This window comes from Molossus molossus, unplaced genomic scaffold (genome assembly GCF_014108415.1).
Source record: "Molossus molossus isolate mMolMol1 unplaced genomic scaffold, mMolMol1.p scaffold_m16_p_10, whole genome shotgun sequence".
In the NCBI taxonomy this organism is placed as follows: domain Eukaryota; kingdom Metazoa; phylum Chordata; class Mammalia; order Chiroptera; family Molossidae; genus Molossus; species Molossus molossus.
In genome coordinates this window covers 75,109,090-75,248,602 of record NW_023425345.1, presented here as the reverse complement: position 1 = coordinate 75,248,602, position 139,513 = coordinate 75,109,090, and the positions used below count along the sequence as shown (strand labels likewise).

The window sequence follows — 139,513 nt, the reverse complement described above, 5'->3', positions numbered from 1 at the left end:
CAAAGGGTGTCTGTTCTAAGGGTCATGGGGATGTGCAAAGGTTGGCTGAGAAGGCAGACTTTGGAGGCTGCCTACGAGTTGGATGGGTTAAAGGGTACTGAGGGACAGGGGTAGTGCAGGTCTTGAGTAGAGCTGAGAAAAGCCAGCTGTGCTCAGTAAGTGCTGAGGGTCTGTACTACTTCATTCACCACTGTGTCCCTAGTGCCTACCCCAGGCTAGCTTAATGCTTCAGGTGATTCTTAATAAATCTTTATCAAATAAATTACCAAGGTGGGGACCAGAGTTTAGAGGGTCCTGAATGCTATGTAAGGAAGAGAAAAAAAAGTTAAAATTTGGAAACCTACTTTGTGTTAGTTGATTTCTATTATCTCATTTAATTCTCACAACCCTCCTATGAGGGAAGAATCATTCTGGCCATTTTTTATAAGAGGAAATGGAATCCAAAGAGGGAAATTTGATAAAGGACATGGAGCTCCTAATTGGTCTGGCCTACATTTGAACCCCACTGCTGACTACATAACTCATGCTCTTTCCATGCACTTTGACTCTTAGAGCTTTGTTCTTTTTTTAAATTGATTTTAGACAGTGAGGAAGGAAGAGAGAGAGAAAGAAAAATTAATATCTATGTCGATCAGTTGCCTCCTACTGAGGATTGAACCTGACACTTAGGTATGTGACCTGATCTGGAATTGAACCCACAACCTTCCTGTACACAAGATGATGCTCCAACCTACTGAGCCACATTGACCAGGGCTAGAACTTTGTTCTTTAAATGGTTAGGAGTCAGGGAAGGTTCCACTATCATTTATGCATCACACAACATTTGCAAACCGTTCAAATGCACAGGGAAGTAGTGATAGGAATGGGGGAAAAGGTTACTAAACTCATGTTTCAATAGGACTCCAGTTTTGAGTCCTTCCCCACACCCCAGCCCAAAAGGTTGATAGACTACAGGGGAACCCTTCACACCCCAGGATCGAGGTGGGGGATATTCCTGACTCATATTGTTACCCTCAATGATGCTGGTCACCTTGACCCACCCAGCACTCAACTGGGTGACAATCAAGTGACTAAGTCCCAAATGGCCAGTGACAGTCAACAGAGGACAGAGAGCCTCTGACTGATGAGTCACAGAGGCCATAACTGAAGCCACTACTAAGGTTGATGCCCTCAGGAAATGATGGAGTTGGGGAAACAGCTCATGATCAACCCCCTGCAGGGTTCCTTCTCCACCCTGCCCATCTGTGCCTCTTTCCACACCCCATCCCTCAGTCCCTCTTCATTTGAGAATAAGACATGGACCAATGGAAAATTATAATTTTTTATAAATCAAAGAACTTATATGCATGTGTGCATAACCAATGGACATAGACAACAATGTTGTGGGGGGGCAGGGTTGGGAGGACGGTGTCTAGAGGGGGAAATGGAGAAACATCTGTAACAAAAATAAATTAATAAAAATTTCAAAAAAATAAAAATTATAACAGGTTTTATATGGAAAAAAAGAAAATTATTAATTTTTTTCTGATTAAAGAATTTTTTTCCTGAATAAAAGTTATTCATTGCTCATTGTAGTAAATTTGGAAAATATCAAAATAAACAAGGAAGAAAATGAAATCCACCAATAAATTCTACCCGGAAGAGAATCACTAGTAACAATTTTATGCATTTACTTGAACCTATGGCTCTGAGTTCAGCTCCAGCTCTGCATGCCCAGCCACAGCCCTGGAGACTGGCTGAGATGGAAGAGAAAGCAATAGGAAGTAGTACGGATAATGAGGGAGGGACAGGAGCTGAGGGTGGTGGGGGGAGAGGAGACTACAGAGGAGGAGGAAGACAAGGAAAAGGAATAAAGTAAAATGAATGTGAGAGCAGATTATTCCCTCCCATTATGCACCTCATACAAGAAAAAAAAGAGGCCCTGGCCAGTTTGGCTCAGCGGTAGAGCGTGGGCCTGAAGACCAATGAGTCGTAATGTTCGATTCCAGCCAAGGGCACGTACCTGGGTTGCGGTTTGTCCCGGCCCTGGACCGGGTTGTGCAGGAGGCAACCAGTTGATGTGTCCCTCTCACATCAATGTTTCTCTCTCTCTCCCTTTCTCTCCCTCTCTCTCCCTCCCACTCTATCTGAAGATAAATGGAAAAATATTCTTGGGTGAAGATTTTTTTTAAAAGCAGTTGGGGGCTGTTTAGGAAGCAGTGTGTGTTATGAGAGAGATGGTAGTTATCATGAAAGGTGACAGAGTGAGCACTCACTCTGGCCTCAGAAGCCCTGGTGGATAGAACCACATTCTAGATACTAAGAAACCAGGAGGGAATAGAATAAAATAGTAAAACTTGCCAAATATTTTATTTATTTAAATCTCAACAACAATTCTGAAGGCTGGTATTATCACCTTTTTATAGAAAAAGAAAACGAGTCTCCAATAGGTTGCTTTGGGTCACAGAATTGGAAGCAGGCTCAAGCTATGATCTTTGAAGCCTCCCAAGAGTTTCCGTGGGCACCCAAACAAATCCCCCTAGAACCAGGAGCTGCAGGCAGGGCATAAGTTCAAGGACTGCATGACTAACTCTGTTCTCTTAAAGGTATCATGACCTCCCCTTCTGGCACCCTGAGCCAGGCTGACCCAGCTCTTTTTCCCTCAGAATTTGTCATCTCTCACTGGGGGACATGTGGGAATGTGTGTGAAGGGTTAGAACATGTGGTCTGCCTACCGCAAAAAGAGAACTTGATTCTGTGAGAGAATTCCCTCTTTGGATTGCTTGCTCTCTTCCTGCAATCTGGTTTCCCTCTTTGTCCACAGGGTATGGCAGAAGAGTTTGTATAGAAATATTTTTAATTATAGTATGTTAACCTGTCACAGGAGAGATTAGGTTAGATTCTGAGAGTATGTTCTAATAATCAGAGGTTATGGGGCTATAGGTGGAGGGCAAAGGTTTGTAGAGATCTCTAAGCCCAAGAGAAGCCAGTCTCTAAACTGTCACCCACCCCTCTAACAGATACTAACAGGGTGGCCTGAAGGACTACATCCTGGTATATAAAGGGCAAGTCTGGGTCCTGGAATTGGAAACTGGAGGTGAGAAAATTTAAACTGTAACCAAGCTAAGGCCAGCCCAGGCACTGCTTTTGATCTGGAGAGGCTGGTTTTCTCCTCAGGGAGTCAGAATAAAGGGAACTTTCCCTGGCTGAATGGGATTGAGTTCTCTCCAAGCCGTTACTCTGGAAACCTCTGTTTTTAAGAAGAACCCCGCCCACACACATGAACTCCTTTAATTAGTCATGAGTTCCTAGAAGCCAGATGGGAAGCCATGGCCAGGACTGTACACAGCTGGAACTGGTTAGTGACCAGGGAAGTGGGAGGGGTTTCAGGATGGCTCAGGGCCTGGGCCAGCACATTCTGTTCCCAGGATGCCCCAAACTTCCTCGACCCCATTAAGAACACTTCCTTACATTCCCATCTACCCACTGCCCCTGGAACACTGGCTCAATGGGGCCCTGCCCTGAACTGGCTCAATTGAAAGGACATCAGACCCAATTCTTAAGTTCTTCAGTTACTGTCAAAGTGTCAGGGAGACCAAGATTTGCTTTCCCATCTCCAATTCACAGGAAAAGGTGTTAACCCATAGGGCTCCCCTGGAGATTGCCTTAGGCTTCTTCTGGTGGTCCCAAACCCAGCAGAGTGCCAAAGGAATGCATGAAGGGATAAACTGTCGCGTTTGAAACAAGGGAGTCAAGAAATAAGGAGCTCGCCCTGGCCGGTTTGGCTCAGCGGTTAGAGCGTCGGCCTGTGGTCCTGAGAGACCCGGGTTCGGTTCCCGCTTAGGGCACGTACCTCGGTTGCAGTGTGTCCCCGGCCCTGGTTGGGGTCGTGTGGGTGGCAGCCACTCGATGTGTCCCTTTCACACCGATGTTTCTCTCTCTTTCTCTGTTCCTCTCTCTCCCTCCCACTCTACCTGAACAAAAAATGGAAAAATGTCCTCGGGTGAGGATAAAAAAAAAAAAGAAGAAGAAATAAGGAGCTTAAGTGTTCTTTCAGTATCTGGGATGATAGGGAAATGGTAGTTACAAAGAATTTTTGCTCCTTCTGGGAATGACAGCCTTTTCCTTAACAAAACCCAAACTGACCCTTATTGCTTTACCCAAGGGAAGTGGAATGTGGGGGAAGCACTTTCGCCTTGTATCCACACTCTGTGACCCCAGGAAACAGATATGTCCTAATATTTGGGGACTGTTATGGGCCTGGGAAGTCCATTTTTGGCTCCTTTTTATGGTTGGCAAAAGTTTTGGTGGGGGGTTGGTGAGGGAAGTTCAGCACTGACTTCCCCTTTTGGAGAAGGAGAGGGAGACATGGAAAAGACTCAATTCTGTTTCCACTAGGCCAGCAATGCAGAGAGGGCTGTTGGGGTGAGTAGGCTGCCCTTGACGGGGTAGCTATGTAGGGAAAGGGTTTGCCTCTTTTCTCCTGTTTTGCTTGTAACTTACCTAAAAATGATAGTAGGAGCTCACCGGTGTGGTTTTGGCTTTGTTTTTTTAGTGACTTCATTAATTTGACGAGGGAAGAGTTGACATTGTGTACAAGTATACCCTCACAAAGGGAAGAAGACCCTTGGCCAGTATGGTTCAGCGGTAAGAGCATTGCTCACAGACCAAAGAGTCCCCAGTTTGATTACTGCTAAGGGCACGTACCTCGGTTGTGGTTGGTCCAGTTGGGGTTGTGTGGGTGGCAACCAATCAATGTGTCTTTCTCACATTTATGTTTCTCTCTCTCTCTTCCTCCCCCGCTCTCCCTCCCAGCTCTATCTGAAAATGAATGCAAAAATGTCCTGAGGTGAGGATTTAAAAAAAAAAAAACACAAAGAGAAGAAGAAAGAGCTAAAGGATTTTAAAGTGCCAGAGGGGCACAATTTCAGCTTAAGTTTGAGCTGCATAATGAGCACTGCCCCTCAGCGATGAAAGAAGTTTTTGAAATGGGAAATAGGAAAAGAAAACTAAGGGAGAAGGCCACTGATCCTAAAACTGTACTCAGATTTTTATCCAGAAGCTAATCCTAAGGATGTGTGTGTTTGCCTATTGCTCATTTTATTTATTTATTTATTTATTTATTTATTTATTTATTTAATCCTCACCCAAGGACATTTTTTCATTTTTTGTTCAGATAGAATTGAAGTGGGGGAGAGAGAGAAACATCGATGTGAAGGGACACATCCAGTGGTTGCCACCCGCACGAACCAACCAAAGCTGAGGACAAACTGCAACCAAGTTACGTGCCCTTAGCGGGAACCGAACCCAGGTCTCTCTGGACCACAGACTAATGCTCTAACCTCTGAGCCAAACCAGCAGGACTATTGCTTATTTTTGTAAGACCCATTATACTGTGTGTATGCATGCGCACTTTATTACAGGAGTGATGCTTCATGTTGAGGGGAGAGAGAGAGAGGGAGGGAGAGAGAGAGGAGGGAGAGGGGGGGGCGAGAGAGAGAGAGAGAGAGAGAGAGAGAGAGAGAGAGAGAAAACGAAAACCCTGGCCACGGTTTGGCTTAGCGGTTGGAGCATTGGACTGTGGACAAGAGAGTCCCGGGTTCGGTTCCCGCTAGGGGCATGTACCAAAAAGAGAGAGAAAGAGAGAGAGAGAGAGAATTATCTTTCTTTCTAACAGGAAGCCAGATATTGATGGGATAAGAGCACACTGGGAGTAGAGAGATCTTTGAAAACCAAGAGCAAAAGCTGGAACAGGTGAAAAAATGTCCAGTTGATCACTGGCCACAAAGCAAGACTGACCACTGACTGACCAGAATAGCTGGGGTGGTAAATAAGATCAGAAAAGACTGATCAGCAAGGGTGCTAACCCTCTGCTATGAGGCCAATGGTGGTTGCCAGTGGTAAAAAGGGAGTAAAAGAGAAGCAAGTGAAAAGGCAATCAGGACAGTGAGCTGAAGAGCACGGAAAACCAAACACAGCTTAGATTAAGGTCATGTATTGAGGGCAAATCGAAAGAGTTCTTTTTTTGACTAGCAGACAGAATGTACCCTGGAAAATATAAGAAATGAGTATTGGCAAAAGTTGTACTCATCCATTGTTCACTGCTTCAATAATTGAACCTACCACTGCTTCTTAAACTTTTCTGACAAAACTGCACAGGCAGATTATGAAAATATATGCTCAGAAGGTAGAAGTGTATGTACATAACTATGGTGGTCACTTCTTCAGGGTATTTGTGCATCTCACAATGATTACCCCTTCTCTGTTTCCCTTCCACAGGGTTAAATGGGTAGCTTTCGGCAGCCATGGTTATGCTACGTAAAAATAAATATAGAATTCTAGGTTGATAGTTTTTTCTCCTTTGAGTACTTCATTTATTTATTTATTTATTTATTTATTTTATCCTCACCTGAGGACATTTTTTCTTTTTCTTCTTTTTTGTTCAGATAGAGTGGGAAGGGGAGAGAGAGAGAGAGAGAAACATCGATGTGAAAGGGACACATTGAGTGGTTGCCACCCACACAACTCAACCAGGGCCGGGGACAAAATGCAACCGAGGTACATGCCCTTAGCAGGAACCGAACCCGGGTCTCTCTGAACCACAGGTCGACGCTCCAACTGCTGAGCCACGCGAGCCAAACCAGCCAGTACTTTGAGTACTTTAAATTGTCTTCTGATCTCCATAGTTTCTGATGAGAAGTTCATGGTTATTCAAATCATTGTTCCCCTGTATTTAATGTGTCATTTTTCTCTGACTGTTTTCTTTTTTTTTTTGGTACATGCCCCTAGCAGGAACCAAACCCAGGACTCTGGTCCGCAGGCCAACGCTCCAACCGCTGAGCCAAACCAGCCAGGGCTCTCTGACTATTTTCAAGATTGTTTCTAATTTTTTATTTTCAACAGTTTGACTATGATGTGCTTGAGTATGGTTTGCTGAGCTTCTTTTATCTGAAAATGTATGTCTTTCACCAAATCTGGGAACTTCTTAAAAAATATGTTTTCAGCCCTGGCCGGTTTGGCTCAGCATTTGGAGTGTCAGCCCACAGACCAGAGAGTCCCGGGTTTGGTTCCCGCTAAGGGCATATACCTCGGTTGCAGTTCGTCCCCTGCTCGGGTTGGGATCGTGTGGGTGGCAACCAGTCTATCTCTCTCACATCCATGTTTATTTCTCTCTCTCTTTCTCCCTCTCTCCCTCCCGCTCTATCTGAAAATAATGCAAAAATGTCCTCAGGTGAGGATTAAAAATATATATATATATGTTTTCATTTATTTTTTAGAGAGAGAAGAAGGGAGAGATAGAAACATTGATGTGAGAGAGAAACATCCATCAGCTGCCTCCTGAATGCGCCTACTGGGGATCGAGCCTGCAACCCAGGCATGTGCCATGACCAGGAATCAAACTGGAACCTCTCAGTCTATGGGATGATGCTCAATCCACTGAGCCACACCAGCCAGGCAGAATTTTTTTTTTTTTTTTGGTGTTATGTGCCCCTAGCACTGAACCCGGGACTCTGGTCACAGGCCGACGCTCAACCGCTGAGCCAAACTGGCCAGGGTGGGTGGAGTTTTTTTTAAGTCGTTATTTCTTCAGACATGTCTGCCCCATTCTCTCTTTTCTCTCCCTCTGTGACTTCGATTACATATATATATTAGCTTTCTGAAGTTTTGTTCATATTTTTTAATCTTTAAAAAAATATATTTGTTTTTCAGATCAAATCATTTCTATTGATATTCAAATTCACTGACTTTTTCTTACATTGTCTCTAATCTGCTATTAAGTTCATTCAGTGATTTTTAATTGTCTTTTTCTCCCCTTATTTTATTTATTTTTTCATCATCATTTATCTCACCTATACCCTCTTCCACCTTCACCCACCCCTCTCCCCCCTGCAATCACCACCCTGTTGTTCGTATCCATGACTTCTTTCTTTTGTATTTTCTTTTTCACTCAATCCCTTCACCCACCCACAATACCTCCTCCCTACAAGAGTTGTCTGCCTGCTCTCCATCTATGAGTCTGTCTCTATTTTGCTTGTTAGTTCACTTTGTTCGTTAAATTTCATATGAGTGAAATCATATGGTACTTGTCTTCCTCTGACTGACTTATTTCACTTAGCATGATGTTCTCTAGGTCTATCCATGCTATTGCAAAGGGTAAATTTTTCTTTCTTTTTATGGCTGAGTAGTATTCTATTATGTAAATGTACCACAGCTTTTTTCCCACTCATCTACTGATGGGCACTTGGGCTGTTTCCAAATCTTGGCTATTGTAAATAATGCTGCAATAAACATAAGAGTGCATGTATTCTTTCAAATTAATGTTTCGGGTTTCTTCAGATAATAAAGTTTCAAATACTAGTTTATAGAATTTCATTTGGTTCTTTTTTATAGTTTTGATTCCTCTGCTGACATTTTCTATTTTTCCATTTATTATGAGCATATTTTCCTTTACTTCATTCAGTATTAATAGCTATGTTAGAGTCCTTGTCTGATAGTTCCAACATATATGTTACCGTATAAGTCTGGGGCCAACCAGGAAAGAGAACCACACAGTAATTTAAACAAGAAAAGTTTAATAAGCTGAATGGCAGACAAGAAGCCGTGGTACCATGCCCACAGGACTTGCTGGAAGTCTGATCTAGAGTGTCAGGGAAGGCTGTTCATGTGAAGATGTCTCACCTTTTGATACAAAACCTCCTGGAAAGGGGGTTACTATGGAAAGATGCTGGCCTCTGGGTGCTGCTGGCTACCATGCACTGAAGAAGTCATGCATAATCCAGGAGCCTGCTAAATGAGCACATCAGAACCGGGAAGCAAAAGGCTTTTCTCTTGTAATGTCTCTGTAGGATATTCTACCGAGAAAACTTCAGTGCTCACTGGCAAAGGAAAAAATATCCAAAGGGCCCCATCCATTCTTATAGAGCAGGCAAAAAGGGTGAATTTGGAGCAGAGAGGCAATAAATCAATAACCAGCAAGGTCATCTTGGAGTTGATCTTTGTTGATTGTCTTTTTCATATATATATATATATATATATATATATATATATATATATATATAAATAAATGTATATGTTTTTATTAATTTTTTTTTTAGAGAGAGAAGAAGGGAGAGAGAGATAGAAACACTGATGTGAGAGAGAAACATCAATTGACTGCCCCCTGCACACCCCCTACCAGAGATTGAGCCTGCAACCTAGGCACATGCCTTGACTGGAAATCAAACAGGGACCTCCCAGTCCATGTGATAATGCTTAATCTGCTGAGCCACACCAGCTGGGCTTGACTGTCTTTTTCCATGGGAATTATTCCTATGTGTGTATTTAAGACTCTTAGGCCCAGCTGGTGTGGCTCAGTGGTTGAGTGTTGACCCATGCACCAAGAGGTCACCAGTTTGATTCCTAGTAAGGGCATATGCCCAGGTTGTGGGCCAAATCCCCATTGCGGGGCATGCAGGAGGCAAATCGATGTTCTCTACAATCAATGTTTCTATCTCTCTTCCTCTCTCTAGAATCAATAAAGAAAAGGAAAAAAAAAAAAAAAAAAGACTCTCGGATTGTATTCTAGACATTATGAATGTTATATTGTAGAGACTCTGTTTTCTGTTATATTCCTCTATAAAATATAATTGTTTCTGAGTGGATGATTAGCTAGGTTAGAATCAAACTGCAAATTCTATACTTGTGGTGGGTGGTAGCTTAGATCTCAGTTAAATTATTTCAGCTTTAATTGCAAGCTGTTTTGAGTCTTCATAAGCAGAGATTGTCCAGAGACTTTAAAAACAAACGTGGGGGCCCTAGCCAGTTTGGCTCAGCGGTTAAGCATCGGCCTGCAGACCAGAAAGTCCCGGGTTCGGTTCCCGCTAGGGGCACATACCACACAAAAAAAACAGATGTGGGGACCCATTTTCTGGCTTTTTTATTTCCAGGAGGTCCTTCTCACTTTCCCATGGCTGTAATTGTCCTCAGCACTGAACTGGGTCTTTAGGCCAGATAGATGATGGGTTTTTTATCATACTTTTGGCTGTCACATGCCAAACTGTGGCTGTGGTCTGCCCTCTGGCTAACATTGCAAAAAATGGGAAACTCACTCTTGGCCAATTCCTTCTTCCAAGTTTTGACTCTCCTCTAAAATAGGCCTACTTTGATTCACTCTCCAGAGTTTTCAGGCAGTTATTTTTGTATTGTGTCCTGGGTTTATAGTTGTTATCTGCAAAAATGTAGGACTAATACAACTTTACTTCACTATTCCAAAAGAGGAAGCTCCTAGACCCATGCTATTTTTATTAGTAAAGAAATTATTTGTTCACAATTAAGCTATAAACATCAACATAGAGTGAATTATAACAGAACTAGGCAAAGCCACTAATAAAAGAAATAGAATAGTTCCCACGCTAGAGCAAGATGGAAAGAAAGAAAGAAAGAAAGAAAGAAAGAAAGAAAGAAAGAAAGAAAGAAAGAAAGAAAGAAAGAAAGAAAAGAGAAAGAAAAAAACTAGGCCAATCAAAAGCAGTTTTGTTAGCTGTGGGGGCATCAAAAAGCAGAGTCATAGAAGCAACACTGGCAATGCCCATTCAAGCACTGTATTGAGAGAATGAATCTTGGCAATGAACTTGAGTATTCAGGCCATTTGACAAGGCTATTCAACAAGGCCATTCCTACTGTGAAAGTAAATGCATTACACAATGTAGCCTTATGCCTTCAATCTTTCTGGTAGTATAATTTACTCCCTTAGTCCCCGTTTCCATCCTGTTGTAGGCTGAAAAATGTGCCTCCCAAAAAATATATCTGCCTTCTAACCCCTGGAAATGTAAAGGTATTACTTTATACGGAAAAAAAAAAAAAAAAAAAAGCCCACAAAAAACAAAAGTGCATATGTGATTAGATTAAAGATTTTGAGATGAGATTATTTTGGATTATCTGAGTGAGCCCTAAATGCAATCTCATGTATCCTTACAAAGTAGGAGAGTGATATTTCACACACAGAGGAAAAGGCAACATGAAGATGGAGGCAGAGATTGGAGTGATGCTGTCACAAGCCAAGGAATGCTGGCAACCACAAAAAGATGGAAAAAGCCAGGAATGGATTCTCCCCTAGAGCCTCTGAGGGAACTGCCGCTTTGCTGGCACCTGGATATCAATCCAATGATACTGATTTTGGAATTCTGGCCTTCAGAACAAGAAAATTCTGCTGTTTTAAGCCACCATGTTTATGGTAATTTGTTATAGCAGTCATGGGAAACATGCATGCACAGCAAGCAACCCTCTGGATATAATTTGGTGAACCAAATTAGGAGCAATGTTTGTGGGAAGTTAGAGTACGGGTTGTGCTGACCCAAATATTCTGCTCCTCATGGCAGGTACAGTATGTGTAAATTGACAAGCTGATACTCTAGTTCATATCTTTTGGTTTATATATCAAACTGTGAGCTTGACTAATATGAGTCTGACCCCAGGATATACTCTCTGTGCTAACAAAATGAAATGTCTGTGTTTGTAGAGATATTTGCAAGACCCTAGCCATGGCAAACATACCAAGAAAATAAATACCATCTTGTTGAATATTTTTTTGTTGTTCATCCTCACCTGAGGATATTTTTCCATTATTTTTTTTTAGACAGAGTAGAAGGGAAGGAGGGGGGAGAAAGAGAGAGAAACATTGATGTGAGAGAAATACATCAACTGCTTGCCTCCAGCATGACCTCGACGGGGGCTGGGGATCAAATGTGCAACCCAGGTACATGCCTTTAACCAGGAATTGAATTCATGACCCTTGGGTCCAGTGCTCTAACCACTGAACCAAACAATCCAGGGCCCATCTTGTTAAATTCTCTTGGGAGGTATACATGTGGTCTTCCCTAGTTATTTCATGATCTTACCATCAGTTCTGTATTTCAAAACTTCACTAATAATAACTTTAGCCCTGGATAGTTTGGCTCAGCAATTAGAGCATTGGCCTGAGGACCTAAGGGTTGTGGGTTCAATTCCGGGTCAAGGGCATGTACCTGGGTTGCAGGTTTGATCCCTGGCCCTGGTTGGGGTCATGCAGGAGGCAACTAATTGATGTGCCTTTCTCACATTGATGTTTCTCTCTCTCTCTCTCTCTCTCTCTTCCTCCCTCCCTTCCACTCTATCTAAAAATTAATAGAAAAATATCCTCAGGTGAGGATTAAAAATAATAATAATAATAACTTTGGCATAGGATTTACAGTTTACAAATTACCTTCATATTCATTATCTCATTTAATTCTTTTTTTTTTTTTTTAATTCTCACCTGAGGATATTTTTCCTATTATCTTCAGATAGAGTGAGATGGGGTGGGGGTGTGGGGGAGACATCAATGTGAGAGAAACACATTGATTGATTGCCTTCCACAAGACCCCGACCAGGGCCGGAGACCAAACTGCAACAGAGGACGTGCCCTTGACCGGAATCAAACCTGCAACTCTTCAGTCCACAGGCCAATGCTCTAACCACTGAGTTAAACTGGCCAGGGCTCTCACTTAATTCTTATAACAGTATTTCAGATTATGTTTTATCATCATTCTAATTTTTATAATGTAGGAAAGTAATATTCAGAGAAATTAAGAGTTTTGCCCACTGCAAATGGAACTGAAATTTGAACCCAGGCCTTCTGACTGTGAGCCTAAGGACTAGATTAATTCAAACAAACATCTATATTGTGTTTCATTATGTTATAGGTACCAAGAACCAGAGATTTAGGTACGAATAAGACTAATTTCTACTGCCATGAGAAGCTCCCAACCTAGTAGGAAAAAGTATGTAGAAAGTGTAAAGATGTTTGAACTAAGGGGAGAAAGAAGTAGAGCAGAAAACATTGAATCTAACATTGTACATTAAGAACTATAATTCATCCCTGGCCGGTTTGGCTCAGCAGTTAGAGCATCAGCCGGCAGGCAGTCCAGAGAGACCTGGGTTCACTTCCTGCTAATGGCACATACCTCGGTTGCAGCTGTCCCCGACCCGATTGGGGTCGTGTGGGTGGCAGTCAGTCGATGATGTGTCTCTCTCACATCTATGTTTCTCTCTCTTCCTCCCTCCTCCCTCCCACTCTATCTGAAGATGAATGCAAAAATGTCCTCAGATGAGGATAAAAAAAATTTTTTTAAAGAACTATAAATCATGCCCTGGCCAGTTTGGCTCAACGGTAGAGCATCGGCCCATGGATCAATGAGTCCCGGTTCAATTCTGACCAAGGGCACGTAACTTGGCTGCATTTCCTCCCGGCCCTGGTCAAAGTTGTGCGGGAGGCAACCAAATTGATGTGTCCCTCTCACATTGATGTTTCTCTCTTTCCCCTTTCTCTCCCTCTCTCCCCTTCTCATTCTGTCTGAATGTAAAAAGAAAAATATCCTTGCCCTGGCCAGTTTGGCTCAGTGGTTAGAGTGTTGGCCCGTGGTCCGGAGAGACCCGGGTTCGGTTCCCGCTAAGGGCATGTACTTCGGTTGCAGTTTGTCCCCGGCCCTGGTTGGTCGTGCGGGTGGCAGCCACTCGATGTGTCCCTTCACGTCGATGTTTCTCTCTCTCTCCCTCCCACTCTATCTGTACAAAAAATGGAAAAATATCCTCAGGTGAGGATTAAAAAAAATAATAATAAAAATAAATAAATAAATAAATAAATAAAAAGAAAAATATCCTTGCCCTGGCTGGTTTGGCTCAGCGGTTAGAGCGTCGGCCTGCGGTCCTGAGAGACCCGGGTTCGGTTCCCGCTAAGGGCGCGTACCTCGGTTGCAGTTTGTCCCCGGCCCTGGTCGGTTGTGCGGGTGGCAGCCACTCGATGTGTCCCTTCACATCGATGTTTCTCTCTCTCTGTTCCTCTCTCTCCCTCCCACTCTACCTGAACAAAAAATGGAAAAATGTCCTCGGGTGAGGATTAAAAAAAAAAAAGAAAAATATCCTTGCCCTGGCTGGTTTGGCTCAGCGGTTAGAGCGTCCGCCTGCGGTCCGGAGAGACCCGGGTTCGGTTCCCGCTAAGGGCATGTACCTCGGTTGCAGTTTGTCCCCGGCCCTGGTTGGTTGTGCGGGTGGCAGCCACTCGATGTGTCCCTTTCACATCGATGTTTCCCTCTCTCTCTCTCCCTCCCACTCTGTCTGTACCAAAAATGGCAAAATGTCCTCGGATGAGGATTAAAAAAAAAAAAAAAAAATATCCTTGGGTAAGGATTAAAAAAAAAATCAACTATAATTCACTGAATGTGCATTTGTATTAACGAGTTTTATAATTGTTACAGTCTGTGCATTATTTTCTGGGACGTTATTGCTAGATAAGATATTGTTGCTGTTTTTTCTTTTTTCAAACATTTGTTTTCTTTATTGATGTTAGAGAGAGGAATGGAGAGGGAGAGAGAGAGAGAGAGAAACATCGATGAGAGAGAACATCAATTGGCTGCCTCCTGCATGCCCTCCACTGGGGATTGGGCCCACAACCTGGGCTTGTGCCCAGGGAATCAAACTAGTAACCTCTCGGTGCATGAGTCGACGCTCAACCACTGAGCCACACCAAACAGGGCAAGATACTGTGTTTTGATGATTCAATTAAAACCAGCCTGCCCTGGCCGGTTTGGCTCAGCGGTTAGAGCGTCGGCCTGCGGTCCTGAGAGACCCGGGTTCGGTTCCCGCTAAGGGTACGTACCTTGGTTGCAGTTTGTCCCCGGCCCTGGTTGGTCGTGCGGGTGGCAAACACTCGGTGTGTCCCTTCACATCGATGTTTCTCTCTCTCTCTCTTCCTCTCTCTCCCCCCCTCTCTGTCTGAACAAAAAATGCAAAGATGTCCTCGGGTGAGGATTAAAAAAAAAAAAAAACCAGCCTGCCACCCCAGAAGTGGAACTCCAGGCAGAGGGATTTGCATTAAACAGAACCACACTTGTCATTAATGATATGTGTGTCTATGTTAATTGCTTGATGAATATAATATATAAGTTGTTAACATAGAGTTGTTCTTCCCAATAATTTCCTTTGTTTCTAAATTTTGGGTAATACAATCCATCCACATATCATTAACCCTAGAAATACCTGTACTCAGGAGGACCCAACCCTTTGTCTTGATCAAGTTTGGTGCCTGGGTCAGACTGGACCTTGGCATAGTGTGTGCCAATTTGAGTGATACAGATTGTTAATTAAGTGGTGCTGAAATAGGTGATGTCACTGATTTAGGGAGTGCTCAGCAGGAGAGTTAAGGCAGGTTCGTGAATAATTTTGATACCCAGGGCTCATGTGATAAGTACCATGAAAAACACATGAAGAGCTATAGAATTTGGAAAAGGGAAGAACCATTTTCAGTTGGAAGATTCTGAGAACAATTCACAGGTGAAGGATGACTAAAATATTTTTTTAAATCTTTGCCCTGGCCAGTTTGGCTCAGCGGTTTGAGCGTTGACCTGTGGACCAGAGAGTTCTGGGTTTGGTTCCCACTAGGGGCACATACCAAAAAAAAACAAACAACAACAACAACAAAAATAAATAAAATAAAATATTTTTAAATCCTTATTGTACTTTTTTTAGTTTATTAACAATAATGTGTATGTATTATAATAAATTTAGGACATAAAAATTACATTAAAGAAAAGAAAAATTACCTATAACCTTACTATCCAGACATAACTACTTCCAACACTTTGGAACATTTCCTTTTAGTCTTTCCACGTATCTATTTTTCTATAACATAGTTCTCTTTAAAAATGTCTCTCTGGTCTGACCAGTGTGGCTCAGTGGTTGAGCGTTGACCCATACACCAAGAGGTCGCTGGTTCAATTCCCGGTCAGGACACATGCCCAGATTGTGGGCCCAATCCCCAGTAAGGGGCATGCAGGAGGCGGCCATTGATGTCCTCTCTTATCGATGTTTCTATCTCTCTAAAATCAGTAAAGAAAAAATAGTTTTAAAAAATGTCTATCTGAAAAAAAAGTTTATCTGGCAGTTTATCATACATCATAATATATTTCATTAATGACTTGTTTGAAAACTTAAATTATATATATGTTTTTCATTTTGTTTGTGTAAAGTTACTCATAACAAAACATTCTTGTGACTATATTTTGCATCTAAACCTCCTTGTTTTTTTCTTAGGACAATTTTTTACAAGTATAATTGCCTTGTCAAAAAATGCCTCTTTTTAGGCCTCTTAAAATTTTAAAAATTGCAATAAAATATACATAATATGAAATTAACAGTTTTAACCATTCTCAGTTATAAAATGAAGTGGCATTAAGTACATTTACAATATTGTGTAACTATCATCACTATCTATTTCCAGAATTTTTTTAATCATCTCAAACAAAAACTCTGTACCCATAAAGTAGTAACTCCTCATTCCCCTTCCCTCAACCCATACTAATTTCTATTCTACTTACTGTCTCCATGAATTTGCCTATTCTAGGCATCTCATTTAAGTGGATTATACAATATTTGTTCTTTGATGTCTGGTTCCTTTCATTTGCATAATGTTTTCAAGGTTTATCTGTGTTGTAGCTTGTATCAGAATTTCACTCCATTTATGGCTGAATAATATTCCATTATATGTATGTGCCACATTTTCTTTACTCATTCATGTGCTGATAGAAATTTAGGGGTTTTCTGGTTTTTGGCTATAGGCCTCTAATATATGTTTTTAAAACTTATATTCTCGTCCTGGCCAGTTTTTCTCAGTGGTTAGAGCGTTGGCCCATGGACCAATGAGTCACGGGTTCGATTCCAGTCAAGGGTATGTACCTCAGTTTCGGTTCATCCCTGACCCTGGTCAGGGTCGTGCAGGAGGCAGCCAGTCGATGTGTCCCTCTCACATCGATGTCTTTCTCTCTCCCTTTCTCCCTCTATCTCTCTTCCACTCTATCTGCAAATAAATTTTAAAAATATCCTCAAGTGAGGATTAACCAAGAAAAAGAATTTAAAAAAGGAAAGAAAACAAATTATGTGAACCTTTGAATTATCCCAACCACCTGCCCAGAGATACTTTGCAGACTATAGCACAAGGATGGGAAATACAAGAAGAATACAGTGGTTTTCCTGAGGTGAGGGGACAGGGGTTAGATTTTTGGGGAAAAGGCTGGATTTTGTGAGAGAGAGTACTAGAATACTACTGTCAAATACCAGTAGACCTGTGAGTCTTGCTGAACAATAAACTGTTCATGCATCGAAGTGAGAGGCAAGACACTGTGAAACTGTCCAAAAATTAGCTACCAGGTAAAAAACAATTGCTAGGGAATTATAAAAGTGAATAATAACTGGAGTTTACACAGAGACAGAAACATTAGGGTTCCAACCAGTCAGACTGGAGAAACCTTATTGAATACTTAAGAGCATTTAATAGAGGCTGCAAAAAAGCTATACCTTAGGAGTAGGGCTCCTACTAGCCTAAGAGTAAAACTGCGTTAGACCTACCCGAACAAAACTTAAAAACGTCTCAAACTATCAAGCTGATATTTAATCAAGTGAGCTGTCTGACAGAACAAAGCCCAATACTCTTTAAAGAAGAACCATAAATTCCAGAAATTCAACAATGTCCAGCATCTAATAAAGAATTACTAGTTACAGGGCTGGTGTGGCTCAGTGGACTGTGTCATCCCATGGACTGAAAAGTCCCAGTTTGATTCCTGGTCAGGGCACATGCCTAGGTTGTGGGTTCGATCCCCAGTAGGGGGTGTGTAGGAGGCTAATTGATGTTTCTCTCTCACATCGATGTTTCTCTCTCTTCCTTCCTCTCTCTCTAACAAAAATCAATAAAAATATATTTTTTAAAAACATATTTAAAAAAAGGAATTACTAGACATGCTCCCTCCAACCATCAAATAAATAAGTAAATAAATTAAATTTTAAAAGAAAATGTAACCTATAGCCTGGAGGAAAATAACAATTAAAACAGATTCAGAAATAACAGAAATGGTGGAATTAGTAGATAAGGATTTTAAAAAATGTTTTTATTGATTTTTTTTAAAGGAGAGAGAGATAGAAATATTGATATGAGAGAGAAACATCGACTGACTGCCCCTCCATGCCCCTTACTGAGGATCAAGCTTGCAACCTGGGCATGTACTCCATTGAATCAGGACCTCTCAGTCCATGAACAACACTCAATCAGCTGAGCCACATTACCAGGGCAGTAGATAAGGATTTTAAAACACCTATTGTGAATTCAAATATTTATTTTAAAAAAATTTTTTTTCTTCATTGATTTTAGAGAGAGAGTAAAAGACAGATAGAAACATTGATGGGTGAGAACATCGATTGGTCGCCTCCTGCTTGTCCCGCACTGGGGATCGGGCCCACAACCTGGGCGTGTGCCCTGACCAGGAATCGAACCGGTGACCTCTTGATGCATGGTTTGATGCTCAACCGCTGAGCCATACCAGCTAGGCAGTGAGTTCAAATATTTAAAGAAAACCATAAATACAGTAAAGAAAGAAATAGAGACTATTAAAAAATAAATAAAAACCACCATTGTACAGACTAATAGCAAATTAGATGATATAGTTAAAAAGATCAATAAACTGCCCTAGTCGGTTTTGCTCAGTGGTTAGAGCTTTGGCCTGTGGACCAGAGAGTACAGGGTTTGGTTCCCGCTAAGGGCACATACTTCGTTTGCTGTTTGTCCCTGGCCCCAGTTGGGGTCGTGTGGGTGGCAACCAGTTGTTGTGTATCTCTCGCATCTTTGTTTCTCTCTCTCTCTTCCTCCCCCTCTCCCTCCCACTCTATCTAAAGATTAATGCAAAAATGTCCTCGGGTGAGGATAAAAATAAATAAGTAAATAAATAAAAACTAACCCAGCTTATCACTTAGTTGGTTGGCTGTCATACTGTGCACTGAAGGGTTGTTGGTTCGATTTCTGGTCAAGGCCCATGTTTGGGTTGTGGGTTCAATCCCCAGTCAGAACATGTGCAGAGGGTGGCCAATTGGCTAATTGATGTTTCTATTTCACATCAATGTTTCTCTCTCTCTCCCCCTGACCCTTTCTTACTTTCTCCTGTCCTCTCTCTGAGCATGTCCTTGGGTGAGAATTTAAAAAAAATAATAATAGCCATGGCCGGTTTGGCTCAGCGGTTGGAGCGTTGGCTTGCAGACCAGAGAGTCCCGGGTTTGGTTCCCGCTAGGGGCACGTACCCGAAAAAATAAAATAATAATAATAATAATAATAATAATAATAGCCTTGGCTTGTGTGGCTCAATGGTTAGAATATTGGCCCACAAGCCAAAGGGTCATAGGTTCGATTCCCTGTCAAGGGCACATACCTGAGCTGCAGGTTGGATCCCCAGCCATAGTGGGGGTGTTTTGGGGAGGCAACCAATGGATGTGTCTCTCTCACATTGATGTCTCTCTCTCTCTCTCCCCCCTTAGACTCTGAAAATCAATGGAAAAACTGTCCTCGGATGAGGAGATATAGATAGATAGATAGATAGATAGATAGATAGATAGATTAAATAAATAAATATTAAAATAATAAATAATTTTATTATTTATAAATTGGAGTGAGGATATTAAAATAATAAATAATAAATAAATAGTATCTAAAGTGAAGCACAGAAAAAGAAGAAAACTGGGGTGTGGTGTGGTGGTGCAGAATGAACAGAGCCTCAGTGACCTGTTAGACACTATCAAGTACTCTATTATACTGTAATTTTGAGTACTGGAAAAAAAAGGGGAACAGAAAAAAATATTTGAAGACATTATGGCCAAAAATTTACCAGATTTTTAAACTTGATTTTTGGGAGAGAGAGATTTGTTTTTCCACTTGTTTTATGCATTGGTTGATTCTTGTATATGCCCTGATTGGGGATCAAACCTTAAACCTTGGTGTATCAGGACAATGCTTTAATAAACTGAGCTACCTGGCCGGGGCCAAAAATTCACCAGACTTAGTAAAAAAAACAAACAAACAAAAATCAACAAACTCAGATCTAAAAGTTAATGAACTGCAAGCAATGTAAACACACGCACACGCACACACCAAGGCACAGTATCATCAAATTGCTAAAAACTAATTATAAAAAGGATATCTGATAAGAAGCCAGAGAAAAAGATATATGAACTATACAAAAGCAAAGATAAGAGTAATCATTAACTTCTCTACAGAAGACAATGGAATGACTCCTTTAAAGTGCTAAATAAGTCTGGCCAGTGTGGCTAAGAGGTTGAGTGTGGACCCATGCACCAGGAGGTCACTGGTTCGATTCCTGGTCAGGACACATGCCCAGGATGTGTGCCCAATCCCCAGTGGGGGACATGCTGGAAGCAGCCAGTTGATATTCTCTCTCATCGATGTTTCTGTCTCTCTCTCCCTCTGACTTCTTCTAAAGGAAAAAAAAAATAAACAAATAAATAAATAAATAAATAAATAAATAAATAAAATGCTAAACAAAAAAAGTGTCAACCTAGAATTTTATATCCAGTGAAACTACCCATCAAAATAAAGACAAAAATAAATTTAAAGTCAAATAAAGCTGAAAATATTTATTATCTGCATTACAAGAAAGTTTAAAGGTGGTTCTTCAGATTGAAAAAAGACAATACTGCCCTGGCCAGTTTGGCTCAGCGGTTGGAGCGTCGGCCTGCGGTACAGAGAGACCCGGGTTCGGTTCCCGCTAAGGGCACGTACCTCGGTTGCAGTTTGTCCCCAGCCCTGGTTGGTCGTGCGGGTGGCGGCCACTCGATGTGTCCCTTCACATCGATGTTTCTCTCTCTCTCCCTCTCTCTCCCTCTCTCTCCCTCCCGCTCTATCTGAACAAAAAGTGGAAAAATGTCCTCGGGTGAGGATAAAAAAAAAAAAAAGAAAAGAAAAAAGACAATACCAAGTGAAAACTCAGATCTACCCAAAATAATTAAGGATACAAATCATGCAATTTATAGGCCCATCCAAGCCATTTCCAGTAGTTTTTTCATAGCAAAGGCCTCTTTGGCTCATGTCTCTAACTTTCTTAAAACCTCTCAAATAAGCAGCGCCTGGTCTCTGTATACCCATACCTCTGGCCTGAAACTAGTGGCAGCCATCCTTGGTTCTCAACTTGGCCTCTTCTGGGAAACCCCAATCCCAGCACAAGTAACAGTGATCACAGATTGCTCTGTAGCTCCTGCAGGGTGGCCCCCAGCAGGGCACAGGCAGTGGCCACCTCCACTAGCAATTTACTCCATGGGCAGAATCAGTGAGTCCCAAAGTCCCACTAAAGTGAATCCTGTTCCATGAAGTTGATTCTTGAACAGCAGCTTCTCTGCTGTAGTCACAGCCAGTCCTTGCAGCTGATCAGCCTGGGGATAAATCCCTCCCAGCAACTGAGGCTCAACTACAACAGGAAAGTTCACACAGCCCACACAAAGGTGGGAAGCACCTGAAGGACCCAGCTCAGATGACTGGGAAAGCTGTGCCATGGAGCCCTACAGTACATTTATTACATAAGGCCACTCTACCTAGTCCAGGAGACTATATGTTTGTTTCTCTAATATGTAGAAACATACACAGGGAAGCAGCCAAAAGGAGGAGACAAAGAAAGAGGACCCAAATGGAAGAACAGAAGAAATCTCCAGAAAAAGAATTCAAGAAATGGAGGCAAGCAAACTACCAGATACAGAGTTTAAAACAGTGGTTATGCCCTGGCCAGTTTGGCTCAGCGGTTAGAGCGTTGGCCTGCGGTCCGGAGAGACCCGGGTTCGGTTCCCGCTAAGGGCATGTACCTCAGTTGCAGTTTGTCCCCAGCCCTGGTTGGTCGTGCAGGTGGCAGCCACTCGATGTGTCCCTTTCACATCGATGTTTCTCTCTCTCTCTCTCTCTCTCTCTCTCTCTTCCTCTCTCTCCCTCCCACTCTATCTGTACAAAAAATGGGAAAATGTCCTCAGGTGAGGATTAAAAAAAAAAAAACAGTGGTTATAAGGATGCTCTAGGAACTTAGTGAGAATTTCGACAGCATAAAAATAAAGGACATGGAAATCATAAAAAAGAACTAGTCAGAAATGAATAATACACCAACTGAAATGAAGACTACATTACAAAGAATTAACAGTAGAGCCGTGGCCAGTTTGGCTCAGCGGTTAGAGCGTCGGCCTGCGGTCCAGGGAGTCCCGGGTTCGGTTCCCGCTAAGGGCATGTACCTCGGTTGCAGTTTGTCCTCAGCCCCAGTTGGGGTCGTGTGGGTGGCAACCAATCGATGTGTCCCTTTCACATCGATGTTTCCCTCTCTCTGTCTTCCTCCCACTCTGTCTGAACAAAAAATAAATAAAAAAGAATTAACAGTAGAGTAGATAAAGTAGAGGATCAAATCAGTGATTTGGAAGATAAGGAAGCAGGAAACACTCAATCAGAACAGCAAAAAGACCTAGGCAGGGAGCTCAGTTGGATAGAGTGTTGTTGCAATACGACAAGGTGCAGGTTCGATCCCTGGTCAGGGCACATACAAGAATCAACCAAGCCCTGGCCGGTTTAGCTCAGGGGTTAGACTGTTGGCCCATGGACCAGAGAGTCCCGGGTTCGGTTTCTGCTAGGGGCACATACCTCGATTTCAGTTTATCCCTGGCCCTGGTTGGGGTTGTGTGGGTGGCAGCCAGTCAATGTGTCTCTCTCACTTGATGTTTCTCTGCCTCTCTGCCTCTCTCTCCCCCTCCCACTCTGTCTGAAGATAAATGCAAAAATATATATATCCTCGGGTGAGGATTAAAAAAAAAAAGCATCAACCAATAAGTAGAACAACAAACTGATGTTTCTCTCTCTCCCTTTCTTCTTCTAAAATTAATAAATTGTCCTGGCCAATTTTTCTCAGTGGTTAGAGCATCGGTCTGCAGACCAGAGAGTCCTGGGTTCAGTTCCTAATAAGGGCACCTACCTGGTTGCAGTTGGTCCCAGCCCCGGTTGGGGTCGTGTGGGTGGCAACCAGTCAATGTGTCTCTCTCACATCGATGTTTCTCACTCTCTCTCTCCCTCCCGCTCTATCTGAAGATAAATGCAAAAATGTCCTCGGGGGAGGATAATAAATAAATAAATAAATAAATAAATAAAATTAAAAACAAAAACAGCAAAAAGAAAGATATGAAGATAGTGTAAGGAGCTTCTGGGATAACTTCAAGTATACCAACATTTACATCATGGGGATGCTGGAAGGATGGAAAGAGAAGAGAGAAAGCAAGAAATTGAAACCCTATTTGAAAAAAATAATGACCAGCCCTGGCCAGTTTGGCTCAGCAGTTGTAACATCAGCCTGTGGTCCAGAGAGACCTGGGTTCGGTTCCCACTAAGGGCATGTACCTTGGTTGCAGCCATCCTGGTTGGTCGTGTGGGTGGCAGCGACTCAATGAGTTCCTTTCACATTGATGTTTCTCTCTCTCTTTCTCTCCCTCCCATTCTATCTGAACAAAAAAATGGAAAAATATCCTAGGGTGAGGACAAAAAAAAAAAAAGAAAAGAAAGAAAAAAATAATGACGGAAAATATTCCCAACCTGGTGAAGAAGATATATGTACAAGTCCAGGATGTGCAGAGTCCCAAACAAGCTTAATCCAAAGAGGCCCACACCAAAATACATCATAATCAAAATGCCAAAGGTTAAAGACATAGAGAGAATCTTAAAAGCAGCAATAGAAAAGCAGTTACTTACAAGGGAGCTCCCATAAGACTTTCAGCTGATTTCTCAACAGAAACTTTGCAGTCCAGATGGGAATGGCACTAAATAATCAAAGTGATGAAAAACAAGGACCTACAACTAAGATAACTCTACCCAGCAAAGCTATCATTTAGAATCAAAGGACATATAAAGAGTCTCCCAGATAAGAAAAAGCTAAAGATGTTCATCACAACCAAACCAGTATTACAAGAAATGTTTAGCCCTGGCCAGTGTGGCTCAGCTGTTTGGGTGTCACCCCATGCACCAAAAGGTTGTTGGTTTGATTCTCAGTCAGGGTACATGCCTGGATTGCAGGCTTGATCCCTGGTGGGGGCATTCAAGAGGTAGTGGATCAATGTTTCACTCTTGCATCTGTGTTTCTTTCTCTCTTTCCCTTTCCCTAAAAATCAATTTTAAAAATCCTAAAAATAGAGAAGAAATCTAAAAGTCTTCTTTAAGAAGAAGAGCCCTGACTGGTGTGGCTCAGTTGGGTTAGAACATTATCCCGTGAACCAAAGGGTTCAGTGTTCATTCCTGGTCAGAGCACATACTCAGGTTGAGGATTGGATGCCCAGTTACGGCATGTATGGGAGGCAACCAATTGATGTTTCTTTCTTGAATCAATGTCTCCCTCTATCTCCCTTTCTTTCTCTAAAAATCAATGGAAAATATATCTTTGGCTGAAGATTAAAAAAATATTATAATAGCCCTGGCCAGTTTGGCTCAGTAGTTAGAGCATTGACTTACAGACCAGTGAGTCTCAGATTTGATTCTGGCTAAGGGTATATATATAAAGTATAGCCCTGGCCAGTTTGGCCCATGGACCAAAGAGTCTTGGGTTCAATTCTGGTCAAGGGCACGTACCTCAATTGCAGCTCAGTCCTGGCCTTGGTTGGGGTCATGCAGGAGGCAACCAATCGATATGTCTCTCTCGCATTGATGTTTCTCTCTCTCTCTCCCCCCCTCTCCCTCCCTCCTAATCTGTCTGAAGATAAATGAAAAAATGTCCTTTGGTGAGTATTAAAAAAAAGAGAGAGAGAATCAACTCTTTAAGACAAAAATAGTGATATACAATGGAAGCCCAGCCAGTGCAGCTCAGTGGTTGAGCGTCGACCCATGTACCAAGGGGTCGCCAGTTTGATTCCTGATCAGGGCACATGCCCAGATTGTGGGCCCAGTCCCCACTGGGGGGCATGCAGGAGGCGGCCAATCAATGTTCTCTCTCATTGATGTTTCTATCTCTCTCTCCCTCACCCTTTCTCTCTCTCTAAAATCAATAAAGAAAAAAAATTCTAATAAATAATATATAATGGGAGATAATATATGTAGAAGTAAAACGTATAACAATAATAGCAAAAAGGATGGGAGAAGGGAAAGAGAATATTCTTTTGTAAAGTCTTCACATTACAATGAAGTCATGTATTATTTGAAGGTAGACTATGGTGAGTTAAAGGTGCATATAGTAAACTCTAGAGTGACTATTAAAAAAATTAAGAGCCCTGGCTGGTTTGGCTCAGCGGTTAGAGCTTTGGCCTGCGGTCTGGAGAGACCCAGATTCAGTTCCCGCAGAGACCCAGATTCAGTTCCCGCTAAGGGCACATACCTCGGTTGCAGTTTGTCCTCGGCCCTGGTTGGGTTGTGTGGGTGGCGGCCACTCAATGTGTCCCTTTTACGTCGATGTTTCTCTCTCTCTCTCTCTCTCTCCCCCCCCCCACTCTATCTGAACAAAATATCAAAGAATGTCCTCAGGTGAGGATAAAAAAAAATTAAGAAATAGACTTAATAAGAGGAGATCAAACAAAATACTGAGACTTCTGGTCAAGATAGTGGCCTAGGTAAATGCGGTATTGCCTCCTCCCGCAACCACATCAAAATTACAACTAAACTATGGAACAACCATCACTCAGAACCACCTGAAATTGAGCTGAATGTAAGTCCTACAACTATGAAATTAAAGAAGCAGCCACTGGTAGGAAGGGCAGAGGCGGATGGGTTGGAGGGCGGAGGGCGGAGGCGGATGGGTTGGTCCCACACCCATGTGTGTCGGATAAAAATCGGGAGAACATCTCGGTGAGGAAGATCCTCCCTGAGGAGTGAGGGGTCCTCTTCCCACACCCGGTGCCCAGCTCAGGGTTCCAGTGCCAGGAAGAGAATCCTCATCACTTCTGGCTGGAAAAAACCAGTGGGAACTGAGGCTGAGGGAGGCTGCAGCTACTAGAGCCCCAGGCAGCTCCTCTTAAAGGGCCCGCTCACAGACTTACTCAGACTTGCTCCCTATGAGCTCCAGTGTCGGGGAGAAAGCTCGAAAGGCACCAGAGACATACACAGAAGAACTGAGTTGTTTGACATTGGAGTGAGGACTGGAGAGGTAGCCTTCTCCTGGACAGATGTGCTGTCAGAGACCTTTGTTCCTTTGGTGAGCTCTTCCCCCACAAGGCTGGCAGAGAGCCACCATATCTGGGACTCCAGCAACCTGGCTCACACTATTTGCCCTGCCCTGGTGATTCCCTGAGGCCCTGCCCCACCCAACTTTCAGGCCCACCCAAGCGATTCCCAGTTGCTTTACCATAGGAATGGCCTGTCCTAGATCCTGCTTCAGATTTTTCTAAAATCTCTCAAACAAGCAGCATCTGGTCTCAGCGAGCTCCATACCTCTCATTAAGTGGCCCTAGGCCTGGCACTAGAAGCAGTTAGCCTTGGTTCACAACTTGGCTTTGCCTGGGCACCTCCAAAATCAGCACAAGAAGCAGCCATCTGCAGACTGCTTTATAGCATATGCCGGGTGGCCCCAGGTAGAACACAGGCAGTGGCTGACCTGGCCCCAGAGTCAGTACACCCAGTGGACAACTTCAGAACACTGCGAAGCATCACCACCCAACCATCTCCACAAGTGACACACTCAGGGAATAGACTCAGTGGGTACCAGAGCCTTGCTGAAATAAGTCAAATTCTGTGTGGTGGGCCTCTGCACAGCTGATCATCCAAGGTAGTCAGAGGTCAGTAGATAGTGGGCACAGCCAGTCCTTGCAGCTTATCAGCCTGAGTAAAACCTTCTCACTGATGTGCTAGCAGCAATCAAGACTCAATTACAACAGAATGGTATAAAGTTCACACGAGGGGTGCACCTCGAGGGCCCAGCTGGGAGACCAGGGAGGCTGTGCCCCAGGACCATACAGGACACCTACAATAATAGGCCACCCTAGGAAGCCCAGGAGACATAGCAACTCTACCTAATACATAGAAACAAACACAGGGAGGCAGCAAAATGCGGAGACAAAGAAACATGTCCCAAATTAAAGAACAGACAACCCTGGCCAGTTTTGCTCAGCGGTTAGAGCGTTGGCCTGCAGTCCAGAGAGATCCGGGTTCGGTTCCCGCTAAGGGCACGTACCTCGGTTGCAGTTTGTCCCAGGCCCTGATTGGGTCGTGCGGGTAGCAACCACTCGATGTGTCTCTTTCACATCGATGCTTCTCTCTCTCTCTCTCTCTCTCTCTCTCCCTCCTACTCTATCTGAATAAAATATAGAAAAATGTCCTCGGGTGAGGATTTAAAAAATAATAATAATAAAGAACAGAACAAAACTCCAGGAAAAGAACTAAATGAAACAGAGATAAGCAATCTAACAGATGCAGAGTTCAAAACACTGTTTATAAGGATGCTCAATGAACTTAGTGAGAACTTAAGTGAACTTAGTGAGGGCCTCAAGAGCATAAAAAAGGACCAGTCAGAAATGAAGGAGGAACTAACTGAAATAAAGAATAATTTACAGAGATTCAATAGTAGAGTAGGTAAATTCAAGAAGCAAACCATGGCCCTGGCCGGTTTGGCTCAGTGGTTAGAGCATCGGCTTGCGGTCCAGAAAGACCGGGTTCGGTTCCCACTAAGGGCATGTACCTCGGTTGCAGTTTGTCCCCAGCCCCGGTTGGTCATGCGGGTGGCAGCCACTCAATGTGTCCCTTTCACATCGATGTTTCTCTCTCTCCCTCCCTCCCATTCTATCTGAACAAAAAATGGGGAAAAAAATGTACTCGGGTGAGGTTAAAAAAAAAAAAGAAGCAGCAGCAAACCATTGATTTGGAATATAAGAAACCAAAAAGCACCCAATCAGAACAGCAAAAAGAAAAAGTAATCCAAAAAAATTAGGATAGTGTAAGGAGCCTCTGGGACAACTTTGAGCATACCAATATTTGCATCATGGAGGTGCCAGAAGGAGAAGAAAGAGAACAAGAAATTGAAAACCTATTTGAAACTTGGTGAAGGAAAGAGAGATACAAGTCCAGGAAGCACAGAGAGTCTCAAACAAGATGTATCCCAAGAGGCCCACACCAAGACACATCACAATCAAAATGCAAAAGGTTCAAGACAAAGAGAGAATCTTTTTTTTTTCTTTTTAATCCTCACCCAAGAACATTTTTCCATTTTTTGTTCAAATAGAGTGGGAGGGAGAGAGAGGAAGAGAGAGGGAGAGAGAGAAACATCGATGTGAAAGGGACACATTGAGTGGCTGCCACCCACATGACCAACCAGGGCCGGGGACAAACTGCAACCGAGGTACATGCCCTTAGCGGGAACCGAACCCGGGTCTCTATGGACCGCAGGCTGACGCTCTAACCACTGAATCAAACCGGCCAGGGCCAAAGAGAGAATCTTAAAAGCCTCAAGAGAAAAGCAATTCATTACCTACAAGGAAGTTCCCATAAGACTGTCAGCTGATTTCTCAAAAGAAACTTTGCAGGCCAGAAGGGAGTGGCAAGAAATATTTAGAGTGATGAAAAGCAACAACGTACAACCAAGATTACTCTATCCTGCAAAGCTGTCATTTAGAATCGATGAACATATTGAGTTTCCCAGACAAGAAAATGCTAAAGGAGTTCATCACCACCAAACCATTATTATATGAAATGTTGAAGGGTCTTGAAGAAGAACAACAACAAAAACATGAACAATAAAATGGCAATAAATACATATTTATTGACGATTGAATCTACAAACAAAATGAACAAGCAGAACAGAGACATTCTCATAGATACAGAGAACATTTTGTTGGTTGCCAGATGGGAGAGGGGGATGGGGAACGGGTGAAAAAGTGAAGGGATTAAGAAGTACAAATTGGTTGTTAGACTGACAAACTTCAAAGGGAAGGGGGTTGGGGGGTGAGAAGAAATAAACCAAAGAACTTATATACATATATGCATAACCAAAGGACACAGAAAACAGTGTGAGGAAAGGCAGGAGGGGGGTGGGGTGGGGAGGAGGAGGTCAACAGGGAAAAAAGGAGGAACATCTATACTACATTCAACAATAAAGATAAGTTAAAAAAAACAAAATACTAAAAATATTTAAAGTTCAATAGGAAAAGGGAAACAAAACTAGATATGACAAGTAAAAAACTAACAGCATAATGGTAGATACTTAAACTCAATCATATCAGTTGGAATTGCCTACATACTTTACTTTTTCTATTGGAGAGGTTTTTTGTTGTTGATTTGCAAGAGCTCTTTATATATTAAAATATAAAACTCTTGTCATGTGTTTTTTGCCTTTAATGTTATGTTCAAGAAATCTTCCCCTTCCTAAAATAGATAGCATTTTGACAAGGAAGATGAGAAGAATAGTGTAAACTTAGATACTTAGGTAGAAAAGATTAATCAATATTTAGGAAATAAATACTAATTAGATGAGTTTGGCTATAAAAGGCATTTAAAGTAATAATAGAATATACAATAGAAATAGTAATTTAGGAAAAAAATATAGAGTGCTGCCCGGCCAGTGTGGCTCAGTGGATTGAGCATTGTCCCATGGACTGAGAGGCCCCAGTTCAATTCCTGGTCAGGGCACATGTCCGGGTTGCAGACTTGATCCCCATTGGGGGGCATACAGGAGGCAACTGATCAATGTATCTCACTTGCATCAATATTTCTCTCTCTCTCTCTCTCCCTTCCTCTCTCTCTAAAAAAATCAATAAAAACATATTAAAATACGTACGTGTGTGTGTGTGTGTGTGTGTGTGTGTGTGTAGATAGATAGAGAGAGAGAGAGAGAGAGTTGTCATAGTCTATTTGGGCTGCTACAACAATAAAAACATATTAAAATACGTACGTGTGTGTATGTGTGTGTGTGTGTGTGTGTGTGTGTAGATAGATAGAGAGAGAGAGAGAGAGAGTTGTCATAGTCTATTTGGGCTGCTACAACAAAATGCCACAGATTGGTTATCTTATAAACAGCAAAAAATTGTTGCTCACAATTCTGGAAATCTAAGATTAGGATGCCAGCATGATCAGGTGAGGGCCCTCTTCCAGGTTGCAGATGTCTTGTATCCTCACATAATAGAAGGAGCTAGGGAGCTCTGTGGGGTCTCTTTTATAAAAGCACTAAGGAGCTTGATCTCCATTGGATAGATCATAGGGAACCACTAAAGTTGTTCAATGAAATGACACCATCAACATTGGGCTTAAGGGAGGTAAATCTTGTTGAAGATCAAAGTGTGTTAGATAGACCAGGGAAGTAGGTGGTAAGAAGACATCTAAATTGGAGACAAGTTAGTGTGCTTTTGTAGTAGTTCAGGCAAGAAGTGACTAAGATAGCCACCTGGATAATAAATAAAGATAAAAATAATATAATTACCATAAAAATCAATAGCCGGGCCTCTATCAGTGTTTGATTTTAGACAAATTGAATTTGAAACAACAACATCCAAACAGGAGATATTGGATGGACAGGATTTAGAGATGACTGGGCTAGAGAAAGATTGGAAGTTGTTAGCACAGAGGTAATTCTTGAAATTACAGGAGTAATTGAAGTCGCCAGGGGAGATGAATACAGCAGAAACTTGTAGATTTCAGGATGTTGGAGGGCTCCTCTTCATCCTTCCTGTTTCAGCCTCTAGGGGTCATCTCCTCTGGAAAGTCTTGCCTGATCACCACCTTTCCACCCCCACCCCATCAGCTGACTTTGGGATCACTACTCTGCTTCCATAGCACCCTGTGTCTGCACCTAATAGAGTATTTATCACAGTGTATTATTGTTAAGTGTTTAACTCCTCATTTTTCTTGAGGTTCTAGAAAGGAGATACCAAAATTTATTGAAATTTCTATTCTCCTGTCTTATAGAAGGCTCTTGAAAAGTGTTTGCTGAATTTAATAAAATTCCCTGACTTGTTGCTTTCCCAAGAAAGAGATCCTTTAACATATCCTCTCTCCTCCTCCTGTCAGCCAATTCTATTACCTCTACTCAGTCAGTTATTCTTATTGGAGTATAACTTCCATCACTTCCGCTGCAGTTCAACATCTTTTTTATCTCCAAGGGAAAACAAAAATCATTTTTGACCTCTTTTGAGAGATGGCAATACTGACCAAAAATTGTACCCTCTGAATCCCAGATTATCTCTCCTTCTCAATTTGTAAGACTAGGTTATAGTTGGGGAGGGGAGGGAGATTTAGGTACCCTCTCCTGGAATGCCTGGGAGTTTGAAAAGATTTTCTAGTTGATAAACCTGTTTGCTAATCTCAAAACAAGCTGGAGTTGAGGGACCAGAGAACTTGCAAATATTGGCCCCTTATAGTACCACCTAGTGGACAATAAGAAACTAACACATGGGCTCTGAGCCCATGAGGGTAAACTGGCCAGTCCTAAAATATCTCACTTCTAGATCCCTAAATCTTTGTTATTTATATAAGGGCATCAGCCCAGCCTTGTGGCTTAGCATTTGAGCATCAACCCATGCACCAAGAGGTCTCAGGTTCGATTCCCGGTCAGGACACATGCCCAGGTTGTGGGCCTGATCCCCAGTGGGGGACATGCAGGAGGCGGCCAATTGATGTTCTCTCTCATTGATGTTTCTATCTCTATCTCTCTTCCTCTCTCTCTAAAATTAATAAAAACATATATATATGGGAATCATCTGCAAGGATGAAAGAAATTCCAAATAAATAGTAATATAGCTTCAGGAGTAAAAAGAAAGCCAGGGGCTAATTTACTTTGCCATAAGCTACAAGGGTCCAATGGGAAAATAATTAAACTAATATCCTTCCACCCCACCCACTCCAAACATACAGACCAGAGGAGTGTGTGTGATGCTTCAGACCCTCAGTATTGATTTTATTAGTGGCTTTCAAATTTATTTTCCTGCAAACCAAAGTACAGAATATTCCTTACTTCTGAAACAAAATTACCATGAGCCATATTTACCCTTATTAAGCATCAGTCTCTGCTATTTTCTATACTGGTCACAACTTCCTAAATTCACTTCATTACCCATATTTAGAAAAACACAAGCTTATGTGCAAATTTTCATCCTAGATCAGGTGATTAACACTGGTTTTATGTAAGGAAACGTGATCCTGAAAAATTGAAAGCAAATTCACACGTACCATTCGTGTTGTCAAGCCTATTACATACTTGCTCTTCTCTCCTTGCCTTTCTTGAGATGCAAGTCATGGTCTTGTTCAAAATCGAACTCCACCACTAAACCTCTCCATCCCCCAAATTAAAATAAATTCTTTCTTAGCTCTCCCTCAACACATTGCCGATACCATTACCAAAGAACTTAACTAAATCTGTCTAGCACTTAATTTGTGATTTGTATAACTTCCCAAGGATATTTTTCCATTTTTGTTCAGATAGAGTGGGAGAGAGGGAGAGGAAGAAAGGGAGAGAGAAACATTGACGTAATGGACACATTGACTGGCTGCCTCCCTGAGGACTCCAACCAGGGCCGGGAATGATCCGCAACTGAGGTACATGCCCTTGACCAGAATTGAACCCGTGACACGTTGGTCCTTGGGCCGATGCTCTAATCACTGAGCCAAACCGGCCAGGGCTTAATAGCTTTCTTTTTTTTTTGTTCAGACAGAGTGGGAGGGAGAGAGAGAGAAACATCAATGTGAAACGGACACATCGAGTGGTTGCCACCCACATGACCCAACCAGGGCCGGGGACAAACTGCAACCGAGGTACATGCTCTTAGCGGGAACCGAACCCGGGTCTCTCCGGACCGCAGGCCGACGCTCTAACCGCTGAACCAAACCGGCCAGGGCCTTAATAGCTTTCTTAAATGAAGGTTTTACAATTCATTAATTGCATCCCTCCCAACTAGCACAATGACTGACAGAACCCAACAAACATCAAAATAAACATTAATCAAACCACTAAAGACACAGGAAAGTTAAAGGTTTACTGAAGTGAATCCTTTTGCAAAGCAAATAAAGTCTCCTTAATAATGGTTCTTAAAGTATAGATTCCTGCCCTGGCCAGTTTGGCTCAGCAGTTAGAATGTCGGACGGTGGACCAGAGTCCCAGGTTCGATTCCCGCTAAGGGCATATACCTCGGTTGCAGTTTGTCCCCAGCTCCGATTGGGGTCATGTGGGTGGCAACCAGTCGATGTGTCTCTCTTGCATGGATGTTTCTCTCTCTCTCTTCCTCCCTCTCTCCCTCCACTCTATTTGAAGATTAATGCAAAAATGTCCTCGGGCGAGGATTTTTTTTAAAAAAGTATAGATTCTTCTAAAACATCTAAACTTACAAAACATCAAACACTGGCCTGAACACTGGCCCGGCTGGTGTGGCTCAGTGGTTGAGCATCGACTGATGCACCACGGGGTCACCAGTTCAATGCCGTCAGGGCACATGCCCAGGTTGTGGGCCAAATCCCCAGTGGAGGGCATGATGGACGCAGCCAATCGATGTTCTATCTCATTGATGTTTCTATCTCTCTCTCTCTCCCCCACTTCCTCTCTCTCAAAAAAAAAAAAAATCAATAAAGAAAAAAATTTAAAAACCAAAAACAAAGCATCAAATACCTACATGTAAGTCAATTACATCTTGTTTATAAAATCCTTATAACTGTGTAGAGGTCCTACACAAAGGAGCTCAGGCTTTGGTTTCACACTGGGGTGCCTGGTCAAGTCCTCATTAACTGCTCATTTGTGCAAGGTACAAATTATTTCTCCTCTTCTTTCTCTGTGTGGCTTGTAGTCTCATTCAGTCAAATACTGGAGACTTTATTATGCACTGGGATGCAGTGATGAGAAACAGTCCCAAGACTTGAGGCACCCATTATTTAATGAGGAAGAGGGTCTAACAAGTAAACAAGCATGACAACATAATATAATATATACCACTACAAAGAAAAATGCGAATGATAAGAGAGGCACCTAAATTAGTATTTCAGGGTAATGGAAGTCTTCCCAGAGAGGATAACATTAAGGAACCAAAGGATAAGAAAGGTGACTAAGGAGAGGGGGTCAGGAAGAGAATTTAGGCAAAGGAACCAGCAAGGGTAAATGTCTGAGGCTCAGAAAATGTGGCTAATTTGATGAACTGAAAATAGTTCAGTAAAGTTGGAGCAGTTTGACCAGAACCGACAAATGACAAGAGATGAGGCCAGATTGAATGGGACCTTTTGAGTCAGGCTAAGAACTCTAAACTCCTGAAATAGGTCATTACAGCTGACTTCCCTCTGTTGATTTCTACATTAGCAGCTGACTAGAAAGAACGATTGTGATATGTGAGGGTATGGAAATCAAGAGGATATACCAAAATTAAGTGACAGCTTTTGGGGCTATAAATTCCTTTACTTATATCATTAGTTTGCCCCACAATACTATCCTGGGGTGGCATCTGATGAGGTAAAATTTCAGATGATCTGCCCCAGTAAAGCTGTGAAGTAGGTTGATTACCTAAGAAACAGTAAGGGCAATACAAAGACCCCATTGCTATGCAACACAGTGATGACACATGCAAATTAACATGTCAAATGAAATTTGTTCTAAGTTTCATTTTATTATAACACTAATTTCTGTTCACTTAAATCTGAGCAAACATGTAGAAATCAGTGTTGCTAATTTGGTTATACATTCATAACTGTTAAAAATTAAAAGGAATTGCCGTGGCTGGTGTGGCTCAGTTGGTTAAACGTTGCCCGTGCACCGAAAAGTCACTAGTTCGATTCCTGGTCAGGGCATATACCCAGGTTGTGGGTTCAATCTCTGGTCGAAGCTCCTTTGGGAGGCAACCAATTGATGTTTCTCTCTCTCGCTCCCTTCCTCTCTCTCTAAAGTCAATAAAAACATATTTTAAAAAAATTAGCCAGCCAGTGTGGCTCAGTGGATTGAGCATCACCTGATGCACCAAGAGGTCACCAGTTCAATTCCTGATCAGGGCACATGCCCAGGTTGCAGGCTCGACCCCCATTAGGGGGGGTGCAGGAGGCAGCTGATTGATGTTCTCTCTTCACTGTTTCTCTCTCTCCCAATATCTCTAAAAATATCAATTAAAAAACACTTTTAGGCCCTGGCCAGTTTGGCTCAGCGGTTAGAGCATTGGCCTGTGGACCAGAGAGTCCCGGGTTTGGTTCCCGCTAAGGGCATGTACCTCAGTTGCAGTTTGTCTCCGGCCCTGGTTGGGGTTGTGTGGGTGGCAACCACTCGATGTTTCTCTCTCACATCGATGTTTCTCTCTCTCTTCCTCCCTCTCTCCCTCCTGCTCTATCTGAAGATAAATGCAAAACTGTCTTTGGGTGAGAATAAAAAAATAAAAGTAAAGTATACATCTTAAAAACAACAACAACACTTTTAGCCCTGGCCAGTTTGGATCAGCGGTTAGAGCGTCAGCCTGTTGACCAAGGAGTCCCAGGTTCGATTCTGGCCAAGGGCACCTGCCTCGGTTGCGGTTTGTCCCTAGCCTGGGTTGGGTTGTGAGGGTGGCAACCAATTGATGTCTCTCTCACATCGATGTTTCTCTCTCTCTCTCCCTCCCTCCCTCCCACTCTGTCTGAAGATAAATGTAAAAATATACTCAAGTGAGGATTAAAAATAGAGAGAGAGAGAAAGTGAAAAAAAACACACTTTTAAAAAATTAAAAGGAATTATTACTCCCAAAACTTGTCTTCCTGTGCCAAACTGATGGGGGTAAAATACCTACCAGAAGCTGAAAAGAAAGAGGCAAAGCTAGACAATTTGTCTACTTGTTTATTCTGTTCTTTAAAAAAAAAAAAAAAAAAAAAAAGGTCAGGGATGGAGGGGGAAATAAGTCATAAACACTGTGAACAGGAACCAAGACTTGGGCGTACTTCCCCTACCCTTACCCTCAGTTCTCAGAGATTCCCACCCACCCAATTTTCTTTTGAACGAGATACCCAAATCAGCGGCAAAGGAAACTGGGGCAGTCAGCGGGATTTTTGAACACTGGGAATGCAGGGGGGAAAAGTCCAAAAAATAGGAGTTTGGAAGAAAAGGAAAGGAATGAAGGAGAGGCTAGGCTCTGGAGGACAGAGCTGGGCTATGAAAGATGAAACTGAGCCAGTACTGGGGGGGACCCCTCCTGACTGCTGTTGCTCATGTTCTCCAGGACCCCAGAAAGCCCCATGGTTTGTTCTGCAGTCCACTCCCTATTCCCCAAAGGCCTCACAGGCCGAGCTCCAAGTCCTCAAGCTCCTCCTCCAGCACCCTCCTCCTTGCTAGCTTCTCCAGCTGCTCTTTGCTGGGCTGGCTGATTTCTCCAGCCTGGATCCGTTGCTGCAACTCTTCCACCTGCCGAAGCTTCTTCTTTAGGTTCTTTATCTTCTTGGCCTTCTCGGTGGTGGCAGCTGGGTCAGGCTGGTCAGAGGCAGATGTAGGGGCTGCTTGGGAGCCCTGTGGAGCACTGGGGAGTTGAGCTGCGTCTCCCAGGGACATCTTATCCAGAGTCCGGCTCAAGGCCTCTGCCTCCCCTTTCTCATGCTGCTGCCGCCTCTTCTCCTTCCGCTTCAGGTTGCGTTTGGCTGTCTTAGAGAGGCCTGACTCACCACCTTCAGGCCTTGATGGGTTGACAGGAGCAGTGGCCTCGGGGCTCAACCCTGGAGGCAGTTCTGGTTTACTCTTGAAAAACTTCACATACTTGTTCTCATACCTGCAGGAAACAGAAGATGACAACAGTCAGAGAATCACTGAATTTAGAGCCCTCTTCTTAACCTTCCAAATCACTTTACTACCCCTTACACCTTTCTGCTTGCTTCCTCTCTCTCAGTCCCTACCCAACTTTCCTCTGCTTTGCAGATTGTAGGAGGGCCCTAGGTCTCAAAACTCTGGATATCTGAGTGTTATTTGTAGGTTCTGATGAACAGAGACTATAGGAATAAAAATAGTCACTTGTAATCCTCATTCATCCCTATATCCCAACCCCTGCCCCTCCTTTCATTCCTGGGATTTGGGCATCAAGAGATTCTTCCCTGAACTCATAGGCATACATGTTCTTTCTTTCTGTAGAGACCCCATTAAATACCCCCTCCTCATGCCTAACCACGCACACTGGGACCTCCTCCTGGGGCACATAGCCTTCTTTCACCCTCCGCTGCTTGCGCCAGGTCCCGTCGGGTCGCTGTGTTGAGGCAATGTACTTGCCTGAAATGAGAGAATTAAGTTGGAGAGTTACTCTAATTGTCAAATAGTTCCCAAGATGAAAAGAATGCATGAATGCACACAGCTTCCCTCAGCATCCATTGGGCCACTAAATGGAACCATTAATGTATCTTTTTCTCATATAAACCCTCAATCCTGCTCTGGTCACTATTTACTAAGTGTCTACATATACACTGTAAATCACACTACCCCTGGTCTCAGGGAGTTTCTATTTTCTATCTAGTTGGCAAGACAAGACAGGCACAGAGGAAAAAATTTTTAAACACAAGACAATAGCATGTGGACATCAAAAGACAGTACATGGCTAAGAGGTTAAAAAGGAGTTAAATGACCAGAGAAGATGATTTAAGAAGGAAAAGTTTTATTAAGATGGATTGTTAAAAAAAAAAGATGGATTGTGAAACACAGGTCAATTTTTAGGAATCCATACTATAGATATAGAAGCATCAATGCACAAGGATATATGTAAAGAATGTTTGTTGTGCCCTGGCCAGTGCGGCTCAGTTGGTTGGAGCATATCCCATAAACTGAAAGGTCTCAAGTCTGATTCCCAGACAGGGCACATACCCAGGTTGCGGGTTCCATCTCTGGTGGGGGTATGTATGGGAGGCAACCAATGTTTCTCTATCACATCAATGTCTCCCTTCCTCTCTCTCTCTCTAAAAATCAATAATAATAAAAAAAACATATCCATGGGCGAGGATTAAAAAAACGTTTAAAGTAAAAAGAATAATAATAAAAATTAAAAAAAAGAATGTTTGTTGCTGTGTTATTTAAATTAACAAAAAAATGAAAGCAACCTGAAAGGCCATCAACAGATGGATGATTGACTAGATATGGATCATCCCTATAATGGAACACCATGCCTCTTATGGAAAAGAATTTTATTGTTTGTTTTTTATCCTCACCTGAGGACACTCTTTTTTTTGTTGTTCAGACAGAGTGGGAGGGAGAGAGAGAGAGAGAAACATCGATGTGAAAGGGACACATCAAGTGGCTGCCACCTGCACGACCAACCAGGGCTGGGGACAAACTGCAACTGAGGTACGTGCCCTTAGCGGGAACCAAACCCGGGTCTCTCTGGACCACAGGCCGACGCTCTAACCGCTGAGCCAAACCGACCAGGGCTATTGTTTGTTTTTTTAATCCTCACCTGAAGGTTTGTTTTTATTGACTAGAGAGAAAGACAAAGGGAGAGGGAAGGAGGAGAGAGAGAGAGAAACATCGATGTGAGAAACATCAACTGGTTGTGGGAGTAAAACCCACAACCTGGGTGTGTGCCCTGACCAGGAATCAAACCCACAACCTTTTGATGTACAGGATGACATTCCAACCAACTGAGCTACACCAGCCAGGGCTGGAAAAGATTTTTAGATATAAATACACTGACCTTAAATGGTGTTCTCAACATACTAAGTGAAAAAGCAAGTCACAGGAAAATAGGTAGTGATCCTCAAACATTTTTTTTTTATTATTTATTTATTTATTTATTTAATCCTCACCGGAGGACATTTTTTTCCAGCTTTTGTTTAGATAAAGTGGGAGGGAGAGAGAGAGAGAGAAACATCGAGGTGAAAGGGACACATCGAGTGCTCACCACCCACACAACCCAACCAGGGCCGGGGACAAACTGCAACTGAGGTACGTGCCCCTAGCAGGAACTGAACCTGGGTCTCTCTGGACCACAGCCCAATGCTCTAACTGCTGAGCCAAACCGGCCAGGGATCCTCAAACATTTTTAATTTTAGGATTCCTGTTACACTCTTATTTTGTAATATTATGTATTTAACAATGCAATATAAAAAAACATTTATTAATACCATCAGAAAAGTCTTTATTGGGAAACTGTCAAGCTCACAGTGCAGATACAAGTTTTCCAAAATTCTAATGTTCACTTGAATCTTATCACAGGCAATAATAGACACTGACAGTTGTCTTCCTTGAGACGACAGGCTCACTTCTTTCATTTTCAGGAAAGTGCCTATCAGATATCCAGGTCTGAATTACCAGTTTCTTAGTGGTTCTTTCAAGTAAAAATGGTGTTCTATGAAAAGGAAGCTTTTTAGCTTGCAACTGGGACACCTGCACCAGCACTTTTCTTTTTATATGTTTTTACTGATTTTTTAGAGAGCAAGGAAGGGAGAGAGAGAAACATCAATTGGCTGCCTCCTGCACACCCCCTACTGGGGATTGAGCCTGCAACCCAGGAATGTGTCCTGACTGGGAATCAAACCAGGACCTCTCAGTCCATGGGACGATGCTCAATCCACTGAGCCACACTGGCCAAGCACAAAAGCACTTTTCCTTGAGATATCATTTACAGTGTGTGACTCATGTTTACTTGTCATTGAGTCCACAGAGAACATTAAAAAGATGTATAACTTTCATGCCCTGGTCAGTGTAGCTTAGTCGTTAGAGTGTAGGCCCATGCACTGAAGGGTTGCAGGTTCGATCCCCGGCCCAAGTCAGGGTAAGTGTGGGAGGAAACTAATTGATGCCTCTCTCTCACATTGATGTTTCTCTCCCCGACCCACCCAATATTGTATTGTATATTTGAAATTTGCTATGAGAGTAGAGCTTTAATATTCTCTCCGTAACAACAAAATGGTAACCCTGTGAGGTGAAGGATGTGTTAACTAACCTTATTGTGGTAAACATTTCACAGTATATACAAACATCCAATCATCACACTGTATACCTTAAACTTACAAGTTATATGTCAATTTTATCTCAAGAAAACAAGGAAAAACTCATAAACAAAAATGTGTATTCAAGGGCCAGGATTTAATCAAATTAATTTTTATTACATCATCAAGGATATTAAGTGAAAAACTGGCATTATTTACTGCAAGCACATGGCAGTGAGGAATACTAGTACAGTTGGTGCCACCACCTTGATTAGTGCTAAGGGGTCAGCAGTTTTACCCACCTCTGCTTTTGTACATCAGTGAAAATGTTGACCCAACTAACAGGCAAATAACATCTTATGATGTTATTATGTATTATGAAAATAGTTATGCTTGCAGACCTCTGGAAAAGGTCTTAGGGAACCTCCAAGTGTCCTGAACATTTGAGAACCCTGGTGTAGATTATGCTCCAATTCAAGGAGCAGCATTTAAAGGTCCATAGCGTCTGTGTTAGGGGCAAAGAGAAAGGTGTGGGAGGGCACATACCAAGATACCAAACCTTTAATGCTAGTTATTTAAGAGGGATAACTTGGCCCTGGCCGGTTTGGCTCAGCGGTTAGAGTGTTGGCCTGCGGTCCCGAGAGACCCGGGTTCGGTTCCCGCTCAGGACATGTATCTCAGTTGCAGTTTGTCCCTGGCCCCGGTTGGGGTCGTGTGGGTGGCAGCCACTCGATGTGTCCCTTTCACGTCGATGTTTCTTTCTCTCTCCCCCTCCGAATAAAATTTAAAAAAAAAAGAGGGATGACTTGGAAATAGAGGTGGTAGAAACCATTAATATTGTAACATGAGCCCTGGCTGGTTTGGCTCAGTGGTTAGAGCATTAGCCCGTGGCCCAGAGAGTCCCGGGTTCGGTTCCCGCTAAGGGCACGTACCTTGGTTGCAGTTTGTCCCCAGCCCCCCTTGGGGTCATGTGGGTGGCAACCAGTCGATGTGTCTCTCTCACATCAATGTTTCTCTCTCTTCCTCCCTTTCTCCCTCCCGCTCTATCTGAAGATAAATGCAAAAATGTGCTTGGGTGAGGATATATATATTTATGTTATATATATAACAGGGCATGAACCCTGGCTGGTTTGGCTCAGTGGTTGGAACATGGGCCTGAGGACCGAAGGGTCTCAGGTTGGATTCTGGTCAGGGGCACATGCCTGGGTTGCAGGTTTCCCTGGCCCCAATCTCTCTCTCCCATTCTCTCTCTTCCTTCCTCCCTTTCTCCTTTCCTCTCTCTCTAAAAATTAATGGAAACATATCCTCGGGTTGAGGGCTAACAAAAGTAAGTAAATAAATAAAAAAAAATTTAATTAAAACTAAAAAATATATTAAATAGGTAAGACTTGATAGCTAAAAGGGATGAGAGAAAGAATAAATATGAGCAAAGAAAGGCATGGATGTGGGAGTGGGCATGGAGTATTTTTTTTTTATTATTGATTTTAGAGAGAGAGGGAGAGAAACATCAATCTGTCACTCTACCCATTCACAGGTTCTTTTTTAGATTTCTGTTGTTAATCCTCACCAAAGGATATTTTTCCATTGAGTTTTCTTTTTTTTAGAGAGAGTGGAATGGAAAGAGAGAGAGAGAGAGAAACATTGATCCGGAGATCGAACCTGCTACTCAGGTATGTGCCCTTGACTGGGAATTGAACCCAAGACCCTTTGGTGCATGGGGCCAACACACTAACCAACAGAGCAATCCATCCAGGGCAGCATGGTATTTAAAAAACAGAAAGCAGAGGAGTCCAGACAAATCACAGTTCATTTTAGGGAATAACAGGAAGCCAGGATGGAAATAAAAAGTGGGGCCAGATTTTGGAAAGCCTCAAAAACAAGGTCAAGGAATTTGGAGTTTTATCTTATAAATAAGAAAGAATAAAGATACTGTTTGCTTAGCTGTGACAGTTTAGAGACAAGAGTTAAATTGCTTCTTGGCCTTTTGGCTAAGATCAAGTATAGAGACAAGAATAAAAACTGAGAGGCTTCAAGGAGGGAGAGCTTAGTCTAGAATGGGGCTTTGAAGAAGCAATAAAAAATCGAGAAAAGGAAAGCAGTTTAGATTCTAACCAGAAGCTCCTTCTAAAACAAAATTTCACACATGGTAATGTAGATGGCGTGTTCAGGAGATGGTGAATAGACCAGTCTGGCTGGGTCAGAGCACTAGTGTGAAAGTAAATGAAGAAAGGATGTTCATACCTGGAAATGCCAGTTAAGAGATTTAATATCTGGTGTGTGGTATGCATTCAATAAGGATCTGTCAAACAAATAAATCTTATATCCAAAGCAGTGCTTTAGGGCAATTAATCTGACATGATAAGAATTAGAAAGAAATAACATTGGAGACTGGGGAAATCAGTAAGGAAAAAAGATTCCAGTAATCCTGGCACGAGGGACAGAATTGACAGAGTGAGAATGAAAAGGAAAAGACTGATGCCAGGTACATTATCAAAGAATAAACAACACTTGGTAATTCACTGATTGGGGGATGGGTAAAGGTTAGGGAGTTCAAGTCAAAGATAATGCAAACCACTTTGTTTTAGTTATCCTACTCTTGAGAATTTAACCTAAGACAATAGTTCCAGCCCAGCAGGTGTGGCTCAGAGGTTGAGCACTGACCCATGCTATGCACCAAGAGGTTGCCAGTTCAATTCCCAGTAAGGGCACATGCCCAGGTTGTGGGCCCAATTCCCAGTTGGGGGCATGCAGGAGGCAGCCAATGTTCTCCCTCATCAATGTTTCTATCTCTCTCTCCCTCTCCCTTCTTTTCTCTCTAAATCAATAAAGACAAAAAAATTTAAAGAAAAAGAAAATAGTTCCAACAGAATAAAAACAAAAATTAAAACTGAAGGAGAGAATCATATAAAAATGGCTTAACTATAAACAGCTAAAAATTAAAACAAACTTCACATCCAGTTATACAGGAATGATTTATAATACATCCATTGTAAATGATAAAAAAAGCCCAGCCAGTGTGGCTCAGTGGTTGAGCATTGACCCACGCACCAAGAAATTGCCGGGTCAATTCCCGGTCAGGGTACATGCCCAGGTTGTGGGCCTGATCCCCTGTGGGGGGCATGCAGGAGGCAGCCAATCAATGTTCTCTCATTAATATTTCTATCTCTCTCTCTAAAATCAATAAAGAAAAAAAATTTTTTTTTCTTAATCCTCACCTGAGGACATTTTTCAACATTTTGTTCAGATAGAGTTGGAGGGAGAGAGAGAGAAACATCGATGAGAAAGGGACACATCGAGTGGCTGACACCCACATGACCCAACCAGGGCTGGGGACAAACTGCAGCCGAGGTACGTGCCCTTAGCGGGAACCGAAGCCGGTTCTCTCCGGACTGCAGGCCGAAGCTCTAACTGCTGAACAAAACTGGCCAGGGAGAAAAAAAATTTTTTTAAATGATTTTAAAAAAGCCCTGGCCAGTTTGGCTCAGCAGTACAGGGTCAGTACGCAGCCCAATGAGTTGCAGGTTGGATTCTGGCCAAGGGCACATACCTTGGCTGCAGCTTGGGCACTGGTTGGGGTCGTGCGGGAGGCAACCAGTTGATATGCCCCTCTCATGTCGATGTTTCTCCCTCCCCTCCTCCCTTCCACTCTGTCTGAAAATAAATAAAAAAATATCCTCAGGTAAGGATTAAAAAAAAAGAAGAAGAAAATGATAAAAAATTTTAAATCATGTAATGTGATCTAAAACATTTTACATATATGCGCCATGGTTTTAATTATGTTATGCATATTTGTAAGTTTATTTTAGCAAAAGGCATATTTATAAGTTTAGAAAAAAGTGTACAATATGAAAATTTATGTTGAGGTGATTAGATTATAAATACTTAAAAAAAATTTCCATTTTTGCCCTGGCCGGGTTGGCTCAGTTGGTTGAAGTGTCATCCTGTACCCCAAAAGGTTGTGGGTTTCACCCTGGCCAGTTTGGGTCAGAGGTTACAGCGTCGACCTGTGGTCCAGAGAGACCTGGGTTCGGTTCCTGCTAAGGGTGCGTACCTCAGTTGCAGTTTGTCCCCGGCCCTGGTTGGGTCATGAGGGTGGCAGCCACTCGATGTGTCCCTTTCACATCGATGTTTCTCTCTCTCTCTCCCACTCTATCCGAACCAAAAAAAAAAAAAAAGTTTGTGGGTTTCATTTCCAGTCAGAGCACATAAGTAGATTGAGGGTTTGATCCCCATGTATAGAAGGCATGCAATCCATGTTTCTTTCTCATAGATGTTTCTCTCTAAAATCAAGGAAATATGTCCTCGGGCAAGGATTAAAAAAAAAATTTCCGTTGTTGTTATATTGTGGGTTTTAAAAATATCTTATTTTAGCCCTGGCCGGTTTGGCTCAGCAGTTAGAGCATCAGCCTGCGGTTCAGAGAGACCCGGGTTCGGTTCCCGCTAAGGGCACGTACCTCGGTTGCAGTTTGTCCCCGGCCCTGGTTGGGTCATGTGGGTGGCAACCACTCGATGTGTCCCTTTCACGTCGATGTTTCTCTCTCTCTCTCTCCCTCCCACTCTATCTGAACAAAATATATATAAAAAAAAAAAAGTCCTCGGGTGAGGATAAAAAAATAAATAAATAAAAATAAAAATATCTTATTTTAGGTTTCAAACCTAAATTGCTTGGAGAATGGGTACACAAAGGAGAGTGAAATTACTTTTGACCAGGTGAGTTATAAGTATTTTAAGGACACAGCATCTGTTGTGATCTTTGGAAGATGAGCAGGATTTAGACAGGTGGGGGCATGAGGCACAACTATGAGGAAAGGAGAGAGGGAAGTATTTCAGGCATATGGGACAACATAAGCAAAAGAACAAATTGAAGTAGTCACGCTCCTAGTTAATTCTTCTGGATTCCTGTTGCCCTCAAAGTATGTACATGGAAAATGGAACCACACACAAAAGGCCTTCTTTTTCCACTTTCTAGCCTCTTAGCACCCAGTTAGTTACTCACACTTTCTGCTCCAGCCACTGAAATATTCACAAATGTCACCCAGAGGTATCTCTTTTCTCTATGCCTGTTTGCTTTTATTTCCTTTGGTTTGGAACAGACTTCCCTTGAATCACCTGTCAGTTGATTCCTATTAGTCTTTAAAGATCAACTTCAAGTATAAACTATTCAGTGAAGTCTTCTCTCATGTACCCACCCCAAACCAGCTTAGAAGTTGCCCTCGGTGTACCCACAGCACCTATTTTGGCCTTTATCATGCTCTAATGTTTAACATGATTGCTTGAGAGCAGAAATTTCGTCTTTGATCTTTGAAGCAAAGGGCGTGGCCCACAGAAGACTGTAATTAATTCAAATTAATGAATAAATTTATGTATCATATTAGGGAATAGCAAGAATCCAGTATATTTGGGGCAAAAACCATATGTAATAGATTAGACGTAAATTAGTCATTAAATAAAAAGTATTGCCCTGGTCAGTTTGGCTCACCGGTTAGAGCGTGGGCCCATGGACCAGAGAGTCACGGGTTCGGTTCCCACTAAGGGCACATGCCTCGGTTGCAGTCCGTCCCTGGCCCTGGTTGGGGTTGTGCGGGTGGCGGCCAGTCGATGTGTCTCTCTCACATCGATGTTTCTTTCTCTCTCTCCCTTCCTCCCTCTCTCCCTCCCGCTCTACCTGAAGATAAATGCAAAAATGTCCTCAGGTGAGGATTAAAAAAAAGTATATAATCTCCTCTTGACACTGGACTTCAGCTTCAAATTGTGGAAGAACACTGAAGGCCAATAAGGGAGTACAGATGATCTTCTCAAAGCAATGTTTTAAGATTAACCTGAGCCCTGGCTGGTTTGGCTCAGCAGTTAAGAGTGTCAGTCTGCGGTCCCGAGAGACCTGGGTTCAGTTCCCGCTAAGGGCATGTACCTCGGTTGCAGTTTGTCCCCAGCCCTGATTGGGTTGTGTGGGTGGCAGCCACTCGATGTGTCCCTTTCACATAGATGTTTCTTTCTCTCTTCCCCTCTTTCCGTTCCACTCTATCTGAACAAAAAAATGGAAAAAATGTCCTCGGGTGAGGATAAAAAATAAAATAAAAAGATTAACCTGAAAATATATAACATAAGCTAAAAATAGAAAAAAATGAAAGCAATAGACACTCAATGCAAGAAGACTTGATTTAGATGCTCTGTATGGGTATTGAAAGGAAAATGAAAAAAAAAATTCATCATGAAGAATAAGTCAACAGGATCTGAACACTGCCAAGATTTGAATTACAGGGAAGAAATAACTGAAACAGTGCTATAGTCAATGGATTTAATTTGGTGATTTTCACATGTATTCTCGTTTTTCACAACATACCTGTGGGTAGATAGGGCATATGGTAATAACATTTAATCATGCATGGATTGTAAATGTTTATTGAGCACTTACACTGTAATAAGACCTAGGGATACAACAATGAATAAAGAAGGCAAGGGTCTAGCCTCCTTGTAGCATGCATTCTACTGAGAAAGAAAGGTAATAAGAACACATATAAATAAACTAATTGAAATATCACTTTTGAACGTGGAAACTAAAAACCACTGATAGAAAGTCCTGAAGAGAAGAAAACCTCGTGAAAGTAACATTCAATTCCAGCTAGATAGGCAGTGTTTCACATGGAATTAAGGAGAAAGGGACAATAAAAAACATATATTTAAGTGCCCAGAGATTATAGTGAAGCCTTAAGGCTAGTAGAGATGGAATGTGAGAAAAGATAGGGCAGAAGTTTTTTGAATGGCCACCGTAACTGGAAGCCCTCACAGATACAAATAGCCTATTATCACAAAGGAACATTTATTTTGTTTTCTTGGTTCCATTCTCTGTCCTTGATGGTATCCGAAGGTAAAATCAAAAAGGTAGAGGTTTGGCATTCTTACCCCTAGAAATAAAAACCAAGGTCAGATTACCAGGACTTTCCAGGAACTACAGATTAAAGACTGTTAATGTAACAATTTTGTAAACTGTGCGATTTCCCCACATCTGCTATTTTATAATCCTCAATCTGTTTCCTTAAACTGAAAGGGCCCTGTTTTCAGGGATGGCAGGAAGACAGTGAAGAGACAACATAGCAATGCTTGGGAGAACTTCAAGAGTTAGGTGGAAGTGACTGTTCAAGGTATGTACAAGTAAGAAAGGAGATTTGGGTCATAGATATGAGCTTGAGGATGATCTCAGGCCCAACAATGATAAGACTCAGGTTTCTAACATAGAGGAAATATAAAAAGATCCAATTTGGAGAAATAACCTGAAAAAATGGTCATGATCATTTTCCTCAAGGAAAAGATGTCAGCAACAACAGAAAATGATTCTAGCAAAGAAGAACCAGGACAGTGCTATGCCATGGAGACCAAAAGAAATTTAAGTAAGGGCAGGTGACTAACAGTATTAAAAACACTGCAGAGATTAAGGAAAAGAAGATTTTGGCAATTTGGAAATCTCTAGTTATTTCCAAAAATATTGTCTCAGAAAAGAAGAGTGGTCAGGCTCTGGCCGGTTTGGCTCAGCAGTTAGTGTGTTAGCCCATGGACTGAAGAGTCACAGGTTCAATTCCGGTCAAGGGTTTGCACCACCTCTGGTGCAATTCAATCCCTGGCTCTGGATGGGGTTGTAGGGGATGTCTCTCTCACATCAATGTCTCTGTCTCTGTCTCTCTCCCCCTCCGTCCCTCCCTCCCTCTCTCCCTCTCACACTCTATCTAAAGATAAATGGAAAAATACTCTCAGGTGAAGATTTAAAAAAAAAACTTGCCCTGGCCGGTTTGGCTCAGCGGTTAGAGTGTCGGCCTGTGGTCCGGAGAGACCCGGGTTCAGTTCCCACTAAGGGCGCATACCTTGGTTGCAGTTTGTCCTCGGCCCTGGTGGGTTGTGTGGGTGGCAGCCACTCCATGTGTCCCTTTCACGTCGATGATTCTCTCTCTCTCTCTCTCCCTCCCACTCTACCTGAACAAAAAATGGAAAATGTCCTTAAGTGAGGATTTTAAAAAATAAATTAAAAAAAAAAAATCCTTCACCCTGCCAGTGTGGCACAGTGGTTAAGTATCGACCCATGAACCAAGAGGGCGCTGGTTCGATTTCTGGTCAGAGTATATGCCCAAGTTGTGGGCCCAGTCCCCAGTAGGAGGCGTGCAGGAGGTGGCCAATCAATGTTCTCATCAATGTTTCTATCTCTCTCTCCCTCTCTCTTCTTCTTTCTCTGAAATCAATAAAGAAAAAAAATTAAGAAAAAATTAAAAATAAAAAAAGAGTGGCCAGAAGCCAGATTACAAATTAATTAGACACAATAAATTACTAAAAGCCTCCTAGGAGAAAAGCACTATACAAAGTGCTACAGGGATTAAGTAAAATGGCCCCACTCTCAAGAAATTTACAGTCTAAGTAAGGAGGAAAGGCAAGTTAGGCAAACGAATAATAAGACAAAAATATAAATGTCCTAAGTATCCTAAGAGATACTGATACATACTGATAAAAGATTTCAAGAGAATAAATGACCACACACTGTTTAACGGGGGAATGTGATACAAAATCATGAAAATCTGTTTTTTAATGTTTTTATTGATTTTTTTAGAAAGAGAGAGAGATAGAAACATCAATGTGAGAGAGAAACATCTATCAGCTGCCTCCTGCACGCCCCCCCACGGGGGGTCGAGCCCACAAACCGAGCACGTGCCCTGACCAGAAATCGAATGGGGACCTCTCAGGTCATGGGACGACACTCAATCCACTGAGTCACACCAGCTAGGCGAAAATCTTATTTTTTTTTAAATTGATTTTAAAAGGAGGAAGTGGGGGTGGGGGGGAGACAGAGAGAGAGAAAAAACATTGGTTGTTCCACTTATTTATGCATTCATTGGTTACTTCTTGTATATGCCCTGAACAGACATGGAACCTGCAACCTTGGTGTATCGGGAAAACGCTCTAACCAACTGAGCTGCCTGGACAGGGCTAAATCATGACAATATTTACCCTAGAGACTCGGTAGTAGTAACAGTAATAACATCAGTGGCTCATTATTTCTGCAGGCAAAGGAATGCTAAAGGGCATTCTAGGAGGAATAATAAGCAAAATCACAGCAATGGAAAACACAGTATGTTAAAAACAATTAGAAAAGAGCATTTATTAATAAGGAGCTATAAGAATTTTATCTAGATTACCTTATTGAATCTAGACAATGGGTAGATATTATCATCTACAGCTGAGGAAACAGTCTTTAAGAGATTAAATGATAGGTCCGAGATCACAGACAGCACATACTTGCAATTTTAACGCAGTAAGTTTACACACTACTGTTGCATGTCTTATACTAGGTAGCCCAGTTTCACAGGAGGGTTAGGCAGAAACACAATAGGTGATGATACTATACTGAAAAGTGGTTTGTGCTCATAGTAGTGAGTAGTATCTTTGGTGTAAAGAGTGAATGATCCATATGGAAATTTTAAAGTCAATTCTCAAAGATAATAGCAACTACCCTTTATTGAGTGCTTGCTTCATGCCAAGGACAGTGCTCATATACATTATTTCATTTTCACAACTCTATGAAAGATTATTCCAGTTTCACAGATGATGAGTTAGTATGTTCTTATTCATGTGAATATCCAAGATGGGAATATGGTGGGCAGTGTCTCCCAAATGTATTTGACCCCAAGAACCTTATTTTTAATTTAGTTATTTATTTTGTAGCATATCTCACAGGACTAGAGTGTTCTGAGGATCATATTTTGGGAAATACAGCCATTTGCTATGATCCCAATTATATTCAATATAGATAAGCTATATGTGCGCATAGAAAGAAAAACTAAAAGGAAATGTAACTGTAGTCACCTTTGGTTACCAAACATGTGAATAACTAATATTTTACACTATCTTTGAAAATATTTTCCAAGTTTTCTACAATCAATGAGAATTAATTTTGTAAGTAATAAAAAAAAAAAAATGTTTGTACCCTCCAACCCAGTAGTTGTACTTCTGGAAAATCTAGCTTAAGAAAATAACCTAGCCCTGGCCGGTTTGGCTCAGCAGTTGGAGCGTCAGCCTGCGGACCAGAGAGACCCGGGTTCAGTTCCCGCTAAGGGCACGTACCTCAGTTACAGTTTGTCCCCGGCCCGGTTGAGGTTGTGTGGGTGGCAATCACTCGATGTGTCTCTCACATGTCGATGTTTCTCTCTCTCTCTCTTCCTCCCTCTCTCCCTCCCGCTCTATCTGAAGATAAATGCAAATAAAAAAAAAGAAGAAGAAAAAGAAAATAACCTAAATGTGGGTAAAAATTTTATGCACAAAAATATTTAGTTCTTATAATAAAAATTCCGTATGGTTTGGAGAAAGGCTCCTGTGTTGTTGAACCTGCCCAGTTGTGGGTGAAGCCTTGTACCAGGCAGCCCTACCCTGACCTAAAGTAAATTCCCAGAAGTTTTTCATGGGTTTTGAATTTGCAGTAACAGGAGTGAATATTCTAGCAACAGTTTGGTGATCACGTATGATACTAAAAACGCAACCAAAAAAATTCTGGAAACAACATTCTGCCAGTATTATAAAAGATATTTACAAAAAGTTTCTAATGGTGCCCAGCCGATGTGGCTCAGTGGTTGAGCGTCAACCCATGCACCAAGAGGTCGCTGGTTCGATTCCCGGTCAGGGCACGTGCCCAGGTTGTGGGCCCGATCCCCAGTGAGGGGCATGCAGGAGACAGCCAATTGATGTTCTCTCTCATTGATGTTTCTCTCTCTCTCTCCTTCTCCCTTCCTCTCTAAATATCAATAAAGAAAAAAAAAATTTAAAGAAAGTTTCTAATAGCAAGAAAAATACGTCATAAGGTTAAAAAGGCAAGATATAAAAATGTATATATCATCTGATTCAAAAGTGTTTTTAAAAATGCAAAGAAAAAATAAAAATCAGAAGAATATATGACAAATTAAACAGCATTCTGGGTGAATGAATTATATTGAACAAAAATTACAAAATATAACTTATACTTAAGGAGCAATAAACTGATAACAGTGTTTCAAATGAAGTAGGTCAGAGAGACTAGAGATAAGACTACTACTGATTTCTGGACGAGATGGTGGTGTAGGTAAACACGGTAATTGCCTCTTCCCACAAACACATCAAAATTACAACTAAACTACAGAACAACCATAATTTAGAACTGCCTACAATTGAGCTGAATAGAAGTCCTACAACTAGGGAATTAAAAAAGACACCAAATCGAGACTAGTAGGAGAGGCAGAGATACAGAACTGGCGGGTCCCACAACACATATGGCAGATGATTGGGAGGGATATCTTGGCTGTGGAGGACCCCCAAAGGAGTGAGGAGTTCCAGCCCCACAGCAGGCACTGCAGCCCAGGGTTCCAGTGCCTGAAGGGAAGTCCATATAACTTCAGGCTGTAAAAACTAGCAGGGATTGAGGCTGAGAGAAAACAGAGGCTATGGCAGTCCTCTTAAAGGACTTGTGCACACACTAACTTGGACTCACTCCCTCTGAGCTCCAGAGCTGGAGCAGCAACTTAACAGGCACCAGAGACATTTTGGGAGAAAATGAATTGTTCAGCATCAGGGCAAGAGCTGGGGGTACAGCTTTTACCCAGACAGAAGTGCTGCCAGAAGCCACTGTTCCTTTGATAAGCCCCCCCCACACACACACACACACAGGGCCAGCAAGGGAGTGTCAATCTGAGACTCCATCAACCCGGCTCACACTATTTGTCCCACTATGGTGATTCCCTGAGGCCCCACCCCAACTAACTTTCGAGCTCACCCAAGCTGTTTCCAGTGGCTTTTCCATAAAAGTGGCCTGTCTTGGCTCATGCTTCAGATTTTCCTAAAATCTCTCAAACAAGCAGCATCTGGCCTCAATGAACCCCATACCTCTTGTTAAGCAGCCAGCCTTGGTTCACAACTTGTCCTCGCCTGGGCACCTCCAAGTCCAGCACACATAGCAGTCATCTGCAATTTGCTTTGTTGCTCATGCCAGGTGGCCCCAGGCAGAATATAGGCAGTAGCTGACCTGAGCCTGCACCTCCCAGGAGACTCCAGAGACAGAGCACTAGGTGGACAGCTTCAGACTATGTCAAAGTACCACCACCCAACCACCTCTACAAGTGACACACTCAAACCACAGACTCAGTGAGCAACAGAGACCTGCTAAAGTAAATCCTGCTCTGTGGGGTGGGCCCTGCACAAGTGATCCTCCACAGTGGTTAGAGACTGTAGATCAGTGGTTACAGCAAGCCCTTACAGTCAATTGGCCTGGGGGTAAATCCCTTCCAAAGACAATAAAGGCCCAACTACAAGAGGAGGATGTACACAGTCCAAATGGAGGGAAGAGTATAGAGTGCCCAGCTTGGGTGATCAGGGAAGCTGTGCCACTGGACTCTACAGGACACCTACTCAATTAGGCCACTCTACCAAGGCTGGGAGATGTAGCAGCTCTACCTAATACATAGAAACAAACACAAGGAGGCTGCCAAAATGAGGAGACAAAGAATCATGTCCTAAATTAAAGAACAGAACAAAACTCCAGAAAAAGAACTAAAAAAACAGAGACAGACAATCTACCAGATACACAGTTCAAAACACTGGTTATAAAGATATTCAATGAACTTTCTGAGAACTTCAACAGCATAAAAAAGGACAAGTCAGAAATGAACAATACACTAACTGAAATGAAGAATAATTTACAAGGAATCAACAGTACAGTAGATAAAGCCAAGAATCAAATCAGCGATTTGGAATATAAGGAAGCAAAAAACACCCAATAAGAACAGCAAAAAGAAAAAAGAATCTAAAAATAAAAAAGAGGATAATGTAAGGAGCCTTGGGACAACCTCAAGCATATAAACATTCACATAATGGGGTGCCAGAAGAAGAGAGAGAACAAGAAATTAAAAACCTATTTGAAAACATAATGACAGAAAACTTCCCTAACTTGGTGAAGGAAATAGACATACTAGTCCAGGAAGCACAGAAAGTCCCAAACAAGATGAACCCAAAGAGGCCCACACCAAGATACATCATAATTAAAAAGCAAAAGGTTAAAGACAATGAGAGAATCTTAAAAGCAGAAGGAGAAAAGCAGTTAGTTACCTACAAGGGAGCTCCCATAAGACTGTCAGCTGATTTATCAATAGAAACTTTGCAAGCCAAAAGACTTGGCAAGCCCTGGCCAGTTTGGCTCAGGGGTTAGAGCACTGGCCCACAACCAAAAGGTTGTGAGTCTGACTCCTGGTCAAGGGCACATACCTGAGTTGTAGGTTCAATCTCCAGCCCTGGGTCAGGGTCATATGGGAGGCAACAAATCAATGTGTCTCTCTCACATCTATGTTTCTCTCTTTCTCTCTCCCCCTCCCTCCTTTCCACTCTACCTAAAAATCAATGGGAAAATATCCTTAGGTGAGGATTATTTTTTAAAAAGGGCTTGCAAGAAATATTCAGTGATGAAAAACAAGGACCTAGCAAAGCTATCATTTAGAATTAAAGGACAGATAAAGAGCTTCTTAGATAAGAGAAAGCTAAAAGGAGTTCATCACCAACAAACCAGTATTATATGAAATATTAAAGGATCTTCTTCAAAAAGAAAAAAATAAATTAATTAAAAATATAGCTCACCCTGCTGGTTTTGTTCAGTGGTTAGAGCACTGGCCTGTGGACCAATGAGTCTCGGGTTCAATTCTAGTCAAGGGCATGTACCTCAGCTGTGGTTTGTACCCAGCCCTGGTTGGGGTCATGCAGGAGGCAACCAGTCGATGTGTCTCTCTCACATCAATGCTTCTCTCTCTCTCCCTCTCTTCCTCTTTCTCCCTCCCACTCTATCTGAACAAAAATGGAAAAAAAAATATGTATATGTATATGTATGTATGGATAGATAGATGATAGATAGATGATAGATAGATAGATAGATAGATAGATAGATAGAGTCCGGCCAGTGTGGCTCAATGGACTGAGCATCATCCCATAGACTGAGAGGTCCTGGTTCGATTCCCCGTCAGAACACATGCCCGGGTTGTAGGCTCAAGGGGCATGCAGAAGGCAGCCGATAGATGTATCTCTCTCACATGAATGTTTCTATCTCTGTCTCCCTTCCTCTCTCTCTAAACAATCAATAAAAACATATTTCAATAAAATGGCAATAAATACACATATATTAATAATTGAATCTAAAAAACAAAATAAACAAGAAAAAAAAGAAACAGATTCATAGATACAGAAAACCTTTTGACAGTTGCCAGATGGGAGGTGGGTTGGGGGATGAGTGAAAAAGGTAAAGGGATTAAGGAGTGTAAATTGGTTGTTACAGAATAGTTATAGGGAATATAGTTAATAATATTCTAATAACTGAATGGTGTCAGATGGATGTGAGATTTATCGGGATGATCATTCAGTAAGTTATATGTAATGTTAAATCGGGTGTACAGCTGCAATTAATAGTAATGTACATCAACTGTAATTGAAAATTTAAAATAAAATAAAAAACACTTCCCTAGCTGTTGTTGCTCAATTGTTTGGGAATTGTCCTGTGCACCTGGTTCAATTCCCAGTCAGGGCCCAGGCCCAGGTTGTAGGCTTGATCCCCGGTAGGATGGTGTGTGGGAGGCTGATGAATTTTGTGCTCTCACATCAATGTTTCTTTTGTTCTCTCCCTCTCCCTTCCTCTTTCTCTAAAAGTCAACTTTAAAAAAAGACTACTGCCCTGGCCGGTTTGGTTCAGTAGTTAGAGTGTTGGCCCATGGACCAATGAGTCACGATGTTTGATTCTGGTCAAGGGCATGTACCTCGGTTGTGGTTTGGTCCTTGGCCCTGGTCAGGGTTGTGTTGGAGGCAACCAGACAATGTTTCTCTCTCCCTTCCACTCTATCTGAAGATAAATGTAAAAATATCCTCAGGTGAGGATTAAAAAAAAAGACTACTACTTAGGAGGTCACAGCAATATTTGCAGGATAGAAGAAACTAGAATTTTATGACGTACTTAGAATGACTCAAGTACTCTGCTTGATACTTTGCACATATAATCTCTCTTAATCCATATTAATAATCCTTACATAACAGCAATAATTACAGAATCATTTGTTGAGCACTTTCTATGTGCCAGATATGTACATTATTTCATTTAAATTTTAATTCTCACAATAATCTTACCTTTAGGAGTCAGTACTATTTCACTAATAAGAAAATTAAGGCTTAGATTCCCAAGACTTAAAATTTCTAAGGCCTCCTTGGCCAGTGTGGTTTAGTGGTTAGAGTGCTGGCCTGTGCACTAAAGGATTGCAGGTTCAATCCCCGGCCCAGGTCAGGGCACAAGCGGGAGGCAACCAATGTGTCTCTCTCATGTCAATGTTTCTTTCTCTCTCTCTCCCTTCCACTCTCTCTAAAAAAATCAATGGAAAATATATCCTCAGGTGAAGATTAACCAAAAAAAAAAAAAAGAAAGAAAAGAAAATTTCCAAGGCCATATAGCTAACAAGTATTGAAAATGGGATAAGGGTAATGACAGTGGGAATAGAAAAATATTTTGACAACTGGTGTGTGTGTGGGACAAGGGGCAAGAGAGAAGTAAATGATGTAAAACAATACCCCAAAAGCAGCAAAAACGTCTAGTGCTCTGATTTTGGTTTCCTATACCATTCCCCAATAAAAGGAACAAGGATTCCTTGGAGAAATGGCTGATTCCAGTACTGGAGCAGAAATATGCAAGATGATCCTGGAGCATCTTCTAGTGCCAGAAAGTAAGGATGAGCTAAAACAAAACAAAAACACAAACCTACACTAATGGGATATGCCAAAGGGACAGAGGGCCAACCAAAAGAGCTCCCAGTGTCCAAAGTGGGAACATTTGAGCAATAAAATAAATAAAACAGTATTGTATTATAACCTGAAGTCCATTCTGACATAAATAAATGATTGAATTAATACATGGGGCAGAAGAGACAAATATCCTGTGCAGAAGAATTCCAAATAATGTATGTAAATAATCTGTCTTTAAGGAAGGGAGCAGAACTCTCCACTCTTCAAGTGTGGGTGTTAATCCCAAACAAGAGAAAACTGAAGTTCATTACCATCAAACCAATAATACAAGAACTGTTAAAGGGTCAAGAAGAAGAAGAAAGAAGAAAGAAAGGGGAGGATGGAGGGAGGGAAGAAAGAAGAAGAAAAAAACATGAATAAGCTATCATGAAGAGTATTGTAGAATTGTATACCTGAAACCTGTATAATTTTATTAACCAATGTCACCCCAATAAATTCAATTTTTAAAAAAAGAAAGAAAACATGGTAAAAAAAAAAATCTCACGGACAAAGGCAAACACAATAAAAGCAGTATATCAACTACCACTAAAGCTAGTACAAAGGTTAAAAGGCAAAAGTAGGAAGATCATATATTGTTGTGTAATTACAACAATATATTAAGGGATACAGACACACACACAAAAGATGTAAAAAATAATGACAAAATTAAAAACACAGAGTGGGTGAGTGAAAATAGTAGTGATTTCAGAATGTGACTTAAGCTACCAACTTAAAACAGAGTGCTATAAACATAGTATATATGAAGCACATGGTAACCACCAACCAAATTTCTACAAGAGATATACAAGAAATAAAGAGAAAGGAATCCACCTGGCCTGTGTGGCTCAATGGTAGAGTGTCGACCCATGCACCAAGAGGTCACTGGTTCGATTTCCAATCAGGACAAATGCCCAGGTTGTGGGCCAAATCTCCAGTAGGGGGTGTGCAAGAGGAGGCCAATTGATGTTCTCTCTCTCTCAAATCAATAAAGAAAAACAGAAATTTAAAAAAAGGAATCCAAACACAACACTACAGAAAATCATCAATATATAAGAGAGCAAGAGAATAATAAAGGAACAAAGAAGAACTATAAAAATAATCAGAAGACAATAAAATGATAATAACTATATACTTATCAATAATTACTTTAACTGAACATGGATTCATGCTCCAATCAAAAGAGAAATAGATTAAGTATATGTTGTATACATATACAATTGAATATTACTTGGCCATAAAAAAAGAATTAAATCTTACCATTTGTGACAACCGGGATGGACCTACAGGATATTATTCTAAGTGAAATAAGCCAGAGAAAGATAAATACCATATGATTTCACTTATACGTGGAACCTAAAAAAAATAAATAAACAACAAACAAAACAGAAACAAATTCATAGATATGGAAAACAAACTGATAGTTGCCAAACAGAAGGGAAGTTGGGGGGCTGGGTGAAAAAGATGAAGGGATTAAAAAGTACAAATTGACAGTTACACAATAGTCACAGAATGTAAAGCACAGCTTAGGGAATATAGTTGATAATATTGTAATAACTATATATGGTATCAGGTGGGTATAAGAATTATTGGGATCATTTTGTAAGTTATATAAATGTCTAACCACTATTTTCTACACCTGAAACTAATATAATACTGAATGTTAACTGTAATTTAAAATATTTTTCAAAAAGGAAAAAAAATTATGGGCTACTAATAGTGACTTTCTTCTAATGAATACAGCATGAAAGGAGAAGGAAAAAGAGTAACTTTTATAGTGGAGAAATCTTACAAACAGTACCATAGCCAGGTCATCACGGTCAATATCAATAGTAAAAAATCATTTATCCTTGGCATGATATGATGAAAATGTCACTTTAGCCTGGCCAGTGTGGCCCAGTGGATTTAGTGTCCTCCCATGGATTGAGAGGTCCCAGTTTGATTCCCAGATCAGGGCACATGCCCAGGTTGTGCAGGAGGCAGCTAATTGATGCTTCCCACACTGATGTTTCTCTCTCTCCCTTCCCTTCTCTCCAAAAAAAATCAATTATATATATAAAAAAATAAATAAATAAAATGTCACTTTTCCTCGATGGTCGATCCCCAAACACAAAACTCTAGAAAAACATCAGACAAATTCCAGTACAGGGGTATCCTACAAAATACCTGACAGGTACTCCTCAAAACTGTCAAAGTCATCAAAAACAAAAAAAGTCTGAGAAACTGTCACAGCCAATAGAAGCTTAAGGTGATATGAGAACTAAATGTTATGTGGTGTCCTGGATGAGATCCTAGAACAAACAAACAAAAAAAATTAGGTAAAAAAATAAGAAAATCAGCCCTGGCTGGTTTGGCTTAGTGGTTGGAGCGTCAGCCTGCGGACTAGAGAGTCCTGGGTTCGGTTCCTGCTAAGGACACATACCAATGAAATAAAAAAAATCTGAATAATGTATGAGCTTTAATTAATAATAATGTATCAATATTGGTTCATTAATTGCAATATGGTACCATACTAATGTAAGATGTTAATAATAGGAGAAACTGATTGTAAGGTATATAGTAATTGTCTGTATCATCTTCTCAAATTTTCTATAAACCTAGGCCCTGGCCAGGTAGCTCATTTGGTTGGAGCACTGGCCTGATGCACCAGGGTTGTGGGTTTGATCCCCAGTCAGGGCACATGCAGGGGGCAGCCAGTGAGTGCATGTATAAGTGGAACAACAAGTCAATGTTTCTCTCTCGCGCTCCATTCTTCTCTCTCTGGAATCAATAAATAAATAAATACAATTTTTTCTATAAATCTAAAAATGTTCTAAAATATAAAGTCTATTTAAAATTTTAATAAGAGAGAGAAAGAGGAAGAGAAATAATGCAAAAAAAGTTGATTTTGGGTTGGCTAGAAGAAATAAAAGAAATAAGGGGGAAAAAATTGATATTGATTTTGGTCAGATTGTATTTGAAGTGTGACAATATATCCACAAATGAAAGCTATTTACCAAATAAAAGGGAACTGGCAACTCAGGAGAGAGGTTGGTGCTAGAAATAAAAATTGTAAAGAGTTAAGGAATAAATAAGCAGTAAGGAAATGGAAACAGTATGTATAGTCCTGACATTCAAGAAATCAAGCTGTGGACAGGAAAGAAACAGAAATGATAGACTTGATTTTTCAGTGAAATAGAAAGTGAGGTCATCTGCCACAAGAGAGAAAATTAAAAGGGAGGGCTATGGAGAGCTAGAAAAGGTTGGGGAAATAACCATGGGAGAATGTAAGCAAACCAAGAAAAAATATTTGGAGAGAATCTGTGATCTTTTTTTTTTTTATCCTCACCTAAGGATATTTTTCGATATTTTGTTCAGATAGAATGGGAGGGAGAGAGAGAGAGAAACAGCGACGTGAAAGGGACCATCGAGTGGTTGCCACCCACACGACCCAACCAGGGCCGGGGACAAACTGCAACCGAGGTACGTGCCCTTAGCAGGAACCGAACCCGGGTCTCTCCGGACCACAGGACGACACTCTAACTGCTAAGCCAAACCGGCCAGGGCAGAATCTGTGATCTTGAAGAAGTTAACATTAAGTTATATGACACTGGATCTGCTAGCTTCTATGCTTTTTCTCTAACTATATGCCATGGCCTAGAAGCAGAAGCCAAGAAAACAGTTGATGGTTATAACATGAGTGCTTGCTTAATATAGAAGATCAAAACGAATGAAAAAGGCAATGAGGATAGTGCCATAATGGCTGGTCACAGAGGTCTAACAAGGGCAGCATCAGAGGTAGTCATGAAGGTAGGAACAGACTCATTGAAATGGGAAAAGTCAGGAACCACAGATCCTAACAAGGGCAAAATGCTGACTCTGTCATTGTGAGGTAGTGAAAAAAATGACTGGTAAGAAGGCTAAAGTAAGTGTTGGGGATCACCTGAAGGGGAAGCAGTATCATAGGTAAGGTCCAGGTTATAGTGACTCTGATGTGTAGCTGGTTTGAAAATATTATGGAAAGTCAATGGTCTCATGCTAAGGAACTATCAGATCAATTATCCCAAAGGTGCTGGAGATACTGAGAATGAGAACAAGAAACAGAGTGGAGAAAAAAAAAGATGATGACCATGAGGTTTTAGAGAAAATGCTATAACTGCATAGCAATACCTTCCATGAGTATTAGTGTGACCATGGTGGATCAATGATCTGGAATTGGAAGTGTTAAGGGAAAGCAAATAAGCAATGTGTTTCCTTTCCTTGTACATGGTCATAGAGTACAGAAGATATCCCTTGATGGAAGGGGAGGGTGAGAAGTGATATCTGGATTTTCATTAAATAAGTTTAAGAAAGCAGGTAAGCCCAGGTGTGGCTCAGTTGGTTGAACCTCATCCCTCACCCCAAAATGTCAGGGTACACGCACAGGCTGCAGGCTTGATCCAGGTCAGGATGCCTGAGGGAGGCAGCTGATTGATGTCTCTCTTACATCAATGTTTCTCTTTTTCTCTCTCCCTCTCCCTTCCTCTCTCTGAAATCAATTAAAAAACAAAAAACAAAAAACCACACTTAAGAATAAAAAGAAATGTACTGGAAATTGAGTAATATTTTCAAAGCACACATTAAAAGAAGCTAGTTGAAGAAGGACCTACTGAGTAGAGCAAGAGGTTGTACCACTTTAAAATGTGAGGTTGGGGAGAGGCAGCAGAGACCTGAGTTGTCATTAGGTATCATAGGAGAGGTGGGTTGGGGTGTAAAGAACATGAAAAGCAGCAAAGCAAGAAGCATAAATGGCACATTTTAAAACAGACCATATGTACCGCAGCACAGGCACAGTGTCACTTCTACAGAAGACGACGCATACACAATGAGGGCTACAAAAAAACAACACAGTAACTTGCCTTGCACAGCATTTTATAAATTGCTTTCACATATACTATCTTATTTGGTTATCAATGACTAGATATTACTATGCACATTTTCCTAAAGATGAGGAAATTAGGATGAGGCAAAACCACAATGAAAATCTTGATTTTCAGTTTTCAACACATAAAGCTCACATGCACAGTAGACACTTCAGCATCTCAATCAGCAAGACTGGGCATTCTTCTCTAGCCAGAAGGAGTAGGGGTTCTATCAACTTGTCAGGGGGCTGGAGAGACCACTAGACACATTCCTGGATTGCCTTCTTCCACCTTAGATCCCTCAATTCCTAACACTATCAACAGACAAGGTAGAAAAGGGTGGGGCCATCAAGGAAAAAACTCAAGCAGAAAGTTATATTAGGGTTCTCCTCCCTTCACACCTCTGGACCAACAATGAAGATGAGGGAGGGAGTGGAAAAAGCACTGTGTAGCAATGAGAAGACCTACAGATAACAGGTTCCAGAAAAAGAATTAAAACGTGGCTGGGGTAGGGCAGAAAACAGGTATGGCTAAAAGATGGGGGAGGGGAAGAATGGGAGGGCAGGAATTGGAGGGAACTAAGAGTGTAGAAACCCCAAAGCCTGGAGAACCCAAAAGAGATACTGGAACTTCAACGGCTAAAGAAAATCTGAAGGCCCGTGACGGTCCTGTAGTAGGGACCAACACTGAAGGACCCCAGGGTTTGGGTGACCGGAAACTGAGACCCCTAAACTCGAGACCAGAAGGGGGCGCAGGTAACACCCCGTAGGAAAGAATGAATGGGAAAGGCGGTCCGGAGGGCGGGGCAAAGGAGGGGCCCCGGGATGGGCGGGGCACAGACCCTTTTCCAAGTCCGAACCCCTGCCCCGAGAGCCCGGGGAGAAGCGGCTCCGCGCCTCCCGCACTCACCGCCGGTCTCGTCAGTTACATAGGGAGTCGCCATCTTGAAAACGCAAACCACTTCCGGCGTGAGCGGGCTGGGGTCCCGCCCCCCTCCCCACCGGAAGTGGAGTCCTGATCTTAGCAAGCCACCATTTTAGTCTTAAAGGGAGAGGACACAATTTCACGGACGAAGGTGGAGGAAGGAGGAAGAAGGGAGTAGAAGCTGAAGAGTTTAGTAAAATAAAAATAGTGGGCTCTTCTACTGCCACTGATACCATTATTGAGAGCCTGTTTCATGTAAATCAGTCCTCTGGTCGCCGAGAAAATTCTGAGGCACAGCCCTGTCCTCACAGGCACTCTTCGTCCGTCCAGGACCTGCGAGGGAAAAGGGGCTATGCCCACCTGCACCCGGAAAGGGGGCCTGATAAATGAGCCAAAGAATATTCAGGCCCTGGCCTGCGCCCAAGTCCCAGGACGACTTGGGGACATGGAGCCGGTCGGCCAAACTCCGGGAACTCACTGGGGGCACACTAGTGTTGTTGGGGGGCGAATGGAAGACCCCTAATCCTCTCTTAGAAGGTGGACCGTCGAAGTCGCGAGCCGATTGCCTCCGTTCGTCTGGCTCAACTCGCCGGACAGACGCGCGCGAGACGGCGGAGGGCGCAGCGGTCGGTCAGCGGGCTTGGCAGCCTCGGGGTTGCCGGCGGCGGGCCTCGCTGGGCGGGCAGCCCTCGCCTGGCCCTGCCCCTGGGGCGGCCCCGGAGACTCAGGTGGCGAAGTGACCTCCGCTCATTTGCTCTGGCTTTCGACGCCGGGAGCCTCCCGGGGCTGGGCCCCAGGGTCAGAGGGCAGGGTGTAGGCTTCTGGACGAATCCAGTTAGTACTCTAATTCATCTCTTCCCAGTCTGGGCGATGGGAATTGAAAGGGGGCAACTCGCCAGTAATACGGGCCCATACGGTCACACCTTTCGCAGTCCTGCCCAGCCCCGTACCTTCCTGCTCTTTATAGAAACACAAAAGTTCTCCCTCCCCCGTTCTTTTCTGCAGCTCTTGTTCCTTCAGGGCTAAATCCTGCTAAACTCGTTTCCCCTCCAGCCTGGGAGGGGCCAGCTGCTGGTTCCTCTCCTCAGGTGTCACTTCTGCCCTCCCCCAACCCCATGTTGCTTTTTCCTTATCAACCCTTTTTACTTTTCTTCAAATCCCCTACATTGGTTTAGGTTACTTTGCAACAGTAGCGCTGGAACCAGGGAGGAGGAAGAAGGCAGATTAATGACCACCTCCAACACTAGGTTTCCTACTCCACTTAAAAAAAACACAAAAACTGCCCGGCGGGTGTGGCTCAGTGGTTGAGTGTGATCCATGCACCAAGAGGTCGCCCGTCGGATTCCCGGTCAGGGCTCATGCCCAGGTTGTGGGCCTGATCCCCAGTTGGGGGGCGTGCAGGAGGCGGCCAGTCGATGTTCTCTCTCATCGATGTTTCTATCTCTCTCTCCCTCTTCCCTTCCTCTCTCTCTAAAAATCAAGAGGGAAAAAAAACAAAACTGTGCTCTGGCAGGTTTGGCTCAGCAGTTGGAGCGTGGGCCTGCAGACCAAAGAGTCTCAGGTTTGATTCTGGTCAAAAGCAGGTACCTCGGTTCTGGTTCCTCCCTGCTCTGGTCAGGGTTGTAGGGGAGGCAGCCAGTCTATGTGCCCTTCTCACCTGGATGTTTCTCTCTCGCCCTCCTTCCACTCTATCTGAAGACAAATAGAAAAATATCCTCTGGTGAGGAGTAAAACACACACACACAAAACTGATTCCAGTGGCTGACTAGGAACATCCTAAGGCTTTAAAATGAAGTTTCAGAAGTTTTCTGGGGTAACAGCTTGCCTTCCTGTCCTCCACCTCTCTGAATTGTGTCATAGGCCCAACTCAGAAGATCTCAAAAAGACTATAAAAACGTATTTGCATTCAATACCCAATTATTGCAAGTGTAATACTACCGTTTTTAACGCCTGCTCTTGCACCAATTGTGCTTCATTCCTGCCAGGTCTAGCATCCTGTCCTTAGTCTTTTTTTTTTTTTTTTGGTATGTGCCCCTAGCGGGAACTGAACCCAGAACTCTCTGGTCCGCAGGCGATGCTCCAGCCGCTCCTGAGCCAAACCGGCCAGGGCCTGTCCTTAGCCTTGTTACTAATGATTAGAAGTAAGTGTGTGTAATGAAGCCCCTAAAAACTAGAGGGATGCATTGGTCTTGACCACTACCTGAGGAGTACAAGTACTAGTCCTACTCAGCTGCTCCATGGAACTTTCTGCAAGAGGGAATCCTAAAGTGGCCTCTATTGACTACCCAACCAACCGTTGGCCCCCCTCTATGCCCTGAGACATCCTGCCTCAGCTCTGGGGTTGACAGGAAGTGAAACTTAGTTGTCTGCCTAGCAGACCTGCCTGGGACCCAGCCCTGGGCCCGGATGTGGCCCCGCACCTTGAGGAGGAAGAGGGGAAAGAAGCTGAGGAGAACAAGTCTGTTGTTTTTTCCTTTCCCTTTGTTCATTGCGGTTTCTTTCTTTCTGATTTTTATGATGTGGTTGATTAAAGAAATGAGCACCTGGAACTATAGTCATTAGACGCCTTCTCCTTAGATGTTACTTGGCCTTTCTCCCTCACACCCCTACCAGTAACTGACTTGGGCTATGACGGAGTACAGATCCTAAAGAAGATGCAAAGAAGCCTAGAGTATGACTGATTTCATTTCATTCCTTATTAGAGAGATCACCTCATGTCTCACTTTGAAGTCTCAAATAATGTGTTAAAAGGAGACTCTTTAACTTCATATAAGGACATATCTGATGATGGAGTGAGAAATACTGGTCATACATAGGGTGTATCACTGCAAGTGTTATTTGCAAGGAAAGTTGAGTGCTTTAAGGATTAGTTTCATTCCAGTAATTCTAGATGAGAGGTTCATGGGCAGAAAAACCGATTGGAAGAGGGTGCAAAATAGGCCTTCAAAAGTACTTATGATTCCTTCTGACTAAAAGGTCATATAGGAAGGGGACATGAAAGATGAGGAGTGGCAAAGTCCATGTCTTTTTAAAATCGGAGGGGAGCCCTGGCTGGTTTGGCTCAGCAGTTAGAGAGTCGACCTGTGGACCAGAGAGTCCCAGGTTTGGTTCCTGCTAACCCTCGGTTGCAGTTTGTCTCTGGCCTCGGTTGGGGTCGTGTGGGTGGCAGCCAGTTTATGTGTCTTTCTCACATCGATGTTTCTCTCTCTTTCTTCCTCCCTCTGTCCCTCCTGCTCTATCTGAAGATAAACACAAAAATGTCCTCAGGTGAGGATTAAAAAAAAAAAAAAAAATCAGAGGGGACAGACCCTCTCCAACCCCTACTTCAGATCTCCAGTTTAGATGTAATAATACTCCCAAACCCAAACCTTATTACTCAACAGCTATATTTCTGATAAAATGAAGAATCTCCCTGCCCGGCCAGTGTAGCTCAGTGGCTGAGGGTAGACCCATGCACCAAGAGGTTGCTGGTTGGATTCCTGAGCAGGACACATGCCCAGGTTGTGGGCCAAATCCCCAGTGGGGGGCATGCAGGAGGTGGCCAATTGATGGTCTCTCTCATCGATGTTTCTTTCTCACTCTCCCTTTCTCTCTCTCTCAAATCAATAAAGAAAAAAAAGGAGGAGTCTTCCAGCAAGCCTGTCTTGAAACAATAACTGTTTAGACCCCTCTGTTTCCACTAGAGGTCCTCATGTATTCATTCCTCCTCTTCAACCCCCACCAAAGTATGTATATATTATATGTGTATGTACATACACACAACGTTTACAGAATATACACATACACCCTCCCAGTCAGAGTTGTCCCCTCCCCCTTTCTTCCACCACCAGGTGTAAGAGGGAAGATTCCAGGAACTCAAGCCTTTGTTACTGTGCCCTACTTCAATGAAGGGTAGGAGGGAGTTAGAGGTTGGGGCGGGGCTAGAAAGCAGGATGCCAGGGCCCCCAGTTCCTACCAGTAAGTCCCTAGGCCTCTGTCTCTCACCCATGCTCTACCAACTTTGCTAACAGAGTCTTAACTCCAGAACAGATTCCAGACAGGATAAGCTGAAAGGATCTCTTTTCACTCCTACTTTTGGCAAAGGCCTTCTATACCACCTGCCACTGCCTGCAGGTAAAGTGGGAGGGTTAGGGCAATAAAAAAAAAAAAGGTGGAACAAACCAGAGTGCTCTTTGCACCTAAACCTCCACCCCAGAATCCAGAGTAATCTGAGTTTTGAGAGAAGGAAGTGTCCTTAGACTTAGGAAAACAAGGTTGAGACATCTGGGGTCTGGGTTTTACGGAGGTGAGGAACCTGGAGGCAAAAGTGGGCAGATTCTCTCAAGTAATGTGGGGCCCAAGAGGGGGAGGTGTTTGGGTCTTGGGGTGTGGAGTCTGGAGCTCTGGCCCTGCTGCTGTGGGATCTCTTGAGTATGAATTTAGTCAGTGGTGGATGGAAAGGAGGTGGGAAGGGAAGTTCTCCCGCAGCAGCAATTAGGAGAGGGTGAGACGTTGGCTGGGTGGGCGGCAGACAAGCTGTTCCACCAGCGGTCCCGCCCCCATTGGTCTCCCAGGGGTGGAATGAAGGGGGAAGCTGTGAGTGATTGGAATGAAGGGGAAATAGAAACAGTGCCGGTGGCCCCAGGGCGGGAAGAAAATAAGAAGCGTAGGATGTGGAGAAAGAGGCACAGACCAGAGCCCTGGAGATACTCGGGAGAGAGGGAAACGAGGTTTGGTGGACTGGAAATGTGGGCCTCTCCAGACTGGCATCCTGGTATTGGGGGCGCAGGGCGCGGGCGCGGGAGGGCCGGCCGGGTGGGGGGCGGGCAGCTCTGTCGTCAGGAGAGGGGCGGCCCCGCGGCGGCTGTGTCTGCCTGGCTCGTCCCCTCCAACCAGCTCCGGCTCCAGCTCCCGCGCCGGCGCCGCGCTTCAGCTCCGACCGTGCACACTCCACGGGCAAGGTAGAGACCCCGCGAGCCCCCCGCTGCCCGTCGTACCCAACGGAGAAGGAGGGGCGGGTGCCGCGGGAGGGGAGCCCCTCGGGCTGGGGTAGGGCTGCTGGGCGGAGGAGGAGGAAGCGTGACAGCTGGAGCGGGTAGCTAGCAGGGTTAACGTCAGGACGCGGGGGCAGCAGGAGGGCTCCGCCAGAGCTCAGTAGGCAGCGTTCTCCCCAAAACCTTCCCCTCCATCCCTCTCACTCTCTCGGAGGGTTGGTGAAGCTCGGCTTCCTGGGACCTGAGTCCAAGGAAAGCCCGTTTTGGAACCTCCACAGCGCTGCACGGGTGGAGAAGGGTTCTTGTTTGGCCTCCCGGTCCCTAACTTTCCACCCCTATCTTTTCCACACCTGTCACCGGGAAGTTTCTGAAACTGCTTGGGTCTGAGTCCCGTTTTTCACTTTTAAGTGGAGGAAATTAGCTTTACTGAGGAAGAAATGCAAATATTGGGCATCTCCTCACCCTCAAAACGAATGAGCCCACATCCCCCAACTATGCAACATCAGAACTTCCTCCTATACTATAAAATGATACCCCTCCACACACAAACACCACCCCTTAATCAGGCAACACTGCCATCTGTGCGGTTTGTGGAAGCTTAATAAATTTTGAGGCTTCAAGCCAGCAAGTCAAATGTTTCCCTCTCTGGGACCACCAACTAGTGGCAGGGATGGGCAGGGAAGAATAGACCCTCCCTCCGTCCTGGGAAAGAGGATGGCAGGCTCTGGTGTGGTTACCAGATTCAGAAATCCAGGTAATCAGTCCTGGGCCCTCAAGGACCAGTGCCTGCCCCTTGGGGTTCCTTGCTGGGTCAGCCTGAATGTTCTGGGGAACTAGCTGGCTCTTGAAGTAATGGTAAATTTATGGGACTTGGAATGTGAGCAGTGAGTGTTGCAGTTAAAAGGGAAACTTTAAATTTTTTTCTTTATTGATTTTAAAGAGAGGAAGGGAGAGGGAGTAAAAGATAGAAACATTGATGAGACAGAACATTGATTGGCCGCCTCCTGCATGCCCCGCACTGGGGATCGGGCGCTCAACCTGGGCATGTGCCCTGACCAGGAATCGAACCCGGGAGCTCTTTTATTTATTTATTTATTTATTTATTTTTATTATTATTTTTTTTAACCCTTACCCAAGGACATTTTTCCATTTCTTGTTCAGATAGAGTGGGAGGGAGAGAAAGGAAGAGAGAGAGAGAGAGAGAGAGAGAGAGAGAGAAACATCGACGTGAAAGGTATACATCGAGTGGTTGCCACCCACATGACCCAACCAGGGCTAGGGACAAACTGCAACCGAGGTACATGCCCTTAGTGGGAACCGAACCCGGGTCTCTCTGAACCACAAGCCGATGCTCTAACCGCTGAGCCAAACTGGCCAGGGCAGGCGAGCTCTTAATTAAAGCATGGGCCCACTCTCAACCACTGAGCCACACCGGCCGGGTGAAAAGGGAAACTGTAAATGTTAGCACTGGCTTTGGAAATCATATTTATCTTTTGGCTACCAGCAATTTTAGTATTTAATGTTTAAAATGAGATCTAGAAAACCAGAGGCACTAAGATTTTGTTGTTGTTAATCCTCACCCAAGGGTCTTTTCCCATTCATTTTTTAGAAAAAGTGGAAAGGAGGGAGAGAGAGAGAGAGAGAGACATCAGTATGAGAGAGGCACATCACACGACCCTATTGGGGCCAGGGATCGAACCTGCAACCCAGGTACATGCCCTTGACCAGGGATCAAATCTTTGACCCTTCAGCCCGAGGGCTGATGCTCTAACCACTGAGTACCAGCCAGGGCTAGAGGCACTAAGAGTTAATGACATGGACTAATGTGTAAGGACAGACTGTGTAGAGTCTGAGTGTAACCCTGAGAGGGTTGCTCTCTCTCAGGGCCTCAATTTCCTCCTAGCTCTGAGAATGTTCTAGGATTCTCTGCCTCAAAGTCAACTAACTTTTTCACCCCAAGTTGGAAGAGGCAGGCAGGGAAACCAGAGGAGGGAAGGGAAGGGTGAGTCACAAGTAGCTGGCGGCAGGCAGTTGACCCCACCCTCCCAGCCCTGGCAGTCGCCTAGACTAGTCCAGGTTATAGACTCGGGGTTGGGATGGAGCAGGAGGACAAAACTGGACTTGTTACAGGTCTTTAAGATTCCAGGATCCTGCCCTGGCTGGTTTGGCTCAGCAGTTAGAGCGTCAGCCCATGGACCAAAGAGTCGCGGGTTCGATTCTGGTCAAGGGCATGTACCTTGGTTGCAGTTCTATCCCTGGCCCTGGTTGGGGTCATGCGGGAGGCAACCAATTGATGTGTCTCTCTCACATCGATGTTTCTCTCTCTCTCTCTCTCTCTCTCTCTCTCTCTCTCTCCCTCTCACTCTATCTGAAAATCAATGCAAAAATATCCTCAGGTGAGGATTTAAAAAAGAAAGAAAGGATTCCAGAATTCTGCAGTTTGTTGCCTTTCAGCAACAGGGGCAGCTAAACTTTCTGGCAGAAAAGTCAGGAGGACAACTAAAAAGATCTCAGGAGCCCTGTGTCCAAGGTCCCAGCCCAGGGGTATCCCTGGACCCTGAAAGTCTAGTTTCTAGTCACCTCCTCACCCTCCCACAGGCAAAATGCAGCATCCTGAAACTACCTGTCTGTGCCTGACACAGGGGAAAGGTGCACAACTGCACTTCACTGCTGTTGGGAATCCCTAGAATTTATGCCTTCCTGGGTCAAAGACATCATTTTTCCTAATCTCTAGATGTATGTTTCTCTAGGTACCACCCTTGTATTATAATAAAATAATAATAGCTAACATTAATAGAGCCCTTTTGTGTCATGAAGTTTGCAAAGTATGTTGCATGTATTATGTTATTTAATCTCCACATTGTGATTAATTTTTGTAGGTACCTATTTTACCAATGAGGAAACAGGTTCAGGGAAATGAAATAACTCACCAAAAGCTAGGATTCTAATCCATGCCTAATTCAAAAGTCCATTATCTTAACCTCTGCTGTGTACTACATTTAAGACCTGGGAGCTAGGAAGGGTCTTTTGTTGTTGTTGTTGTTGTTGCTGTTAATCCTCACCTGAGGATATTTTCCATAGATTTTTAGGGAGAGTGGAAGGGAGAGAGAGAAAAATCAATGTGAGAGAGAGACACATCGATTGGTTGCCTCCGACACAACTCTGACTGGGGCCAGAGATCTAACCTGCAAACCAGGTACATGCCTTTGACCAGAATCTAACCCTCAACCCTTAGGTCTTCAGGCCCATGTTTGTTTATTTTTTATCCTCACCAGAGGACATTTTTGCATTTATCTTCAGATACAGTGGGAGGGAGAGAGGGAGGGAAGAGAGAGAGAGAGAGAGAGAGAGAGACATCGATGTGAGAGAGACACATTGACTGGCCACCACCCATACAACCCCAACCAGGGTCGGGGACGAACTGCAATTGAGGTACGTGCCCTTAGCGGGAACCGAACCCAGGACTCTCTGGTTCGCAGGCAGATGCTCTAACCGCTGAGCCAAACCGGCCAGGGTGGAAGGGTCATTTTTAAAAAAGAGACAAGAGAGAAGTATCATGTCCTATTGTCCCTTGTTTGCTCTCTCCCTGTCACTTTCTCTCTGATTCCATTTCCTAGAACCTTGGAGCCATCTAAGAATCCCCAGGGGTAATCAGAGTGGCTAATTAAGCCACACAGGCCCCATTAGCCATAAGACTATTATATATTCATTAGATCTGTTGGCAGTAGAAGTTGGATTATAGTCATTGAAAAGGGCCAGAGGGGTGTAGTCCTTTCTCTAGAATATCAGTGTCCCAGGGAGCCCCGAGAAGAGGAATGGTATACACATAGAGGTGGGCTGCAAAGATGTCCCTAGGGCAGAGGCTACAGAGTAGATTCTTGCACCATCAGAAAAGAAATTTTCCTAGGTCCTAACTGCCTCCTTGAGCTTAAATAAGTGGACAGAGAGGAGGCAGAAGGTCAGAGCTTTGGATGGAATACAATACTAAGTGCGTTTTAGCTTCATTCATTTAACAAATATTTATTTAGCAACTACTATATGTGTTCCAAATTGTCTTATGGATTCCCCTGACTGTCAGGACGAACTCTCTGGCATCCCATTTAACCATATTTGGATTAGTGTTCCCAAAATATGACTCCTTATCTTTACACAGCTATTTGTACAACCCATATGGAGCACCTACAACATGATGGGCATTGTTTAAGGTATTGGGGGTACAGTGATGACTAATACTGACAAATTCCTGCCCTTGTGGAACTTACATTTTGGTAGGAGAAGACAAACAGTAAACAAAGAAGAAAATAGATGGGTACAAGATTTATCAGGATGATCACTTAGTAAGTTATATAATGTCTAGTCTCTAGGGTGTACATCTGAAACTAATATAATATATGTCAACTGTAATTGAAAAATAAAAATGATTTAAAGAAGAAAATTAATTAGCAAGATAATTTCCAATTGTGATACGTTCTATAAAAAAAATAAAGGAAGGTGCTGTGCAAAGGAGGGGGCTACTTTAGGACAGAATGATCAGGGAAATTCTCTTGGAGGAGCTGACATTTCAGTTTAGGCAAGAAGTCAGCTCTGCCAAGAGTGTGGAATGCTGTTCCGGGCAGACAGAACAGTAAGTCTCATGGCCCTGAGCAGGGAAGAACTTAGTATGCTTACAGAACAGAAAGGAGGGCAATGAGACTAAAAGGCAGTGTGTGCAGAGGAGAGTGGAACAAGAAGAGGACAAAAAGACAAGCAAAGGCCCCTACCACACAGTTCTTGGGTTGAAGCTTTGGTTCCTCCATTTATCACCTGCCTTGAGAAGTCCCAACCTCCTGGAGCGCTAGTTTCTTCATCTGTAGAATGGCTGTACCAATAATTTTTTATCTTGTAGAATTTGATTTTAAATGTTAATACAGTAATAACTACCATTACTTTCAGGCCTTCTATATTGTCGGGCATTAAGTTGGTACTTTATACATTATTTGACAATACTCACAACTGTGAAAGACAGGTATCATTCTCTCCATTTTACAGATGTAATTTGCCCAAGTCACACAGTGGTATCAGAGCTAAGAAAGGAACCCAGATATGACTAACCCTAGTTCTGTTTGACTCCAAAACAGTGCTGTACTATGCCGTGCTATACTAATGTGAAATATTGTTATTGCTGTTTTCCTCAAGGCAAGTTGCCCTCTGCTACTTTGCTGCTGGGCCAGTGGTCAGCATGATCCACGTGATGGCTCCTCTTTGGTCTCTGGGTGCCATAGATAAACGTTGGGGGCTCCCTAAACACTGTTAGTTAATATAGGAGAGTAGAAGGAAGACCCCGGAATCGGAGACTCCTTAATTCAGCTCAACCCTGCTGCAACTGGGAGGCCAGGCAGATAGATGCTCAGCCTTCTTCCCCTACCTCCTCCCAATCTCACGTGCGTGGATTCCCCCCTTCCCCAGTTGAGCCCGAGGGGACGCAGGCGAGGCGGGGCCGGGGCTGGGGACCCGGCCAGAGCTGGTTCTGTGTCGCGCGTCAGAAGCGCTAGAGGTCGTTGCAGGGCGTGGGTGGCTCGGGGAGTGGGTGGCGGAGCAGGGCTGGGGACCGAGTTGGAGGCGGAGCAAAATGGGGTCGTGGCCCGGGAGGCGTGCCGGCAACTCTGTGAGAACCACCCGGAGGGCCGAGATGGAGAGCTCAGGCCCGGGAGAGACTGCAGAGATTGGGGGTGGCGGGAGAAAAGGTAGAAGCAGGCGAGAGACACACTCACGAAGTCATAAACACTGGGAAAGCGGGGGTGGGGGCGGGAAGGTGAGGGTGGTCAGAGATGAATTAAAACAGATGGGGGGAGGAGGGAATCAGAGCTGTAGACGGATCCAGAAATGGAGGAGAGAAAGATGAGTCAGAAACAGAGACAAAGGACAGACTCTGTCAGGGAGAGATAGAGACATATGGAGAGGAACACAAGGAAAGAAGGCGATTTAGGGAGAGATTCAGAGAAAATAAAAGAACAGTGATGACAGTGGGAGTGGAGAATTAACTGAGTAGACAGAACCAAAGAGACTCTGCTGGCTCTTTCAGCCACATGCTCTTGTCATCTTCCAGACCTACCCTTGGAAGCGGAGGTCCAGGCGCCATAAGTACCTCTACCAAGCTGCCCTTGTGGTCATCTTTACGAAAAAAAGAAAGATGGCCAAGGAGAGGGGCCTAATAAGCCCCAATGATTTTGCCCAGCTCCAGAAATACATGGAATGTGAGTCATCCAATCCTTTAGTTCTGGAGACCTTACCCCAGAAAACCCCTCCTCTTCCTTCTCTTTCTCCCTCACCCCCCACCCCCCCCCCAGTTTCCCCACTGGCTTTGAACCAGTCAGCTCCTAAGATATGCCTATGACTGGGAAAGGAAGGAGAGGGAGATGGGGAGATGCCTGGGGTTTCAGCCTTCTCTGAACCTTGACTGCCTGCTCCAAGTCTCAGAGAAGAAAAAAGAGGGATACCACTTTAGAGGATCTAAAATGTTTTTCTTTTCTGTATTTCTGTGTACTTCAGAATTTCTCTTTTATTCATCTCATTTGAATCTTTTTTCCTGTTGGATGTCTGGGTGGGACACTGGTGGAGGACAGGCAGGGAGAGCTGAACTAGACTAACACTCTTCTTTCAATCTCTTCACACGTTAGATTCCACCAAGAAGGTCAGTGATGTTCTAAAGCTCTTTGAGGATGGTGAAATGGCTAAATATCTCCAAGAGGATGTGAGTGGCAGCTGGTAAATCTTTTCCTGGACCAACTCCTCCATCTTTGTTTTTGCTACACCATTAAAATCCCCAACCTCCAGGGATTATTCTGGGTTCACCCCATGCTCTCCTCCCTCGAGATATCCCAACATTCATTGTTACTGCAGCTATTGCTTTAGAACAAGCAAGGGATTCTACTAATTCAGGACTCAACTCAAGAAATCATACTCCTGCCCTGGCCAGTTTGGCTCAGCGGTTAGAGCGTTGGCCTGCGGTCCGGAGAGACCCGGGTTCGGTTCCCGCTAAGGGCACATACTTCGGTTGCAGTTTGTCCCCAGCCCTGGTTGGTTGTGCGGGTGGCAGCCACTCGATGTGTCCCTTCACGTCGATGTTTCTCACTCTCTCTCCCTTCCTCTCTCTCCCTCCCACTCTATCTGTACAAAAAGTGGAAAAAATATCCTCGGGTGAGGATAAAAAACAAACACAAAAAAACAAAAAACAAAAAAAAGAAATCATACTCCTGCCTTGGATGCTTCTCAGCTTTGCACTTACTGTCTCTGTCCCCACTACTCCCAATTCTTCAGTCCCTAGCTCCCATCCTGCAGACTCCCCGGGATAATGGTTGCTCTCGTCGTAGGCCATTGGGTATGAGGGATTCCAGCAATTCCTGAAAATCTATCTGGAAGTGGATGATGTTCCCAGTCACCTAAGCTTGGCACTGTTTCAATCCTTCCAGACTAATTACTCCTTAGAAGAGACTGTAAAAAAAGGTATGGCCACATAAGTGGGAATGGCTGGGCCTCCTGAAGAAAAGTCATGGGATTTGGGGTGAGAGTTTAATTGAGTCATATGTTGGGAGTAGGGCTGGGGAAGAAAGGTAGAGGTTAGCCCAGCTGAGCTGGAAGAAGGAAAGTTAAAGGTAAGAGATGGGACAAACCAAGGAAAAAAAAAAAAAGCCAAAGTGGAGGAAGCCCCAACCTCAAATCTGCTTTACTTTTTGTAACCAGATGTGGTATGTCTCAGTGATGTCTCCTGCTACTTTTCCCTTCTGGAGGGTGGCCGACCAGAAGACAAGCTAGAATGTGAGTTGCCATTCTGGACTGGGGGAGGGGAGGAAAGGTGAAGAGAGAAAGAATGTTCCCCAGCCTTCCTTTTCTCATTTTGTCAGGATTCCTAAAGACTGACAGGGCCAGACAAAGGTGGGGCCAGAAAGTCGGCCCATTTACTCTGTTCCTCCAGACTCCTTATACCATCCACCATAGTCACCCCAGTTCCCATGTCTTGTACATTTTTATGTAGGTGGCCTGGGGTGTTCTTGGGATGTGGAAGGAGTGTACTATCTCCTCTATCAGGCTCACCAAGGGTGGAATCCAGGCCTGTTTCCCCTCCGTTGTTGCCTCCTTTTTTAATCCCAACCCCAAGCTCTGGGCTCATCCAAAAGTTTTCTCCCTATTTCTTTGTCTCCCCTGTATTCTGTTATGAATTCTTTGGGTATCACTCACAAACTGACCCTGCCCCCCCACAGTCACCTTCAAGCTGTACGACATGGACAGAAATGGGATCCTGGACAGCTCAGTGAGTTGGGGGACCTGTATGCTGGGCAAGGGAGTATGTGTCCATTTGTCTGTGCCCTCCTGTCCCGACTTTTCCAGGGTCTTACGAAACAGAGGGAGCTAAATTTGGGAGTAGGTCCCAAGCTCTTGACCCCTAAAAGAGGAGGCTGGAGACATGAATTGGGGGCTGCCTTGCAAATATATGAACACACATAAACCCTCATTTATTTAACAAAGGCACCTGAGAATGAGAGGTGGGTCTGGGGGTGGAACCCAGAACTCTGATTTCTAGAGGATGGTTTGAATGGTGGTAGTGAGGTAGGATATGGCTGTGGCTCTTACTCTCTTGGCTCTCAGGAAGTGGACAAAATCATCATACAGATGATGCGAGTGGCTGAATACCTGGATTGGGATGTGTCTGAGCTAAGGCCGGTAAGGCAGCTTTTCCTTCATGTCCCTTCTTGTATTTTCCCGTGGTGAGTCCTACTTTACCCCATGGCTGGGCTGGGTATCCTAGAGGGCCGTGGAGAGGTGTTAGATCTGAGAAGCCACTCACACCAAAAGTCCCTCCCATCCTCTGCTCAGATTCTTCAGGAAATGATGAAAGAGATTGACTATGATGGCAGTGGCTCTGTTTCCCTAGCTGAGTGGCTCCGGGCTGGGGCCACCACGGTGCCATTGCTAGTACTGCTGGGTCTGGAGATGGTGAGTAGGAGAGACTTGTGGGGATGGTTAAGACACCTGCCTTGGGTTATGCTTGCCAGAGATTAGTCCTCAAAGGTCTTAGACACTCCCTAGCATCTGCTGTGCTCTCCTAGACCCTGAAGGACAATGGGCAGCACATGTGGAGGCCCAAGAGGTTCACCCGACCAGTCTACTGCAACCTGTGCGAGTCAAGCATTGGTCTTGGCAAACAGGGACTGCGCTGCAACCGTGAGTGACGGGGCCTGGGAGTGTGGGAGCAGAGGGGCAGCCCAGCTATCTGCAGGAGCATGACACTCTGAACTTAGTGAGGCCTGGGTTTGAATTCTGAGCTCTGCCACTGACTAGTTATGTGACCTAGTTAAGCCTTAGTTTTCTCAACTGATAATGAGGTGATTGTGAGCATTAAATAAGTTGATACAAGAAAAGTGCTTACCTGGTGCATGTACCTACTATTAAGTGTGCAATAAAAGTTATTATTATTGTTGTTTTATCTGGGCCTCCTTTGCATCCAGCTCGGTAATTGGCACATGGATAGAGTGAGAGTAGGCATGCAGTAACAATTGCTCTTTTAGGGGGAAGAGTGAGCAAAAGTCTCTTGGAGGTGAGCCCCCATCCCAAACTTTAATTCTCTACCATACCCTTACAGCAAGAGATTATATGTCTTGTTTCAGTGAGTGATCCCACCTCACCCCCAGGTAAGGAGGAAATAGAGGGAGGGGCTGCAGCTAAGGCTCTGACCTTTTTCCCCCTCGCCCAGTCTGTAAGTACACCGTTCATGACAAGTGTGCCATGAAGGCCCTGCCTTGTGAAGTCAGCACCTATGCCAAGTCTCGGAAGGACATTGGTGTGAGTGACCCCATGCCCACCCCATTATCACCCATAGCCTGGCCCTGACCCTTGGTCCATTGCAACCCTCAGCCCTTCCTCAGTCCTTGCTCAGACCCTCTGAGACTGGAATTGCTTTTCTCCCCAAGGTCCAATCACATGTGTGGGTGCGAGGAGGCTGTGTTTCTGGTAGATGTGACCGCTGTCAGAAAAAAATCCGGATCTACCACGGTCTAGTCGGGCTGCATTGTGTTTGGTGCCACCTAGAGGTCAGTTTGGGAGCTATCTCTAAAGGCTGGGCCTTGGGGCCCCTACTTAAACTGCCTTCTATCCTCCACTAGTTCTCTAGTCTTCTCACCTCCAGGACAGCATATCCCTTACAGCCACCGTGGCCCCTGCTCCTAAGGGCTCTCTTTTCAATACCAGATTCCCAAGTTGAGAGATAACAGGGTTGCCTCCATGATCTCTCCATACCCACCTTGTCTTTCAGATCCATGATGACTGCCTGCAAGCCATGGGCCATGAGTGTGACTGTGGGCTGCTCCGGGATCACGTCCTGCCCCCATCTTCCATCTATCCCAGCGTCCTGGTGAGTCCTGTGGACAGCAGGTGGGAGAGGACAAGGGTGTATGTGTGTTTAAAAACACACATACACATGCCCTGGTCTGTTTGGCTCAGCAGTTAGAGCATCAACCCTCGGACTGAAGGGTCACAGGTTTGATTCCTGGTCAATGGCATGTACCTGGGTTGCAGGTTAGATCCCCAGCCTAGTCAGGGTTATGCAGGAGGCAACCAATCAATGTGTCTCTCTCTCACATCAATGTTTCTCTCTCTCTCCCCTCCTCCCTCCCTCCTTTTCACTCTCTTAAAAAAAAAAAAAAATCAATGGAAAAATAAATAAATAAATAAAAATACACATATACACAATGCCATTTAGAGCAGAGAGCCTATACTGTTAGGATTCAAGTCAGACTCTCTTCTGTTTAGGGATTCACACACAATCCGGTTTTCTTGCCCTTTGTTTCTCTTCCCAGGCCTCTGGACAGGATCATAAAAGTAGCAAAACAAGCCAGAAGACTGTGGATGATTTAAATTTGAGCACGTTTGAGGCTCTGCGGGTACAAGGCTGAGAGGCTTGGGCTTCATGGTGTGGGCTGGTTTTCCTTTGCTGAGGCCTTCTTGGGGGGAATGAAGTGGAAAACCTGGGAACTGTGCCTGCTCTCCAGAAGCCCCACCCTGGTAGAGGAGGGATAATATCTTGGGAGAGTGACAGCCGTCTGCCCCTGTCTCCAGGGTCCATCTGAACTCTAACAAAATCCTGCGTTTCTTATCCCTGTTTTCTTCCCCTATGCAGATTGACCCTGTTGTTAACACCCACCCCCTTCTGGTCTTTGTCAATCCTAAGAGTGGTGGGAAGCAGGGAGAGAGGTGAGAAGACATAATACGGGGAATTTGTGTGTATGAAGGGAACATACCTTGAGGAGAACATCAAGCGGGTGGGGTACAGAAACTCCATCCCCCGCCATGAGCATTTCTTTTTCCCTCACACAGGGTGCTTTGGAAATTCCAGTATCTACTAAACCCTCGACAGGTGTTCAACCTCCTAAAGGATGGTCCTGAGGCAGGGTGAGTGTAGGTTGGGAGTTGTATCGCAATGTTTGTGTGTCTGCCTATCTGTGTATGTCAAGAGAGACAGCAGGAAAGAGTGCATGATGGGAAGGGAGGGCCAGGGGACCCAAAGAAACCAGAATTCAGAATGCTGCTTTTACTAGTGTCACTGAGGATCCCTCCTCTGAGTGCTCTGGCTCATTACTGTTTTGCTCTCAAAGGTTGGAGATATCAGTTTCTCCCTAACCACTGAGGAATGGCTATAACTTTCCCCATTGTACTTTTTCTCTGCCCTTAATAGAAATAAGTCTTTGACAAAAGGTGGGGGGGTGTTATAAGGAAAGTGTAGAAAAAGATAGTCTACTTGTCTAGGAATTGGGTAACCTTATTTCTGTTATCCTTCCTCATCTTTTCTCTCACCTTTTATCTCAGGCTTAGATTCTTTAGAGAAGTTCCTGATTGCCGGATTTTGGTGTGCGGTGGAGATGGCACAGTAGGCTGGATCTTAGAGACCATTGGTCAGTGCAGGGAGAGCTCTGGGTAGTGCACTCGGATAGTAGCCTTCCAGAGCTAACTCCCTCCATTCATCTCCTTACCTACCTCCCCAGACAAAGCCAACTTGCCCGTTGTGCCTCCTGTTGCTGTGCTGCCTCTGGGCACTGGAAATGATTTAGCTCGTTGCCTAAGATGGGGTGGAGGTAAATGATTAGAAATTGTTTTATTGGGCCTGGGAGGAGCTGGGTTGGAAGGGAAAGACACACCTAGAAAGCATCTAGGCATCTGGTGTACAAAGAGGGTTGGGGAAGAAGAGGTACAGATGGATGAGTACCAAAGTGGATTGTCCCAAAAGAAGAGAGCTTTGGAAGAAACAAGGATCACAGTCTGAACTTAGAAGGGTCAAGGGTGTTGGTTCTCTTCCCTATAAACCTAAAAATATCCCATTTCTCCCAATTCTTAAGGCTCAGAGCATCAGGGAATGTGTGGGTGGAGGGAGGACAATGTGGGAATAAGAAAGGTTGTATAAGAGCTAAGCCAGCCCTAGCTGATGTGGCTCAGTTGGTTGACCATCCCGTGCACTGAGAGATTGCCAGTTTGATTCCCAGTCAGGGCACATACCCAGATTGCAGGATGCAGGTTGTAGACTCAATCCCCAGTTGGGGGTGTGCAAGAGGCAGCCAATGTTTCTCTCTCTCTCTCTCCTGTCCCTTCCTCTCTCTCTAAAATCAATAAGATATTAAATCAAAAAGATATTAAAAAAAAACAAAGCTGCCCTGGCCAGTTGCTCAGTGGTTAGAGCTTCCATCCTCAGACCAAAGGGTCGTGGGTTCGACTCCGGGTCAAGGGCACCAGGTTTGATCCCCAACCCTGAGGGGTCCTGCAGGAGGCAACCAATCGGTGTGTCTCTCTTGAATCAATCTCTCTCTCTCTCTCCCCCCTTCCCTCCTTCCCTTCCACTCTAAACATGAAAGAAAAAAAATCCTCAGGTGAGGATTAGCAACAACAACAAAAAAGAGCTGAGCCAGATGCTGATTGATGGAGTTAGCAGGGAGCTAGGCCATGATTCATTCATTCATTCAAACAATTAATCAAGTTATTTACTCATTCATCATGATTTTTTCCCAAGTTTATTGCAGTAGTCTCCTAACTGCACTCCCATTTCTAGTGAAAAGAGAAAGAGTTGAAGGGATGGTGTTGGTAGTTAAAGAGGTCGGTATGCAGCAGATTGAGTTTCAGGTGCCTTGGAGTTGAGCTGTTGGATTCAGAGTCCAGCTCTGAGGTGTCACAGGAGATTATAGAATAGGGGTCTGCTAAGGAGAGTGAAAAGCATTTTAGGTGGAAGAAATTATGTAAAGCCTTTGGAGCCACCAATGGTGGTGCATCAGGGAAAGTGAGTTATTGATTGTGACTGGGACATCGGGTGTGAGGTGAGGAATGGCCAGAAGGAGGACTGGGTTGACTACAGTCCCAATTATGAAGGGTCGTGAATTCTGTGCTGAGGAGTTTTTTACTTTATCCCGCTAGAGATTGAAAGCTGACAGCCCACAGAAGTGATTTGTACTTTCTGCCTTGCAGTGTTTTCATTGTTTTGGTTATTTCTAAGAAGTGGGTCACCTATTCTTCAGTTCACCACAATCCCCTGAGCTCCCTGCTATTCACTTATCCACTTTACCTTTCTCACAACTGAGGCATTTGAATGTGCAATCCCTGAACCATGGAGAACTCTTAAACTCATGAAAGATATATATGAAATATTATACTTTCTCTATGTAATAAAATTACTTTCTCTATATATAAAATATTATTCCAGAAAGTAGAAATATCTGAGTGCCTATTACAATATAAATTTTTGGCCAGTTTTTAAATTTTCTACATCTGACTTTGTTTTCTTTTTTTTTTATCCTCACCCGAGGACAATTTTCCATTTTTTGTTCAGATAGAGTGGGAAGGAGAGAGAGGGAAAGAGAGAGAGAGAGAAACATTAATGTGAAAGGGACACATTAAGTGGCTGCCTCCTGCACGATCCAACCAGTGCCAGGGACAAACTGCAACCGAGGTACATGCCCTTAGCAGGGACTGAACCTGGGTCTCTCTGGACCTCAGGCCGACGCTCTAACCACTGAGCAAACCAGCCAGGGCATGACGTTGTTTTCATTGACAGTATTAGACACTTCGAAATCCTCTATTTTGAGTCTTCACTGGAAAGAACATGGGAGCTCTGTGGAGGATAGATTGGAAGAAGGAAACAGGATAGGACATTACCTGTTAATCTAGTTAAGAGATAATGAACACAAAAGCAAAGGCCATAGCAGTGGTATTCGTGAGGTAGAAGCCACAATATTTGGTAACTAATGGGTTGAGGAAGAGGAGGTGAAGACAAGAATAGGACACTTCCTAAGTTTGAGGACTGAACAGATGGGATGGCATTTATTAAGATACGGGATGCAGAAGGAGGACTAGTTTAAGGAAGAAAGATTCATTTTTAGAAATGCTGCATTATGGTTTAGAGCACCCAGATGGAGGTGTGTGGTGGATAGTTAGAAATCAATGTTAAGAGTTTAGGAGAAAAGTCAGGACTGAAGATACAGGTTTGAGAGTCATCTGCTCCTGGGAGGTAATTGACATCTGGAGTTTCCAGGGAAAGAGTTGAGAAGGTGAACAAGGACAGAAAGATCCTGGTAAACACCTTATTTATGAGTTGAGCAGAGGAAGATGAATTATTAATGGAATCTGTATTATTGACCTATTTCTTTTCTATGTTTTGTTTTTTTTTTAATTGATTTTAGAGACAGAAAGGAAGAGGGAGAGAGAAAGAAAGAAACATCGATTGGCTGCCTCCTGCACGCCCCGCACTGGGTATCGAGTGGAAACCTGGGCCTGTGCCCTGACCAGGAATCGAACTGGTGACTGCTCCGTGCATGGGATGATGTTCAACCAACTGAGCCACATTGGCTAGGGCAGTGATCTATTTCTGCTACAATGAATCACCACAAAGAGTGGCTTAAAACAACACAAATTTATTATCTTGAGGTTCTGAGGATCAGAAGTCCAAAATAGGTACCACTGCACTGAAGTCAAAGTGTTGGCAGGGCTGTGGTTTCTTTTTTTTTTTTTTAGAGGCTCTAGGGGAGGATCTCTTGTCTTGCCTTTTCCAGTTTCTAGAGGCTGCCTGTATTTCTTAGCTCGTGGCCCCACTTCCAAGCAGCAATGTTATCACTCCAACCTCTGCTTCTGTTATCACATCTTTCATGACTCCTCTCTGAGCCTTTCTCTTTCACTTATAAGGACCCCTGTGATTACATCAGGCCCACCAGATAATCCAGGATAATCTCTCCATTTAAAAATCTTTAATTTAGCCCTGGCCGGTTTGGCTCAGCGGTTAGAATGTCGGCCCAGAAAGACCCGGGTTCGGTTCCCGCTAAGAGCACGTACCTTGGTTGCAGTTTGTCCCCGGTCCTGGTTGGGGTCGTATGGGTGGAAACCAGTCGATGTGTCTCTCTCACATTGATATTTCTCTCTCTCTCTTCCTCTCTCTCTCTCTCTCCCTCCCACTCTATCTGAGGATGAATGCAAAAATGTCCTCGGGTGAGGATTAAAAAAAAATCCTTGCCCTGGCCAGTTTGGCTCAGCAGTTAGATCGTCGACCTACAGACCAGAGAATCCTGGGTTCGGTTCCCACTAAGGGCATGTACCTCAGTTGCAGTTTGTCCTCGGACCCAGTTGGTGTTGTGTGGGTGGCAACCAGTAGATGTGTCCCTCTCATGTCGATGTTTCTCTCTCTTTCTTCCTCCCCATCTCCCTCCCACTCAATCTGAAGATAAATGCAAAAATGTCCTCAGGTGAGGATAAAAAAAAAAATCTTAATTTAATCACATCTGCAGTCTCTTACCATGTAAGGCAACATATTCACAGATTCTGGAGATTAGGATGTGGACATCTTTGAGGGGCCATTGTAATGTCCCCTACAGAGACTAAGAAGGAACAGTCAGAGAGGGTCCTCTGTAATTTAGAGAGTGCTATTTTAGAAGCCAAGTGAGTAGTTTCATGGGTTAAAATAATAACTAAAGAGCCCTGGCTGGTTTGGTTTAGCAGTTAGAGCGTCGGCCCATGGACCAATGAGTCGTGGGTTTGATTCCAGTCAAGGGCACGTACCTTAGTTGCAGTTCATCCCTAGCTCTGGTCCATTCGTGCAGGAGGCAACCAGTCGATGTGGCTCTATCACATCGATGTTTCTCTCTCTCTCTCCCTCCCTCCCAATCTATCTGATGATAAATAGAAAAATGTCCTCAGCCCTGGCCGGTTTCGCTCAGCAGTTAGAGCGTCGGCCTGCGGTCCGGAAAGACCTGGGTTCGGTTCCCATTAAGGGCACGTACCTCGGTTGCAGTTTGTCCCCGGCCCTGGTTGGGTCGTGTGGGTGGCAGCCACTCGATGTGTCCCTTTCACATCGATGTTTCTCTCTCTCTTCCTCTCTCTCCCTCCCGCACTGTCTGAACAAAAAATGGAAAAATGTCCTCGGGTGAGGATTAAAAAAAAAAAAAGAGCCCTGGCCAGTTTGGCTCAGCGGTTAGAGCGTTGGCCTGCGGTCCAGAGAGACCCGGATTTGGTTCCCGCTAAGGGCACGTACTTCGGTTGCAGTTTGTCCCTGGCCCTGGTTGGTCGTGCGGGTGGCAGCCACTCGATGTGTCCCTTCACGTCGATGTTTCTCTCTCTCTCTCTCTCCCTTCCTCTCTCTCCCTCCCACTCTATCTGTACAAAAAATGGAAAAATATCCTCGGGTGAGGATAAAAAAAAAAAAAAAAAGAAAGAAAAATGTCCTCAGATGAAGAATTAAAAAAAAAACTAAAAAGCCCTGGCCGGTTTGGCTCAGCGGTTGGAGCGTCGGCCTGCGGTACAGAGAGACCCGGGTTCGGTTCCCGCTAAGGGCATGTACCTCGGTTGCAGTTTGTCCCTGGCCCTGGTTGGTCGTGTGGGTGGCAACCACTCGATGTGTCCCTTCACATCGATGTTTCTCTCTCTCTCTCTTCCTCTCTCTCCCTCCCGCTCTGTCTGAACAAAAAATGCAAAAATGTCCTCGGGTGAGGATAAAAAAAAACAAAAAACAAAAAAACTAAAAAGATACTATTGAGCCTTGGCTGGGTTAGAGCACCAGCCTGTGGACCAGTGTTGTGGATTTGATTCTCAATCAAAGGCATGTACCTGGGTTGCAGGTTTGATTCCAGGTCCTGGTCAGGGTCATGTGGGAGGCAACAAATCAATGTGTGTCTCTCTCACATTGATGGTTCTCTCTCTCTCTCTCCCTCCCTTCCTCCCACTCGATCTAAAAATTAACGGAAAAGTATCCTTGGGTGAGGATTAACAACAACAAAAACAAAAGATATATTATTGGTTTTGGCAGAAATCGTTGTCAATCTGCCAAAATAACTTCAGCAGGGTAGTATGGTGAAAGGCAAATCACAGTGGGTTGAACTATTGATGGAATGTGAGGAAGTGAAAACCCATTTTTGTTATGTTTTTCTTCCTGATTACAAAAAATAATACATGCTTATAGTAAAAAATATAATTGAAACATTTCAAATATATATGCCAAGACAGTTTAAGCTCCCTGTAATCTACTCCCTAAAGTTTTGGAGTCTATTTCTTCATGGTTTGCTTTCTAGATACATACTAATTTGTATTTAAACAAGGACATTTTACAGATTTTTTTTTTCTTTCATTTTTTTTTTAATTAGACAGTTCATCTTGGTTGTCATTGTATTTCAATACATTCAGGTTTGCCTCACTCTTTTTATTACTGAATAGCATTATATTGTGTGACCATGTCATTTATGTCATTATTTATTTATTTATTTATTTTGAGAGTATGTTTATTAAAGATGGGGACAGCCCTGGCCAGTTTGGCTCAGCGGGTAGAGCGACAGCCCACGGACCAGAGAGTCCCAGGTTCAGTTCCCACTAAGGGCACATACCCTGGTTGTAGTTTGTCCCTGGCCCCAGTTAGGGTTGTGTGGGTGGCAACCACTCGATGTGTCTCTCTCATGTCGATGTTTCTCTCTCTCTCTTCCTTCCTCTCTCCCTCCTGCTCTATCTGAAGATTAATACAAAAATGTCCTTGGGTGAGGATAAAAAAATAAAAAAAAAGCTGGGGACAGTGAAACAAGAAAGGGCTTAGAATAGAAGAAGCAACAGGAGAGAGTCTAGGCAGGCCTGCTTTGAATCTCTAGAAATTTTATAGGAAGGAAGAAATGAGCCTAAGTGGGGCTGCTTTGACTCACTGGAAAGTCAGAAAAAATTAGGGCCTTGGAAACAGGTTCAGGGGGTTAGCCTGGGAGGAGCAGCTACTGCCCATTGCTCCCTGGTTGTAAGGCTTATGTGGACTGTTAGAGTTTAGGAGATGCATGCCTTTGGGGGAAGAAAGGTGTGGGCTCCAGGGAGGGAAAGTGCTTGTCATAATTTATTTAATCAGTCCCCTATTGATAGACATTTGAGTAACATTCAGTCTTTATTACAAACCATGCTGTAGTAAACACCTTTGCACGTCTATCACTGAACACAGACATTAGAATTTCTCTAGGAGAGATTTCAAGAAGTGAAATTTCTGGCTCAAAGAGTATAAAAACTTTACATTCGAGCCCTGGCCAAAGCAGTTAGAGCATCGGCCCATGGAGGGTTCGTCCCTGGCCCTGGTCAGTGTCATGCAGGAGGCAACCAGTCGATGTGTCTCTCTCGCATCGATGTTTCTCTCTCTCTCTCCCTGCCTCCCTCCCTCCCATTCTGTCTGAAGATAAATGGGAAAATATTCTCAGGTGAGGATTAAAAAAAACAACTTTACATTTGAGTAGTTATTTTCTTTTTAAAAAAGATGTCATAGTGCTCCTTCAGCAGCACATATACTAAAGTTGGAACAATACAGAGAAGATTAGCATGGCCTCTGAGCAAAAATGACACGCAAATTCGTGAAGCATTCGATATTGACAACAAAAAAGACAAAATAATACCTCAGTACATGTTCACTATCAATTTTTTTGAAAAGTAAAATATGTAAGTCTTCACATACAGGTCTCTTCTCCCCTACTCCTCACTAAATTCCACATATCTCACAGAGATAGCCACTGTTTCCTATTTGTATTCATTTTTCTGTTTTTACATTCACGCACACACACTTTTTAAACAAACGTAAATGGGATCATACTAAAATTTTTTTGGTTCTTTTTTTTTAATTAATTAATTTTTGTTACAGATGTTTCTCCATTTTCCCCCCACTGAAACCCCCCTCCCCTTTCCTCTGCACCCTGTCCCCACCTTTGTTGTCCATGTCCATTGTTCATGCATACATGCATATAAGTTCTGTGGTTTATCTCTTCCCCCCACCCCCTCTTCTGGGGATTGTCAGTCTGTACCCCACTTCCACATCTCTGGGACTACCCCATTCCTCAGACTGTTATGTTCATTATATTCCACAAATAAGTGAGATCATGTGATATTTGTCTTTCTCTGCTTGGCTTGTTTCACTTAGGATAATACTCTGCAGGTCCCTCCATGTAGTCTCAAAGGATAAGAAATCTTTCTTTCTTACAGCTGCATAGTACTCCATTGTGTATATGTACCACAGCTTTTTTATCCATTCGTCTACTGATGGACATCTGATCTGTTTCCAGATATTAGCTATTGTAAATAGTGCTGCTATGAACATGGGGGTACATATATTCTTTCTGATTGGTGTTTCAGGTTTCTTAGGGTATATTCCTAGAAGTGGGATCTCTGGGTCAAATGGAATTTCAATTTTTAAATTTTTTTTTTATCCTCACCTGAGGACATTTTTCAATATTTTGTTCAGATAGAGTGGGAGAGAGAGAGAGAGAAAAAAAACCGACGTGAAAGGGACACTTCGAGCGGCTGCGACCCGCTCGACCAACCAGGGCCGGGGACAAACTGCAACCAAGGTGCACGCCCTTAGCAGGAACCAAACCCAGGTCTCTCTGGACCAAAGGCTGACGCTCTAACCGCTGAGCCAAACCAACCAGGGCCTCTGCCCATTTTTTTTTTTTTTTTTTTTTTTTATCCTCACCCGAGGACATTTTCCATTTTTTGTATAGATAGAGTGGGAGGGAGAGAGAGGAAGGAGAGAGAGAGAGAGAAACATCGACGTGAAGGGACACATCGAGTGGCTGCCACCCGCACGACCAACCAGGGCCAGGGACAAACTGCAACCGAAGTACGTGCCCTTAGCGGAAACCGAACCCGGGTCTCTCCGGACCGCAGGCCGACGCTCTAACCGCTGAGCCAAACCAACCAGGGCCTCTGCCCATTTTTTAACTGGGTTCTTCGTCTTCCTTTTGTTGAGTTGTATGAGTACTCTATATATATTGAAAATTAACCCCTTATCTGATATATCATTGGCAATGATGCTCTCCCATACAGTGGGTAGCCTTTCCGTTTTGATGACTGTATCTTTTGCTGTGCAGAAGCTTTTGAGTTTGATGTAGTCCCATGTGTTCATTTTCTCCTTTGTTTCTGTTGCCTTAGGTGATGCATCAGTGAAAATTCTGCTGCGTATAATGTCTGAAATTTTGCCTACATTTTCTTCTAGAATTTTTATGGATTCATGAGTCACATTTAAGTCTTTTATCCATTTTGAGTTTATTTTTGGTGTAAGTTGATGGTCTAGTTTCATTTTTTTTGCATGTAGCTGTCCAATTTTCCCAACACTGTTTATTAAAGAGGCTGTCTTGTAAGCTCTTTTTGTTGAGGAAGTGAATCTGTTGTATGTGCTGCAGAAAATTTTTCCCGGTTTGTATTTTGTCTTTTTTTTTAAGTGTTATTTATTTAGCCATATAGAAGTTTTTAATTTTTATCTTTATAAACTTTTCTTTATTGTTGAATATATTACAGATGTCACCCCCTTTTTTCCCCATTTACCCCCTCCTCCCCAATCCCACCCCACTCCTGCCTTCCCCACACTGTTGTCTGTGTCCATTGGTTATGCATATTTGCATGTAAGTTGTTTGCTTTATCTCTTCCTGCCCTCCCTCCCACTTTCCCTTTGAGGTTCATCAGTCTAACAACCGATTTGTACTTCTTAACTTCTTCACCTTTTTCACCCATCCTCTCCACTTGCCTTCCATCTGGCAACCAACAAAAAGTTCTCTATATCTATGAGTCTGTTTCTGTTCTGCTTGCTTACTTTGTAGAATCAATTGTTGATAGATATGTATTTATTGCCATTCTATTGCTCATATTTTTGTTCTTCTTCAAGAAGACCCGTCAACTTTCATATAATACTGGTTTGGTGGTGATGAACTCCTTTAGCTTTTTCTTGTCTGAAAAACTCTTTATATGTCTATTGATTCTAAATGATAGCTTTGCAGGATAGAGTAACCTTGGCTGTAGATTGTTGCTTTCCATCACGTTGAATATCTCTTGCCACTCCCTTCTGGCCTGCAAAGTTTCTTTTGAGAAATCAACTGACAGTCTTATGAGAAATCCCTTGTAGGTAATTATCTGCTTTTCCCTTGCTGCTTTTAAGATTCTCTCTGTCTTGAACATTTTGCATTTTGATGATGATGTGTCTTGGTGTGGACCTCTTTGGGTTCATCTTGTTTGGGACTCTCTACGCTTCCTGGACTTGTATGTCTGTTTTTTTCACCAAGTTAGGAAAGTTTTCTGTCATTTTTTTCAAATAGGTTTTCAATTTCTTGCTCTCTATTTTTTTTCTTCTGGCATCCCCATGATGCAAATGTTGGTATGCTTAAAGTTGTCCTAGAGGCTCCTTACGCTATCCTCATTTTTTTGGATTCTTTGTTCTGATCGGGTGTTTTTTGTTTTTTTATATTCCAAATCAGTGGTTTGCTTCTAAGCTTCACCTACTCAACTATTGAGTCCCTATAAATTATTCTTTATTTCAGTTAGTGCATCCTTTATTTCTGACTGGTCCCTTTTTATGCTTTTGAGTTCTCATTAAGTTCCTTGACATTCTCACTAAGTTCACTGAGCGTCCTTATAAGCAGTGTTTTGAACTCTGCATCTGTTAGATTGCTTTTCTCCATTTTGTTCAGTCCTTTTCCTGGAGATTTGTTCTGTTCTTTAATTTGGGACATGTTTCTTTGTCTCCTCATTTTGGCTGCCTTCCTGAGTTTGTTTCTATGTATTAGGTAGAGTTGCTATGTTTCTTAGGCTTCCTACGGTGGCCTATTGTAGTAGGTGTTCTGCAGGGTCCAGTGGCACAGCCTCCCTGGTCACCCCAGCTAGGCCCTCAAGGTGTACTCCTAGTGTGGACTGTATACCCTTCTGTTGTAATTGAGTCTTGATTGCTGTTGGCACATCAATGGGAGGGATTTACTCAGGCTGATCAGCTATAAGAACTTGTTATGCCCAGTGACCACTGACCTCTGACTACCTTGGAAGATCAGTTGTGCAGGGGCCCACCACACAGAGCAAGACTTACTTCATCAGGGCTCTGGTACCCACTGAGTCCACTCCTTGAGTGTGTCACTTGTGCAGGTGGTTGGGTGGTGATGCTTCGACGTGGCCTGAAGCTGTCCACTGGGTGTGCTGGCTCTGGGGCAAGGTCATCCTCTGCCTGTGTACTACCTGGGACCACCAGGCATAAGCTACAAAGCAATCTACAGATGACTGCTTCTTGTGCTGGTCTTGGAGGTGCCCAGGCAAAACCAAGCTATGAACCAAGGCTGGCTGCTTCTAGTGCCAGGCCTGGGGCCACTTAACTAGAAGTATGGGGTTCGCTGAGTACAGGTGCTGTTTATTTGAGAGAATTTAGGAAAATCTAAAGCATGAGCCAGGACAGGCCAATCCTATGGTAAAGCCACTGGAAACAGCTTGGGTGGGCCTGAAAGTTGGGTGGAGCAGGGCCTCAGGGAATCACCAAGGCGGTGTAAACAGTGTGAGCCAGATTGGTGGAGTCCCAGATATGGTGCCTGTCCCAGATATGGTGCCTGTCTGCCTGCCCTGTGGGGGAAGGGTTCACCAAAGGAACAACGGCCTCCACCAGCACGTCTGTCTGAGAGAAAGCTGCCTTTCCAACTCTCGCCCCAATGCCAAACTCAGTTCCTACATGTCTCTGGCACCTTTCAAGCTGCCTTCCCCACACTGAAGCCTGGAGGGAGCAGGTCCAAGTAAATTTGTGCATGGATCCTTTAAGAGGAATTGCCTGGGACTCCAGCAGCCTCAGCCTCAATTCCTGCTGGTTTTTACAGCCAGAAGTTATGGGAGTTTCTCTTCTTGGTACTGGAACCCTGAGCTGGGGTGCCCGATGTGGGATGGGGACCCCTTACTCCTCAGGACCTTCCCACCCGAGGTATCTTCCTAATTTTTATCCACCACACATGGGTATGGGACCAGCCCACTCGCACCTCTGCCCCTCCTACCAGACTCTATGTGGCTTCTTTTATTTTGGGGGGGGGGGTTCAAATTAAGAGAGCTTTATTAGGCGTGCGGCGACTGTCCCATCCAACGCAGAGGAGAGAGCAGCCCCGAGCTCAGGGGGAGGGTTGCTTATATAGTTGTCTTAGCCCCTGTTAAGGAATTTGGGCTAAGGGTTTGCGAGCAAGCAAGCACATACAGAAGCAGATATTTGCAGTTTATGTGGCTTCTTCTTTAATTTCGTAGTTGTAGGACTTACATTCAGCTCAATTACAGGACATTCTGAATGATGGTTGTTCTGTAGTTTAGTTGTATTTTTGATGTTGTGGGAGGAGGGGATACCTCGGTTACCTACGTCACCATCTTGACCGGAAGTCAGAAGTTTTTATTTTAATATAATGGTGTTAATCAGTCTTTCCCTTTTATGGCTCCTAGCTTGGGATTATGCTTTAGAAAGACTTTTCTACTCAAAGATTGTTAAAATATTCACTTGTGTTTTCTTCTAGTACAAATTCTGCTTCTCTTTTTTACATTTAAATTCTTTGACCCATCTTGAATTTATTTTGGCATAAAGAGTAACTTTTACACCCACCACCATTTATTTGAAATGTCATCATATACTAAATTCTCATATATACTTGATTCTATTTCTGAGCACTCTGTTCTTTACTTTTTATTCTATTCACTGTGCCAGTGTCACACTGTTACACACTATTGCTTATACTGTGTTCTATCTGGTAGGATAAGGAGAAAAAGTGTCAGGGAGGGAGGGAGGGAGAGAAGAAGGAGAGAGAGAGAGGAATGGGAGAGAGAGAAATAGAGAATTGTCCCCATTCATCCTTTTTTTTTTATCCTCACCTGAGGAAATTTTTCTATTGCTTCTTAGACAGAGTGGGGGAGAGGGAGAGGGAGAGGAAGAGAATCAATGAAAGAGACACATTGATTGGCTGCCTCCCACACGACCCCAACCAGGGCCAGGGATTGAACCTGCAACTCAGATATGTGCCCTTGACAGGGAATCAAACCTGCAACCTTTTGGTCTGTGGGCCAATGCTCTAACCACTGAACAAAACTGGCCAGGGCTCATCACTCATTTTTAAATGTTTCTGGCTATTTTCTCTAGTCTTCTTGATGAACTTTGTCATTATTGTTAGATGTGTACACACATTGGGACATTTGTCCTCCATGACAGTGTGGAGAAAAGGGTCTGCAAGGTCCATAAGAGATTTGTCCATGGGAGCCATGCTCAAGCACCCTTCACTGGCAAAGGCTGGGAGGATCTGAGAACTAGGGCAGAAAACCCCTGGGAATTTGTGGAGCTAGGAGCTAAGAGGAGGTCCCTCTGGCACCTGGGGCTCAGTGCTAACCTGTCTTCTTCCCATCCCTAGGGTACGAAGGACAGAATTTGGGGAAGATCCTTAAGGATTTAGAGACGAGCAAGGTGGTTTATATGGATCGATGGTCTGTGGAGGTGATACCCCAGCAAACTGAAGAAAAGAGTGACCCAGTCCCCTTTCAAATTATCAATAACTACTTCTCCATTGGTGTGGTCAGTGGAGTGGGATGGGGGAAGGGAGGAAGTAGGGGTTAAGCAGGCATAGGTTGGAGGAGGGCAGACTGGGAAGGTAGAGGTTAAGGGAGCTGTACACAGGAAAATTTTGGATGGAGTCCAGTGATGTGATGCAAGAAAAGGACATAAGATATACTGCTCCCAAATGGGGGAGTTAAAGAAACTTCTGTGCTTAGAGGAGACAGGCCTCTGACCTTACATGCCCTGAACTCCCTAGGACGCCTCTATTGCTCACCGATTCCACATTATGCGAGAGAAATATCCTGAGAAGTTCAACAGCAGGTGAGGGAAAGTGGAGGTAGGGGTGGGTATACACAGTGGCAGGAACCAGGTTGTGGCTAAGTGTGACCAGAGCACTTATATGGGCAGAAACCCCTCAACTCAAAGGCACCCTGTTCTGCATGGGACTGGAGTCAGAAGGTTGATGCCCTTCCCTGTCATTTAGCCTACCCCTGCCAGCTGTATAACTTGTCCCTTCCCTCCTGGGCCCTGTGTTGGGGCTGATACAGAATGAAGAACAAGCTATGGTATTTTGAATTTGCCACCTCTGAATCCATCTTCTCAACATGCAAAAAGCTGGAGGAGTCTTTGACAGTTGAGGTGAGTATGATATATCCTTTTCAGCTTTTTATATCTTAGTTTCTCCCTCCACAGGTGCCCTCAAGAACTTCCCATATTCTGAACCTCTACTTTGACTTCCCAGCTCTCCAACTTAGAGTTCCCAAGTTCTCAAGATATAACAGTCCCTATTTCCTTCCATCCCTTGCAAAACTCAAAATCCTGGCCTTCCCAATTTGTCATTTGATGGAGGAAGAGGTTGTACCCTTGATTATGTCGTAAAGTAAGGATTTGTTTTCTCCTACCCTCAGATCTGTGGGAAACCGCTGGATCTGAGCTCCCTTTCTCTAGAAGGCATTGCAGTGCTGAATATTCCTAGCACACATGGTGGCTCCAACCTCTGGGGTGATACCAAGAGACCCCATGGGGATATACATGGAATCAACCAGGCCTTAGGCTCTGCAGCTAAAGTCATCACCGACCCTGACATCCTGAAAACCAGTGTACCAGGTGAGAGGAGCAGCTTTGGAAGCTGAATGAGTGAGACTAAGAGGAAGGTGTGACTCTTGGCACCCTGATTCTGCAAAACCTATGTCACTACTTTCCACCCCCAGACCTAAGCGACAAGCGGCTAGAAGTAGTAGGGCTGGAGGGTGCAATTGAGATGGGCCAGATCTATACCAAGCTCAAGAATGCTGGACATCGGCTGGCCAAGTGCTCCGAGATCACCTTTCAGTAAGAAAAGCTGGCCAGGGGTTCTGAGGGAAGGAGTGGGCCCGGGAGCACCAGGGTCATGGGAATGTGGGAAGGGGCTGTACTACGAGATCTCAGTACTAAAGGGTCTGAAAGCCAACCTAAGAAACAGAGTTTTGGTATTTGATTGGTAAAGAAATCTCCACCAATCTGCCTTGGCGTCCCACAGCACCACAAAAACCCTTCCCATGCAAATTGATGGAGAACCCTGGATGCAGACGCCCTGTACAGTGAGTATTGCCTGTGCCTGCCAAAAACTGAACCCTCAGGCTCCATGGATCCTAAATCTCCATTTCATAGCTTCTTTGCTTCCTCCTGATGCCTGAAGTTCCCCTGTGCACCATTCCTTTCATATCCTGATTTCTCAGCCCCTGGCCATCCTACTATGGCTTGTCTAGGACCCCGGCAACCCACCCTGAACCCCACAGATCTTCCTTCAAATCTCTGCTGCTCCAGCCCCAAGGCACCAGGTTCTACATCTGAACATGCCCCCTTCCCTTCCAGATCAAGATCACCCACAGGAACCAGATGCCCATGCTCATTGGTCCACCACCCCGCTCCTCCAATTTCTTTGGCTTCTTGTGTTGAGGTGGACACCTCAGCCTCCAAGCCAGCCTTGAACCCACTTCCGTGGACTCTACTCCATAGGCTCTGTATACTGCTGCCACACTCTCCTGCCAGCTCAGGGTAGTGTTCCTTCACCCTCACAGTATTTATTATCCTGCACCATCTCCATTATTCCCCATGTCTATGTGTGCACGTGCACGCGCACGCGCGCACACACACACACACACACACACACACACACCACAAACACATACATTGAAAGTGCCTCATCTGAATAAAATGACTTTTTTCCCTCACTGGGATATCTGTTTAGTGAGTGGTATACCTCCTTCCTTTATACTTTCACTCTATAAATGACATAAATTCCCCCAAGAAGCAAGAAAAAACATCTTTAGGTTCTGAGTATTTATTTCAGGTAATGGCATCTCCAAGTGGAGACTGGAGAACAGATAGGCATTGCTGTCCACCCTGGGTAAATCATGGCATCACTTGCAGTACTCAGACCTGCTGCCTGCTGAGGAGGGGGCTGTTCTCACCAGTGGAGCAAGAGCGGAAGACCCGGGGCAGACGCAGCCAGTGGGTGCTACCCTGTGGCGGCTGGGGAAAGGAGACAGCAGAGCCCTGCTTCATAATTCTGCGCCTGATATTAGAAGAAGGAGAAAACTAGTTAGCAATGGACAAGGGCAGCCTATCTGTGCTTCTCTAAAGGACACACTCATATCCTGGATTTACTTTGCCTTGATCTCAGCTGCCTACTCTTCTCACCAACAGGGTTCATCCTCTCTTGTTTCTATGGTAATTTCTGTCCCTTTCTCTCTCTACGAGCTTCCCTCTTTTGAGGACTCCAAGCCTAGGGATCTTCCCTTTTCACTGGTGGGGAAATCAGTTCCTCCACTGTTGATATATATACTTACTGTTGTTAATTCTCACCCAAGGATATTTTTCCATTGATTAAAAAAATTTTGTTTTTCTTTATTGATATTGGAGAAAGAGAGGAAGGGAGAGGGAGAGAGAGAGAGAAACATGACGAGAGAGAACATTGATTGGCTGCCTCCTGCATGCCCCCCAGTGGGGATTTGGCCCACAACCCGGGCATGTGCCCTGACCGGGGATTGAACCAGTGACCTCTTGGTGCATGGGTCAATGCTCAACCACTGAGCCACACCAGCCAGGCTCCACTGATTTTTAGATAGAGTGGAAGGGAGGGAGGGAGAGAGAGAAACACTGATGTGAGAGAGACATATCCATTGGCTGCCTCCCGTAGGATCCCGACCAGGGCTGGAGATAGAACCTGCAACCCAGGTAGGTGCCCTTGACCGGGAATCAAACCTGCGAGCCTTCAGTCCATGGGCCGATGCTCTAACGGCTGAGCCAAACTGGCCAGGGCTCTACTGTTGATATCGCCAATAACAAGTCATCAATATCATCATGTACTGCATTCTTGCTCCAGAACCAGTTGCTTTATCCACAATGTCTCTAATCCTGACAACAGCCTCCAGGACAGGTATTAGTTTTCCTACTTTTCAGAGGCTCAGAAAGATCCCACCAGCAAGACTGCAGCCCACACTTTTTTAACTTCCAAGTCTGGGCTCTTTCCTGGACACCATACTTCCCCTTCAGGAAGAGTGAGTGGTGGTAACAAGGGATAAGGGGGTGTGAGGTGGATGGTGGGGTACTCACCTATATATCAGAGATGCAAGCACCACAGCCATCAATACCAGCAAGATGCCCACAAACAGGGGAGCCTGCCCAAGGTCTGCTTCTTGACCTGTGAGTAGAATCCCAGACCCTGCTTCAGTGTCTGCTCACTGCCAGATATCCTCTGCCCACTCCCCTTCTTCATCCCTGCTCTTGTCCAAGTACCTACCAGGTATGACAAGCTGAGTGCTAACCATTGCCAGGCTGTTGGCATCAGCCAAAGACACATTGAGGCAGTAGGTTCCTGAGCCGCCCTTCAGAACCTGGTGCAGAACCAGCTGGCAGGCTGGGCTAGGTGACACAGGCTGACACAGCCGCTGAGCAGGGGGCTGGCAACCTGGTGATGAGATGTCCATACAGGCTTCTTCAGGCAGCCTAGAAGAGGTGTCATCTTATGTCAGAGGGTCTGAGAAGGAACACTAGACAACAGGGAGCAGGTTAACAGTCAACCCAGGATTTCTCAGGGCCACCAATGGGACACTCACCCGCCTTGACAAGACACAGTCAGCTCAAATGCATCCCCTTCACTGGATGGCACAGCCTGCAGGATCTCAGCACTCTCGATACCCTCTGCAAAGTTGCAAGATTTTAAGTCTGGGATTCCTCTACCAGGACTCCCCAAAGGCCCATAGACAGTAAATCCCTAGGCTGCTTCCCCAATCCCATCCCCATGTCTTCAAATGAAAACCCTGGGATTTAGGTATTCTTGTCCAGATGAGTAACTCCTTCCACATTATGCTTCCACTGGCAGCCTGAGGCAGCACACACTTCCCTCCACCAGCCCCCACAGTAGGCAAGACTCACGGACAATGTCCAGGGCGAGGGAAAAAGAGCCATATCGATATAGAACACAATCCAAGGGGACCTGTCTCTTCACCAGGATTAAGGTAGGTGTGTCATCCAGCAGGGGGCTCTGGGAGCCTGGCAGGAGAGGATGGAAGAGGCAAAGTCAACAGACAAATGACTCACCTGGAAACATAAGCCAAGCAGGCATGTTCCCAGATATAGCCATAGCTACTGGATCCAGGCTTGTAATCAGACAAGACCTGGGAAATTTCATTGTATAAATAAGAAAACTGAGGCCCTGAAAGAGAATTGTCTTCCCCAGATTCCCACAGAGAGGGGTAGAGTTGGAGTTTTTAAAAATCACAAATGTTTATCACACCCACACTGTGCCAGGTCCTGGGCTAGCCACTCAACATATATTAATTCATTTGAGTGTCACTATCTCATTCTTCCCTTTTCAGTATTCCTACCATAATTCCAGGCTGATCTGCTTTGGGAAGAGAATCCAGGGGTGGGAAATGGTGTCAGAATCTGGAAAAGATTTCTAAGCATTTACACTTGAACAGAAAATGAGATATAAATATTATGTAAATGCCCACAGTCTGTTCCCTGGCCTGCCCCTCGGAGAACAGCTCTCCTCAAGGATAGAGAAGCAACAAGCTCTCTCCCCAGGTCCAAGGGAAAGGCCCTGAATTCCTGAACTTCACATCTATATCATGTCATTAAGAGGGATTTGAGGGCTTTAAAACCAGTGAGAGCTCTGAGGGGACTCCATTGCTAAGCAAAAGACTGGCTAACATGGGTCCTGGGTAAGTCTTTCAGCTCTTTAGTAACAAATGCCTATCTCAATAAACCTCATTCGCACTGGCCCTCTTACCTGTAATACCTTCTGTAGGCATGAATGGACTGGCATCTGGACCCTCAGACTTGGGTGTGGGTATCTCTCCCACTGTGGTCTCCACCAACTCTGTAGTTGTTATCTGTACAACTGTGGTTTCAGAAGGCTCTGCTGTTGACGCTTCAGGGGTTGTATCTATAGCCTCTGCAGTTGGCATCTCTGCAAGTGTGGTACCTATGCCCTCTTCAGTTGGCACTTGCACAGGTGTTGTACCTATGACCTCTGTGGTTGGCATCTGCACAGCTGTGGTTCCAGAGGGCTCTGCAGTTTGCACCTGACCAGGTGTAGTACCTACAACTTCAGCTGTAGGTACTAGCCCAGCTGTGGTGCCAGGAGCCTCTTCAGTTGGCACTAGCCCACCTGTGGTGCCTGGAACTGGGGAGGAGCCACAGGAGGTGAGAGGAATGGCAGCCTGAAGCACCACCCGGGCAGTTACTGGGCCAGACTCTAGGTAAGTGTGAGTGACCACAAGTGCCCGAGAGATCAAGGTCCCAGTACTATCTCCAAAGTCCCAGGTATAGGAGAGGTCAGCTCCAGACAAATAGCCACTGGGGTCATGGAGCTGGAGCGCAAATATCAGAGGTTGGTTTCTCAGGAAGTGCTTGTTCCCTCCATCCAAGGCTTGCAGCTGGGATACACTCACAGAGAAGGGTACCTGGTCTGGGATTGGAACCAGAAAAGGTGTGAACCACATCTGGGTCACAGCTTCTCTCACAGCCACACCCTCCAATCCAAGCTAACTGACTATCCCTTCACTGGCTCCAAGCCTCATGTTCCTTTACTCAGGTTGTCTTGGTCCTGCCCCTTTAAGATTACACACCCTTTTCCCCTTTCCCCTCCCAGTCCAGCTAAGCTTCTCCACCTCCTTCTCTTGCCATAGGATTGGCCTTGTCCCTTCCTAAATCCTTACCAGTAATGGTGAAGGCTAAGCTGGAGTGACCGAGGGGCATGTAGCTCTCAGACCCCCGGCGGTGGTAGACAGTAACTTCCATGGTGTGTGTGCCCAGCACTGCTGTGCCTGTCCCAATGCTCAGCCCAGACACTGGGCCCGCTAGAACTTGCCAGTATTGGCCTGAGGGTTTGGGGGGAAAAAGCAGGGAAGGGTGGGAATTACTGGTAGAAGAAGACTGATTAGAGATGGCACCAGAGAAGGAAGGTCAGGAGGTATATTTAGGATGATAATTTTAGATAGTATTTAAAAAATTGTGAGATGACACCTGGCCAGTGTGGCTCAGTGGTTGAGTGTTGACCCATGCACCAAGAGGTCACTGGTTTGATTCCCGGTCAGGGCACATGCCCAGGCTGTGGGCCCGATCCCCAGTGGGGGGCATGTAGGAGGTGGCCTATCAATGTTCTGTCTCATCATTGTTTCTATCTCTCTTCCTCTCCCTCTAAAATCAATAAAGAAAAAAATTTTTAAAAAAAAGTTGTGAGGTGGGAGCCAGGAAAGGAGTCCTAATAAGTGGTTCTATGGAATGGGACTATAATTGGGGAAGGGCTCCCAGAAAGAACTATAATAAAGTTGGAGGGGGCTAGGTGCTATGGAAGAGAAAAGAGCCATGGGGAAATTATTAGGAAACTCACACAGCTTAAAGGGTAGGACCAAAAAGAAAAAGAATCAGGTAGGAAGAGGTGCATCCAAGTGTGGATGACAGGCCAGAGAAGGGAGTCCCTCACCCCAAGTCTTCCAGACATAAACAAATCTTCTCCTTTGAGACCAAGGGCCAGATGGGCAGGCTCCCCCATCAGGGAAGATGCAGGTGCCATCAGATTCCTGGGGATACACCGGTTGTCCTCCCCACACCTGGCTACCTGAAAGGTAGATACAGAGTCACCTTCAAACCCTGGCATTCCTTTCTATACACCAAAACCTCTAACATGGCTCTCAGAGAGGGGCTTTGAGAATACTCCCTAGTTGCAAAGTATACTCCCCTTGGTATAATCCATTTGGGGTGGTAGCAGGAAGAATGGAAACTACAATTAAAGATTCATATGTATATACTTACATAGGAAAAAGATTGGAAGGCCATATATCAAGATGTTTAGAGAGATTTGCTCTATCTAGTGGGTTAAAGTTAAAAAATAACAGCACCAGCTAACATTTACTGAGCCTTTACTGTAGGCTTTTGCTAAATTATATATATATATACTGCCCTGGCTGGTTTGCTCAGTGCTTAGAGCCTCGGCCCACAGACCAGAGTCCAGGGTTCAGTTCCCACTAAGGGCATATACCTCGGTTGCAGTACATCCCCAGCCCCATTTGAGGTCATGTGGGTGGCAACCAGTCGATGTGTCTCTCTCAAATGCATGTTTGTCTCTCTTCCTCCCTCTCTCCCTCCTGCTCTATCTGAAGATAAATGCAAAAATGTCCTTGGGTGAGGATAAAAATAAATTAAAAATAAAAATAAATTCTTTATATATTATCACATTTTAGTCCTTACAACAACCTTTCGTGGTAGGCATCATCTCCATTCTACGGATAAGGGAATGGAAGCACAAAACAATTTTCCCAGGGTCACATACTAGTAACAAGTTTAAATCTAAGTCCATCCAACTTCTAGGTCCACTGGATCTTTTGTCCCCCATTTTGGGGACTATAATTTTTTCCATTTTATATATTTGTATTTAATTTTTCGACAATTAATATGTATTACATATATACTTTGTTTTAAAATAAAGTAGAGAGGGAAGGGAGCATTCCCTGAGCTCCTTGGAGATACCAGGGAATCTGAGCCCTAGGAATGAGGGCCTAGAAGAAAGAGGTACTCACCATTGACGATGGTGTCATTGGCCCAGATGACCTGCCCATCTGGCAGCACCTTTTGGCTTTCAGGGAAGTGCAGGGAAATAGAGAAGGAGACATTTGCTCCAACCAGCGTAGGCCCATCATTACTGACCTTCAGGGTCACCTGGCCACCTGAAAAGGGCAGTTGCATTAGTTGAATCTTCTTGGCTTCCTCTCCCCATATACCTTTCCCCTTCTTCTCTTCCCAAACTACATTTAACCCAGTTCTTGCTCCTCTCCCTACCATATTCCCACCATGCTCTCCCCAGAATTTGCCAAGTTCCCACCTCTCCAGCAGTTTGGCCCCTGGATTTCGGTCCACTCTGGATAGAGCTGCCTGTTCCAGGCTTTCATTCTGAGCTGCCTTGAGACATCAAGCCAGTCCTGGTCTCTGGATCCTAAAAGGAAGGTACCATGAGCGCCCTAGCAACCTCACTCAGTCCCTTCTCAGGGGTTAATACTATCCTATGTTGCCCCACTCATTCTATCATTCAAAGTGCATTTTAATATACTGAATACCCACTATGTACCAGGCACTATACTAGGTACAAAGGACTTAAGGAATTAATAAGATGTGGTCCTGAAGTGGTTCACAGTAAACTATAATAAACAAACATAGCCTGGCTGGTGTGGCTCACTGGTTGAGCATTGACTCATGCACCAAGAGGTTGCTGGTTCGATTCCCGGTCAGGGCACATGCTCAGGTTGTGGGCCAAATCCCCAGTGGGGAGCATGCAGGAGGCGGCCAATCAATGTTCTCTCTCATTGATGTTTCTATCTCTCTCCCTCTCCCTTCCTCTCTCTCTAAAAACTAATAAAAAATAAAATAAAACACAAATAAACATATAAATTACTATAATTCAAGGCACTGTTTAATATGAGTCATAGCAGACAAGCATGAAGTGCAACAAAACGGCAGAGTAAACATATTACTGTAGTTCCACTCTGGCAGATTAGGAAAGACTTCAATGAGGAGTTGGCCTGTATTATGAAGCACTCCAGGCAGAAGGCCCAGCATTAGCTGATGCATGCATGAAAGCATGGAAGCACATGGCATGATAGGAAACTACTAGCAATGTGGCTGATGCACACTGTGAGGGATGAGGCCAAAAGGCTGGTTTGGGGGCTTTGAGTATCAGGTGAAGTAGTTTGGCCTTTACCCTGTAGGCAAGACCATCTCAGAAGATTTTGTTTGTTTTATTGAGCTATAATTCACATACATAAAATTCACCCTTCAGAATCTTTTTTAATATGATCAGATTTGTGTTTTAAAAGGATAACTGGCAAATAGTGAGGAAGATGGATCAGAGGTAGGCAAAGGTTGGGGTTGGGGACAGAACAGACAAAATAACTGCAACCAACTGAGAGTGGTCTGAGAAAAAGAGATATGATGGATCTCTATATGCCTCATCCAGATCCCACAACTATCACATTTGCCACATTTGCTTTTCCTATGCTTTGTTATTGTTATTTGTTTTTGCTGTTGTAGTTTTATTTTTATTGAATTTATTGGGGTGACATTGGTTAATAACATAATATAGGTTTCAGGTATACAGTTCTATAATACATCATCTGTATATTGTATTGTTTGTTCACCAACCCAAGTCAAGTCTCCTGTTTGTTTTTAGTTCAAGTCTTTAAAAGCTAATCCCAGACATCTTGTTATTTTAACCCTACAAATTCAGTATGTATCTGTTTAAAAAATGAATATTTTTGCCCTGGCCCGTTTGGTTCAGCAGTTAGAGTATCAGCCTGCAGTCTAGAGAGACCCAGGTTTGGTTCCTACTAAGGGCACGTACCTCGGTTGCAGTTTGTCCCTGGCCCTGGTTGGTCGTGCGGGTGGCAGCCACTCGATGTGTCCCTTTCACATCAATGTTTCTCTTTCTCTCTCTGTTCCTCTCTCTACCTCCCACTCTATCTGAACAAAAAATGGAAAAAAATGTCCTCAGGTGAGGATTTAAAAAAAAAAAAGAATATTTCATTGAGTAAGCATTATTTCACACTAGACAAAATTATCAAACCCAGTCCATATAAAATTTCATTAATATCTAAAAATGGCTTCTTATGATATATATATATATATATATATATATATATATATGACCCCAAAAATAAGCACAGTCTTTTAAGAGCCTCAGGTTGGCACAGTAAAAGAAAAAGACTTAAAACAGCAGCATGAATGAGGAAAGTTAGATCAAGAAGAATTTTCTTGAAGTCTGTGATAAATAGAAAAATGAGATATGATGTATATACTTCAGCACAGCAGAAAACTATTCTCATTCCATTTCTAATTTGTACTGGCAACCTAGCTGATTCTGCTGGGGAAAGATCTGGAATCTTCATTGAGCATCCCACCATTAAAGCAAGAGAATCATAAGATGCTCCACTCTCTCCACTCCCAACCCTCCCTCAGAGCAGCACGGGACATTCCAGATCCTCTCACCACTCCTCACCCCCACCCCTTGCTCCTGTCACGAGGCCCCAATCCCCCAGAGCCCTTTCATGTGATGCTCAGCTGAGACCCCTCAGCCTGTCTTTTTCAGCCCTAGGACAAAAGCCTGGGCTGTGTTCACCCATCCCCACCCTAATGAGGGTTGGTGGTTCCTTCTTACCCTTTTTATCCAATACTACATTCTCTTACTCCTCACTTTATTTTATTTTGTTTTTAATAAATATTTTTTCTTTATTGATTTTAGAGAGATAGGGAGAGAGATAGAAACATCAATGAGAGAGAACAATGATTGGCTACCTTCTGCATGCCCCCCACTGGGGATCGGGCCCACAACCTGGGCATGTGCCCTGATTGGGAATCAAACTAGTGACCCTTTGGGACATGGGTTTGGCACATTGAGCCACACCTGCCGGGCTTACTCCTCACTTTAAATTCCCTATCCCAAGTGCCTGAGCCATGGCCTAAAAGAACCTCCCATTCATTCCACCCCCTTGGAGTCCCTGCTCCAGCTCACTGCCCAGGGGGCCTCAGAATTACCGCCACAAAGACCCACCATCCTCTTGCCCTTCCAAGTAGATGGGATTATTTTCAGATTCAGTCCCAAATCTCTGTGCGGAGAGGGAGTTCAAGTGCCTTATCCTCACTAAATCAAATGGGTGGGAGAAGCCTGAAATGTTGCTGGTATCTCCCATTAGGAGGGGGGAAACTAGAGCTTGTGTGCAACCCCAAATGTACACTTATTCATATCCATACACCCCACACTCACCTTCTGTGGCCCCCACAGCCAGAAGAGCACCCATCACAGCCACATGGAGAAGGCATTTTAAGGAATCCATCCTGTCTCCCTTCCAGCAACCAAAGGCACTGAGAGGTTGGGACAAGCCCCTATATAAGAAAGGGGTGTTCATTTGCATAGCCCTTCCTCCTCTCCCTCCAGGGGAGGTCTGGGAGGAGCAGAAGAAAGGCAGAACTTACAAGTGGTCCCTGGACACTGGGTCATTCTCATCTGGACCAAGAAAGAATCCACTGAAGGACAGCTACATAACACCTACCTGATATACACAATTCATCATGGGAAAGTGAATCAATCTGTTGCTTGAGTCAAACCAGGAACCTCTCATAAAGACAGAAACAGAGACCCTGCATCCAAAAACAGAGAGAGAGAGAGAGTAGCATGAGAGGCTGAGGCAAAGACTCGTCTGACACCCAGGAAACCCTTACAATGAGATTTCCAGGTTGCTACTTTTCAAAGGAGCCCCCCCCCCCCACTCCGCCCAGGTGGAATTTAATCTTATCGATAAACATTTTCCCTAAGGGTTGTGAAAACAGCGAAGTCAGAAAATCCCTACAGACTCAGGACACAGGTAGGAAATTCACGTGCAAATTAGGTACTTGGAAAAAGGTGTTCGACCTCCCCACCGAGGTAAAAACTTGTCTTAATCCCTCTTCGGAACCAAACTTGCGAGGGGAAGGATCATTTGCCGCGAGGGGCGCTGGTTCGCCCCTCCCTCTCTGACGTAAACCAATAGAAAGGTCTGGGGGCGGGGCCAGGGAAACGCGGGAAGGAGAGGCGGGGCTTCTGGTGGTGGTAGGGAACTAGGGGGAGGCGGCAACATTGTTTCAAGTTGGACAAATTGACAAGAGCGAGAGATAACACTGCGTTCCATCCGGACCTGGGGCCGCGGTGCTAGGCCCTGCTTCCCCCTCCTCCGCCCCCGAGAACCGGGGCCGGCTTTCTGCAGGGTTCCCAGGCCCCCGCTCCTGGGCCGGGCTGACCCGACTCTCTAGCGCTTCATGGAGAACTTCCAAAAAGTAGAAAAGATCGGAGAGGGCACGTACGGAGTTGTGTACAAAGCCAAAAACAAGTTGACCGGAGAAGTGGTGGCGCTTAAAAAAATCCGCTTGGACACGTGAGTGGCCTCTGTACCGGGACTCCTAACTCAGGAACTCCTTGAGTGCCCCCCACCCCCACTCCAACAGGCGGGTGGCTGTCTAGGGACCGGAAAGTAGCAAGGAGGGACTTATTTTGAAGTGGAGAAGTGGGTTGGAGAACTGTAGAGGGTTTTCCTCTAGAAACTATAGGGTAATGTCGAATCCGTGGGAAACTTGCTCCCCAGAGCCTGGTGATGCCCCCAAATGTGCAGTCAGGAAGACACAGGAAGAGGAAGGAGGCCTCAGAGTTGAGCTCCAGTACTCCCTGTGGAGTTGGGTTTTATGGGAACCGGTGAAGAGCACCTTCCTGAATATAGAGCCCTTTTCACTGCCCCAGCCCCACCCTCGTCTTAGAATTCTCTCCCTCTTTCAAAAGAATGGCAGTTGAACTTCACTGGCCCCTCTAGGGAGGCTGGGTGCTGTTACTCCCTTTTCTTTTTTTTCCTATTACTTCTCTCCCTCTTCACCGGGAAACTTTACTTACTACCTTTAGGATAAAAAGAAATAATGACCTTAATATGTCCAAAAGCCACTCTTTGTCCACCTGTGAATGAACTCCTACAGTATACTTTCTCTTCTCTCTCTTTCCTAGGGGATGCTGGGTGGTATCCCCTTCTAGGGGGAAAGAATAATAACTGGGCTGGGGAAAAAGGAATATTTGTAACCACATCCCCATCTCTGTTTTCCAATCTCTCCAAGTGAGACAGAGGGTGTACCCAGTACTGCCATTCGAGAGATCTCTCTGCTTAAGGAACTTAACCACCCTAATATTGTCAAGTAAGTATGTATTTGGGAGGGGCTTGACAGTAAGGAGGATGCCTTCTGTCTGCCATATCTCTCCCTTACCTCCATTCCTGGATCTCCTTTCCCTAGGCTGCTGGATGTCATCCACACAGAAAACAAACTCTACCTGGTTTTTGAGTTTCTGCACCAAGATCTCAAGAAATTCATGGATGCTTCAGCTCTTACTGGCATTCCTCTTCCCCTCATCAAGGTAATCCTCATCAACTGCTCCCCAACATGATAATGTCTTGTGGGGGCTGAAGGCATACAAATCAGACTGAGTGATGATTTGTGATCTTGGTGCCCTTCCCAGCCCTCATCTCCCTACACACACACACACACACACACACACACACACACACACACCTTTCTTTTGTGGCTCTTTCACTGCTCATTATGCTTATTAACCCTAGGGCTGGGTAGGAGAATAAAAGTTGAAACTCTAGTGAGTCAACATAACAGCTCAGGTAGAAGGTCAGATGAAACTCAGATAAATGGGACTTGAGGGCACTTGGTACATTCCTCCAAAAAAGCCCTTTTACCTGTTTGGTGGGAGAAATAGCCAGTGAGTCTCTGTTGCCTGTTTTAGAGCTAGGTTGTTTACTCCCCAAGCTACTTTCAATCTATCAACAAATATTTATTCAATACACACTTATTGAACACCTTCAATGTGCTAGGCACAGGATATGGAAAAGAGATGCAAAACTGAGTAAGACCTGGACCCTGTCCTCACTGGGCTGACAATCTTATAGGAGAAATAGCTTATAAACATTATAATCTAACTTAGTAAAGGCTTTAGTAGAGCTTTGGAGGTGATAAACACAATCCTGTCTCTTTCCATTGTCAGAGCTATCTGTTCCAGCTGCTCCAGGGCCTAGCTTTCTGCCATTCTCATCGGGTCCTGCACCGAGACCTCAAACCTCAGAATCTGCTTATCAACGCAGAGGGGGCCATCAAGCTAGCAGACTTTGGACTAGCCAGAGCCTTTGGAGTCCCTGTTCGTACTTACACTCATGAGGTCAGTCCCTCTGTGCATTTCTTTTTTTTAAAATCCTTGCCTGAGGATACTTTTCCATTGATTTTCAGATAGAGTGGGAGGGAGGGAGGGAGGGAGAGAGAGAGAAACATCAATGTGAGAGGGACACATCAATTGGTTGCTTCCTGCATGACCCCAACCAGGGCTAGGGATTGAACCGAAACCAAGGTATGTGCCCTTGACTGGAATCAAACCCATGACTCTTAACTGCTTAGCCAATCTGGCCAGGGCTGTCTCTGCATTTCTTCTCTGAACTTCCTGGGAGGTTTTAACAAGGACATTCACAAAGTTACTAAAAATATTTGGACAGCAATTTTCTCTCACTAGAGGGAAAGTATTTCTGACACCTCAAGAGGTCTTAGAGTATTCACAGAATTCATACTGCAGGGCTAACTGGGCTTTGATAGACACCAAGCCAGGAGAGCTGGGTGGCACACCTTTAAAATTATGACCACTGTCCTGGCCAGTTTGGCTCAGCAGTTAAGTGTCGACCTGCGGGCCAGAGAGTCCTGGGTTCAGTTCCTGCTAGGGGCACATACCACAAAAAAAAAAAAAGAAGAAGAAGAAGAAGGAAAAAAAATACAATTATGACCACTTTTGTCCAGCCAGTGTGACTCAGTGGTTTAGCGTAGACCCATGCACCAAGCGGTTGCCAGTTTGATTCCCAGTCAGGGCAAATGCCCAGGTTGTTGGCCCAATCCCAAGTTGGGGGCATGCAGGAGGTGGCCAGTCGATGTTCTCTCTCATCGATGTTTCTATCTCTCCTTCTCCCTTTCTCTCTTTAAAAAGAAAAAATCAATAAAGAAGAAAAATTAAAAAAAAAAATTGTCTCAAGTTTTCCATGAGGGACACATATTGGGTGTTCAGAAAATATGGTCCCAGAGTCATGGGCTAGGCTCATTCTGGGCTAAGAAGTTGTATGTAGTCATTTTGCTTAGAGGAAATCAGAGGGAAGGGAAGGATAGAGCGAAAGGAGCTGCTTGTTTAGAGGTGGGGAGTTACCAAAGTAGTGTTGGGGAGCTGAGATGGAACTTCCATGCCCCATATACCGCCCCTCCCTTTCCTATTTTTGTCCCCAGGTGGTGACCCTATGGTACCGAGCACCTGAAATCCTTCTGGGCTGCAAATACTACTCCACAGCTGTGGACATCTGGAGCCTGGGCTGCATCTTTGCTGAGATGGTACAGAAACCTGCTGAGTTCCACTCCTCCCAATATTTAAGAGCAACAGAACTATTTCTTGGCTCAGACCCCATGGCCCTTCTATTATCACAGAGTTCTTTCTCCAGAGTAGCACCTACAGGGGTGGTGCGGAAAGGATAGGACCATTGTCCCTGATGTCAACCACAATGTTAGGATATTCTCAAATAGCCTTAACATTCTTGTACATCTCTTATCCCCAAACTGAGCTAAATAATTTCTGTAGCTGTTTACCCTTAGTCTGCATATATTTGGTAGAATGAGTTCCATTTAGTGCTTCCTTTCATTTGGCCTGGAGACCTTATATAGGGTGTGAGTAATGCAGTGAAGCCACCTGTGGTTAGTTTATCCACATTTTTTACTTAAACTGCAAACTTAGATCTTGTCCCCACCCAATCTCCGGCTTTTCAGACTGAAGGATCCCTGAGAGGCCCAGCGTTAATATGTGAACTCTCATCCCATTTAATACAATAACGGAGTGGGCTGAGTTTTTAAATCAAATCAGCAGTATTTTTTATGGTCCTTTATCTGGGTTATAACTGGGGCTTGGAGACCATTAGCCCATATAAAAAAGAAATATATATATATATATATAGTGCATTTATCCCCCAGTGCATTACCTTACAATTGCCCATATTCCTCTCTCAATTCATCAAAAAATATTTGTTAAGCACCTAGTGTGTACCCAGCACCATGCTAAGTGCTGTGGGGAACACAGAAGAAATGGAAGACACAGTCTCTGCCCGCTGTGCTCCTATCTAGAAGTGGCTGCATCACAAGGAGGGGGGATGACCGCAGTGTCTACCCCACACCCCGTGAGTGGCTTGGGATCCCTTTGCTACATATCAGTGGCACCCCAGACATTCACCCCCTCCCAGCCCCACCCAGCCTTGGGGATCTACAAAGCCATGGTTGGGGGAAGGAAGGAGGAGGGGGCAAGGAGACAGATGAAGGGACTTCATTGTCTCAGGTTCTGTGTGACTGACCCCATGAAAGGCCCTGGGGAGGGAGTCATGGGGCCCTACCAACCTTCCACTGCCTGTGGGAACCTCCACTGTACAGGGGGTAGTTTTGACTGACGTTACTTCGGGTCTGGGCCTTTCCTCTTTCCCCATTTTCAGGTGACTCGCCGGGCCCTATTCCCTGGAGATTCTGAGATTGACCAGCTCTTCCGAATCTTTCGGACTCTGGGGACACCAGATGAAGTGGTTTGGCCAGGAGTTACTTCTATGCCTGATTATAAGCCAAGTTTCCCCAAGTGGGCCCGGCAAGATTTTAGCAAAGTTGTGCCTCCCTTGGATGAAGATGGACGGAGCTTGTTATCGGTGAGAGTTGGGGGTGGGCTCCCCTTTCCTTTCATTGACTCCCTAGGGCAGGGTTTCTCCTGAATGAAGGAAGGATGAGACCCTGGACTTGGTCTCAGTGTTTCCCTAGCTCCTGCTTCTGTCTCCCTGTTGGCATACCAACTAAACAGACAGATATAGGGAATAGGGAAATGGGAACTCTGCCTTGGGTAAAATGAATTCTAGTTTCCCAATTTCTTGGAATACTTGATGCCCATTTAATCCACTATCACATCACTGAAGTCAGTATACATCTCTCCTTCCAGCAAATGCTGCACTACGACCCCAACAAACGGATTTCAGCAAAGGCAGCTCTGACTCACCCTTTCTTCCAGGATGTGACCAAGCCAGTACCCCACCTTCGACTCTGATGTCTTTCTCCAAGCCCCCAGTCTCATCTCTCCTCCAGTGGGGGCCTGATCTGGCTTGGCCCTTGGCTCTGGATGCCCTCTGGTCTTGTCTGGCTGCCTTAACACTCACTCACCTTCCTCTCTTAGCCAGCCAACTCTGGGGATACAGGGGTGTGGAGGGGAAAAATGGGTAAAAATGAAAGGAAGCTTCAGTATTAGATGCACTTAAGTCAGCCTCTACCACCTCTCCTCTAAGTCATTGCTAAGGAGGACTAGTACTTTTTAAAAAAAAGACTTTCCCCACCCCCCACATAGGATTTGCCATCCCAATCTCTGAAAGCCCAATTACTATTTCCTGTGTTTGGGATGACAGAGGCCCCAAACCTCCTGCTGCCTCTGTGTTTGTTAGGCCACCTGATAAATGGGGGTAAACTGGAATTTTGAAAACCAAGCAAAACAAAAACATAGGGAGTGGCCTTTTGGAGAATTAGGTTAAAAAATAGATCCAACCAGTTTATACCCTACTTTTAGTGTTTGAGCTCACCTAACAGTCTGAGAGTCTCAAGACTCCCAGCCTCTACAATCCTGTTGGGGCTGCAGTATAAATGATTGCCCCTAGTGCCCTTGTCTGGCCCTCCCATAAGCAATAGGTGTCTGGGAAGCTCTGGGACAGGGATTGTGCTTCACCGCAGCCTTATAAGGCAAGTGAAGATTTTTGGATTTTTCTTTTAAGATTCTTAGTTCTTCAGGTGCCAGGGCACATCTTTCTCTGAAAGCCACCCTCATAGGAGTGGAAGTAAAGTTTAGAATGCTGACACTTTTTTTAGGGCTGTGACTGAGTGGGAGCATAGGGGGAAATATTTCTTTAAAAGAAGGATGAACAATTATATTTATATTTCAGGTTATAGGAGTTTTTAGTGGGAGTGGGTGGATTTGTTGCCATGCACACCTTGGGTTTTTGTAATGCAAATGTTTAAAAAAGAGTATTGTTTTTCTTTTTATGATTGTCTCTTTTCTCTTACCTCTTGTCCTTGAGTGTTCTTGCTATTAACATTATTTGTAATTTAGTTTGTAATTCATTAAAAAAGTTCCTAGTTTTATAGTTTATCTTTCCTCCTTTACTTTTGTGTACTTATTTATTGAAAGAAGGGTGTGAGAGAATATTAATGTGTATATATGATAATTAGTTTCAGGCCCTCACTTTTGGTAATCAAAAATCACCTCATTTTGACTTCTGTGATGAAATTGGGATAGTACGGAGGGTGGGCAAAGTGGGAATTACTACCCTATTTTACAGTGGGAGAAACTGAAGCCTTAGTATTTTCTGCTTTCCTTACAAATCTGCATCTCCCCCACTCCCAACACACACACAGACCATAGACACATACTCTGGAGGTGGCAGTTCCAGAATTTCTTAGGAGCAGCAATGAGGTTGGAAGTGGGCTCCTTGGAATTCACCTCGACACTGCATTTCTCAGTAAGCTCATTCTTCCTTTTTGTTACCTATCACAAACAGCAAAGTTTTCTAACGATACTTTATTCACCTTAATGATACGATTCATAATATTGTCAATTCTGGAAGAAAAATTATGAAGGGGCTAAAGCCTCCCCAAGCTACCCGTTGTTGGAATTGCCATTGTCTCACCCCCACCGAAAAACATCTCAGACCGCCCACCCCAAAATCTCCTGTACTCTGCGGCCCCACTAAAAGGAAGATGCAGTGACTTGAGGGCTACTTAAATTCCCAGGTTCCTAGTCCCTAAGAGTCATTTCCCTTTACGCCCGGGAATTGGTCATAGAGGGAGGGGAGCTAGAGTCATCCCCTGCCAAATCCGGGGGGAGGGGCGAAGGTCAGTAGCTGCCTTCCTAATCTCCCTTCAACCCCGCCTTGCCTGCCATTCAAGTTCCGAATTTTCGCAGTACTGGTTAAAGTTTCACTTTGGCCCGCCTCCGTCACTCACCTGATTAGATGTTTATGAGTCAAAAGGCGGGGCCATGAGGGATTCGAGAATATATTGGTTGGTATATACGCCTGTTAAAACTGTACCGCCCCCTGTCTCGGAAAGCTCCCCGTCAATGGCTTCTTACCTCGTCAATGTTCAAGATTTCCCTTTTCATATTGGCCTGGGGACACGCCTGTCCGGTCCCTGTCTCGTCCCCGTTGGTGACAGGGCCGCAAAAGGCCCGCCTATCTCCAGAGGATTGGCGGAGCAGTGCACACAGAGCCCACCCTTGATGGTAGGCGTAATCCTGCTATTGGCCGGGGCCCCCGCCCCAGGCGAGGAGGAGGAGAAGGGGCAGGAGGGTTTGGTTGAGCTGCGGCTGTTTGTCTGTTCGACACAGGCTTGGGCCCGACGGGGGAGACGGAGCCCCAGGTACCGGGCTGATGGAGCCCAGTAGGGTAGAGGCGGAGGTGCCCGGGAGAGGAGAGCAGCCTGGCCTGAGAGCAGAGGCGGGCCTGGGTCTCAGCGATGGGGTCAGAGTGGCCCACTGGAGAGGGGAGAAGGGGGCCGGGCCGCGGCAGGCCTAATGGGGGCGCTGAGGAGGGGGCCAGGAGGGCTAGGAGCCCGAAGTTGGTGAGGCTAGGTTCAGCCGGCGGCCGGGCTGGGGGCGGCGCGCGAGGCCCAGGTCTGTGTGAGGGCAGGGGCAGGCCTCATTGAGCAGCGCTGAGAGGGAGGAGCTGGGGGAAAGGGCTGGGGCAGCGGGTGAGGTAAGCCCCTCAGCGGGAAGGTGAGGAGGGGTCAGCCCCAGCTCCCGGGCCCCGAGGATAACCGGGGCTGGCGCTCTCGAGGTGTGTAATTGGAAGGGCCCGAGAAGGGTTCTTAGTTGGATCAGAGGCATTCTTTTTCAGGTAAAGTGACAATTATAAAAATAACTAGGGTGCCCCCAGAGTTGAGCCGAGAGAAGGGTTTGGGTTCAGTGAGACAAACGAAAAAGCTTTCCTAATCTAGAAGGCTAAAGGTAGTTGGGGAAATGGAAGTAGGGCCCGGTATCAGTTATTGGAGCTTCTGGGAATGCTCCACGGTGGTCTAGAGGCTCTGGAGCTTGGGAGGACCCACTCTTTTGTTCCCATTAAGTGCTGAGATGTGGTAATTTGAAGTTTTTGGTATTCCCAGGATAGCCAATGAAAACGTAATTTTTTTTTCTCTGAAGCTGTTGGCTGTTCCAAATGCAGACCCTACTCTTCCCTTGGCCTCAGCTGGAAGGTGCAGTCTCTGTTTCTTCGTACCAGCCTCAGCTGATTTAGGGTGCAGTCCTGTACCAGAGCTAAGAAGTTGGATTTGGGGGATGTTTTTTTCCACTTAATGTGGTCTGTAGTGGATACCACATCTCTAATGTGAAGTGGAGAATCAGCAATCTCATCCGCTCTGGAAAGGGATTTAGGGACTCCCCAGCCACCAAGATATCTCCCAACCATAGTTGGTGAAACTTTGTAGGACTTATACTTGGGTATTTCCCAGGCAGGTAATACTCAGATGGAACCAAGCCTGGAAATATGAAGTGATATCACTGAGGAAGGGATTTGGGGAAGAGAAATTGCATTCCACAAGGTTGGCATCACCCATTCTTTGTTGACTTCAGGAGCCCAGGTTTCTGTGCTATTAGAAATAGCAAATAGTAAGGCACCTGGGAAAAGGGTGAGTAGAGAAAAGGAAGATGGCATAGGAATCCCCTCTCTCTATATTTATTTTTTATCCTTACCTGAGGACATTTTCCCATTTTTTTTAGATAGACTGGAAAAGAAGGAGGGAAAGATAGAGAAACATCAGTGAGAGATAGACACATTGATTGGTCACCTCCCGCATGACCCTCTAGGGCCGGGAATTGAAGCTAGGACTCTGGTCTGCTGGCCATTGCTTTAACCACTGAGCACCAGCCAGGGCTCCTCCTAGCCATTGCTCTAACCACTGAGCACCGGCCAGGGCTCCTCCTATATATTTTTAATGGTCTTCTCATCTCCTTAGTCTCCCATAGGCTGGAGCTTATTGGATTTTCCTTTATTATACTTCCTCCTTTTTCCAACTTTTATGCCAATGTATTTTATAACTACATTTCTTCTTAATGGCAAAGTAATGTGTACATATTTTTAAATATTCAAACTGTACAGAAGTATAAAAAGTGTAAATCCTCCCACACATACCTCACTCATTATATTTTATCCAGAAAGGTCAGAGATAAGAGACAGCAGATCAGACTAATCTTGCTTTCCTTTGGGGGATGTGCCACCAAAGGCAATTCTGTTTTAATGCTCCCACCAAACTCTGGTCTCTCATTCTTTTCACAGTGTCCCTTCTGGGGTGATACTCTATTATTTATTGTGCTCCTTTCACATTTCCTTTTGTCTTGCTTCTATCAAAATCAGACAAGCAAAGAGTTGTACTCTGGGTTATCCCTCACCTTCTTAACACATACTCCAGTTGTGCATTGAGTATCCTAGAAAATGTCCAAATAGGTGGCCAAACTTTTTTCTCCTGTATGAGCAGGAAAGAAACATTAAGGTGAATCATTTTGTTTGAGAGAACTATTGGCATCTCTGCTAACATGAGAAATTTGAGACCTCTATCTTCTGGTTCGTGGCCTCTTCGTGTGTAGATTATATGACTGTCCTTTCATTATTCCAAAAGAAGATGATGGTTCTCCTAAGGGTCTCTTGTATCTGTCTTCTTTGAGAGGCTCCCACATTTCTCTAGATTTGAAATCAGTTGTCCTTTAAACCTCAGTACAGCTGGGACATTTCATAGTACCTCCTTATTGAGTTTGTCCTTACTGGCTTTAGAAGCCCAATAATATGCCCAGCCTTTGTAGGGAAACCTCAATTGTCCCCCCAGGAGCTTTTGTTTTCTCTCCTGCAACGCCAGTCCTAGAGAAAATTGTAGGAGAGTGTGTTTTAATCCTCTCTAGACTTTGCCATTTTCTACGTTATGGTGATATCTTGTCCCCTTCTTTATATTTTTTTGGCTTTTCTACCTTCCCCTTAATCAAAACCTATCTTTTAAGAAATGATCTGGAATTGCTTCATATTAAGGTGTAAGGAACAAATAGTCACTTAAATTATTAATTTTTCCAAGGGTTTTTGTTTCATAAGAAGGAGCTAAGGAGTGGAATTATCAATATAGAATTTCAAACATAAACCTTGAGTTACAAAAACTTACTTGGAGAAGAGGGCTTTCCCATTGCTCTTGAAGTCATACCTTACATCTTCTAACTTTTACTTTGCCCAGGAGCAAAGATTGCTCTTCTATTGTGTGTATCCTTAAGGATTGACTTCTGAGGAGGCAAAGGGTAGGAATAGCAAGTGTATAGCTCCTATTCCTAAGGCATTTCAGATTGGAAAGTAACCAAAGTGTAAAACAATGAATTTAAAATAAGGAAATGCAATAGCCCTCTAGGAAGAAGGATACCTTAAAACCCTACACAATACTCTCCCACTTCCCAAGAAGGAAAGATTTAGTCATTGAACAGTAACTTAACTGAGTAAGGAGCCACCCAGGTGAGCAAAGTCTGCAGATTTCTGAGCCAAGTTGTATTCTGTTTAGGGACCACGGGTACTTTTTCAGAGTGTCCTCAAGCTCTGTGGTGGTATGATTATTTTTTAAAATTTGTGTTTCTCAAGTTCAAGAATTAATAGAGATAATGACCCAAAGTTTTTTGAACATTAACATCAACTGAAAATTCAGGGAACTTTGTATTTAGCCACAGTTGCTTCAGTGTCAGGGTGGGAGGACCACATATTGGGTGTGATTAGGCCATTTGAGGCATAGTAACGGGTGACAGGAAAAGCAGTTAGCCCATATGAGTTGCAACAGTACCTTGTGGGCTGGGTCCCAAGGGGGCCCTCCATCCAAGGGAGGTCACAAAGAGGCCATCGAGAGAATTGGTTCCCTGAGGCTGATTAAGAACATTCCCAAATGGAACTAAGTAAGAAGCTATCCATATGGCATGAAGGGGAGGAGTTAATGGAGGAGGGAAGCAGGATTGCATTGGCCTTAATTTAAGGAGCTTTTAGTGAACACCTGCTAATGATGAGGTATTGTACTCTGCTGTGGAGGTTCAAGATGACAAAAAATCACACTTTTGGAGATTAGTTTACACTCCTATGATGTAATAAATGCTGTGAAAGTAATACAGTCTTTTTCTTTTTTTCTTTTTCTTTTTTAATTCTCACCCAAGGATATTTTTCTGTTTATCTTCAGATAGAGTGGGAGGGAGAGAAAGGTAGAGAGAGAGAAACATCGATGTGAGAGGGACACATCAACTGGTTGCCTCCCACACGACCCCAACCAGGGATGAACAACAACCAAGGTATGTGCCCTGGTCTGAAATTGAACCCTTGACTCATTGGTCCGTGGGTCATTGGTCTGAGCCAATCTGGCCAGGGCAGTAATATTGGATCCCAGAGGGAGCAGTGATGAATACTGCTGGGGTGAGAGAGTAATTATGCAGTTTCACAGAGAAGATGACATTTGAGGTTGGCCTTAAAATATACATTATGAGTTTGCTAGGCAGACAAGGTGTGAAAGGGCATTCCAATCTTTCCTAGGTCAATAATAGGGAGTTTGTACTGCCGTCCTGATAAGAGATAAGTATGCTTTGCCTCTTAGGGAAATACAAGGGAGAGAGTGGGAGAAGTAGAAGGACTCTCGTTTAAGCCAGCGACTCATTGGTTATCACTGGATCAACACAATGAAAGAGCTGAGCCAAATAGTGGAACTCTCAGTTCAAGACTTTGGTAATTTGGGAGCTAAACAAAGTTTGTAAGTTGAAGGTGTTGACTGGCTTCTGCCCTATCTTTCCTACTCAGTAAATCTCTCCCATTAATCCCAGGGCCCATTGAACACTGCAAAAGTTACCACTTCTTTCCCTATGTCTTCCATTAAATTGCTTCTATCAACTATCCTGGCAGGGATTGGTCAAGACCTTCTAGAAAGGCATAATAATGAGTGCCTTTTTGTCAGAAGGATAGGGGATTGGCCTTGGCCAGTTTGGCTCAGCGGTTAGAGTGTTGGCCTGCGGTCCAGAGAGACCCGGGTTCGGTTCCCTCTAAGGGCATGTACTTCGGTTGCAGTTTGTCCCCGGCCCTGGTTGGGTTGTGCGGGAGGCAGCCACTCGATGGATGTGTCCCTTTCACGTTGATGTTTCTCTCTCTCTCTCCCCCTCCTACTCTATCTGAACAAAAAAATGGAAAAATGTCCTCAGGCGAGGATTAAAAAAAAAGAAGAAGAAGGATATGGGATTGGATCCCAGTACCCAGGGAAGGCCTAGGTCTTCCTAACTTTTTAGTCCCAAAGGAAGTACTTATCTAAACTAAATAGAGGCAGAAATTCTATCCAATCTAAGGTCTTGTTCCTGTCCTGGTGCCCTATTCAAAGTTCAATATCTATTGCTTTCTTAAGAGGTATAGTATTATAATAGTAGCAAGAGTACCTGACTTGTTAGAGAAGGGAGATTTGCTACTAAGCAGCTGTGTGAAAGCTGATAGCTGTCTGTATGGTAACACTATGCAAGGTAATTGCTTTTATGTGCCTTGGTTTCCTCACCTATAAAATACAGAGACTGGACTAGATGGCCTCTAGATTGCCTCTTATCTGGCAAACTGACTTTATAGGGCTGACATTTGGAAGTGGGCTAGACTCCAGTGGCTATATACTTGGAACTCAGTCACTATTGATAGGTGATAGACTTCTGGAGGCTTTATATGTAGTAGGCATGGGGACTCAAAGCTACCAGGTAGAAGGGGACCAAAGGAACAGAGTCATACTCTAACTGGGATCAGCAGGCTGAGAAATTCTTCCTATTTATACTTCCCTGTGTTGGTGGGAGAGCTGCCCACCTAAAGAACTTGCCCCTTCATCTTCCCTCTCCCTCATCCCCCAGTTGGCTGATGCTGCAGTCAAGCCTCAAGCCTCCATAGTTAATGGTCATTTCATAAGTCATTCTTGTGGAGCTGCACTATGAGAAGTTAAATCTGGTTTCTTTTCTTCTAAACTGAAAGGTTTGAAAGGAAGAATAACCTCCCCCTCACTTTTTTTTTTTGCCTCAGGTTTGAAGGTAATAATCATCACACTACTTGACTGGTTGGCTGTGGTTTATTGTTTACCTTTGAATGGATCATTTGTTCACTGCTAATTCTTGGCCAAAAACTACCAGAATAGTGGAGAAATAATTGAATCTTACATATGTTATTTCATTTTTGTAACCCTGAGTCTAGCTATTGCATAAAAAAACATGATACCCTTATAACATGTTGGGATTAAAGATCAAGGCACAGTGATGGATAGCCCATCAATTCCTGTGAACAGGCAAGGCAGGACATATTGAGGGTGACACATGGGTGGGAGGTAGTCTTTTATAACCCAGTAGTTGCTGATCTCTGATAATCCAAGGTTGCTTAGTAGCAAGAAAGTTTGCTGATTGTGTGTCTGGGCTCTGGTTTGACTTACTGGGGGGGGGGGGGGGGGTTAGTGACCAGGGCTTTGCAACCTCAGTGTGTGTGACTGTTTCCTATCTTCACACTTCCGCAACTTCCTACTGTGTTCACAGGCCTAGAATGATGTGTCTGTCTGTGAGAATTTAGTCTACTCTAATTCCCATGTTTTTATTTTGTAGAGGAGTGACATTAAGGCTTTAGTGTTCTGCCGCTTAGATCATGTGTTTTGAAATAGATAGAAAAGTAAAGGAATAGCCCTGGCTGGTTTGGCTCAGTGGTTAGAGCGTCGGCCTGCGGTCCAGAGAGACCTGGGTTCGGTTCCCGCTAAGGGTATGTACCTCGGTTGCAGTTTGTCCCCTGCCCTGGTTGTGTCGTGCGGGTGGCAACCACTCAATGTGTCCCTTTCATGTTGATATTTCTCTCTTCCTCTCTCTCCCTCCCATTCTATCTGAACAAAAAATGGAAAAAATGTCCTCGGATGAGGATTAAAAAAAAAACAAAGAAAAGTAAAGTAAAGGAATAAATTGAAGAATCTCGTTACTTTTCCTGTTGTTTCTTAAGAGTATAGTATATGCCCTGGCTGGGTTGCTCAGTTAGTTGGAGCATCATCCCGTACAACAAAAGTTGCAGGTTCGATTCCCTGTCAGGGCACATACCTAGGATGTGAGTTTGAACTCCAGTCGGGGTGCATACAGGATTGATGTTTCTCTCTTTCTCTCTCTCTCTCTCGCTCTCTCTCTCTCTCTCTCTCTCTCTCTCTCTCTCTCCCCTCCTCTCTAAATATCAACAAAAACATATCCATAGGTGAGGATTAAGAAAAGAGTATAGTGCCCTGGCCAGTTTGGCTCAGCAGTTAGAACATCGGCCCGTGGACCAGAGAGTCCCAGGTTCGGTTCCCGCTAAGGGCACGTACCTCAGTTGCAGTTTGTCCCTGGTCTCGGATGGGGTTTTGCGGGTGGCAACCACTCGGTGTGTCTCTCTCACATCGATGTTTCTCTCTCTCCCCTCCCCCCTTCCCACTCTGTCTGAAGATAAATGCAAAAATGTCCTCGGGTGAGGATTAAAAAAAAAAAGTATACGTATGTCACCTAAAGGAAGCTTAATCGGTTTATCGTCTGTAATTATTTCTTTTTTGTTTTATGTAGTTATTTTTCTATTGTGTCATGTGTTTTTAGTTTTAAAGTATAGAGTTTTATGATGGCCTATCCTCTTTTCCTATGAAACAGTGTATATGAACCAAATTAGTATGTTTTAAAAAATTATTCATCCACCCGGCCAGTGTGGCTCAGTGGTTGAGCATTGACCCATGCACCAAGAGGTCACCAGTTTGATTCCTGGTCATGACACATACCCAGCTTGTGGGCCAAATCTCCAGTGAGGGGCATGCAACAGGCAGACAGTTGATGTTCTCTCTCATCAATGTTTCTGTCTCTCTCTTTCTCTCTCTCCCTTCCTCTGTTTCTAAAACCAGTAAAGAAGTCTTAGCCAGTTTGGCTCAGCGATAGAGCGTCAGCCTGTGAACCAATGAGTCACCGGTTTGATTCTGGTCAAGGGCACGTACCTTGGTTGCGGTGTGTCCCTGGCCCTAGTCGGGTAATGTGGGAGGCAACCAGTCATTGTGGTTCTATCACATTGATGTTTCTCTGTCTCTCTCTCTTTCCCACTCTATCTGATAATAAGTAGAAAAATATCCTTCGGTGAGGAATAAATAAATTAAAATAAAATATAATTCATCCTGTCCTGGACGGTTTGGCTTAGCAGTTAGAGCATTGGCCCACAGACCAAAGGGTCTTGGGTTTGATTCCCAGTCAAGGGCACATACCTGGGTTGCAGGTTCAGTACCCCACCCAGTTGGGGTACGTATAGGAGGCAACCAATCAGTGTGTCTCTCTCACATTGATATTTCTCTCTTTCTCTCTCCCCCCACCCCTCCCTTCCACCCTACCTAAAATATCAGTGGGAGCCCAGCCAGTGTGGCTCAGTGGTTGAGCGTTGGCCCATGCACCAAGAGGTTGCCGGGTTCGATTGCCAGTCAGGGCACATGCCCAGGTGGTGGGCCCAATCCCCAGTGTGGGGCATGCAAGAGGCAGCAGATTGATGGTTCTCTCACATTGATGTTTATCTTTCTCCTCCCTTCCTCTCTCTCTAAATCAATAAAAAATATTCTTTAAAAAAAATCATTGGGCCCTGGCCAGTTTGGCCCTGGCGGTTAGAGCGTCGGCCTGCGGTCCGCAGAGACCCGGGTTCGGTTCCCGCTAAGGGCACATACTTCGGTTGCAGTTTGTCCCCGGCCCTGGTTGGTCGTGTGGGTGGCAGCCACTCGATGTTTCCCTTCACGTCGATGTTTCTCTCTCTCTCTCTCCCTTCCTCTCTCTCCCTCCCACTCTATCTGTACAAAAAATGGAAAAATATCCTTGGGTGAGGATAAAAAAAAAAAAAAAAAAAAATCATTGGCCCTGGCAGGTTTGGCTCAGCGGTTAGAGCGTCGGCCTGCGGTCCGCAGAGACCCGGGTTCGGTTCCCGCTAAGGGCACATACTTCGGTTGCAGTTTGTCCCCGGCCCTGGTTGGTCGTGCGGGTGGCAGCCACTCGATGTGTCCCTTCACATCGATGTTTCTCTCTCTCTCTCCCTTCCTCTCTCTCCCTCCTGCTCTATCTGTACAAAAAATGGAAAAATGTCCTCGGGTGAGGATTTAAAAAAAAAAAAAAAAAAAAATCATTGGGGTCTTGGCCGGTTTGGCTCAGCAGTTAGAGCATTGGTCTGCAGTCCAGAGAGACCTGGGTTCAGTCCCTGCTAAGGGCACGTATCTCGGTTGCAGTTTGTCCCCGGCCCTGGTTGGTCGTGCGGGTGGCAGCCACTCGATATGTCCCTTTCACATCGACGTTTCTCTCTCTCTCTCTCTCTCTCTCTCTCTCTGCTCTCTCTCTCTCTCTTGCTCTCTCTCCCTCCCACTCTATCTGAACAAAAAATGGAAAAATGTCCTTGGGTGAGGATAAAAAATAAAATAAATAAATAAAAATAAAAGAATTATGTAAAATGAAAAAAATCTGAATCCTTCACTTACCGCTTTCCTCAATTCCACTCTCCTCGGAGGTAACTACAGTTAACAGATGGGTGTGTGTCTTTCCATATCTTTTTCTATGTAGAATTTTCTTTTGTTTTTGTTTTTAAATATGTTTTTATTTATTTTTTAGAGAGAGAAAGATTGAAACATTGATGTGAGAGAGAAACATTGGTCGGCTTCCTCCTGCACGCTCCCTACTGGGAATCGAGCCTGTAACCGGGGCACGTGCCCTGACTGGAAATCGAACTGGGACCTCTCAGTCCATAGGACGATGCTCAATCCACGGAGCCACACCAGCCAGGCGAATTTTCTTTTTTATAGAAATAGGATCCAACCACATGTTTTAGTGTACAGCTTTTCTTTTTTACTTCATAATAATTCTTAGAAGTTTTTCTATACTATATATATATGAAAAGTAATTCTAAGAAAGAAATTAGAAATCTCTTTAAAGAATATATTTTTGCCCAAAATGATTTGGCTTAACAGTTAGAGCATTGGCCTGCGGACCAAAGAGCCTCAGGTTCGATTCTGGTCAGGGGCATGTACCTCGGTTGCAGGTTTGATTCCTGGCCCTGGTTGGGGTCACCCAGGAGGCAACCAGTCAATGTGTCTCTCTCGCTTTTATCTCTTCCTCCCACTCTATCTGAAAATCAGTGGAAAAATATCTTCAGGTGAGGATTAAAAACAAAAAAGAAAGAAAATATGCTCTTTTTTGTTAATCTTCACTTGATATTTTTCCATTGATTTTTCTTTTTTTTTTTAAGAAAATGGAAGGGAGGTGCGGTGAAGGGGAAGGGGAGAAAGAGAAACATCGGTCGGTTGCTTCTTCCCCTGACTGGGACTGGGGATCGAACTCAAGACCTTTCAGTGTGAAGGCCAACACTCTAACCACTGAGAAACACCAGCCAGGGCAAGGATATACTCTTTTAAGTTGAATAAATTTAGCTTTATGAAAAACTTGTTATATTGTCTTTATTTTTATCATTTTATCATAGACCAGTGAAAACTTCACCACAAAATGGCATATGTGGATCTGGATTTTTAGGACTCACTGGCTTAGGAAACTGTAGAATACCCAGTAGGAGCAGAATAATTTCTTCCATTCCTCTGTCTTACCCCAGTATGCTTTGGACTTTTCTGAGTTCTCACTCTATCTCAATCCTCTGCCAGCTTTCTCATTATATTTCTTTTTTTTTGTCAATCCTTGCCTCAGGATATCTTTCCATTGAGTTTTAGACTGAGTGAAAGAGAGGAAGGGAGAGAGAGAGAAAGAGAGAAAGAAAGAAAAAACATCCATATGAGACACACATAGATTGGTTGCCTCCTGCATTACCCCAACCAGGGCCGGGGATCGAACCTGCAACCCAGGTATGTACCATTAACAGGTATGTGCTCTTGACTGGGAATCAAACCCGCAGCCCTCCAGTCCATGAGCTGACGCTCTAACCACTGAGCAAACAGGCCAGGGCCATTGGTTGATTCTTTTTTTAAATTTATTATTATTATTATTTTTAATCCTCACCCAAGGACATTTTTATGTTTTTTGTTCAGATAGAGTGGGAGGGAGAGAGAGAGAGAGAGAAACATCGATGTGAAAGGGACACATCAAGTGGCTGCCACCCGCACGACCAACCAGAGCCGGGGACAAACTGTAACTGAGGTGTGCACCCTTAGCAGGTCTCTCTGGACCGCAGGCTGATGCTCTAACTGCTGAGCCAAACCTGCCAGGCCATTGGTTGATTCTTGTATGTGCCCTGACTAGGGATTAATCCTGCAAACTTGGCATATCAGGACAACACTCCAACCAACTGAGCCAGCCAGCCAGAGCCTACGCTTTTGTTTTTCTCTATCTCTTTTATATTATGGTTGCTTTTTAGGAACATATTGATAACTAATACTGAATTATACCTTAGAATATTAAAATGATCTTTTCTGTAAATTAGGGCCATCCAGTAGCAATAAGTATCTCATTTATTAGCACTTTGCAAAATAAATCATTCACTTAATCCGCATAGCCACTCTATGAGGTAGGTATTTTTTCCTTTTTTTTTTTAAAGCTCTCCTGAGTATATTTTTCCATTTATTTTCAGATAGAGTAGGAGGAAGGGAGAGAGAGAGAGAGAGAGAAAGAAACATTGATGTGAGAGAGACCCATTGATTGGGTTTCTCCCGCATAGCCCTAGCCAGGGCCAGGACTGCAACTGAGGTACATGCCCTTGACAGGACTCAAACCTGAGACACTTTGGTTTGTGAGCCAGTGCTCTAGCCACTGAGCCAAACTTGCCAGGGCAAGTATTTTTTCCATTTTATTTTTATTAAAAAAATATATTTTTTGCCCTGGCCGGTTTGGCTCAGCAGTTAGAGCATCGACCTGCGGTCCAAAGAGACCCGGGTTCAGTTCCTGCTAAGGGCACATACCTCGGTTGCAGTTTGTCCTCGGCCCTGGTTGGGGTTGTGTGGGTGGCAACCACTCAATGTGTCCCTTTCACGTCGATGTTTCTCTCTGTCTCCTCCCACTCTATCTGAACAAAAAATGGAAAAATGTCCTTGGGTGAGGATAAAAAAAAAAAATTTTTGATTTGAGATAGAGGGGGGAGGGGGGGGAGAGAGAAACATCAATGTGAGCGAGAACATCGATTGGCCATCTCCTGCATGCCCCCCACTGGGGATTGGGCCCACAACCTGGACATGTGCCCTGACTGGGAATCACACCAGTGGCCTCTTCTTGCATGGGTTGACGCTCAACCACTGAGCCACATTGGCTGGGCTGTTTTTTCCATTTTATAAAAATGGAAAATGAAGATTGGGCAGAAAAGGTTTCTTTTCTTTCTTTTTTTATTTTTTTATTTTAGAGAGAAGATGGGAGGCAGAGAAAGAGAAAGAAACACTGATTTGTTGTTTCACTTATGTATGTATTCATTGGTTGATTCTTTTTTTGTTAATCCTCACCTGAGGATGTTTTTCCATTGATTTTTTTAGATAGAGTGAAAAGCAGGGAGGGAGAGAGAGAAGCATGGATGTGAGAGAGACACATCAATCAGTTGTCTCCCGCACGACCTCGACCAGGGCTGGGGATTGAACCTGCAACCCAGGTACGTGCCCTTGACCTGGAATCGAACCTATAACTTTAGTCCGCAGGCTGATGCTCCAACCACTGAGCAAAACCGACCAGGGCTGGTTGATTCTTGCATGTGTCCCAACTGGGGATCAAACCTGGAATCCTGGCTTAGCAGAATGATGTTCTAACCAACTGAGCTACCTGGCCAGGACCAGAAAAACTTTCTTAATGTCATATTAGTAATGATTAGTAGCTTAATAATAATTTGTGCACTTTGGGTCAAACACTTATTTAAGTTTTTTATATGTTTTATCTCATTGAATCCTCACAACAACCTTATGAAGTAGGGCCTCATAAGGCTGTTATCCATTTCACAGATGAGAAAAGGAGTACATAGATAAGATTTAGTAACTTTGGCCCAAAGTCTCACAGCTAGTAAGCAGAACTATAAAATAAACCCAGTGAATTGGCCTTCACAGCTTCTGTTCCTCTGCACTGCCTCCTATGGTTTTTTTGTCTTTACTGTCTCTCTGTCTTGACTAGGATTGCAAAGATTTTTTTTTTTAATGTTTTTATTGATTTTTTAGAGAGAGGAAGGGGGAGAGAGATAGAAACATCGATGTGAGAGGGAAACATAGACTGGCTGCCTCCTGCACTCCCCACACTGGGGATCGAGCCCACAATTTGAGCATGTGCCCCAACCAGGAATTGAACCAGGACCTCTCAGTCCATGGGACATCGCTCAATTCACTGAGCCACACTGGCCAGGCAGGATTTTGAACCCTGGTTTGACTTCAGAACAACTTGCTTTAGTGACAAAATGTTTCCCCACTTATGCCATAGAGTATGATGTTTATGGAATCACTAGAATCAACCTTGAAGAAGAAAAAAATTAATTTGAACAAGCAAAGTACAACCCAAGTAATACTTAGGTTTTAGAGCTTTTGTGTGCTCTGATCATACTAACTCTTCTTTGAATGTCATAGTTCCTTTCCCCTCAGAGTCAGGATGATGAAATGTTCAGGTTTGCATGATTAGGCTCCCAAAGTCCCAGTTTCTCTCTCTGCCTCCTCCAGCACCAGCTTTCCTAGCCTCTTGGAAGGAAGATAGAGAAGGTGATTCAGTTTATTCTTTCATCAAATATTTATTGCTTGAAGACTTACTCCTACACCATCCCCTGGAGATTGCTGCATGTGTTTAGAAGGTACACCTTCTTTCTCTGCCTCTAATTTGGAGGGCTACAGCTGTTAGGCCTATTTAGTATAGAGGGTAATCTAATCCCTAAGCACTAGGAAGACAGCTGCAAGTTGAGAGTAGGTCAAGCCTACTGACTCTTAGACTTGACTTGCAGACATGGAGTTGATACCAAATGCGGTCTATTGATTGTGTTTCTCCACTCACCTCTGACCAAAAGTGAGAAAGAATAGGTTTTTCTGGCAGTTGGACCTTGGTTAGATTTTAGAAATGTCAAGAAGACTGGTCAAATATGAAGGATACAGAACCAGAAGATACCCCTCCACTATTAGGAGGGGTGACATCCCCTCCTTGAATAAATCATTTGAATAAATCATTTCTTTTGAAAGCTAGGAAAAAGAGCAGGAGGAAGAAAAAGGACTACTCCAGGAAACCAAGGAGATACTGAGGATCTAGGGTACCTGAAGGTGGATCTAGGTGTTCTGGCCAACTAAGTTGATCAATTTGCTGTTCTTTGAAGACATGGTGGGAAATTAACAGGAGTAAAGACTTCTCACATACAGTTTTCAGCCTCCATTTCAGCTCCTTTGGCACTTGGGAATTATGTGGTAGGGCAAATTCTACTTCAGATGCAGTTCTTATTTTATTGTTCTCCATTCCTACCACTGTCAGCTGCTTGGTTGTACTCAGTGGTGTAACCAAATGGAAGATGATTATAAGATCATAGGAGCAAAGAAATTAAGAGATTCTATCCTTTGTCTAAACAGTGATTGTAGCTATAGTGGCCCTGTGTTTAATATTACCTGCTTTTTGTCTTGCAGGACTGTTGAAGCCTGGAAGTCCCCTCCCCTCCCCCTTCCCCCCTTTGCCGCTTTGTGGCATCCCCCTCCCTCCACCCTTTCCCACTCTGAAAATCTAGCCATGACTAGCAGAAGCACAGCCAGGCCCAACGGGCAACCCCAGGCCAGCAAAATATGCCAGTTCAAATTGGTCCTGTTGGGTGAATCTGCAGTGGGGAAGTCTAGCCTGGTATTACGTTTTGTCAAAGGGCAGTTCCATGAATACCAGGAGAGTACCATTGGAGGTGAGTATCTCAGGGAAAGAAGAGGTTCAATGCTTAGTAAGGCTTTTGAGGGGAAACCTATCGAACTGACTGTGAAACTGGCCTGTTTAGCTCCCTGGTATGGAAATACATTATAAAACAGGAAAACATTGGCATAATGCCAAAAAGCAGGTATATATTCATCTTGCTTCCTAGAAGAAAGGTTTACCTTTGTGCACCAATAAAATCACTAATTTTTTCTATCTGTCTCCCTCTCCTACTCATCTTAATCCCGGTGAAGTTCAATTGAGTGTTATATTGAGCAGGGTTGGTTTGGAGCAGTGATTCATAATCAGAGATATACAACATAATCATCTGGGGAGCATTTTCATCCCATGCATGCTTGGGCCTTACCCTAGTGTTGGAGGCAACGGAAGTGTAGGCATGTGTGTATGTATATTCTGATTCGCATATCTGGTAAAACAGAGGCTGGAACTAAATACAAAAGATAAAGGTTGCCCTGGCCGGTTTGGCTCAGCGGTTAGAGCGTCAGCCTGTGGTCCAGAGAGACCCGGGTTCAGTTCCCGCTAAGGGCACGTACCTCGGTTGCAGTTTGTCGCCGGCCCTGGTTGGTCGTGTGGGAGGCAGCTACTCGATGTGTCCCTTTCACATCGATGTTTCTCTCTCTCTCTCTCCCTCCCACTCTATCTGAACAAAAAATGGAAAAATGTCCTTGGGTGAGGATAAAAAAAAAAGATAAAGATCATCTGCCTTTCTCACCTTTGCTAACTTCTCCCTGCCACTACCCCCAAAATAAGGTGCTAATTCAATAAAAGTTCTTTTCTGAGCCCTGGCTGGCTCACCGGTATAGCGTTGGCCTGCGGTCTGGAGAGACCCGGGTTCGGTTCCCGCTAAGGGCACGTACCTTGGTTGCAGTTTGTCCCCGGCCCTGATTGGGTCGTGTGGGTGGCGACCACTCAATGTGTCCCTTTCGCATTGATGTTTCTCTCTCTCTCTCTCCCTCCCACTCTATCTGAGCAAAATATCAAAAAAAATGTCTTCGGATGAGGATTAAAAAAAAAAGATCTTTTATGAGAACTCTTATGTTACTACTTCTCCGCTTGTACTAGTCACCTTGGAAATATGGTGTTCTTGGGCCAGCAGAAAATTATATGAAAAAATAACAGCCAGATAACATTGATAATGGTGGGACCGCCCATCAAGCTTTAAAATCTAATCAGTTTTTGATGTGAGTTTTATCTGAATCTTATCATCTCTTACTCTTCTGTTTGGTTAGTAGAGAGTTGACTCTGGTATAAGTGCCAGTTCTTTCTGTCCCTTATAGTTTATGATGTGCACTCATTCCTTAGGCTAAATAAACTTCTGCAGTAAGGACTTAGCCAGAAGTAGTAGTAATCCTGGTCCCAGGACCTATATATAAGGAAGAGAACACTAAACCTTTACCTGTAGCTGAATGGTCCAAATTGTGACTGGTCTTAGACTGAGAGGGGAGATATTTTGGAGAGGGGTGGGATGTTCCCATTCATCCTCTCACTTACAACTGCTTCTCCATTCTCTCATCCATAGCCGCCTTCCTCACCCAGTCTGTTTGCCTAGATGACACAACAGTGAAGTTTGAGATTTGGGACACAGCAGGGCAGGAACGATACCATAGCTTGGCCCCCATGTACTACAGAGGTGCCCAAGCTGCAATCGTGGTTTATGATATTACTAATCAGGTAAGTGGGCTGAGAAGATTATCCTTGCTTTTATTTATAGGAATTAAATTAGGCAGGGGAGAGAAGACAGGTTCTCAAAAGAACAAAATTATGCTTCCAAGTGCTAAGAAGACAGAGGTAATAAGTTATCAGAGACAAGTGGTCTCAGTGAGGGAAGGCCACCTGGAAGAGGTGAATTTTGAGACTAGGTTTTAAAGGTGATGGGCCTGGATTGACAATCATTCCAGCCCACCCATTTTCTTCCTCATGTTTTCCCAGGAAACCTTCGCCCGAGCAAAGACATGGGTAAAGGAGCTACAGCGACAGGCCAGTCCTAGCATTGTTATTGCCCTGGCGGGAAACAAAGCTGACCTTGCCAACAAACGCATGGTGGAGTATGAAGTAAGATAGTCCATAGAGTCTCTTTCTGATACACTCCCTCTGTGCTTGAGACCTCTTTTGTCTAAACCTGCCTTCTCCAGAAACCTCATCTGAGGACATTCATATCATTCCCCAATTCTGCGCCATGTTAAAAACAGTAACACTGTGACCCTAATGATAGCCAGGAGATTTTAGAGGAGTCAAGAAAATTCCAGAGCAGAGGGGTGGGTAAGAAACACCAGCGGTGGGAGCCCTGGCCAGTTTGTCCCCGGCCCTGGTTGGTCGTGTGGGTGGCAGCCACTCAATGTGTCCCTTTCACGTCGATGTTTCTCTCTCTCCCTCCCATGCTATCTGAACAAAAAATGGAAAAAAATGTCCTCGGGTGAGGATAAAAAAAAAAAGAAAGAAAGAAATACCAGCGGTGGGAGTACCAGTGTGAAAACAGGAAGGAGGGAGCAATTGAATTTGAAATAAGGGACTATTCAAGGGTCAGAATTTCAAAGCTCCCAACCAACTTACCTTCTCTCCCATAATTAGGATTCCTGATATCTGTTTGTTGCATAAAGTGGTCTAGACCATGGGTTATCCTTAAGGGAGCTGTCACCAAAATATGGGTCCAGGGCCAGCTGGCTCAAAGGAGCAGTTAAGGTGAGGGAACGTAGGTTAATGCCTAGCTCTGGTGCTACATGGAAATGGAAAGGCCATACTTATCTTAACCTACATTCTGAGCACCACTATACTCCACCCCTTGCAGGAGGCCCAGGCGTATGCAGATGACAACAGCTTATTGTTTATGGAGACCTCAGCCAAGACAGCTATGAACGTGAATGATCTCTTCCTGGCAATAGGTAAGGTCAGAGCAGTCTGAGGTGTTCCTGCCTTTTTCCCTTACCTCTAGGAAAGATCACAAACCCAAGTCATAAGAATAAATAGGAGTGTCTCCTCTTGTGAGAACTTTGGGTATGGGAATACCTTAACTTTCCATTGTGACCGCCATCCTTTAGCTGCAGCTTGAGCACCCTCGTCTTTTATTTTAGTTTACAAATAGTGAACCCTCCCCTCTTCAGAACATTCTTTTAATGTCTCACATTTCCCCTTACTTCTCCCCCACCTGATAGTCTTTTTTTTGGGATGAGTTAAAATCTACCATACTTTGTTCCCTTCTCTTTTTGCCTATAGCTAAGAAGTTGCCAAAGAGTGAACCCCAGAATCTGGGGGGTGCAGCAGGCCGAAGCCGAGGTGTGGATCTCCATGAGCAGTCCCAGCAGAACAAGAGCCAGTGTTGTAGCAACTGAGGGGGTAGCTAGCAGCAAACAAGTATGGAGCTAGCACGAGAGCTAAGAAATAACCTCCATTCCCACCCCTCAGCACACAGCCCCTACGGTAACAGCACACTGAGCCCTGGCTCCCAAGGGCTGCCTCCTGACAGCTCCGTCATGGCACTTTTTAACGCTTCAGCAACCAACACCAGGCAGCTGTTGCCACTGACCTCCTACCCCTACTTTGGGATTTGGGGGTCAGATCCCCCAGGACTTACCTTCCAAAACAAACTTTCTTCACTTTGTATTATAGGTGCAAGACAGTGACCTACTTATCTTTCCTTCTCCTCCCCATTTTTTCAGAAAACATTTTTTTGTCTCCTGCCCCTTTTGCTTTAGGTCAATCCCTGTTCTTGAACCCCTTTTCCTCCTCTCCCCAGGATGGAGAAGGTGGTGAACCCAGAAACTGAGGAAGGAGGTGTCCAGTTCAGTCACATTAAGGGCCTTGGGGGAGAGTAAGTCTCAGAGCAGGAGGGAGTAAGGAAATTTCCTTTTCAGTTTTATTTGATTGGAATTTCTCATATTTGTAAACACTGCAGTATCCATGAATTCGACTTGTGGAAGGTGTTTCTAGGTAGAGTAAGAATGGGAAGGCAAGCTCTCGGCACCAGGTGGAAGTTGTGTTGTTAGCTAACTGGGTGGAGGTGGAGACGCAGTGTCATCTGTGGCTCTGGAGTTCTTCCAAAGCCTAGTTTCCCCTCACTCAGTCTCTTAGGTAGCTTCTCCCCCATAGTGGGGGAGACTCTGGACCCCAGAGTCCTCCAAAGAATCTTCACTGGTTGCCTGCATCCTTGGCTCTGCTGTGATCTAATTGGAGGAGGGACCAGTTTCTGATACCCATCCTCTGATTTATACATATGCATTTTTTTCTCTCTGGCCTTTAGATGGCCTCAGCCCCAGCCACAATATTCCCCTGCAGTTTGCACTTTAATTGATGGTAGTTCAGTTGGGATACTTATTTTATGGGGGTTTTGATTGATTTACCTGCCCTCTCACCATTTTAATTAAATGGAATCCAAGATGTATATGAGGTTTTGCGGGGGGCTATAGAGAACAGTACCACTGGCAGCTATTCAAGCCCAATCTCCACTGCTTGCTTCCTCCAACTCTGATTCTTAACCTATATTCTTGCCAGCCTAGCTCTTGGGTATAGGTTTGCCTTTCCTGGGGAATTAACTGAAGCAACTGGAGAGTGGTCTCGGGATAGCACAGGCTATGGTAGGGGTGAAGAGGAGTCAGGCAAGAGGGAGGAGTTTTCTCTCCTTTCCCAGGGTTCATGTTTAATTTGATCCGCCCATTACCATGTCTTTTCTACTTCCCTGTAAATAGGTATGATCTTTATTCCCATTGTACAGTCTGTTCTACCCTCCCCCCACTCCCCACCCCACATCAGGCCCTATTTCTTTTCTCCTTTGTTAGTATCTTCAGTTTAGTTCCTCCATGCTTATCCCCATACTCATCCCCCATGCAACCAGTGGTTTAATCCATGTACCACTAGGGCTAGCACCACAGAGGCCTGTTTGTGGCCCCTTATAATAAAGTACCTGTTCCTGTGGACAGAGAATGACTGGCACTGAAGGTCCCTCAACTGTCTCACATCAACCAGACGATGTCGATCCTTTCTAAATCTCCAGCCTCTCTTTACATCCCTCATCAGGTATTTTAGGATGTCTTTGGGAAGCCATCAAGGCAGCAGAGAATTTTAAACTCCTTCTTGTTCCAGCCTAGAGTTTTGGGAAAATTGGGGGAAGTAATATAGGAAAGGCTTCAGTGAAGGATTAGAACCTAAAATTGGAACCTTTCTGCCCTTTTGGCTTTCAGACTTCCTTCTGTCCCAGAGCAGCTGAGAAATCCATGAGGCTGAGATTCTGAGGGACCCAGCTTAGGTTCTCCCACTTAGGCCTCAATTCCCTTCCATTTCCAGGGGCAGCCTTAGTTCCTATGGCCCTGAAACACACATTTTTGCCTTCCTTCCCCAGTACCCCACTAGTCCCCAACAGCACCCAGTGCATCCTTATAAGTGGAAGAACTAGGATGGCTCTCTTAAGTCTCTTAGAAATGAAGTTCTTTCTCTGTGCAGCTTTCCCCATGGAGCAGGAGTGAGGATGTTTCATTGCCTTGGGGCTAGGAAACCATTTCTCCAGGCTTCTCCCCTCTCCTGCCCCCTTTAGGAACAGGATTGGCCTTAGCTTCTGGGCCTATCTGCTGCCTTCCTTTTACTTCCTACCAGCTCTCTGCTTTCCTTTGAGCTCTCTTGGGCTTGGGGATCTTAGTTTTTATTTCCCAGCTCTTCATTTTTTTTCCTTCTGATAAGTTTTTTTTTGGGGGGGATCCCTTTTTTTTCCTCTAAGAAAGCATTTGCCTTTTTTCCTCCTTCCTCTTCCAACATAACAATCGTGGTAACAGAATGCGACTGCTGATTTACCGATGTATTTAATGTAAGTAAAAAAGGAGAAAAAAAAAAAAGAAAAGTGTATTGGAGTGTTGCTTCTTTTTTTTTTCTTTTTTTAACTTTGTCTGACTGATACTAGAAATTTGCAAAAAAGGGCACCCACTAATGTTTTAGTGAATCTGAAACACACCCTCCCCTGCATCTTGGTGCCTCTTTATTCCCTCTAATCTTTTCTTGAATAGTGAGATAACCCAATCTGAAAATAGCCTCTTTATTGCTGTTTAATCACTCCTATTCCCAGGCCACTAGTCAAGTCTGACCATACCTGTTTTTTTAAGGTCCTCTTAACAGAATGTATATATTGGGGGGAAGGGGTTGTCTATGGACCTTTGGGCAGACAGTTGATGGGACTGGAGAGAGATGGAATTTGTGACTCCTTTGAAGTGTTATGCAAAAATGTATGTATTTCTGTAGGGAGAGGTTCCTTTGCTTTACTAGTATCTCAAAGGGGACCATGACCTTAAGAAGGTAAAAAAAAAAAAAAAAAAATCACTGAACTAGCATTTTTTTATTGATCATGTGGCTTTACCCCAACAGGAAAATTTCTCCTGGATCTGCGCTTGTTTCCGACTGTAGGTGAAGCCCTTTAGTCTAAGCGGAGGTGGGTGGGGGAGAATGATACAGAGGAAAGATTAGGTGTGGTTGCAGGAGGAGTTTTAAATCCCAAAGAATTTGAGAGAAAGGAAAGAGGACCAGTGCCAAACAGACCTGGCATTCCAGTCCTGTCCCTGCCAACTTACAGCTGTGGCCTTGATAACTTACTTAGCTGCTCTCTGCCTCAGTTTTTTTCTGTAAAATAAAGAGAAGTTGAGGTTTAAAGGTCAGTTATGTACAGCATGTGTGTGGCATACAGGAGGTGATACAGTTATTAGGGAAGAAGTCTTATCCATCCCGGTGGTTTCCAGCAGACCCAACTGACTTCTCTGTATCCTTGGACTGAACCTGATTTTTTTTTTTTTTTTTTTAGAGAGATAGAGGAAGGGAGAGGGAGAGAGAGAGATAGAAACATCCATGAGAGAGAACATCAATTGGCCACCTCCTGCATGCCCCCCATTGGGGAGCAGACCCACAACCTGGGCATGTGCCCAGGCTAGGAATTAAACCAGTGACCTCTTGGTGCATGGTTCGATGCTTAACCACTGGGCCACACCAGCTAGGCCTGAGCCTGATTATTATTTATTTTTTATCCTCACCCGAGTACATTTTTCCCCCTTTTTGTTCAGGTAGAGTGGGAGGGAGAGAGAGAGAGAAAAACATCGACATGAAAGGGACACATCGAGTGGTTGCCACCCGCACGACCAACCAGGGCCGGGGACAAACTGCAACCAAGGTACGTGCCCTTAGCGGGAACTGAACTCAGGTCTCTCTGGATCACAGGCAGACGCTCTAACCGCTGAGCCAAGCCGGCCAGGGCCTGAGCCAAACCGGCCAGGTCCTGAGCCTGATTTTTTTTTTTTTTAAGACTGGTAAGACGGGTCTAATACCAGGCCTCTCCAGTGATTTAATTATATGCCGTTGTGTTGAAAATCTGTTTTTGAAAACTTAAGATCCAAAATCACCTATTCAGTGTCATTTTCCCTTTCTTTATATTTCCTTTTTTTTTTTTTATCCTCACCCGAGGACATTTTTCCATTTTTTGTTCAGATGGAGTGAGAGGGAGAGAGAGAGAAAAAACATCGACGTGAGAGAGACACATCGAGTGGCTGCCACCCACACAACCCAATTTAAGAGAGCAGAAAGGGAGGGGAAATGATCTTACAAAATCCAAGATGAAGCCCTTAACGTCAAGTAAGTTTGTATCTCAACCTTCTGTTCCCTAGAGGGCAGTGTATATACTTTTGCCCCTGATTCACAGCTGGCCAATGACAAAACAAGTTTTTAGCCCTGCACCAAATGGTAAAAGGGTAATAAATGATTTCTGTTAATGTCCTTTGCTCTGAAATTATGAGCGATTATAATCTTACTAATTTGGGGTGTTACATAATGTATGTCGTTGCCCTTGTTGAACGGCGATTTTTAAAAATTGATTTAACCAAAATTTAAAAGTTGTCTATTCTGGGTTGTTGGGTCCATAATTTGGGGAGAAATTCGACCATTCCGAGGAATCTCAAAGTCTTTGAACCATCATTTAGGCTTTGTTTGTGCTCTCATTCTTGTGTATTAGAGAATTGATCGCTTGACCTTGTTTTCTCTAAAAAACAAACAGACGTTAGTCAAAAACAGGGTAGAGGCGAGCCTCACCGCTAGGAGCAATCAGGCTGGATCCCGAGGCCTCCTCCAGTGAACGCACCTTTAGTCTCAGCTGTAGGGGCGGGGAGGGGGCATCTCAGTCTCCCATCTTTCAGCCCAACCTTTGGAGTCCTCGTCACCTTCCACTGCCCTGGTTCTGGGCAGTAGTGAGGGTCCCATTCCTTGTCCGGTGGGGGTGGGAAGAAGAAAAAAAAACCTGCTCTAGATTCAAGCCCTGGAGGAGCCCCGCCTGCTTTGGCCTCCAGGAGGCGGGCACAACAGCTAGGAGGCAGTCCGAGGCCCGCCAATGGCTGGGGGACGAGCGGAGGAACGCGAATGATCCTGTAATTCCTACCCAACGTCACAGCGTTGGCCTCGCCCCTTTGCCAGCAGTCTCCGGGCGCTGGACGGTCCATCCTGCGGACGTAAAACAGGGTAAGGGGTTTGGAGCCGGGAGAGGGAAGAGGAGGGGGAAAGGGCTGGTGACCCGGGCGGCATTGACACTCAGGGGTTCTTCAAACCCCAAGGACAATAAAACTGCCAGAACCTACCTCCATTCCCGCTATCTGGGTGCTCCTGGGGAGCGGAGTATGGCTACAAAACACTCTTGTGCCAGCTGGACATCTCCTACCTAAAGTACCCCAGAGGAGTGAGAGCCCCCCCCCCCCCGCACAAGGTGGTGACATCTGTTATGTAGCAGAAGGCTGCTTCTCCCAAAACCTGGGACATTGAATTGACTGAGTTCTCCTGCAGGTTAGCCCTACCTGCACCATTCAAGTCTGATCAAGTGGGCTGCTGGGATTGAGGGCAGCTGGGAGGGAGAGTGAGAGGCCCATGACCCAGGAGTAAAATGCAGAATCTGCCCCTATTCCTTTCTCCCTCACAGTCTCTCTTCCTGCCCCCTCTTCAGCACCTCATCAGGGATTGGGATTCTTCTCACTCCTCCCCACTTGGGCCTCCTGGGGTCAGTGATCTGCTCAGTGCTGTGAGGAAGAAACTGCTGCAGGGCAGAGAAGAGAAAAATTACCTTCTTCCTTCTCTAGCCCATCCCCTGACACTCTTGGCCATTAGCACCTCAATTTGCTGATCTCACTGGAGTGGCATAGACCAGGTAGGGGTGGGGACCTGGGGTTTCGGTCCATTTCACAGCTGGGTTCAACTTTTTTTAGGGTGAATGGAGAGAGAGGAGAGGACTGAAAGGCTTCAAAGATAATGCTATTACTTGTTTACTGGTCACAGAAGCTGTGCTAGGTAGATCTCATTTCATAGATGAGGAAGCAAGTTCCGAGAGGCTTCATTATGTTGCCCAGGGAACAGGGCTGGTCAATGGAAGGGCGGGTTTCACAAACCCAAACCAGTTTGGCTCCACAATCTGAGCTCCTTTACCAAATTAGGCTGCCACTACCTTTTTGTTCTTAAGTCAGTCTGCCTTTCAGTTGTCTTCTCCTGACTTCAGAAATAAATTCTGCCCTCTTAGGCCTAAAAGTAGAGTGGAGGATGGAAGATGGGTGATTCTAGAAGACTCCTATTTCTCCTCCCACTTCTCCCATTCCCTTTTATCCTGTCAGTACAGTCTGTCTCTGAAGTGTTCCAGGCTTGCTCCAAGGGCCCATTTGAATCCCCACTCATACCCTTTGGCCTCATTACCACAGAAAAAGTCTCTCCATGTGACCTCCTCTGTCTTCCTCCTACCCATTCCCTCAAACTGCCCTAATATCACCCCTTCCCAGGAATTCCTATCTTGATCCCAGAATCTTCCTTCTACAGGTCTGCCACAATGCTGCTGCTGCACAGAGCTGTGGTCCCAGGGCTCAGACAGGCCTACAGGTAGGCCAACCCATCCTAAGAGGTCTTCTAACCCATTTCACCCACTCCCTGTCTTTATACTGTCTTTTCTTATCTGCCAGATAAGATAGTTGAGATGGTAGCCAGGAATGAAAGGGCAAGCCAGGTCCCACTTGTCCCACCCATCCCTGGAGCAACTAAGTTCCAATGGAAGGAACCAATGGCAAACCAAGGAGAGGTAAACCCTAGGCCTTTATTGATCAGAAGTGTGCTACTAAGAACACCTCTTTCTCTTCTAGATTCAAGTCTACCCACTCAAGGCTCTGCATTCAGGCCTGCTCTACAAATGATTCATTTCAGCCCCAGTGCCCCAGCCTTGCCTTCTCTGGATATAACTCCAGCACCAAGAGATGGAGAGTCATGGGGACCCTGCTAGGCCTCGGTGCAGTGTTGACCTATCATGACCACCGTTGCAGGGTAAGTGGGAGAGGAAGAGATTTTACTATCAGAACAAAGGGACCCTATTGTGCTCCCCAGCAAGCCAGGGTGTTACCATAGAGCCCACAGTGACAGTCTTCATGCATAGTAGAGATGAAATCTGCTACCTTCATTTCCCAGTGGCTACAACTTTGTGGATTGGCTCAGGGTGAGCTTCAGTGATTTTTTCTTAATAATCTGTTTCCTTTTGCTTCACCCCTTCCCTGCCTGCAGGCTGCTCAGGAGTCTCCACACATATACACAAGGGAGGAAGTTAAGGCCCACAGCAGCCTCGAAACTAGGATCTGGGTGACTCTGGGCTCTGAGGTTTTTGATGTCACAGAATTTGTACACCTACACCCTGGGGGGCCATCAAAGCTGATGCTAGCAGCTGGGGGTCCTCTAGAGCCCTTCTGGGCCCTCTATGCTGTTCACAACCAGTCCCACATACGTGAGATACTGGCTCAGTACAAGATTGGGGAGCTGAGCCCTGAAGACAAGGCGCCCTCCACCTTGAAGACCTCTGACCCTTACGCTGATGATCCTATACGTCACCCAGCTCTGAAGGTTAACAGCCAGCGCCCCTTTAATGCAGAGCCCCCCCCTGAGCTGCTGACGGAAAACTACATCACACCCAATCCTATCTTCTTCACTCGAAACCATCTGCCTGTACCTAACCTGGACCCAAACACCTATCGCCTGCATATAGTAGGACCACCCCGGGGTCAATCACTGTCCCTATCCTTGGATGATTTGTACCAGTTCCCCAAGCACGAGATCACGGTTACTCTGCAGTGTGCTGGCAACCGGCGCTCTGAAATGAATCAGTTAAAAGAAGTAAGAGGCCTGGAATGGAGAGCAGGAGCCATTAGCACTGCACGCTGGGCTGGGGCACGACTATGTGATGTATTATCCAAGGCTGGTCACCAACCCTGTGAAACTGAGGCCCATGTCTGCTTTGAGGGACTGGACTCAGACCCCACAGGGACTGCTTATGGAGCATCCATTCCTCTGGCTCGGGCCATGGACCCTGAAGCCGAAGTCCTGCTGGCATATGAGATGAATGGGCAGCCTCTGCCTCGTGACCACGGCTTTCCTGTGAGGGTGGTGGTTCCTGGTGTTGTGGGTGCCCGCCATGTCAAATGGCTAGGCAAAGTGAGTGTGGAACCAGAGGAAAGTTACAGCCACTGGCAGCGGCGAGATTACAAAGGCTTCTCTCCATCTGTGGACTGGGACACTGTAGATTTTGACTCAGCTCCATCTATTCAGGAACTTCCTGTTCAGTCAGCTATCACAGAGCCCAAGGATGGAGAGATGGTAGAGTCAGGGGAGGTGATTGTCAAGGGCTATGCATGGAGTGGTGGTGGAAGGGCTGTGATCAGGGTGGATGTGTCTCTGGATGGGGGCCTAACCTGGCAAGTGGCTGAGCTGGATGGAGAGAAACAACGCCCACGCAAGGCCTGGGCCTGGCAGCTATGGCAGCTGCGAGCCTCTGTGCCACCTGGGATAAAGGAATTGAACATTGTTTGTAAGGCTGTAGATGACAGCTACAATGTGCAGCCAGACACCGTGGCCCCAATCTGGAACCTGCGAGGTGTGCTCAGCAATGCCTGGCACCGTGTCCATGTCCGTGTTGCCCCATGAGAAGGTGAAATAGAACCATCTACTCCCCAGAACCACCTCAACCCCTTTCTACATCCGTTCTTAAGCCTCATTTCCATAGAAAAACCTTTCCCTCAATCCACATCTTGGATCAGAAACTTGTACTATGCCTTCTTAAGCCAAACATGGATACACATTGCACATTTCTACCTAGGCACCACCCTTCTTTGACTCTGTTACATATTTCTGGCCACCATCTATGCCAGGAGGTGAGAGCTGTTGGGGCAAGGGGCTAGAAGTGAGAAAAGTATTTCTGGAAACAAGCACTATTTTCTCTTCTTACCTCACCTCCACTTCTAATGCCTATCACCACTGAGGCCTTATTTTGCTTTTCTTTGATTCTTCAGAGAATATGGATATGTGTAAGAAAAGTTGATATGTGACTTTCTGTTGCCTCTTTGCGTTGCCAGGGTTTGTGAACACGGCAACCCTCTCCCTTTATAGTTACACTTTTCTAAATGTATCAATAAAGCATCTGTTTAAGACTACAATGCTAAAAGAAAAGACTTTTGGGACCTCTTGAGGCTGGGGAGTGAGCATGTTGCAGGACAGGGGTGCACTGGTACTGGGATGTGTAGTGAGATAATCCAAAACAAAAGCTGGAACGCCCTGCTGGTGTGGCTCAGTGGTTGAGCGCCTACCCATACACTAAGAGGTTGCCAGTTCGATTTCAGATCAGGGCACATGCCCTGGTTGTGGGCCCAATCCCCAGTGGGGGGCATGCAGGAGGTGGCCAATCAATGTTCTCTCACATTGATGTTTCTGTCTCTTTCTCCCTCTCCCTTCCTCTCTCTCTAAAAAAGATCAAAGGGAGGGGGAAAAAAGCTGGAGGAAAGGAAGAAAGGAAACAGGTGCAGGGAAATCAAGAAGTGGGGCTTCCCTCTCTGAGGTATGTAAGCGTCTGCAGGGCTACTTAGGTGACTGACCTCAAGATACTCCCCCAAGAGAGTAAAAATATTTGCCACCCTTCAGCCCCTCCCCCTCACAGTTCTACACACTCAGCAGGAAAGTAAAAAATGGTAAGAGGGTAAAGTCAATGTTGTCTTAAGAGATTCAGGGGAAAAATTTTGCCTTAGGGGCAGATGTGCCAGGACATCTGATATGGCCAATGTGCGCCCAGTTTGCAAATTATATGCAGATAAAGGGGCAATCACTGAGTTACCCTCTGCATGAGAGCCAGACCGAGCCTTTCGGACTTGAATCTTTCGGCGCTCAACTACTCTCCCCTAGCTCTTCTCCCTTCTTTCCCCAGCAGTTTCCCTAGCTTGGGGGCACTCGGTGTTCGGCCACACCGCCTGTCGCCTAGTAGTGGGACCGGAAGTTGTTCGGGGGAGGGGAGACGGCTGTGGAAGGGGGGGACTTATGGAGGGGGGCGTCCCTCTTCAGGTGAAGCCACTGATGGAGATGGAGCCTCCGCTGATCGCCCGGGTCCCGGCTCCGGCCAGGTTGCCACTGCCTCAGTGACCCCCAATCCCCCCGCACTGGGCCTCCCAGGCCAGAGTGGGGGACCCCCGCAGCCCTCTCCGCCAGTACCGTCCCCCCTCTCTCTCTCATCCCCCCAGCCAGTGCGCGTGGAACTGCCTCAGGTGAGTGAGGGGCGGGGCTTGGCAAAGCGCGGGGCGGGGCCTCGGTCGGCGGGGGCGGGGCCTGAGGGGCTTGGGCTTGAAGCGAGGGGAGACTTGGACTCCCTGCCAGCTGCTAGAGGCTAGCTGAGTGGGTTGCGTCCCGAAGGAAGGACACTGGTCCTGGGGAGTTTGGCGTGAAGCCCCAGGATTGAGGAGGCGGTAGCAGGGACCCCGGGGTCCTAAAAAGGCGGGAGATGGATCAAGGCAGAGGATCGAGGACATGTAGAAAGTGGCGTGCGCGAGGCTCTTTAGGGTATGGCTGGGGTAGAACAGAGGGACACAGCGGAAAAAGGAGAAGCAGAGAGGGTACCTGGGCAGAAGAGCCAGGTACCTTAGGATTTGGTCAAGAAGGTGGTTGGAGGGACAGGCCTAGGTGGGAAAGATCTTGGAAACGGTGAGCAAAGTGGGAGACACATGGTGGAGAAGAAACAAGGTGGAGTGAAAAGTGCTGTCTGGGCTACTGTGTAGGGTGAGAAGTCTAGGGAACCTCAGAAGCAAGGCTGAGAAGGAAGAGAATATCGATTGGCTGCCTCCTGCATGCCTCCCACTGGGGATTTGGCCCACAACCTGGGCATGTGCCCTGACCCGGAATCAAACCAGCGACCTCTTGGTGCATAAGTCGTTGCTCAACAACTGAGCCACCCTGGCTGGGCTGAACTCTCACTTTAAAAAAAAAAATTTTATGGTGACTGGGCCTGTCTGGGGACAATGGAATGTTTAATGGAATATGGACCTCTAGATATGAGATGTTTAGGAAATAAGGTATACCTTTTTCCTCCTCCAAGGTCAAGAATTTACTAACTCTGCTTCCAGGAACATTTGCTGCATTACCAACCACTTATGTTAAGCTTTGCATACCTTCTGTTGCTTCAGCCCCCTCTCATAAGCAAAACTCTACTGTTGTGACTCTTACTGACTCCCACTTACATGTTTG

General features: G+C 44.6%; 6 protein-coding genes and 2 non-coding genes across 15 annotated transcripts; 6 read left to right on the top strand and 2 right to left on the bottom strand.

Annotated features, from left to right (window-relative positions):
• Positions 1 to 35,516: 35,516 nt before the first annotated feature.
• PYM1 (PYM homolog 1, exon junction complex associated factor) lies at positions 35,517 to 68,770 on the bottom strand. The gene is given in 5 exon segments (XM_036251538.1): positions 35,517 to 36,453; positions 36,851 to 36,944; positions 61,171 to 61,283; positions 66,342 to 66,438; positions 68,755 to 68,770. Coding segments are annotated over 5 exon segments (804 nt in total). The 3' UTR covers positions 35,517 to 35,969.
• Positions 49,916 to 50,099, top strand: LOC118624872. Its single transcript, XR_004958533.1, has one exon.
• Positions 65,161 to 93,191, top strand: DGKA (diacylglycerol kinase alpha). 3 transcript variants are annotated; one of them, XM_036250895.1, is made up of 24 exons: positions 65,161 to 65,298; positions 72,244 to 72,391; positions 72,815 to 72,888; positions 73,508 to 73,640; positions 73,878 to 73,952; positions 74,396 to 74,445; positions 74,781 to 74,855; positions 75,009 to 75,128; positions 75,242 to 75,356; positions 75,886 to 75,974; positions 76,103 to 76,222; positions 76,444 to 76,542; positions 76,988 to 77,071; positions 77,308 to 77,381; positions 77,505 to 77,579; positions 77,994 to 78,079; positions 78,170 to 78,259; positions 90,824 to 90,984; positions 91,223 to 91,287; positions 91,515 to 91,605; positions 91,875 to 92,073; positions 92,178 to 92,298; positions 92,486 to 92,546; positions 92,821 to 93,190. In XM_036250895.1, exons 2-24 carry the CDS (start codon positions 72,328 to 72,330, stop codon positions 92,902 to 92,904), a joined length of 2,205 nt encoding a protein of 734 aa, XP_036106788.1. In that variant the 5' UTR covers positions 65,161 to 65,298; positions 72,244 to 72,327; the 3' UTR covers positions 92,905 to 93,190. The 3 variants fall into 3 exon arrangements, with proteins under 3 accessions (XP_036106788.1, XP_036106789.1, XP_036106790.1); XM_036250896.1 differs by lacking the exon at positions 65,161 to 65,298 and adding an exon at positions 66,025 to 66,125; XM_036250897.1 differs by lacking the exons at positions 65,161 to 65,298; positions 72,244 to 72,391; positions 72,815 to 72,888; ... (3 more) ...; positions 74,781 to 74,855; positions 75,886 to 75,974 and having other exon boundaries at positions 75,012 to 75,128; positions 92,821 to 93,191.
• LOC118624791 lies at positions 84,927 to 85,032 on the top strand. The gene has a single exon (XR_004958461.1). It is a non-coding gene; the product is annotated as a U6 spliceosomal RNA (small nuclear RNA).
• An 82-nt stretch (positions 93,192 to 93,273) lies between the features above and the next one.
• Positions 93,274 to 102,376, bottom strand: PMEL (premelanosome protein). The gene is made up of 11 exons (XM_036250898.1): positions 102,269 to 102,376; positions 99,338 to 99,448; positions 99,036 to 99,182; positions 97,943 to 98,077; positions 97,176 to 97,337; positions 96,245 to 96,925; positions 95,386 to 95,502; positions 95,067 to 95,151; positions 94,751 to 94,956; positions 94,564 to 94,651; positions 93,274 to 93,523 (listed from the first exon to the last, which is right to left on the bottom strand). The coding sequence occupies exons 1-11, from the start codon at positions 102,336 to 102,338 to the stop codon at positions 93,382 to 93,384; spliced, it is 1,944 nt and encodes a 647-aa protein (XP_036106791.1). The 5' UTR covers positions 102,339 to 102,376; the 3' UTR covers positions 93,274 to 93,381.
• Positions 102,377 to 103,108: 732 nt separating this feature from the next.
• CDK2 (cyclin dependent kinase 2) lies at positions 103,109 to 108,683 on the top strand. Of its 2 annotated transcripts, XM_036252752.1 has the most exons (8): positions 103,109 to 103,412; positions 104,134 to 104,211; positions 104,308 to 104,428; positions 105,065 to 105,235; positions 106,333 to 106,434; positions 107,124 to 107,267; positions 107,574 to 107,777; positions 108,062 to 108,683. In XM_036252752.1, the coding sequence occupies exons 1-8, from the start codon at positions 103,297 to 103,299 to the stop codon at positions 108,164 to 108,166; spliced, it is 1,041 nt and encodes a 346-aa protein (XP_036108645.1). In that variant the 5' UTR covers positions 103,109 to 103,296; the 3' UTR covers positions 108,167 to 108,683. The 2 variants fall into 2 exon arrangements, with proteins under 2 accessions (XP_036108645.1, XP_036108646.1); XM_036252753.1 differs by lacking the exon at positions 107,124 to 107,267.
• A 1,746-nt stretch (positions 108,684 to 110,429) lies between these two features.
• On the top strand, positions 110,430 to 131,740 carry RAB5B (RAB5B, member RAS oncogene family). 3 transcript variants are annotated; one of them, XM_036251136.1, is made up of 7 exons: positions 110,430 to 110,520; positions 123,772 to 123,899; positions 124,711 to 124,973; positions 126,519 to 126,670; positions 126,929 to 127,051; positions 127,785 to 127,878; positions 128,210 to 130,799. In XM_036251136.1, exons 3-7 carry the CDS (start codon positions 124,811 to 124,813, stop codon positions 128,323 to 128,325), a joined length of 648 nt encoding a protein of 215 aa, XP_036107029.1. In that variant the 5' UTR covers positions 110,430 to 110,520; positions 123,772 to 123,899; positions 124,711 to 124,810; the 3' UTR covers positions 128,326 to 130,799. The 3 variants fall into 3 exon arrangements, 2 of the variants coding, with proteins under 2 accessions (XP_036107029.1, XP_036107028.1); XR_004958291.1 differs by lacking the exon at positions 123,772 to 123,899 and adding an exon at positions 131,339 to 131,740 and having other exon boundaries at positions 110,445 to 110,520; positions 128,210 to 130,787; XM_036251135.1 differs by lacking the exon at positions 123,772 to 123,899 and having other exon boundaries at positions 110,445 to 110,520.
• Positions 131,741 to 133,259: 1,519 nt separating this feature from the next.
• On the top strand, positions 133,260 to 137,432 carry SUOX (sulfite oxidase). Of its 3 annotated transcripts, XM_036251133.1 has the most exons (5): positions 133,260 to 133,465; positions 133,941 to 134,141; positions 134,798 to 134,857; positions 135,115 to 135,292; positions 135,527 to 137,432. In XM_036251133.1, the coding sequence occupies exons 3-5, from the start codon at positions 134,808 to 134,810 to the stop codon at positions 136,934 to 136,936; spliced, it is 1,638 nt and encodes a 545-aa protein (XP_036107026.1). In that variant the 5' UTR covers positions 133,260 to 133,465; positions 133,941 to 134,141; positions 134,798 to 134,807; the 3' UTR covers positions 136,937 to 137,432. The 3 variants fall into 3 exon arrangements, with proteins under 3 accessions (XP_036107026.1, XP_036107025.1, XP_036107027.1); XM_036251132.1 differs by lacking the exon at positions 133,941 to 134,141; XM_036251134.1 differs by lacking the exons at positions 133,941 to 134,141; positions 134,798 to 134,857 and having other exon boundaries at positions 133,401 to 133,465.
• The last annotated feature ends 2,081 nt before the right edge of the window (positions 137,433 to 139,513 follow it).

Coding starts and splice junctions, on each gene's coding strand:
- DGKA (XM_036250895.1), top strand. CDS start 72,328: ATGGCCAAGGAGAGGGGCCTAATAAGCCCCAATGATTTTGCCCAGCTC. Junction 75,129..75,241: donor TACTGCTGGGTCTGGAGATG/GTGAGTAGGAGA, acceptor GTGCTCTCCTAG/ACCCTGAAGGACAATGGGCA. Junction 77,382..77,504: donor GGTGGGAAGCAGGGAGAGAG/GTGAGAAGACAT, acceptor TCCCTCACACAG/GGTGCTTTGGAAATTCCAGT.
- PMEL (XM_036250898.1), bottom strand. CDS start 102,338: ATGGATTCCTTAAAATGCCTTCTCCATGTGGCTGTGATGGGTGCTCTT. Junction 99,449..102,268: donor GGCTGTGGGGGCCACAGAAG/GTGAGTGTGGGG, acceptor CCTTCCTTTTAG/GATCCAGAGACCAGGACTGG. Junction 93,524..94,563: donor CTTGCATCTCTGATATATAG/GTGAGTACCCCA, acceptor TTCTAATATCAG/GCGCAGAATTATGAAGCAGG.
- RAB5B (XM_036251136.1), top strand. CDS start 124,811: ATGACTAGCAGAAGCACAGCCAGGCCCAACGGGCAACCCCAGGCCAGC. Junction 126,671..126,928: donor TTTATGATATTACTAATCAG/GTAAGTGGGCTG, acceptor ATGTTTTCCCAG/GAAACCTTCGCCCGAGCAAA. Junction 127,052..127,784: donor AACGCATGGTGGAGTATGAA/GTAAGATAGTCC, acceptor CACCCCTTGCAG/GAGGCCCAGGCGTATGCAGA.
- CDK2 (XM_036252752.1), top strand. CDS start 103,297: ATGGAGAACTTCCAAAAAGTAGAAAAGATCGGAGAGGGCACGTACGGA. Junction 103,413..104,133: donor AAAAAAATCCGCTTGGACAC/GTGAGTGGCCTC, acceptor AATCTCTCCAAG/TGAGACAGAGGGTGTACCCA. Junction 107,268..107,573: donor CAGTGTCTACCCCACACCCC/GTGAGTGGCTTG, acceptor CCCCATTTTCAG/GTGACTCGCCGGGCCCTATT.
- SUOX (XM_036251132.1), top strand. CDS start 134,808: ATGCTGCTGCTGCACAGAGCTGTGGTCCCAGGGCTCAGACAGGCCTAC. Junction 134,858..135,114: donor GGGCTCAGACAGGCCTACAG/GTAGGCCAACCC, acceptor TTTCTCTTCTAG/ATTCAAGTCTACCCACTCAA. Junction 135,293..135,526: donor ATCATGACCACCGTTGCAGG/GTAAGTGGGAGA, acceptor CCCTGCCTGCAG/GCTGCTCAGGAGTCTCCACA.